Here is a 126,348-nt window from a genome sequence, read left to right as displayed (position 1 = left end):
TTAAAAAAAAGAAGGGGGAAATTCTAGTCATTATGAGCAAGCAGGGGGCGACAACTAAAGAGGCAGCGAAACTAACCCCGCAGGAATGGATATGAAGTGAGTTGATCGACTAGAGTTGCACTAGCCCTGCAAGGACCCCTAGTTTAGAAGATGATTTTCTTTTTTTTTTTTTTTGTTGTTTGGGTCAATTTTCTAAAGCAATTAAACAACCATGTTCATATCTAAGCTAGTTATAAACTTGGTTTGGATAGGCCTTTATAAATGGTTTAGATAGCCTTTTATGTACTAGTGCTTGTTTAATTTTTAGTCTTTATAAACTTCATTTTATTATTTCAATCCCTTTAATTTGATTAGTTTGCTTACAATCCCTATAGTTTTAACAATATACATAAAGACCACGAGGTGGAACTTATCATAGTAATTTCCTATAACTTTGTTAACCTAGATATGGTAAAATATGTTAATGACATGAAAATAAATTGATCAGATATGATTAAAAAAGGAGATAAATGAAAGATGAATGTAAGATTAAGTATCAGGTAAACAAAGGGTTAAATACATGCCATCAAAATTAACTCCGTCTATATCAATTAATGCTCCTTTTGTGTATTTAAAATTACAAGTGCTAACGTTATAGATAAATAAATTAAAGGACTGAGAACAATAAAATAAAATTATAAAAAAAGCTCATCACTCCAGGAGGCAATAGCTAGAACCTCACGGCCAGCATTTAATATTTGCGGTCAATTTAATTACACTTATGTAATCCCTCCCTACAAACACTAACCTAAATTCGTTGTATGTTTCAAACTTGAAAGTCGTTTCCATGAATACCTTCAAGGACAGTTGGTCACAAATATTTATGATTTAGAATCTAATAATTCTGAAACTTCACCCCATGATGAAAGGGCTAAACTGAATTATTTTTTTTGTTAATTAATTACTAATTTTTTTTCATTTATTTAATAAAAAAGATCTCATCCCTTCACCAAGGTCATTAGATCTAGAGGGTGCAATTGGCCCCACAAATTAAGAAAATATTACATAATAAGATCCAAAAAATTTATATGCCCCCCATTAAAAAATTTCTTTCTTTCCCGACCAAAAAGATTACAAAATTTATCCCATTAGATTTTTTATTATAATTTTATATTTTACCCATTTTTTTAGTATTTGATTTTATTATGTTATATCCTTAATATAATTTTATAAGTATTTTAAAATAATTTTAAATAAACATAAATATTTATTTTAATTATAAATTATGTCTCACTAATTCATTTTTCTGGTTCTGTCACTGACCTTCATAGATGTCATTGAATCATGAATCATGTATTGACGAGCTCAATATGGGAAGTCCAATTTTTATAATATTGAAATTAATAATTTTATAATAAAAAATTCTTAACTATCCTCTTCGAATTTACTTATTGCTAGGACCTAGGAGGAAGAAGAAATAGCTTTTGCTTTTTTAATAAATTAAACGACTCCATTAACTAAATAAAAGCTTCTGTTTTTGTAAGCCCTCATTTACCAAGCCGTGCGGTGGGCGAATCATAGTAAGACTCTTGTGGGAATTAGAAATTACTACAACTCAATGGTGTTAAAGTTTTAAATTTTTGTTATTTCGATTATTATAGCTAAATTTTTTATTTATAAAGTAATTTACTCATAGAATTAAGGGAGAAATGCATTGTAAGCCCCGAGAACCAATATATTTACATTAAAGTCTCAATAGAATTGAAATAATTGAGCAGGTTTAAAGACTTCTCTTACAATTAAATTCTTTTTAGAAAAGATAAAATTACTGCTTTATAAAATAAACAGACCTTTTGTTAAAAATAAATAGATTTTGATTGTTATTTATAGATATTCTGTTGTAAATTTTATATGAATAACTTATATATTTTATCTCCTGCAACAAGTGTAAATCACATGGATTATATAAAATAAATGAATGCTTGCTGTAAATAAATGAATTTTAAATATTATTAATAGAGTTTATGTTTTAAATTTCATTAAGGTAACTTGTAAATTTTCTTTCCTTCAAATATAAACTACGTGGATTAGATGGATGTTTTATTGTTGATAAATGGACTTTTGAATGCTATTTTCAAAGTTTTTGTTGTAAATGTTATTTAGATAACTTATAAATTTCTTCTTTTTCAACAAATATAAACCATGTGGACTATATATGAAATAAACAAACATTTTGATATTAATAAATAAACTTTTAATATTATTTATAGATATTTTGTTATGTATTTTACAAAGAGATAATTCCCTCTTTTCACCGAAAAACTTAATTAGAATAGAGGTTTTGGATGTGTTTGATTGGGAGTTTTTGGAAAATCTCTCACTTGATTAAGAAATTTTGAAGGAATATTGTTACGCTCCAACATGGGATTTTTATTTTTTGGAGGAGTTAAAATTTCAGACAATTTGGCCCTTATTCTAACTAACTTTTTTCTTCATAGCACTCCTCCACTATGACAATCATTGCCTATTGGACTCCTTCACTTCACAGACCAAAACAACAGCTTAGCCAGTAGCAAAAATTAGATGTCATAATATAGTGCTTCTCTAATTTTATTTATAAATCAAGAGAAAAAAAAAACAATTTACTCCTATTTATTAGACATTTGCTAGTTTTTGTTACTCTTTTCTACATTTATACTTTTATTAAATGCTTTAAATAAAAATATTAATAATAAAAGTTAAAAATATTTATTAAAAATAAAGGTAAAAATATGTTAATTTTAAGATAAAGTTAATAAAATTTAATTTTTTTTAATTTTAATAAACATGTTAAAAAAATTTATAAATAAAGCCATAAGAAGTACCTTGGTGAGGAGCTAAGAGAGGGAAAGTGAGGGTGCCGCGAGGTGAGTCAAAGTACGATGAAAACGCGGCGGACACGGAGGATCATGGGTTGAGGAAGAGATTATTCTTTTATACTCAGATGAAAACTTGAAAGCATGAATGTAAAGCCTAATTATACCAGATATTTTTATTTTTTTTCCAAAAAAAAATATTTTAGCCATCTTTAACTCCTGGGCCCTCTTTTGTGAAGTTGCTCATTTTTTTCATAGTTTCTTGCTACTATAATGGGCATGGACAATATTATATATGATTATAATAGAAATGAGTTATTACTTTCCCTTCCTTTTCTTTCTAAACTAAACATACTCTACTTTTAAACCAAATAAAAAATTATTAAAAATATTTCTCCTCTCCTCCTTGTCCTCTCCAACAAAACCAAATAAAATAACACAAAAACATTGGGTATGTTTAAATTATTTTTATTTTATTATTATGAGAATTAGTGATTTATAAAACATGTTCTGAAAACAGAAAAAAATAAGTGTTTTTCTCATTCTCTCTTATTTTTTAAAATAATAATTCTACAACATTTAAAAGATGTTCCATTTTTCTATTCTCCATAATAATATTTTATTTTTTATTTTCTAAAACAGTTTTTAAAATTACATTATTAAATATATTTTTATTGTTTTGTTGTTTTGGAGAATAAAAAACTATTCTGAAAATAAATTGTCAAACAAACACATGATGCTCCTCTCTCCTCCACTTCCCTCCCAAACCAAACATAGCTTTTTAGATTTGTAGAATTATTTTAAATTTTGTTAAACTTTTAATGTAAATATATTAGTTTTGAGAGCCTACAGTGCAATTTCCCAGAACTATTACATATTTACTACCCCAAGTACTCTCTCCCCTATGTCACATGATCCCCATCCTCTCTCCTCGGAAGAATTCTTTAGAATATAACAAATATATTAATTTCAATGGGAAGCATGCTTTTTTGACCAAAAAAATGCGAAGCATGCTGGTTTTTTTTTTTTTTTTTTGTTGTTTGGGAAGAAGAATTAAGGGAACACAAGGATACTTATGATGCGAGGATTATGCTTTTTACATACATAGCCCACAAATTTTTTTTATTAAAAATAATCATGTTCTTGGCATGCTTAAATATTAAATGTAAATATCTCTTATGATAAACATTTAAATATTAGTTCACTGTATTCTCAAAAACTAGCCACTTTTGTAAGATGTAACCTTGTTGGTAAACTGTCTGCAATTTAATTACCCCTATAATTAATAAAGTGGAACACAAATACTCACAAAAAGTTTTACTTAATTATGATTAATAAATTTTTTAATTTTTTTAAATATTGTTTTTATACCCATAAGGGGCATGGACTTTATCCTCATTATGATGTAATGTAAGTACTTTGCTAATGGAAATTTTTGAAATGAAATTTTAAAAACTTAACTTACCCGAGCTATTTATTATAAAATAATTATGCTTCCACTCATTTGCGCCCGCTTCTTTTTCTCGTGCAAATCAAACTTTGCATGGTTCTAATAAGAGTTTGGGATGTTCATGTTTAATATTTTATACATTATAATTTTACATAATAAACCGTACGTCTAGAACTTAAAGGAGACCAGATAATTTATGAGAATCAAGCCACCAAGGCCATGATGAATTTTCCTGTGCTATTGTTGGGAATTAATATGGGCACGTTTGTTTGTCTGTTTTTTTTTTTTTTTTATTTGAGAAGCTAAGAATGAGAATTTGCTTTACGTACGTTCCCACCACTTAGTCATTGGTGGCTCACAATTTTTTTGTCCCAACAATATGTTTAATATCCTAGCTAGTTGATGAGTACCTTTGGAGATATTCGATAAAATTGGAATGATACAAAAAAGATTAACATGGCTTCTATGCAAGGATGACAAGTGCAAATTGAAATTCTAATTGATGCGCAATTTAATAAGTACTTCTATATTTTCTTTGAAGCTATAGAAGCATGCTTGTTGACAAGTTGAACTCTTTTAACTCAACTTACCTAATTTTTTTTATAAAAAACATATATATAGAGAGAGAGAGAGAGAGGAATGATGTCTCCTTTCTTAATCTAGATAAATGCCATTACACTTAACGGGGGAATATCACTATTTGTCTAAAATATACCCTTCAAATCGACCCACTTTCAATCAATTGTTGAGCTTCTTCCACCTCTCATCCTTGGTTTAGATGGAAAGAAAAATAAAGAGGAAGGAAAATTAGGTAGAAGAAAAGACTCTTAAAAATAATGAACAAGTATATTATTTTTAGAAATTTATTTTCATGGTTTTCTCTTCTCCACTTTTTCCTCTGTCAATTCAAACAAAGCGAATTTCTTATTTTTTTTTTCCCATCTAAACAATAAATTGTGCATGTTGGTAAGATTCTTTAAAGGATCACAAGGATGCATTATAACCAAAAAGATAGGAAAGAGTAAGGTTGTACAAAAATTCTACCCATCCAGTAGGTCAAGCCCAACCTGGCCTAATCAAATTGGGGCAAAGTAGGGTAGGTGGGAACAAAATATCATGAATGAAATAGTAATCAATGGGGGTTGAATTAAGTGGAAAGAGCTAGTTTTTCACAACATTGCGAACCAACTCATTAGAAAATATGTTTACATTTAGTGTTTAATAATATTTTGAACAAGATTATTTTTAATAAAAAAAATATTGTATATAACAAGAAATAGTATATTGTTCAAACTAGGATGAGACGCAGGCAAGAACATTGTCAATTTATATTATGGCAAATAGATCCATCATGGTGACCTACCTTTTCTCTTCAGTTTATTTCATTCCATTACATCTCAAATCTCAAATAGATCATATGCTTTTCTTTTTTAAACCAAGCTATTATGCATGAAAATGCCCACTATACTTTTTTAACTGAGCTATTTTATTTAAATAAACATCGCAATTTTCAAATTTTCTGTCCACAATAGTTTAATCCAAGATCCGTCTATTCATAGACAACAAATTAATACTGAACGTATTATTTGATGATTGACTCGTTAAACTTATGCCTCCTAGTTGATTTGTTATAAATAATATTCAATTATTTTATACATTAAAAATACATAGCCGAAGTTATTTTAGTATTTAGATAGTTGTTCATGATTTAAAAAAAAAAAAACTAGGAGACTTGTACTTTTTAGACCAATCGGAATAGGAATTTATACCTCAGATATTAATGATGAAGCTTCTCTTAAATATACCTTGGAGAGAGAGGAAGAGGGAAGCAGAGGAAGTAATATTTTTTTATCATAAACAGAATGTCAAAAAGCACCCTTACATTTCACACTAGAAATTTTAGGTAGTTATACAAGCGTTCCCTCTTTTGATAATCGCCACCATAACTATTTAATTAAATAAATGGTATTTGTTTTTAATAAATAATAAGAGGGTACTCTTTCACTCTTAAAAAATAAAATATTTTTAAAGAGTTATTTTTAACATTTAAAGATATAATTAATGTATAATTTTTTAAAGATACTCAGAAATATCTAATTAAATAAGAATAAATATAAAAAAATCATGTTTAAATAATTATTTTATTAAAAAGTAAATTTTAATTAAAAGTATCTTATTATTAGACGGAGTAAGAATACCTCTTATACGCATTGATGCAGACAAGACATGCGCGTCCCAAATGGTTTTGGTTTTATTACAGTTTTCTAATTGATTTTTTTGTTTTCCAGGCAAGGTGACCTCTATTTTTCATGCAAAATATTTAATTAGATATATTATAATTATAAATATAATATATGTAAACTACAAATTTAATTATTTTTAAATAAAAAACTATACATCTTTTATGTCTCTGATAAGAGACAACACAACAACAACACTATCAATTCAACTATCACGGTTTTTTTTTTTTTAAATTAAATAATTTCTTTTAGAAAAAGATAAAGAAAAGAAAAAGCGTCTCATACTCAGTGACACGCTCAGGTTTCATCGCTGCCTTGCATCCCAAGTACAGAACCCTTGTGCTTAGATGCGTAAGTAACGCAAATCAAGTGGGATGGTCAACTAGTCACCAAGTAGTGAGCAAGAGATCATGGAGAATCGCCGACCTTGGAATCGAAATGCTCCTTCTTCTGCTGCATCTTTCTCCAGATCACAGCGTCCTCGCGGCCAGAAATTTCCAGCTAATGCCACCCAAAACCCCAAACCTAGGAACTTCTCTGAAAGGAGAACTCCGACCGCAGCTTATGTCTCAAATTCGGGTCTTGACCGTAACTTGAATTCCAGAAAGCTTCCTCGAGATGAGGAAGTGCATGTTGAAGGGCCTTCCTACTCTGGATCACTGGTTGGAACTTGTCCTCATATGTGCCCAGGTAAAATCTAAGAAATTCAAACCCGTTGTCGGGCTGATAATAAATTGTTATTTTTTAGTAGCTAGTAGTGCTGAATTTTGTCATTGAAGCGCATTTATGTGCAATTTCCTTTTTATTTAAAATTAATCACAAGATGGTGATGCAAGATGCTCTAAGAAATCCATCAAGGTTGTTTACAGAATTTTCTTTAGTGCGAGTGATAATAACTAGATTAAAGATGAGCATGAAATCCAAATTATGATAACATTGGGTTTAAACAAACATGGTAACGGCTCCTTTTGTCAGAAATTTTCCCAGTTCTTCTGCGCGCTCATTATGACCTTATATTTATATGATTGACCTGCAGCATATTTTTAACTTCCCATGATGCACTAGCTGTCTCTCTAGGTGCGGTTTTATGTACAATGTGTGCTGTATTCTAATTAGCTATTAAGGTCTCTGTCACGATCACCCTCACTGAGTCAACATAAATAACGAAGAATGCAGGAAAAAATGGAAGAATCTCACCGTATTATCCTTCTCAAACAAGATAAAAGGGGAAATAATCACGGCTATCAAGTCAAAATAGACAACTACAGCAACTTAAATCAAATACAGAACGAGAAATATAGCAGATGGAAAGAAGAAGCTATAGCAGAGGGAAAGGAAGGCATCCTACTGCGGGAAATACAACAAGAAGCCTTATCCTGCTAGGTGGGGAAATAGCCAGAAAAAACTACTACACCCTCAACCTCTACCCTAGTAGCAACTTTATACCTAAAAATTCCTCATAGGCCCAATTGATGAAGCTGATTCCCCATAAGTTGCAACTCTTGAGGATCATAAATAAAACATGGTCCGGGTCCATTTTAAAATAAAACATGTTCATGACAGACTCATTCTGCAAATCTTGAGGATCATAAATCATAGATGTGCCTTAATATAGATGGTCCTTGGGTACACAGTCATCAGTTTATAGCAGGGAAGATGAATTGCCTTTGTGAATAAATCATCAAGAGGGTGAAACAATGAAAATTGAAATTTCCCCCAAACCAATTATTGGCATTCAATGGTGTAGAGTTTTTGGTATTTCCCCCAAGCCTTGTTTTTTCCCCCCTAAGATCTTTATATACTAAGGTTTTCACTTTAACAGAAAGAGAGAGGATCCAGCGTGAGCAACTACGGGATTTGGCCGTCTTTGAGAGGCTCAATGGTAATCATGGAAAGTCATCCCCTGACCTTGCAGTAAAAAAGGTAAGACCAAACTGTATAATCCCATTGTTATCTGGTTTTACCATCTTGATTACACCTATATCTACTTTCTAAAGGGTTAATACTCCCAAGCATCATGCTGAATAAAGTTCCTATTATTTTTTCCTGATACCACTTCATTTTCAGGGTACTGAAATATTAGGGCTTTATGTTGTAAATCAATGTTTCTAATTTTGTTAAAAAATGTTGCTATTTTTCTCATTTCTACCAGTTTAGGCTGATTAATAGTAGGAAGTTAGGAGCTAGGGTTGTTATACAGTTCAAGACAGACTAATACAAGAATTGCTTATGTTTATAGATAAACTACAGTATACAGCAAAAACTTAACGATCTGTATTTTAACTTTTTAAGCTATTTTTGTTGCTAATTTTGTTTTGTGAGAAGCTTCCATTTTGTATAAAAACGTAGTATATTGTATTTTATTGTGAAACAGGAAAGTTGAGTATTAAATAAAAAAAATAAAAAGAGGAAGAGTAGAAGAGAGTACTTGTCCAAGGTTGATGATGAAGTGTACATTTAAAATGGTGTGATAAATAAATAAGGAAACTAAATGTTTTTTTTTTTAAATTATTATACTAAAGCAGGCTCTCCATTCCCATAGAGTGTCTTTCAGTGGAATTGCTATAAATTAACCATTAGTACCAATCTTACTAGTCCCACTTACAATTTTAGTTTGTTTTGCACTGATTGAAGTACGAAGGGCAAAAAAGCCAAGAAATGTGTTTCTCTACAAACAACGCCTGATCATTGTAAAACTCACAAATCCCAGACAATTTTGTTGGTGAACCACAGGGTCAGCCAAGAAGATATGAAATGACTTACCTAGATATTTAAAGCTATTGCTTCCCCCCCCCCTTCTGCAAAGCTTAAAGCTGTTGCTAAGACAAGGAATCCTGGAAGACTGGAAACAAATGATATATATATATATATATATATATGAGAAGATGATGTTTATCGCCGTTTCTAGTATGTGGCAGGTCGTTAGTGGAAATCTTATTTTGTAGCACCTACCAATTGATATCTTTTGTATAACATACGAATATAGTGTATTTCTGAAATTTCTTTTCATTGTTACTCACATGGTTGATGCTTAATAGTCAAGCAAGCTGCATTTTGATATATAGCTGCTTTTTCAATATTTTGCAGTATAATTAATTATAATGTAAAGTTTCTTCTTGGAAAGTGTACTCTCTACATTAATGTCATTGTGTTCCTCTCTCTGTTAATCAACATGTATCAGTTTTGCAACTTTTTATCATCCATTTCACCTGTTAGTTTTGCAGAACCATATCCACAAAAAATATGCAGCCATCTGATGTACGGCCGCTTCCTGTATTGGAAGACACTTTAAATTACCTTTTGAACTTGTTGGATTCTAATGAGCATCCATTTGAAGTGGTTCACGACTTTGTATTTGATAGGACAAGGTCGATAAGACAAGACCTTACTAGGCAAAGTATTGCAAATGAAAGAGCTGTCAGCATGTATGAGAAAATGGTATGGTTTATCTTTACAATATATTTGACTCAAGCTACGTATCTTTTCATTATTTTCGGTCATTAATTTCATAATACAAAATATAAGTTTTCTCTTCATTATTTGACTTGAGTGGCATCAGTTTTTCCCCCTTTAAATTCAAAATTTTACCAACTTCAGGTTTAGCTAGTGTTATCATCACTGGAAATAATTTTGCTACTAATTCCATCTCCTCTCCAATTATTATTTGTTTGGAAGTTGAAAGGGGATTGATTTTTTTTTTTGGAGGGGTAGGGGAAGGTGAAGGTGAGTGCGGCACTGAAGGTATACTAGGTAACCTTCCCAAAATTGGCAAAATGGGGGAAATGAAAGAGTGGATATTGGATGCGCATTTTATTTTCTCTACAACTCCCCAAAGATACTGCGTAATCCTTCAATTTGCTCTCTTTACACCCCAAAAAAAATAAAAAATCCATATCATCCAAATGAGGATCCAGAACCAGTGAGGTTGAGTTAATCTAATTCAAAACGGCTGTCTATTTGGCAGAATACATTCTTGCCTGAAAGTAGCATTTAGACTACATTTTGGCACTATGATTTAATAGTGTATTTTGGGGCATAATTCTTGTCAAGGCATGGACTTACTTATATGTTATTTGGAAATGATAGATTTGTGTTTCAAAGCTTTTTGAAGCTAATTTAGATCATATTCTGATTAATGCATATAACGTTGCAGGTGAAATTTCATGTCATATCACATTACAAACTTCGTTCTTGTATGGGCAATCCAATTATTGCATCAATGCATCATCTCAACATGGAACAGCTCACTAAGACTTTGACATCTCTATTTGGTTTGTATGATGCAAATCAGAGTTCAAATAATTTATCTGAAAATGAAGCTGAGTTCCGTTCGTTATATGTGCTTCTTCATCTTGGTTCTTGCAGCAAACCAACAGTTAATCTCTATATCATTGGCGTGATGCATTGTTTTTCTTACCTTCATAATTACAGCCTTCTATTGTATCCTAAGTTGTAAAATTTAATTATTTCTTATCCATAGGAGGATTCACTTTCTCTGTGGTTTGGCCGTCTTTCTACTTCAGTATTGAAGTCAAAAGAAATGTGCTTTGCTAGGAGAATTTTGCGGTATCATTTTCTCCATGCCATCCATTGATTTTAAGAATTACTATTTAAATGTCTTTCTAGTTTTTCATGCGTGTAAATTGAAGGATATTATCTTGTCTCTTGACAGATCTTTTCGTATCGGAAATTATAAGCATTTCCTGTGTACCACTGCAGCTCAAGTGTCATACCTGCAGTACTGCATCGTGGAGCCTTATATTAATGAAGTAATTACTGCATCTAGACTATTATGATTTCGTTAGTATTCTGTCATAACTGTGTTCGACTGTTTCTAATGAGAACCAAACCAGAAAATGCAATATTAAATGCAGAAAGACAGTAACAGCACTAAATGAGGGGAAAATCCTGATATTTTGATATTAATGAACCAAAGGAGAACCGAATCAGTGTCACATTGACACTCACTGATTCTGCCAAAACCCTATCTCCCCTTAGTGATCAAAATACAGCGATAACAACAACAGAACACACACACAGTGGTCTCACTGCTTCTGGCATTTGAGGGGCCAGACTCTCGTCACAATTCCATTACAAAAGACATAATTTTCCCCTTCCAAACAAAAGACTACTAATACTCACAGCATGGCTTATACACATCCCATACTGCCCAAAAGATTCTAACACAATCACAAGTTACTGTCCTTACAGCCAGGCACCGAAGGATAAACATCTGGACCAGTCAAAGTATTTCCACTCGAGTCATTCATTGCCTTTGACTTCCTCGTATGTCTTAGGAAAATAACGGGCTCTATCAGTTTCCTTGTCTGCATGTTTTATACATATTGGTTTTCTTGGCAAATATTTCCTGTAGTATGAGATTTTAGCGCTCTTGCCCTTGAATATTAGCATTTTCTATGGCAACCCTCCCCATCTCATCCCCTTGAAAATCATGTCAATAGCAGTAGCTAAAATATGCAAGCTCAAGTGAACTAACAAATTGAAGAAGAAAGACAGGTATAGTAATTTAATTTAAGGGCATGGTACTTCAGTTTTTCTACCAAAAACACACTCCTCATTCATCTAGCGCAGATGCAAGCATGTCAACTGGTCAAAACAACTCTTAGCGATATTATAATTTACTAATGAATCACCAGTCTATAAGCAAAAGTACTACATCCATTGGATTACAGCCAGTTATTATCATATAATGTTCTTTGTACGAATACAGACCACATGTCGTGGCCCATGATAAAAGGCTGTTTTTAGAGAAACTTTATTGTGCCAAAGATCTTTCTCTAAAAAAAATACTTGCACATTCCTGCTATGTCCTTTGGAAAGTTCACCTTGAATATATTGTCCTTGGGTAGTTGGGTACTTTAATCCTTTCTTCTGTGTCATAATTAGCTGGATCTCCTCTCAACTTAAGGATGAAAGGAAAGTTTAAAAAAACTTGAAATTTAGAGATGATGTTATTATTATTTTTTTTTTGGGATGAAATGGAAACTTAGCAGAGATTCAGAGAAAGAAGGGTAATATGGTGGGATCATTACTGGCACATCCAGCAACTTTTCTGCTTCCCATGTTACAGAGTTGTAGATATTGTCTTTGCACAGAAATAACTTATGTCTGCTATCGATGAGTATTCTATCTGTTTTACCAAGAATATTTTTCCCAAAAGTCTTGGCTAATGGCTAGTAATTTATTGAACTTTCTTTTCTAACGTTTCGTATCAGTGCTTTGCGATTTATCTTTATTATCAAACTATATTATGATTATGATAAGGGTTTCGTTTGTGCATGTATATATATTATTGCTAAAGGTTCGTGTGCTGGCATTGGCATGTATAAACTTTGGTGGTTACAAACTTCATCCATATCCTCTGCTCGACCTTTCAGTACTCTTGAGGATGAAGGTATGGATTTTGTTGACTGCAATAGACTGAGGTTCTCCTTCAATTTTGTAAAACATCTTAGTGGCCCTTGCAGAAGAACGTGTTTTTAGAAAACAAAACAAAAGATCTCCATGAATCATGTGATTGGCATTCTGCGTGAACAAAGTAGCTAGCAATAGAGATTTTTTGTTTTTTTATTTTACCAGAAGCTAATAATAGAGATTGAAATCCTAATGAGCTATATTTCTAGGAAAGTAAATGGTTTTGAAATGTACATGGAATCCACTTGTTCTCTTTCTAGCCACTCTGTATTGAATATGAAGGATCCAAAACCTAATAAGAGGGTTCACAAGATGAAGTTTAGATGCAGCATTCCTCCAATGAAAAGAATGCAAGGCGATGTTTATTATAAGCATACCTGAGCATTACATCATAACTTTTTTTTTTTTTCCAGGAACAAAAAAAGTTACTCCGCACATTTCCAAGGTTATCCTGATCTTAGGGAAGTATTCATAACTGATGGCTAGTTCACTTTGACAGGAATCTGATTTGGAATCTATCTGCAATGCCTGTGGCCTTGAAATTCGTACAGATGAAGCCGGAAATAAGGTACTCCCAACAAAACAAACCACATTTTGCCATCCCAAAGGCGAGTTCCAGAGATACACTTTCCTGGGTTTGGAAGAATTTGAAAGGTAGTCCGAGCGACATTGCAGGCGCTAAAGTGTTCGTATGCTTTGAATGATGGGAACAAGAAAGCTTGATGAATTGACTTGATTATAATCTAGTGACGGATGATTGCAACGTCATTTTACACAATTGTAAAGTTAATTATTGAGCGTAAACAGATGTGAAAGTTTGTGAAATCCGACTTGACTCAATCCATGTGCGCTTTAACTTTATTCATCATGGATTCGTGCCCAGCATTTAGGTGTGTGGATTAGAAGCAGCAGAGCTAACCTGTGGTTTCTGCTGGCATGTTTTACTAGTGGTATGGGTGGGAAGCATGGGAGTAAATTGTTGTATTCACAGCTATAGCTACACTTGTGTTTGTCAGTGGAAAAAACATTCGGGTGAAAAAATTGATTAGGATAATATGTACAATGTAACACAAGTGTCGTTGATGTTGTGTCATATGTTTTAAGGTTTTCATAATCTTCCATTTCATGAAACTTTTGGTGGTGGATTTGTTGACATCCTCTGCCAAACAACCCCCCCCCCCAAAAAATAAATAAAAGAATTTGTATTGAAACGACTCTTTTCTTCAGGATAAACTAGTTCATGGAGGGCATCATTTTACTTTAAAAATTGTTAACGGCTTGCATTTTAGAAGGGTTACGATATGCATACGATACAATGAGTTCTTGATCAAGTGAGTTTGGATTGAAAGTTTACATGGTTTGAAATTATTTTCCTATTTATTTCGTTGTATTTTACATTCATTCAAGCGAGAAATTATATTTTTAAAAACTAATAAATTATATTACATTTTACGCACATGAATATCATTTTTATATATAAGAGTGATAATATTTGTAATTGATACGCATTTGATACACTCTCAGAGTCATCCTATTTCTTCTATGAAGTGTACTAAAACCTGAGATTCACCTATCGCAGATGCAACATCTCTGGCAATGCAAAAGTACCACATCCATTGAATCACAGTCAAAAAGTATAACCATATGCAGTGGCGAAGCATTAAATGCTGTTTTAAAATTAAGAGAATACAATTTGATAAAGTGGAACCACAGTGGAGAATGAAGGGTGGTATGATGGGTTAACATTGTCTTTTTAATAAAAGTCACGTGTCAAAGTAAAAAAAAATAAAAAAATTCCTGCACTCAATAAGTGGCATATTAAAAATTTAACATCTAAATTATCATTCAAAACTTCATACAAAAATCAATCAACACATTTATTTACTTATCTAAATATGTGACGAAGGTGATTGTTTAATTTTCATAACAAATTCCTTATTTTCTTGATAATTTGAAAATTGGTCGTTAACAAGAACTCATGTGGGATTTAATTATTGGCATGTACGGGGACCATTTTCCTGCTTCTTATTCAGGATTAATGTAGATGTTGTCTATACACAAACGAATGTCTGCTAGTAATGAGCATTCCATCTGTATTTTTGAGAATATTTTACCCCAACAGTCTTCTTCATATATTTTGAATTTGAATTGTTATAATGACTTGTTACAACTTAGAAGTCAGAAGCAGCTTATGATCTTCTGAACCAAAAAGATATTTGGACTCATTGCTAACGAGTCTAAAATGTATTTGTGTAATATTTTCTTTTAATTTTTAAAAACGATACAGTGCTGTTTCCACCGCTAATAATATATAATTTTGACTGTTATTGATTAAAAAAAAATTTAAAAAGACTAAAAAATTATAGAAAAAGATAAAAAAAGTTTCACAATAACTACCTTATAAAAAACTAATACCGATTAAGTTTCCTACATTACAAATAAATATTAAAAAATGTTATTTCTTTCTTATGTTAATATAAAGACAAATATTATTAAATATTAATATATTTGATTATTATTATTATTTACAAATCTTTACACATAATGTCCACACTACATACAGTGTACAAATTAATTTTGAGATTTCCAATTTCTCCAAAAAATAAACTTAACTAGTATATTCGTGATATAAAAATATATGAACTTTTCCAACTAATGATAGTTGAATCGTTAAAAAGCAGACACCCATAAATTTTAGATACACTAATTGAGCTGCTAAGGTTAAAAGAGGATTTATAAATTTTGTAGGAATATTTATAAACCAATAATTATAAGATTTAAAAAAATTAAATATTAAAATATTATTGAAATAAAAAAGTGTATTATTTTTTTGGTTACATACATTTGTCGGTCCGAATAATGGTATCCGTAATCATTCAGTAACAGATGAAAAATGCTGAGTCAAAATTGAATTTTATCTTTTTACCTGTAAAAGAGATAATATTTACTCTTAATATTTATTTGTAATGCAAGAACTTAATCGGCATAAATTTTTTTTATATGATACTTATTTGTAACTTTTGATTCAATTTTTTTTTTATAATTTTTGAGGTTATTTTATTTTCAAAATTAACTTTTTTTTAATAAAGTGACATTTTTTATTTTCAAAAGTTAAAAGAAAATATTACCAAAAAATAAAGTTAGAATTTCAAACTTCATTAACTTATAAGGGCGAAGTTTCCCTTAACCTAATATCACTAGTTACCTTTGATAGGATATCATATTATCTCCCTCTGAGTTGAGGGATATATTATATATGTATATATATATCATATATATATCATTCGTAAATAAATATTTAATTTAATTGTTAGATTTTAAATGAAATTCGGTCTTTTCTCTTAAAGACCTAACAGTACATCCTTTTATATGGGGAGGTTAGAGCTTCTTTTAAGACTTTTAGCAAAGAGGAGGAGATGAAGTGAGGCAACAAGGCAAACAAGAAGGAGGACGTTTTCGTTTTATCACAAAAGGTCACCAGCAAACACCTTTATATGATTTAAATAATAAGAGAATTAAAGATATTGGATCTCTAAATTTATAATTGGTAAGTTTTTTTCTTCTCTATTTTAATTATTTAAGCAAAGATGATAACTCCTTTTGAAAGTTTTTAAAAAAAAATTAAAATTTTATTCAGATATATATGTGCAAAAAATAACCCTACAAGCTAGCCTTCTGTGATCACCTGATTCAAAATATGTAGTTATGTTTCTTGAAAAATATGAACTGATCAAGATAACTAATGAAGGTTGGGTAACCTTTCAGTCCCTCGAACAAGATTGATTTGTCTCCAACAAAAAGATACTTATACAAAAAAAAAAAAGATTAATATGTTTCATCATCACACGCACCACGTTAATCATATATCCTCTTGTTTAGCTATTTTATTTTCCAAGGCAAAGTTCCCCTAAAAGAAATTAAAGAATCGAAACGGTTAAACAAATCTCTTTGACAGCAACGTTAATTACTTAGAACCCTAGGAACATTCGCCAATATTAATTAATTATTATTATTCAAAGAAGGTTGACGCAATTACCTTGTTCTCTAATTGAGGACGTCTGAATCTCAAGTTTATTATCATCGATGATAAACGAACATCCTTGTTCTTCCCTCCATGCTCATAAATATTCACCATCATTTTGCATCTGCTTTTCTATCACAGAAAGGTTAATCAACAAAATATTATATCAGAAACTGAAGGAAACTTCCGCGATTAAAATGATTGAAAAATCAGAGACAGGCTCAATAATCCAAAAAACCAGAGAGAAGAACATGGGTGGAGATCAACCTCATCATCAGAGGATAGTGGTGATAGTGGATACATCAAAAGATGTTTCTGCAAACACCCATAATGAAGGCCCTCAAATGGATTATTAAGTGTCCTCAGGATCGAGATGAGCTTCAACTCATAGCCGTTCTTGAACACTTCAGCAGTCCCTGTGAGTTTTCCTCTTTTAAAAACAAGATTATTTATTTGCTTGTTCACTATCACTAGATCCTTTGGCTTTTTGTTTGTTTGTTAAGTAAGCACGTTTTCATGCACTCCTGCAAAGGTTTGAGAATGAAGCACAATATTGTCGTGCTATATATAATCTCTATTTCATAAGCGAGAAATTAAGATAAAAAAAGATGGAGGCGTTCCAAAATTTTAAAAGATAATTTTAAAAACCTCTTTAATAACTAATATATGTATAAAAGAAAAAAAAAGATATTTAAAATTATTGTGCCTGGAAAAACGTGCTAAGCACTTCACAATTATTCATATGAATGGTTATTATCCAAGTGATGCAAAAAATTACATTGACTTAAAATATATCTAATTATCCTTAATATGAGAAAAAAAAACACAAAAAATTTGTTTATTTACAAGTTGAATTTAACTTAGAATAAAATCCAAAGGCCTACATATGCCCTCTTAAAGAATCAATATTCATGCAGTTAATTTGAGGTAAAAAGACGTGTCTCTTTGTTAGGGTTTTTTTTAAAAAAAATAGAAAACATATTAACTTATTATTTTATTTAAGAAATATATTTTGTATAGGTTGATATTTTTTTAAATTCATAAAAGTGATTTATTTCTTGATTTGTGACAAAATTTTGACAAATACCTTTGTGGATAACATTCTTAATATAGAATTTAAGAAAAACCTCATATAGCCTAAAGTCCATCTTTCAAAATAAATATTTATTTATTTTTCAGGGTTTTTGTCTGTTTGTGAAAATAGTTTTAAGATTATGGAAAATCAAACACTCTGATTGATGTGCCTGTGAAAACTTTTCACCACACTTGATATGTTCATTAATTAACTTATAAGCTAACAGTTAGGACTCTAAAAATTTCGTAAAAAAAATAAATTTGATAAAATCGTGATATTGTGGATACTTACAATAAAGAAACAATAAACACTAACTTCAGTTTTGGATATTGAAACTTATTTCTTTGAGTTTTTCGTGAATATTCTTCCCTATTATGGATCTTCAAATTCAATTATGATACCAAGGTTTTCAAGCAATTTAAGTAATATACATTACAATCAAACATCATAGCCCAAGGTCAATTCTTTTCACATAGTCAAAACATCATATTTTGGGGGGTCAAAAAAAGTCATTCTCTCTTGCTCTCATTTATATCGACCCGTGCACCTAGGGTTTATATCCTTAAAATTTCGATCATATTATGATCTTATCAAATCATTTATCTATTCTGTTTTTTGTATCAATCTATGTTATTATTTTTGCATTCTTATTGTTATCTTCGCATCTTCATTATATATTACACATTGGAAAATGACAAAGATTTGATCTCATTCATAACCTTAGTTGTTATCAAAATAATTTGTCTATTTTTTATTTTCATACTGTTACCTCTGCATCTTCACATTAGATAATACCAAAGATTTTATTTCATTAACAACCTCAAATCAAATAATCAATAATCTCATTGAATCAAAATGATTTATTTGTTATTATTTTATTCCCCGTCTTTATTATCTTCATGCTTTTGAGATTAAGATTTTTGACGTACTCCCTTGTTTATTTTTTATCTGATATCTTTCCAATTTTCCATTATTTTAGTACTTTGTTGCATTATCTTATTTTATTTTTTACTATATTTTTATTGGAATCAGTATTCACCACACATTATTCATGGCTCATGAACCATTACAATTGTTATAAAATTTAGATAAAACACAATTATTGGTCCCTTAGTTTCATCTAGTTTTGCTTTTAATCTTTGTAGTTTTTTTAGTGTTTTCAGTTCCTAACACTATGTTTGAAAGATTTTTTTAGGAGGAATGGAATGGAGTAGGATGAGTAAAAAACACATAAGTTATTGTTTATGAGTTTTTTTTTTTTAAAAGAAGGGCCTTTAAAGCCTTCCTTTGCCTAGCTCAATTTTTTTGTCCCCCCAAATTAGGGGGGTCAAGGATAAAATGACATAATATAATTATCTTATTTAGAAAATTATTCCAACCTCTTGTTCTATAAAAAAATTTCATCTATTATTTTCATTCTTCAGTTATTTCTCTCGTCTCCAACTACAGTCGCACATGTGCAAGGTTGGATTGGGTATCACCCCTACTCGGTGCCCATCCTGACATGTAGTTAGGTATCAGATTGGCTTATTGACCGAAAATATTTTTTATCAGTATTTTGAAAAGTATGTAAAAAAAGTTTCCTTGAAAAAAATGTTATTATTATTTAAAATATATTCTTCATAAAAATAATATTAGAATTAAAATTTAATTTTTAAAACTTCAAATGAACAACATTTGCCAATTATTTTTATATAATAATAAGTTAAAAATAAATTTTAAATTTTAAAAGAGATTTAAAAAAATTGTAATGATGAAAAATGTGTAAAAAAATCAAAAATAATATAATTCATGATGACTTTTAATAAAAAATAGTTTTATAAGATAAATATTATTCACCCAAAAAAAAAAAACTTGCACATGTCTGGATAGGGTAGGGTTTGACCCTTGCTGATGCCCAACCTGATGTGCCTGAATGCTTCGAGTAGGGCTAGATGATGAGCATTTGAGCATAGAATATAGCCTTATCTTTCGCCATATCTCTCTCTGCTCATCTCGTCTATCTCTCCCCCTCTTTTCAACACTACAACTTTGCTATGTTTAATTTTCTCTTGTGCAATAGACATGTTTGCTCGAGCAGCTTTGTTACTTGTTTTTTCTTTTTATTTTTAATTCTCAGGTATCTTGTTTAATCATTAATCTTAATTACTATTTTTTTCGTTGGACAGCTATCATAATTATTTAATAGGTGTTATTTTTTAAAATTTAGCCATATGAGTAATATTAGAAGAAAACGTTTTAATCCATTTAATTCCATCCATTTTATGATGACTTTCAAACAATGAAAATTTTGTTCTATTCCGCTTCGCTCCGTTCCATTCCATTAATGACCATTCCTTTTCATTCAATCTTAAACTCCCAAATGCATTTTAAAGTTTCAGCAAAAATTGGATGATGTTTGTCCTTCAAGTCCCTAATGATGTTAAAATACAAGGATTATAAAGACTGAAAACAAATTATAGCAATTAAAACAAAAAATCCATAAAACAATAGGAATCAAGGATTGTGTTTTTTTACTAAAATATTATATATATATAATATATATATTATTATATTATATTAATTGATCACTTGGATCCGATCGACTAGGATTCAAACACAGATCCTTCTGACTTGGAAGCCAACTCTAGTGTTGTCCAAGCCAAAGCTCATTGGTTTGTTTGATTCACGCTCATTTAATCAGATTCAAAGATCAGACAATCAAAGATGTGAATAACAAGCGTTACAAATCAGGAAACGTGAATTTTGAATATCAATCACTATGTGACATTGCTAGTTAATTTTCTTGTTCTGAATCTCTTCCTGGTTTGCCTTTTGCTCTTCAGTGGGATACAGATCAGGATACATGACAGTCTATTTATGCAGCAAACCTAAATATTGTTCAAGAGGAATTATCCAAAATAAGGGAAGGACTATAATAATAGTTCAGAAATCGAGAAACTCTGTGACTATTGTAAAACAAAAAAGGTCAGTATTAACATGCATGCATGATATGCTTTTACTTCAGAAATAACGTAATTAGAGTACTATATAGATTATTGAAGCACACTAACAACATCATTAATAATATGATATAATCTATTGATTGATTTGTTGTATCACTTTAGTGCTAGTTCACTTTGTTCATATTTCACCCTTCCCCAGGCATTGAAAAGTTTTTGACACGGCCTTTCAAGGATAATAAAAATTCTATGCTGTATACCATAGTGAAAGTGATTATAATACTGTTTTCCAAGCACCTGAAGAGGGTCTTTAATAATTACCATTAAAGGCCCGTCTGTTACTCTAAAAAGAAAGGGTAATGGATTAAATAAGAAATTAGGATTAAAGGGCATTTTGTTTCTTAACTATTTGTTTGGTATTCAAAATTTATGTGAGTAATTTTTCCTTTCAATATTTGAACATGGTACATTAAATACTATATTGTTAAAAAAGTTGACTTTAATTATTAATTAACTTAAAAATGGTAGAAAAGACCCCCAAAGTTATAGAAAGAACTCATAAATTGCACAAGTATCCTATAAAAAAATAATATTAATAGGTTCCTCATATTACATATAAATAACAGAATATAAATATTATTCTTACCTACATAAAACACTAAAATATGGTTTTGACCAACCATTATTTTAGGAACTTAATTGGTATTAAATTTCTTATGAGATACTTATTTGATATTTTATGTGTTTTTTTTTTATAATTCTTTTTGCCAACTAACAGTCAAAGTTAATTTTTTGAATAATTTGATGCTCAATGCACCATTTTCAAATATAAAAGTTTAGGATACCCCAATGACTCTGATTAATGAGATTTCAATATTTGAACATGGTGTATTGAATATTTATTGTTAAAAAGTTAACTTTAATTATTAATTAACTATTAAAAACTTGTACAACCGACCCCCAAAGTTATGGAAAGAACTCATAAATTGCACAAGTATCCTATAAAATAAATTGATATTAATAGGTTTCTTAAATTACATATAAATAACAGAATATAAATAATATTTCTTCCCTACATTAAAATACCAAACTATGTTTGGGACCACCCATTAGTTTAGGAACTTAATTGGATTAAATTTCTTATAGGTACCTATTTGCAATTTTTTATTTTATTTAATTTTATTTTTTTTTTTAAATTTTTGAAAAAACTTTTTTTTTAAATTTTTTAAAATTAACTTTATTTTTTTTTTTAAAAATTAAAAAAAAAAAACTTGCAAATAGGTACCTCATAAGAAATTTTTAATACCAATTAAGTTCCTAAAATAATGGTTGGTCAAAACCATATTTGGTTTATTTTATGTAGGTAAGAAATAATATTTATTCTGTTATTTATATGTAATTTAAGAAACCTATTAATATCAATTTTTTTTATAGGATACTTGTGCAATTTATGAGTTCTTTCCATAACTTTGGGGGTCTTTTGTACAATTTTTAAGTTAATTAATAATTAAAGTTAACTTTTTAACAATATAATATTCAATACACCATGTTCAAATATTGAAAGGAAAAATTACATCACATAAACTTTTTATATTTGAAAATGGTGCATTGAGCATCAAATTATTCAAAAAATTAACTTTGACTGTTAGTTGGCAAAAAGAATTATAAAAAAAAACACATAAAATATCAAATAAGTATCTCATAAGAAATTTAATACCAATTAAGTTCCTAAAATAATGGTTGGTCAAAACCATATTTTAGTGTTTTATGTAGGTAAGAAATAATATTTATATTCTGTTATTTATATGTAATTTAGGAAACCTATTAATATTATTTTTTTATAGGATACTTGTGCAATTTATGAGTTCTTTCTATAACTTTGGGGGTCTTTTCTACCATTTTTAAGTTAATTAATAATTAAAGTCAACTTTTTTAACAATATAGTATTTAATGTACCATGTTCAAATATTGAAAGGAAAAATTACATCACATAAAAATTTTGAATACCAAACAAATAGTTAAGAAACAAAAATTCCCTTTAATCCTAATTTCTTATTTAATCCATTACACTTTCTTTTTTAGAGTAACAGACGGACCTTTAATGGTAATTAATTAAAGACCCTCTTCAGGTGCTTGGAAAACAGTATTATAATCACTTCACTATGTATACAGCATAGAATTTTTATCCTTGAAAGGCCGTGTCAAAAACTTTTCAATGCCTGGGGAAGGGTGAAATATGAACAAAGTGAACTAGCACTAAAGTGATACAACAAATCAATCAATAGATTATATCATATTATTAATGATGTTGTTAGTGTGCTTCAATAATCTATATAGTACTCTAATTACGTTATTTCTGAAGTAAAAGCATATCATGCATGCATGTTAATACTGACCTTTGTTGTTTTACAATAGTCAGAGAGTTTCTCGATTTCTGAACTATTATTATAGTCTTCCCTTATTTTGGATAATTCCTCTTGAACAATATTTAGGTTTGCTGCAATAAATAGACTGTCATGTATCCTGATCTTGTATCCCACTGAAGAGCAAAAGGCAAACCAGGAAGAGATTCAGAACATAGAAAATTAACTAGCAATGTCACATAGTGATTGATATTCAAAATTCACGTTTATCTGATTTGTAACGCTTGTTATTCACATCTTTGATTGTCTGATCTTTGAATCTGATTAAAATGAGCGTGATCAAACAAACCAATGAGCTTTGGCTTGGACACACTAGAGTTGGCTCCAAGTCAGAAGGATCTGTGTTTGAATCCTAGTCGATCGGATCCAAGTGATCAATTAATATAATATATATATATATATATATATATATATAATATTTTAGTAAAAAAACACAATCCTTGATTCCTATTGTTTTATGGATTTTTTGTTTTAATTGCTATAATTTGTTTTCAGTCTTTATAATCCTTGTATTTTAACATCATTAGGGACTTGAAGGACAAACATCATCCAATTTTGCTGAAACTTTAAAATGCATTTGGGAGTTTAAGATTGAATGAAAAGGAATGGTCATTAATGGAATGGAACGGAGCGAAGCGGAATAGAACAAAATTTTTCATTGTTTGAAAGTCATCATAAAATGGATGGAATTAAATGGATTAAAACTTTTTCTTCTAATATTACTCATATGGCTAAATTTTAAAAAAATAACACCTATTAAATAATTATGATATCTGTCCAACAAAAAAAATAGTAATTAAGATTAATGATTAAACAAGATACCTGAGAATTAAGAATAAAAAGAAAAAACAAGTAACAAAGCTGCTCGAGCAAACATGTCTATTGCACAAGAGAAAATTAAACATAGCAAAGTTGTAGTGTTGAAAAGAGGGGGAGAGATAGAGAGATAGCAGGAGAGAGAGATATGGCGAAAGATAAGGCTATATTCTATGCTCAAATGCTCATCATCTAGCCCTACTCGAAGCATTCAGGCACATCAGGTTGGGCATCAGCAAGGGTCAAACCCTACCCTATCCAGACATGTGCAAGTTTTTTTATTTTTGGTGAATAATATTTATCTTATAAAACTATTTTTTATTAAAAGTCATCATGAATTATATTATTTTTATGATTTTTTACACATTTTTCATCATTACAATTTTTTAAATCTCTTTTAAAATTTAAAATTTATTTTTAACTTATTATTATATAAAAATAATTGGCAAATGTTGTTCATTTGAAGTTTTAAAAAATTAAATTTTAATTCTAATATTATTTTTATGAAGAATATATTTTAAATAATAATAACATTTTTTTCAAGGAAAACTTTTTTTTACATACTTTTCAAAAATACTGATAAAAATATTTTCGGTCAATCAAGCCAATCTGATACCTAACTACATGTCAGGATGGGCACCGAGTAGGGGTGATACCCAATCCAACCTTGCACATGTGCGACTATAGTTGGAGACGAGAGAAATAACTGAAGAATGAAAATAATAGATGAAATTTTTTTATAGAACAAGAGGTTGGAATAATTTTCTAAATAAGATAATTATATTATGTCATTTTATCCTTGACCCCCTAATTTGGGGGGACAAAAAAATTGAGCTAGGCAAAGGAAGGCTTTAAAGGCCCTTCTTTTAAAAAAAAAACTCATAAACAATAACTTATGTTTTTTACTCATCCTACTCCATTCCATTCCTCCTAAAAAAATCTTTCAAACATAGTGTTAGGAACTGAAAACACTAAAAAAACTACAAAGATTAAAAGCAAAACTAGATGAAACTAAGGGACCAATAATTGTGTTTTATCTAAATTTTATAACAATTGTATTGTTCATGAGCCATGAATAATGTGTGTGAATACTGATTCCAATAAAAATATAGTAAAAAATAAAATAAGATAATGCAACAAAGTACTAAAATAATGGAAAATTGGAAAAGATATCAGATAAAAAATAAACAAGGGAGTACGTCAAAAATCTTAATCTCAAAAGCATGAAGATAATAAAGACGGGGAAATAAAATAATAACAAATAAATCATTTTGATTCAATGAGATTATTGATTATTTGATTTGAGGTTGTTAATGAAATAAAATCTTTGGTATTATCTAATGTGAAGATGCAGAGGTAACAGTATGAAAATAAAAAATAGACAAATTATTTTGATAACAACTAAGGTTATGAATGAGATCAAATCTTTGTCATTTTCCAATGTGTAATAATATTAATGAAGATGCGAAGATAACAATAAGAATGCAAAAATAATAACATAGATTGATACAAAAAACAGAATAGATAAATGATTTGATAAGATCATAATATGATCGAAATTTTTAAGGATATAAACCCTAGGTGCACGGGTCGATATAAATGAGAGCAAGAGAGAATGACTTTTTTTGACCCCCCCAAATATGATGTTTGACTATGTGAAAAGAATTGACCTTGGGCTATGATGTTTGATTGTAATGTATATTACTTAAATTGCTTGAAAACCTTGGTATCATAATTGAATTTGAAGATCCATAATAGGGAAGAATATTCACGAAAAACTCAAAGAAATAAGTTTCAATATCCAAAACTGAAGTTAGTGTTTATTGTTTCTTTATTGTAAGTATCCACAATATCACGATTTTATCAAATTTATTTTTTTACGTGAAATTTTTAGAGTCCTAACTGTTAGCTTATAAGTTAATTAATGAACATATCAAGTGTGGTGAAAAGTTTTCACAGGCACATCAATCAGAGTGTTTGATTTTCCATAATCTTAAAACTATTTTCACAAACAGACAAAAATCCCTGAAAAATAAATAAATAATTTATTTTGAAAGATGGACTTTAGGCTATATGAGGTTTTTCTTAAATTCTATATTAAGAATGTTATCCACAAAGGTATTTGTCAAAATTTTGTCACAAATCAAGAAATAAATCACTTTTATGAATTTAAAAAAATATCAACCCTATACAAAATATATTTCTTAAATAAAATAATAAGTTAATATGTTTTCTATTTTTTTTAAAAAAAACCCTAACAAAGAGACACGTCTTTTTACCTCAAATTAACTGCATGAATATTGATTCTTTAAGAGGGCATATGTAGGCCTTTGGATTTTATTCTAAGTTAAATTCAACTTGTAAATAAACAAATTTTTTTGTTTTTATTTTCTCATATTAAGGATAATTAAGATATATTTTAAGTCAATGTAATTTTTGCATCAACTTGGATAATAACCATTCATATGAATGATATTGTGAAGTGCTTAGCACTTTTTCCAGGCACAATAATTTTAAATATCTTTTTTTTCTTTTATACATATATTAGTTATTAAAGAGGTTTTTAAAATTATCTTTTAAAATTTTGGGAACGCCTCCATCTTTTTTTATCTTAATTTCTCGCTTATGAAAAATAGAGATTATATATAGCACGACAATATTGTGCTTCATTTCTCAAACCTTTTGCAGTGTGCATGAAAACGTGCTTACTTAACAAACAAACAAAAAGCCAAAGGATCTAGTGATAGTGAACAAGCAAATAAATAAATCTTGTTTTTAAAAGAGGAAAACTCACAGGGACTGCTGAAGTGTTCAAGAACGGCTATGAGTTGAAGCTCATCTCGATCCTGAGGACACTTAATAATCCATTTGAGGGCCTTCATTATGGGTGTTGCAGAAACATCTTTTGATGTATCCACTATCACCACTATCCTCTGATGATGAGGTTGATCTCCACCCATGTTCTTCTCTCTGGTTTTTTGGATTATGTGAGCCTGTCTCTGATTTTCCATCATTTTAATCGCGGGAAGTTTCCTTCAGTTTCTGATATAATATATTTGTTGATTAACCTTTCTGTGATAGAAAAGCAGATGCAAAATGATGGTGAATATTTATGAGCATGGAGGGAAGAACAAGGATGTTCGTTTATCATCGATGATAATAAACTTGAGATTCAGACGTCCTTCAATTTAGAGAACAAGGTAATTGCGTCAACCTTCTTTGAATAATAATAATTAATTAATAATTGGCGAATGTTCCTAGGGTTCTAAGTAGATTAACGTTGCTGTCAAAGAGATTTGTTTAACCGTTTCGATTCTTTAATTTCTTTTAGGGGAACTTTGCCTTGGAAAATAAAATAGCTAAACAAGAGGATATATGATTAACTGTGTGACGTGTGATGAGAAACATATTAATCTTTTTTTTTTTTGTATAAGTATCTTTTTGTTGGAGACAAATCAATCTTGTTCGAGGGACTGTGAAGGTTAGACCCAACCTTCATTAGTTATCTTGATCAGTTCATATTTTTCAAGAAACATAACTACATATTTTGAATCAGGTGATCACAGAAGGCTAGCTTGTAGGGTTATTTTTTGCACATATATATCTGAATAAAATTTTAATTTTTTTTTAAAACTTTCAAAAGGATTTATCATCTTTGCTTAAATAATTAAAATAGAGAAGGAAAAAAAACTTACCAATTATAAATTTTAGATCCAATATCTTTAATTCTCTTATTATTTAAATCATATAAAGGTGTTTGCTGGTGACCTTTTGTGATAAAAACGAAAACGTCCTCCTTCTTGTTGCCTCACTTCACTCCCTCTTTGCTAAAAAGTCTTAAAAGAAGCTCTAACCTCCCCATATATAAGGATGTACTGTTAGGTCTTTAAGAGAAAAGACCTAATTTCATTTAAATCTAACAATTAAATTAAATATTTATTTACGAATGATATATATATATATATATATATATCTATATATATATCCCTCAACTCAGAGGGAGATAATATGATATCCTATATCAAAGATAGTAGGTGATATTAGGTTAAAGGAAAACTTCGCCCTTAAATTATAAGTTAATGATGTTTGAAATTCTAACTTTATTTTTTGTGTAATATTTTCTTTTAACTTTTGAAAATAAAAAATGTCACTTTATTAAAAAAAGTTAATTTTGAAAAAATAAAATAACCTCAAAAATTATAAAAAAAATTGAATCAAAAAGTTACAGAAAAGTATCATATAAAAAAAAATTATACCGATTAAGTTCTTTGCATTACAAATAAATATTAAGAGTAAATATTATCTCTTTTACATGTAAAAAGATAAAATTCAATTTTGACTCAGCATTTTCATCTGTTACTGAATGATTACCGGATACCATTATTCGGACCGACAAATGTATGTAACCAAAAAACATAATATACTTTTTTATTTTAATAATATTTTAATATTTAATTTTTTAAATCTTATAATTATTGTTTATAAATATTCCTACAAAATTTATAAATCCTCTTTTAAACATTAGCAGCTCAATTAGTGTATCTAAAATTTATGGGTGTCTGCTTTTTAACGATTCAACTATCATTAGTTGGAAAAGTTCATATATTTTTATATCACGAATATACTAGTTAAGTTATATTTTTTGGAGAAATTGGAAATCTCAAAAATTAATTTGTACACTGTATGTAGTGTGGACATTATGTGTAAAGATTTGTAAATAATAATAATAATAATAATATTCAAATTATTAATATTTTAATAATATTTGTCTTAATATTAACATAAGAAAGAAATAACATTTTTTAATATTTATTTGTAATGTAGGAAACTTAATCGGTATTAGTTTTTTATAAGGTAGTTATTTGTAACTTTTTTTATCTTTTTCTATAAATTTTTAGTCTTTTTAAATTTTTTTAATCAACTAACAATCAAAATTAATATATTTATTAGCGGTGGAAACAGCACTGTATCGTTTTTAAAAAATTAAAAGAAAATATTACACAAATACATTTTAGACTCGTTAGCAATGAGTCCAAATATCTTTTGGTTCAGAAGTCATAAGCTGCTTCTGACTTCTAAGTTGTAACAAGTCATTATAACAATTCAAATTCAAAATATATGAAGAAGACTGTTGGGGTAAAATATTCTCAAAAATACAGATGGAATGCTCATTACTAGCAGACATTCGTTTGTGTATAGACAACATCTACATTAATCCTGAATAAGAAGCAGGAAAATGGTCCCCGTACATGCCAATAATTAAATCCCACATGAGTTCTTGTCAACGACCAATTTCAAATTATCAAGAAAATTAGGAATTTGTTATGAGAAATTAAACAATCACCCTTCGTCACATATTTAGATAAGTAAATAAATGTGTTGATTGATTTTTGTATGAAGTTTTGAATGATAATTTAGATGTTAAATTTTTAATATGCCACTTATTGAGTGCAGGAATTTTTTATTTTTTTTAACTTTGACACGTGACTTTATATTAAAAAGACAAATGTTAACCCATCATACCACCCTTCATTCTCCACTGTGGTTCCACTTTATCAAATTGTATTCTCTTAATTTTAAAACAGCATTTTTATGCTTCGCCACTGCATATGGTTATACTTTTTGACTGTGATTCAATGGATGTGGTACTTTTGCATTGCCAGAGATGTTGCATCTGCGATAGGTGAATCTCAGGTTTTAGTACACTTCATAGAAGAAATAGGATGACTCATGAGTGTATCAAATGCGTATCAATTACAAATATTATCACTCTTATATATAAAAATGATATTCATGTGCGTAAAATGTAATATAATTTATTAGTTTTTAAAAATATAATTTCTCGCTTGAATGAATGTAAAATACAACGAAATCAAATAGGAAAATAATTTCAAACCATGTAAACTTTCAATCCAAACTCACTTGATCAAGAACTCATTGTATCGTATGCATATCGTAACCCTTCTAAAATACAAGCCGTTAACAATTTTTAAAGTAAAATGATGCCCTCCATGAACTAGTTTATCCTGAAGAAAAGAGTCGTTTCAATACAAAATTCTTTTATTTATTTTTTTCGGGGGGGGGGGTGTTGTTTGGCAGAGGATGGCAACAAATCCACCACCAAAAGTTTCATGAAATGGAAGATTATGAAAACCTTAAAACATATGACACAACATCAACGACACTTGTGTTACATTGTACATATTATCCTAATCAATTTTTTCTACCCGAAATGTTTTTACACTGACAAACACAAGTGTAGCTATAGCTGTGAATACAACAATTTACTCCCATGCTTTCCACCCATACCACTAGTAAAACATGCCAGCAGAAACCACAGGTTAGCTCTGCTGCTTCTAATCCACACACCTAAATGCTGGGCACGAATCCATGATGAATAAAGTTAAAGCGCACATGGATTGAGTCAAGTCGGATTTCACAAACTTTCACATCTGTTTACGCTCAATAATTAACTTTACAATTGTGTAAAATGACGTTGCAATCATCCGTCACTAGATTATAATCAAGTCAATTCATCAAGCTTTCTTGTTCCCATCATTCAAAGCATACGAACACTTTAGCGCCTGCAATGTCGCTCGGACTACCTTTCAAATTCTTCCAAACCCAGGAAAGTGTATCTCTGGAACTCGCCTTTGGGATGGCAAAATGTGGTTTGTTTTGTTGGGAGTACCTTATTTCCGGCTTCATCTGTACGAATTTCAAGGCCACAGGCATTGCAGATAGATTCCAAATCAGATTCCTGTCAAAGTGAACTAGCCATCAGTTATGAATACTTTCCTAAGATCAGGATAACCTTGGAAATGTGCGGAGTAACTTTTTTTGTTCCTTGAAAAAAAAAAAAAAAAAGTTTGTGATGTAATGCTCAGGTATGCTTATAATAAACATCGCCTTGCATTCTTTTCATTGGAGGAATGCTGCATCTAAACTTCATCTTGTGAACCCTCTTATTAGGTTTTGGATCCTTCATATTCAATACAGAGTGGCTAGAAAGAGAACAAGTGGATTCCATGTACATTTCAAAACCATTTACTTTCCTAGAAATATAGCTCATTAGGATTTCAATCTCTATTATTAGCTTCTGGTAAAATAAAAAAACAAAAAATCTCTATTGCTAGCTACTTTGTTCACGCAGAATGCCAATCACATGATTCATGGAGATCTTTTGTTTTGTTTTCTAAAAACACGTTCTTCTGCAAGGGCCACTAAGATGTTTTACAAAATTGAAGGAGAACCTCAGTCTATTGCAGTCAACAAAATCCATACCTTCATCCTCAAGAGTACTGAAAGGTCGAGCAGAGGATATGGATGAAGTTTGTAACCACCAAAGTTTATACATGCCAATGCCAGCACACGAACCTTTAGCAATAATATATATACATGCACAAACGAAACCCTTATCATAATCATAATATAGTTTGATAATAAAGATAAATCGCAAAGCACTGATACGAAACGTTAGAAAAGAAAGTTCAATAAATTACTAGCCATTAGCCAAGACTTTTGGGAAAAATATTCTTGGTAAAACAGATAGAATACTCATCGATAGCAGACATAAGTTATTTCTGTGCAAAGACAATATCTACAACTCTGTAACATGGGAAGCAGAAAAGTTGCTGGATGTGCCAGTAATGATCCCACCATATTACCCTTCTTTCTCTGAATCTCTGCTAAGTTTCCATTTCATCCCAAAAAAAAAAAATAATAATAACATCATCTCTAAATTTCAAGTTTTTTTAAACTTTCCTTTCATCCTTAAGTTGAGAGGAGATCCAGCTAATTATGACACAGAAGAAAGGATTAAAGTACCCAACTACCCAAGGACAATATATTCAAGGTGAACTTTCCAAAGGACATAGCAGGAATGTGCAAGTATTTTTTTTAGAGAAAGATCTTTGGCACAATAAAGTTTCTCTAAAAACAGCCTTTTATCATGGGCCACGACATGTGGTCTGTATTCGTACAAAGAACATTATATGATAATAACTGGCTGTAATCCAATGGATGTAGTACTTTTGCTTATAGACTGGTGATTCATTAGTAAATTATAATATCGCTAAGAGTTGTTTTGACCAGTTGACATGCTTGCATCTGCGCTAGATGAATGAGGAGTGTGTTTTTGGTAGAAAAACTGAAGTACCATGCCCTTAAATTAAATTACTATACCTGTCTTTCTTCTTCAATTTGTTAGTTCACTTGAGCTTGCATATTTTAGCTACTGCTATTGACATGATTTTCAAGGGGATGAGATGGGGGAGGGTTGCCATAGAAAATGCTAATATTCAAGGGCAAGAGCGCTAAAATCTCATACTACAGGAAATATTTGCCAAGAAAACCAATATGTATAAAACATGCAGACAAGGAAACTGATAGAGCCCGTTATTTTCCTAAGACATACGAGGAAGTCAAAGGCAATGAATGACTCGAGTGGAAATACTTTGACTGGTCCAGATGTTTATCCTTCGGTGCCTGGCTGTAAGGACAGTAACTTGTGATTGTGTTAGAATCTTTTGGGCAGTATGGGATGTGTATAAGCCATGCTGTGAGTATTAGTAGTCTTTTGTTTGGAAGGGGAAAATTATGTCTTTTGTAATGGAATTGTGACGAGAGTCTGGCCCCTCAAATGCCAGAAGCAGTGAGACCACTGTGTGTGTGTTCTGTTGTTGTTATCGCTGTATTTTGATCACTAAGGGGAGATAGGGTTTTGGCAGAATCAGTGAGTGTCAATGTGACACTGATTCGGTTCTCCTTTGGTTCATTAATATCAAAATATCAGGATTTTCCCCTCATTTAGTGCTGTTACTGTCTTTCTGCATTTAATATTGCATTTTCTGGTTTGGTTCTCATTAGAAACAGTCGAACACAGTTATGACAGAATACTAACGAAATCATAATAGTCTAGATGCAGTAATTACTTCATTAATATAAGGCTCCACGATGCAGTACTGCAGGTATGACACTTGAGCTGCAGTGGTACACAGGAAATGCTTATAATTTCCGATACGAAAAGATCTGTCAAGAGACAAGATAATATCCTTCAATTTACACGCATGAAAAACTAGAAAGACATTTAAATAGTAATTCTTAAAATCAATGGATGGCATGGAGAAAATGATACCGCAAAATTCTCCTAGCAAAGCACATTTCTTTTGACTTCAATACTGAAGTAGAAAGACGGCCAAACCACAGAGAAAGTGAATCCTCCTATGGATAAGAAATAATTAAATTTTACAACTTAGGATACAATAGAAGGCTGTAATTATGAAGGTAAGAAAAACAATGCATCACGCCAATGATATAGAGATTAACTGTTGGTTTGCTGCAAGAACCAAGATGAAGAAGCACATATAACGAACGGAACTCAGCTTCATTTTCAGATAAATTATTTGAACTCTGATTTGCATCATACAAACCAAATAGAGATGTCAAAGTCTTAGTGAGCTGTTCCATGTTGAGATGATGCATTGATGCAATAATTGGATTGCCCATACAAGAACGAAGTTTGTAATGTGATATGACATGAAATTTCACCTGCAACGTTATATGCATTAATCAGAATATGATCTAAATTAGCTTCAAAAAGCTTTGAAACACAAATCTATCATTTCCAAATAACATATAAGTAAGTCCATGCCTTGACAAGAATTATGCCCCAAAATACACTATTAAATCATAGTGCCAAAATGTAGTCTAAATGCTACTTTCAGGCAAGAATGTATTCTGCCAAATAGACAGCCGTTTTGAATTAGATTAACTCAACCTCACTGGTTCTGGATCCTCATTTGGATGATATGGATTTTTTATTTTTTTTGGGGTGTAAAGAGAGCAAAATTGAAGGATTACGCAGTATCTTTGGGGAGTTGTAGAGAAAATAAAATGCGCATCCAATATCCACTCTTTCATTTCCCCCATTTTGCCAATTTTGGGAAGGTTACCTAGTATACCTTCAGTGCCGCACTCACCTTCACCTTCCCCTACCCCTCCAAAAAAAAAAATCAATCCCCTTTCAACTTCCAAACAAATAATAATTGGAGAGGAGATGGAATTAGTAGCAAAATTATTTCCAGTGATGATAACACTAGCTAAACCTGAAGTTGGTAAAATTTTGAATTTAAAGGGGGAAAAACTGATGCCACTCAAGTCAAATAATGAAGAGAAAACTTATATTTTGTATTATGAAATTAATGACCGAAAATAATGAAAAGATACGTAGCTTGAGTCAAATATATTGTAAAGATAAACCATACCATTTTCTCATACATGCTGACAGCTCTTTCATTTGCAATACTTTGCCTAGTAAGGTCTTGTCTTATCGACCTTGTCCTATCAAATACAAAGTCGTGAACCACTTCAAATGGATGCTCATTAGAATCCAACAAGTTCAAAAGGTAATTTAAAGTGTCTTCCAATACAGGAAGCGGCCGTACATCAGATGGCTGCATATTTTTTGTGGATATGGTTCTGCAAAACTAACAGGTGAAATGGATGATAAAAAGTTGCAAAACTGATACATGTTGATTAACAGAGAGAGGAACACAATGACATTAATGTAGAGAGTACACTTTCCAAGAAGAAACTTTACATTATAATTAATTATACTGCAAAATATTGAAAAAGCAGCTATATATCAAAATGCAGCTTGCTTGACTATTAAGCATCAACCATGTGAGTAACAATGAAAAGAAATTTCAGAAATACACTATATTCGTATGTTATACAAAAGATATCAATTGGTAGGTGCTACAAAATAAGATTTCCACTAACGACCTGCCACATACTAGAAACGGCGATAAACATCATCTTCTCATATATATATATATATATATATCATTTGTTTCCAGTCTTCCAGGATTCCTTGTCTTAGCAACAGCTTTAAGCTTTGCAGAAGGGGGGGGGAAGCAATAGCTTTAAATATCTAGGTAAGTCATTTCATATCTTCTTGGCTGACCCTGTGGTTCACCAACAAAATTGTCTGGGATTTGTGAGTTTTACAATGATCAGGCGTTGTTTGTAGAGAAACACATTTCTTGGCTTTTTTGCCCTTCGTACTTCAATCAGTGCAAAACAAACTAAAATTGTAAGTGGGACTAGTAAGATTGGTACTAATGGTTAATTTATAGCAATTCCACTGAAAGACACTCTATGGGAATGGAGAGCCTGCTTTAGTATAATAATTTAAAAAAAAAAACATTTAGTTTCCTTATTTATTTATCACACCATTTTAAATGTACACTTCATCATCAACCTTGGACAAGTACTCTCTTCTACTCTTCCTCTTTTTATTTTTTTTATTTAATACTCAACTTTCCTGTTTCACAATAAAATACAATATACTACGTTTTTATACAAAATGGAAGCTTCTCACAAAACAAAATTAGCAACAAAAATAGCTTAAAAAGTTAAAATACAGATCGTTAAGTTTTTGCTGTATACTGTAGTTTATCTATAAACATAAGCAATTCTTGTATTAGTCTGTCTTGAACTGTATAACAACCCTAGCTCCTAACTTCCTACTATTAATCAGCCTAAACTGGTAGAAATGAGAAAAATAGCAACATTTTTTAACAAAATTAGAAACATTGATTTACAACATAAAGCCCTAATATTTCAGTACCCTGAAAATGAAGTGGTATCAGGAAAAAATAATAGGAACTTTATTCAGCATGATGCTTGGGAGTATTAACCCTTTAGAAAGTAGATATAGGTGTAATCAAGATGGTAAAACCAGATAACAATGGGATTATACAGTTTGGTCTTACCTTTTTTACTGCAAGGTCAGGGGATGACTTTCCATGATTACCATTGAGCCTCTCAAAGACGGCCAAATCCCGTAGTTGCTCACGCTGGATCCTCTCTCTTTCTGTTAAAGTGAAAACCTTAGTATATAAAGATCTTAGGGGGGAAAAAACAAGGCTTGGGGGAAATACCAAAAACTCTACACCATTGAATGCCAATAATTGGTTTGGGGGAAATTTCAATTTTCATTGTTTCACCCTCTTGATGATTTATTCACAAAGGCAATTCATCTTCCCTGCTATAAACTGATGACTGTGTACCCAAGGACCATCTATATTAAGGCACATCTATGATTTATGATCCTCAAGATTTGCAGAATGAGTCTGTCATGAACATGTTTTATTTTAAAATGGACCCGGACCATGTTTTATTTATGATCCTCAAGAGTTGCAACTTATGGGGAATCAGCTTCATCAATTGGGCCTATGAGGAATTTTTAGGTATAAAGTTGCTACTAGGGTAGAGGTTGAGGGTGTAGTAGTTTTTTCTGGCTATTTCCCCACCTAGCAGGATAAGGCTTCTTGTTGTATTTCCCGCAGTAGGATGCCTTCCTTTCCCTCTGCTATAGCTTCTTCTTTCCATCTGCTATATTTCTCGTTCTGTATTTGATTTAAGTTGCTGTAGTTGTCTATTTTGACTTGATAGCCGTGATTATTTCCCCTTTTATCTTGTTTGAGAAGGATAATACGGTGAGATTCTTCCATTTTTTCCTGCATTCTTCGTTATTTATGTTGACTCAGTGAGGGTGATCGTGACAGAGACCTTAATAGCTAATTAGAATACAGCACACATTGTACATAAAACCGCACCTAGAGAGACAGCTAGTGCATCATGGGAAGTTAAAAATATGCTGCAGGTCAATCATATAAATATAAGGTCATAATGAGCGCGCAGAAGAACTGGGAAAATTTCTGACAAAAGGAGCCGTTACCATGTTTGTTTAAACCCAATGTTATCATAATTTGGATTTCATGCTCATCTTTAATCTAGTTATTATCACTCGCACTAAAGAAAATTCTGTAAACAACCTTGATGGATTTCTTAGAGCATCTTGCATCACCATCTTGTGATTAATTTTAAATAAAAAGGAAATTGCACATAAATGCGCTTCAATGACAAAATTCAGCACTACTAGCTACTAAAAAATAACAATTTATTATCAGCCCGACAACGGGTTTGAATTTCTTAGATTTTACCTGGGCACATATGAGGACAAGTTCCAACCAGTGATCCAGAGTAGGAAGGCCCTTCAACATGCACTTCCTCATCTCGAGGAAGCTTTCTGGAATTCAAGTTACGGTCAAGACCCGAATTTGAGACATAAGCTGCGGTCGGAGTTCTCCTTTCAGAGAAGTTCCTAGGTTTGGGGTTTTGGGTGGCATTAGCTGGAAATTTCTGGCCGCGAGGACGCTGTGATCTGGAGAAAGATGCAGCAGAAGAAGGAGCATTTCGATTCCAAGGTCGGCGATTCTCCATGATCTCTTGCTCACTACTTGGTGACTAGTTGACCATCCCACTTGATTTGCGTTACTTACGCATCTAAGCACAAGGGTTCTGTACTTGGGATGCAAGGCAGCGATGAAACCTGAGCGTGTCACTGAGTATGAGACGCTTTTTCTTTTCTTTATCTTTTTCTAAAAGAAATTATTTAATTTAAAAAAAAAAAAACCGTGATAGTTGAATTGATAGTGTTGTTGTTGTGTTGTCTCTTATCAGAGACATAAAAGATGTATAGTTTTTTATTTAAAAATAATTAAATTTGTAGTTTACATATATTATATTTATAATTATAATATATCTAATTAAATATTTTGCATGAAAAATAGAGGTCACCTTGCCTGGAAAACAAAAAAATCAATTAGAAAACTGTAATAAAACCAAAACCATTTGGGACGCGCATGTCTTGTCTGCATCAATGCGTATAAGAGGTATTCTTACTCCGTCTAATAATAAGATACTTTTAATTAAAATTTACTTTTTAATAAAATAATTATTTAAACATGATTTTTTTATATTTATTCTTATTTAATTAGATATTTCTGAGTATCTTTAAAAAATTATACATTAATTATATCTTTAAATGTTAAAAATAACTCTTTAAAAATATTTTATTTTTTTAAGAGTGAAAGAGTACCCTCTTATTATTTATTAAAAACAAATACCATTTATTTAATTAAATAGTTATGGTGGCGATTATCAAAAGAGGGAACGCTTGTATAACTACCTAAAATTTCTAGTGTGAAATGTAAGGGTGCTTTTTGACATTCTGTTTATGATAAAAAAATATTACTTCCTCTGCTTCCCTCTTCCTCTCTCTCCAAGGTATATTTAAGAGAAGCTTCATCATTAATATCTGAGGTATAAATTCCTATTCCTATTGGTCTAAAAAGTACAAGTCTCCTAGTTTTTTTTTTTTAAATCATGAACAACTATCTAAATACTAAAATAACTTCGGCTATGTATTTTTAATGTATAAAATAATTGAATATTATTTATAACAAATCAACTAGGAGGCATAAGTTTAACGAGTCAATCATCAAATAATACGTTCAGTATTAATTTGTTGTCTATGAATAGACGGATCTTGGATTAAACTATTGTGGACAGAAAATTTGAAAATTGCGATGTTTATTTAAATAAAATAGCTCAGTTAAAAAAGTATAGTGGGCATTTTCATGCATAATAGCTTGGTTTAAAAAAGAAAAGCATATGATCTATTTGAGATTTGAGATGTAATGGAATGAAATAAACTGAAGAGAAAAGGTAGGTCACCGTGATGGATCTATTTGCCATAATATAAATTGACAATGCTTCTTGCCTGCATCTCATCCTAGTTTGAACAATATACTATTTCTTGTTATATACAAGTATTCTCTTATTAAAAATAATCTTGTTTAAAATATTATTGAACACTAAATGTAAATATATTTTTCAATGAATTGATTTGTAATATTGTGAGAAACTAGCTTGTTTCGCTTAATTCAACTCACATTGATTGCTATTTCATTCATGTTATTTTATTCCCACCTGCCCTATTTGCCCCAATTTGATCGGGTCAGGTTGGGCTTGGCCTATTGAATGAGTAGAATTTTTATACAACATTGCTCTTCAACTATCTTTTTCATTATAGTGCATCTTTGACATCGTTTAAAAAATCTTACCAACATGCGCGATTTATTGTTTAGATGGGAAAAAAATAGGAAATTCGCTTTGTTTGGATTGACAGGAGAAAAAGTGAGAAAAAATGTGAAAAAGAGAAAAGTATGAAAATAAATTTCTAAAAATAATATACTTGTTCATTATTTTTAAGAGTTTTTTCTTCTATCCAATTTTCCTTCCTCTTTATTTTTCTTTCCATCTAAACCAAGGATGAGAGGTGAAAGAAGCTCAAAATTTGATTGAAAGTGGGTCAATTTGAAGGATATATTTTAGACAAATAGTGATATTCCCCCCTTAAGTATAATGGCATTTATCTAGATTTAGAAAGGAGACACCATTCCTGTATATATATATATATATATATATGTTTTTTTTATAGGAAAAAAAATTAGGTAAGTTGAGTTAAAAGAGTTCAACTTGTCAACAAGCATGCTTCTATAGCTTCAAAGAAAAATATAGAAGTACTCCCTCCGGTCCCATTTATAAGTCCCATTTTAGAAGGTGTATTTGATCTCATTTATAAGTCATGGTGCATCTTTTTAGGTAATATTTGAGAGGTATTTCCAAAATTACCCTTCATGAGAGAGAAAAAATAATAGGACATTACTTTTTAGATTTATTATATAGGGGCATGTTTGGAATTTTACTTACTTTTATTTCTTATACTTTTATTATATTGGTATTGATGAAGTTGGTAGAAATGACTTATAAATAAGACCGGAGGAGTACTTATTAAATTGCGCATCAACTAGGATTTCAATTTGCACGTGTCATCCTTGCATAGAAGCCATGTTAATCTTTTTTGTATCATTCCAATTTTATCGAATATCTCCAATGGTACTCATCAACTGGCTAGGATATTAAACATATTGTTGGGACAAAAAAATTGTGAGCCACCAATGACTAAGTGGTGGGAACGTACGTAAAGCAAATTCTCATTCTTAGCTTCTCAAATAAAAAAAAAAAAAAACAGACAAACAAACGTGCCCATATTAATTCCCAACAATAGCACAGGAAAATTCATCATGGCCTTGGTGGCTTGATTCTCATAAATTATCTGGTCTCCTTTAAGTTCTAGACGTACGGTTTATTATGTAAAATTATAATGTAGAAAATATTAAACTTGAACATCCCAAACTCTTATTAGAACCATGCAAAGTTTGATTTGCACGAGAAAAAGAAGCGGGCGCAAATGAGTGGAAGCATAATTATTTTATAATAAATAGCTCGGGTAAGTTAAGTTTTTAAAATTTCATTTCAAAAATTTCCATTAGCAAAGTACTTACATTACATCATAATGAGGATAAAGTCCATGCCCCTTATGGGTATAAAAACAATATTTAAAAAAATTAAAAAATTTATTAATCATAATTAAGTAAAACTTTTTGTGAGTATTTGTGTTCCACTTTATTAATTATAGGGGTAATTAAATTGCAGACAGTTTACCAACAAGGTTACATCTTACAAAAGTGGCTAGTTTTTGAGAATACAGTGAACTAATATTTAAATGTTTATCATAAGAAATATTTACATTTAATATTTAAGCATGCCAAGAACATGATTATTTTTAATAAAAAAAATTTGTGGGCTATGTATGTAAAAAGCATAATCCTCGCATCATAAGTATCCTTGTGTTCCCTTAATTCTTCTTCCCAAACAACAAAAACAAAAAAAAAACCAGCATGCTTCGCATTTTTTTGGTCAAAAAAGCATGCTTCCCATTGAAATTAATATATTTGTTATATTCTAAAGAATTCTTCCGAGGAGAGAGGATGGGGATCATGTGACATAGGGGAGAGAGTACTTGGGGTAGTAAATATGTAATAGTTCTGGGAAATTGCACTGTAAGCTCTCAAAACTAATATATTTACATTAAAAGTTTAACAAAATTTAAAATAATTCTACAAATCTAAAAAGCTATGTTTGGTTTGGGAGGGAAGTGGAGGAGAGAGGAGCATCATGTGTTTGTTTGACAATTTATTTTCAGAATAGTTTTTTATTCTCCAAAACAACAAAACAATAAAAATATATTTAATAATGTAATTTTAAAAACTGTTTTAGAAAATAAAAAAATAAAATATTATTATGGAGAATAGAAAAATGGAACATCTTTTAAATGTTGTAGAATTATTATTTTAAAAAATAAGAGAGAATGAGAAAAACACTTATTTTTTTCTGTTTTCAGAACATGTTTTATAAATCACTAATTCTCATAATAATAAAATAAAAATAATTTCAAACATGCCCAATGTTTTTGTGTTATTTTATTTGGTTTTGTTGGAGAGGACAAGGGAGGAGAGGAGAAATATTTTTAATAATTTTTTATTTGGTTTAAAAGTAGAGTATGTTTAGTTTAGAAAGAAAAGGAAGGGAAAGTAATAACTCATTTCTATTATAATCATATATAATATTGTCCATGCCCATTATAGTAGCAAGAAACTATGAAAAAAATGAGCAACTTCACAAAAGAGGGCCCAGGAGTTAAAGATGGCTAAAATATTTTTTTTTGGAAAAAAAATAAAAAATATCTGGTATAATTAGGCTTTACATTCATGCTTTCAAGTTTTCATCTGAGTATAAAAGAATAATCTCTTCCTCAACCCATGATCCTCCGTGTCCGCCGCGTTTTCATCGTACTTTGACTCACCTCGCGGCACCCTCACTTTCCCTCTCTTAGCTCCTCACCAAGGTACTTCTTATGGCTTTATTTATAAATTTTTTTAACATGTTTATTAAAATTAAAAAAAATTAAATTTTATTAACTTTATCTTAAAATTAACATATTTTTACCTTTATTTTTAATAAATATTTTTAACTTTTATTATTAATATTTTTATTTAAAGCATTTAATAAAAGTATAAATGTAGAAAAGAGTAACAAAAACTAGCAAATGTCTAATAAATAGGAGTAAATTGTTTTTTTTTCTCTTGATTTATAAATAAAATTAGAGAAGCACTATATTATGACATCTAATTTTTGCTACTGGCTAAGCTGTTGTTTTGGTCTGTGAAGTGAAGGAGTCCAATAGGCAATGATTGTCATAGTGGAGGAGTGCTATGAAGAAAAAAGTTAGTTAGAATAAGGGCCAAATTGTCTGAAATTTTAACTCCTCCAAAAAATAAAAATCCCATGTTGGAGCGTAACAATATTCCTTCAAAATTTCTTAATCAAGTGAGAGATTTTCCAAAAACTCCCAATCAAACACATCCAAAACCTCTATTCTAATTAAGTTTTTCAGTGAAAAGAGGGAATTATCTCTTTGTAAAATACATAACAAAATATCTATAAATAATATTAAAAGTTTATTTATTAATATCAAAATGTTTGTTTATTTCATATATAGTCCACATGGTTTATATTTGTTGAAAAAGAAGAAATTTATAAGTTATCTAAATAACATTTACAACAAAAACTTTGAAAATAGCATTCAAAAGTCCATTTATCAACAATAAAACATCCATCTAATCCACGTAGTTTATATTTGAAGGAAAGAAAATTTACAAGTTACCTTAATGAAATTTAAACATAAACTCTATTAATAATATTTAAAATTCATTTATTTACAGCAAGCATTCATTTATTTTATATAATCCATGTGATTTACACTTGTTGCAGGAGATAAAATATACAAGTTATTCATATAAAATTTACAACAGAATATCTATAAATAACAATCAAAATCTATTTATTTTTAACAAAAGGTCTGTTTATTTTATAAAGCAGTAATTTTATCTTTTCTAAAAAGAATTTAATTGTAAGAGAAGTCTTTAAACCTGCTCAATTATTTCAATTCTATTGAGACTTTAATGTAAATATATTGGTTCTCGGGGCTTACAATGCATTTCTCCCTTAATTCTATGAGTAAATTACTTTATAAATAAAAAATTTAGCTATAATAATCGAAATAACAAAAATTTAAAACTTTAACACCATTGAGTTGTAGTAATTTCTAATTCCCACAAGAGTCTTACTATGATTCGCCCACCGCAGGCTTGGTAAATGAGGGCTTACAAAAACAGAAGCTTTTATTTAGTTAATGGAGTCGTTTAATTTATTAAAAAAGCAAAAGCTATTTCTTCTTCCTCCTAGGTCCTAGCAATAAGTAAATTCGAAGAGGATAGTTAAGAATTTTTTATTATAAAATTATTAATTTCAATATTATAAAAATTGGACTTCCCATATTGAGCTAGTCAATACATGATTCATGATTCAATGACATCTATGAAGGTCAGTGACAGAACCAGAAAAATGAATTAGTGAGACATAATTTATAATTAAAATAAATATTTATGTTTATTTAAAATTATTTTAAAATACTTATAAAATTATATTAAGGATATAACATAATAAAATCAAATACTAAAAAAATGGGTAAAATATAAAATTATAATAAAAAATATAATGGGATAAATTTTGTAATCTTTTTGGTCGGGAAAGAAAGAAATTTTTGAATGGGGGGCATATAAATTTTTTTTGGATCTTATTATGTAATATTTTCTTAATTTGTGGGGCCAATTGCACCCTCTAGATCTAATGACCTTGGTGAAGGGATGAGATCTTTTTTATTAAATAAATGAAAAAAAATTAGTAATTAATTAACAAAAAAATAATTCAGTTTAGCCCTTTCATCATGGGGTGAAGTTTCAGAATTATTAGATTCTAAATCATAAATATTTGTGACCAACTGTCCTTGAAGGTATTCATGGAAACGACTTTCAAGTTTCAATATACAACGAATTTAGTTAGTGTTTGTTTGGAGGGATTACATAAGTGTAATTAAATTGACCGCAAATATTAAATGCTGGCAGTGAGGTTCTAGCCATTGCCTCCTGGAGTGATGAACTTTTTTTATAATTTTATTCTATTGTTCTCAGTCCTTTAATTTAATTTATCTATAACGTTAGCTCTTGTAATTTTAAAAATACACAAAAGGAGCATTAATTGGTATAGACGGAGTTAATTTTGATGGCATGTATTTAACCCTTTGTTTACCTATACTTAATCTTACATTCATCTTTCATTTATCTCCTTTTTTAATCATATCTGATCAATTTATTTTCATGTCATTAACATATTTTTAACCATATCAAGGTTAACAAAGTTATAGGAAATTACTATGATAAGTTCCACCTCGTGGTCTTTATGTATATTGTTACAACTATAGGGATTGATATTGCAAACTAATCAAATTAAAGGGATTGAAAACAATAAAATAAGTCTATAAAGACTAAAAATTAAACAAGCACTAGTACATAAAAGGCTATCTAAACCATTTATAAAGGCCTATCCAAACCAATTTTATAACTAGCTTAGATATGAACATGGTTGTTTAATTGCTTTAGAAAATTGACCCAGAACAAGAAGGAAAAAAAAAAAGAAAATCATCTTCTAAACTAGGGGTACCTTGCAGGGCTAGTACAACTCTGGTCGATCAACTCACTTCATATCCATTCCTGCGTGGTTAGTCTCGCTGCTTCTTTAGTTGTCGCCCCCTGCTTGCTCATAATGAACTAGAATTTCCCCCCTCTTTTTTTACATCGATTAATCTAAATGTTCGTTTGGTTTATTTACAATCCTCTATTATTTAAGGCAATTTTTTTCTTGTAACCAGCAAATAAAAAATAGTCAGTCCAATCAAGCACAATATAATATAATCAAATAATAAATATAAAATAAATTAATTGAAATAATATTCAATTCAAAAACCAATCAAACTAAAAATTGCTTTATAAAATACCATATAGTACCCCATATGAAGTTTTATAAAAAAGCTCTATCCACCCTTTGTTGACCTCATTAATATCCTTCTCAAGAAATGGTTTAGTAAGCTTGAATATCTAAAAAGTGAAAAACTAAAATATTAGTAAATTTCAAATGAAGGAGAAAAAAAATCAAAATAGGAAACCAAATTAATGCATTTTTCTCTAAAGTGAATGAAGTCATGCCATGTTTGATGATGTTAAAAACGTTCCATATGACATACAAGCAACATAATTGAGATTTCTTCAATTGTCTATGGCTCTAAAATAGAATAGCAAAATGAGTATTTTAAAAAATTAAATAGGTTTATCTTTAAAAAAAAATATGCTCTTACATTTAACGTGATCCATATAGGGTTTTTGTTGATCTCATAGGTGTGCTTCCCTAATTTGACATGTCAATGTGTCCTCATAACTCTATTATCAACATTACAAACTCAACAATTATTAATAAACATGATAAATGATATTTTATAGCAAATGGATACTTGGTCCACTGTTCTTGAAATCCTCCCCTACTTTATAGTGAAGGGAGTACTATTAGCTTGGGCATTCCTTTTAGCAAAGTCCAAAAACCCTTTTATCACATTATCATATTGTTTGGTATATCATTTAGCATATCTAACTTCAATCTATAGTTAATTAAATTCTTAAAATGGAACAAAGTTAAAAGATTATTATTGTTCATTCTCATAATTTTCAATTTAAGTTAAAAATTTTTTATTTTTTAAAGAAAACTGAAAAATATTTTTTAAACTTAGCTTCCTTCCTATCTAATAGGTAGGAAGAAGGAAGCCAACTCTATTTTATTTGGCCCTTTCCATATATAGAGAGAAAGTGGCCAAATGATAAATTTAAAAAAAAAATCATAGAAACTCTCTTAGGAGTTAAACTTTTCAATAACTTTACAGTTAAAAATGCCATCAAGATTACATAAAATAAACCAGTCATATGAGTATAATAATTCAATTTAAAAGTCATAGAGAATTCAATGTTTAACCCAATCACATTTGAGCTAACAACAATCCCTAACAAATTTAACAATTAGCCATGCAATCCCTAAAAATTAAACAATAATTTCATTATAAAATTACAAGTTTATAGAAATTTTGATAAAGTTCTACCTAGAAATTGACTTCCCTAGCATTTAAACTACACCAAAATGCGATTCAAAACTCATAATCTAGAATTCAAATTTATTCAATAACAATCCCAAGTATTTTAGCAGCAATAATTAAAGACTATACATAATTCCAGTTAGAAATAGAATTCAAGTTTTAACCAAGTTAAACTATGATCAGGAGCAAGTTAAAATAAAATTTCAACTCAACCAACAATAATCCCAAACATTATAGTCTATAATTTAAGCAATTTAAATTAATTTTTTTTTAAAAAAAAAACCTAAAGGTTGAAGGCAGAAAAAAGATACGAGAAGAGGAATCGAAGGCACGAGTAAGCCGCAAAGTGACTGGTGCATATAGATTCAGAGAAACAACTTAAAAAATCAAGCTCCATAGATAATATTGAGAAACACAAACAAATCCAGGTGCAGACACCTCCTATTATATTTTTTCTTTATTATAGTAATGAAGAAAATTTTAGTAATTAACTAAGTATAAAAATTAATTCGATTTATTCTTTTTATAATGCAACAAGTTGCAGTATTATTTGATTCTAAATAACTTTCAAATTTACAACGCACTTAGCTAGTGTTTGTTTGGAGGGATTTCAATTACATAGAAACAAAAATTTCCCAAACATAGGTGAGGAAAGGAAAATAAAATACCAAAGAGAGTTAGATAGGAACGTCACGGTACGTGTTAGGTGCAAACAATCCAAATCCAACAAACAAACCCGAGAGAGTCATCGCGCGGACGCGCAACGCGCGCACTCAAAAAAATATCTTCCTTCTTCTTGGGTCTATAAGTAATCCATTTTCCCCATCACATTCACGCCAAGCAACAGGCACATCTCTCTCTCTTTCTCTCTCCACTCTCTGTGTTCGTTTTGCCTTCCCACTCTTTCTCTCTCTATAACGTCTTCGGACTCAATTCGATCGTCATTGTATGGCCGCCAATTCCAAGTGCCGAGGCATCACCAGCTTGGGGAAACGAGTTGCCAACCAGATCTGGACTCACAACTCGCCTCTCAGAACTCACGCTCTTCCTTCCTCTTCCTCTTCCTCTGCTCTCGCTCTCAGGTATTTCAATTTCTCTCCCATAGCTGCATTTGGAAGAACATAGCTGCACTTTGGCTTCAGCTTCTTTGGTTTGTTTGGTGATTGTTTTGCTTGCTCCATAGATGGTTGTTGTTAGATTCTGTTTTCAGCTTGTTCTACTTATTTTCGGTGATATTGTGTAGATAGAAAGTACTTCGTACAGCTATGGCTTATGCTTTAGTTGTTTTGGTGATTGTTTTGCTTGCTGTGAAGATGGTTCTTGTTGGATTCTGTTTTCAGTTTGTTCTGCTTACTTTTGGTGATACACTTTGTATAGCCATGACTTCAGATCATTATTCCCGTGTGCTTCTTCGATTGTTTCCTGGGAGGCTGGGAAAATACTTCTTATTAGATTGTCCTTTTCAGTTTGTTTTGCTAGTTTTTGGCGATATCCTGTAGAGCACGTTATAAATTTATTCTTGAAAGTTGAATTGGTACTCACCTGGAGAAGATGGTTTGAGCTTCCGGGCTTTTAGATTGCGTTCTTTTTTTTGGGTGATATTATGCAGTGTACTGTGTGCGTGGATTTAGTATTTTTAAATACTTCCCAGGTCCAAATTCTGCGCTGGTTGCATCACAAATACTATTTTTTTTTTTTTTGGCCGATCACAAATGCTAAATTTAGTCCTGAATGATTTTTATCTTACTCTTCTTAAAAGTAGATTTTAACCCTGTAGGCTGTATTAAATAAAGAAGAAAACAAAATTACATGCCGTCAGCTCAAGATGTATCACGCAGTGCACTATAATTAACTCCGTTTAGTATTATTTGACGTGTTTAATAAGTTACACTCTTGATGAATTAATTAAATATCTTTAAAATTATATCCTGTTTCATATTTAATTTTATTTAATAAGATGTCTCAATTTAAAAGTCGTATTGTATCGCTGAAGGATTTTTTTTAAAAAAAAATTATTAATTGCATTTTGAAAAATCATCATGAAACTACCTTGAATTTTTTAATATTATATATTGAACATAGGAAGGAGGGAGTAAAGTAGTGGCTTCAATTAGAGACATATAGTCTTTTTTTATCCGGGTTATCTCAGAAAATTTGTTGTGTCAGTAATTTCATCAGCTTTATTTGGATTTGTCACTCATGTAGTTGATGATTTTAGCTGGTTGCTTTTCAGTTTATATTTGTTTTTGGTGATATTTTAATGTAGATCACATAAGTTTTTCTGTTCTTAGTAGCATCCCTGAATAGGAAAATGTGTTCTTAAAATAATTTTCCAGCAGTTTCACTATGTTGGGGTAAGAGATAATTATTAATAAGCACTTAAGTTAGGAGACATTCTCTGATTTTGATGATTTTTTAAGATTCAACTTACCTAATTTTTTTTATTAGATAAAAAGAATAGTTCATAACAACATCAATTTGCAATACATTTTTCTTGATTTTCATTATAAATTTTTCTCGTAAATATTATTTTATTTTTTTGGTTCTGCGTGTGTCGTTATAAAAATTCGCTAAGTCATCATTTTCTAATATCTTGAAGAATTTTATCTTTGACTTCTTGCCGAGGAATTTTTTTCCCATGAAAAATTAAATCAACAAAATAGAACAATGAACAAAATCTTTTTCCAAAGAATCTTGTTCCTTGATTATGGAGTCATTTTGTCGTTTTGGGATAAATATATAGGCTTATTCCTTGTACTGTCAAGTATACGAACTGGGAAATTATTCTTTTCTTATCTATTTTTGCTTTTTCTCTTTTTTCTTTCTGCCCTTCTTTTTTATTCTTTTATTAAAATCTGAATGAGTTCCCATACTTTATTTTTGGGCCAGTCACCTTCAATAATTGATATGCTTGGAATTGGGTCTGTGTCCTTTCAATTTTCTGTCAATTTTAAAAAAAATAAATGAAATAGTTAAGATTCATTTAAATTAAAAATTATACATATATTTATTTTTAAATTAGCAAAAATTAGAAAGCAAGAAACAAAGAAAGAAAGGCCTAGAGGCGATTATTCTCTCTCTCTCTTAAGCCCTTCGTGAGTTAGGGTGTTCATTACATCATGAATTGTTGTCTATTTGGTGAGTGTTGCCACCTTCCATTAAGTGAATCAAAAGCATTCTGGCCAAAAAAAAAAAAAAAGCAATAGTAAATAAAAAATAAGGTTTCCAGAATCGGATCGGATACTGAACCGTAAAAGTCAGTGGTTTATAGTTTGCATGGTTTAACTAGGTTGGACCAATGATTAAATTGGTGACATAATAATTAAATTAAAAATTAAAAAATTTATATATGTATATAATAATTTGAATATAAAAAATAAATATGAAATTGCTGCTTAATTTTAAAAAACTAAATATTTTAAGTTTATCATGATTTAACGAGCCACATGATGTAATATAACATCAAATGATTAAAAAAATTGATCATTCCCTAAAAACAATTTGATTAAAAAAATTAATAGTTTGGTTCTTGAAAATCAAATTCAGTTCCAGGTCCAAAATGGCCTAACTTGGCTCAACCTCCAAGACAGTTTTTACATATTGATTAAACTGAAATCTGGACTAGTCGACGATCTGACTGTCCAGTTTGATCTAGTTTTTAAATCAATGAAAAAAAACATAATGGAAAATAACGTTTTATCTTTTTCTTTTTTTTGAAAAAAAATTCCATTTATTACATTATTTTTTTTAAATTTGATCATATGTGAATTTGACCTCATGTTTAACAAACCTGAGAATATTTTTGGTATGGAGATAAAAGCTTTTTATTCTAAAAATAAAATATTTCTTCTTGCAAATAAAATTTTTCATAGCGAAAAAGACAGGACTTTGTTCTCATTAGACCTTTAAGATAATTTTAAAAATTAAATTTCTAATAATAAATAATCTTTTAAAATATAATTTTTTTGTTCTTGTAGTTAAGATTTTTATTTATAATTTTGACAAAACACAATCATTAGTTTTTATAATTTCATGGAGTTTTACTTTTAATCTCTGTAATTTTTTTAATATTTTTAGTTTTTTTAATTTTAATAAAATTGGGTAACATTCCTCTCATAGTTGAAAACACTAAAAATAAATTTCAGGTATTAACATCATTGTATAAGTTGTCTGACAGTGACCTCCTTGCGCACTTTTGTTGTCTCATTATATCATTGTATGTCATGTTTTTATCTCAATTATTATGGAGATAAATATAACCTTTTTAAAAATATCAGTTTTTTATAGTATATATTTATATATTCAAGTATTCTTATCAACGAATATTTTCCCTCAAAATACTGTCAATATCAAGCCTTCTTTTATTCAAAGCAGTGCCATGTTGCCATTTCTAGTTGATAACTTGACCTTTTGAGTTACTTCAGCCATATAAATTTGACTCTAATTTACCTTGCCTTAGTGGTAATGAGCTGTGGTTAATTTTGGTGACACATGGCCGCGGTTAATTTTTTTATTTAATAAAAAGACACGTGTCATTCTCAAATATAATTACATTTCTTGCACTCCCTGTCTAGGAGGGATAATGACTTTAGCGGACCAAATCAATCTTTGAGGGTGTATCAAAGTTTATAAGTTGACTTTGAAAGCATTATAGAGTTGATTGAACGAAGAATGAGAGTTAAGTTATGAAAGAATAAATTATTAATAATTAGGTCTAATTTTTTTTCAAAAAATAAGTTTCAAATATCGATTGAAATAATGCAAATTCAAGATTTTTAAGTGCAAATAAAAATTTAAGTTTTAAATATAACCTTTAGTTTACTATTGAGAATTTTATTTATAATTGCTTGAGTCACTATTTATGCATTATCTTTATGAAATTTTATCAAGAATCTAATTATTATTAATTTATTCTTTCAAGATTTTACTTGTGACTGTCCCTTGACTCAATTAAGGTTCGCTCAAGTTAGTGCATAGTAAGTTGATTAACTATTCAATTAGTTTGTGTGTATACTGAATTAGGATTTAGGATTACAAATTACTTTTTGAATAACGTGTGTGGGGTGGGCGTAGATGACAAGATGGTAATTGCGTGGGCAAAAAAATCCAGACTCAAAACATTTATACTGATAAGAATTAAAAAGATAAGATAAAGGCCTTGGACGAGGATATAATAATGTAGGACCCACTTTATCTTCTCAGTAGATTCTTCACGAGTTGTTGTTGGTTGGCTATCACTTTACATATGAATGTGCTGTCAAAGTAGGCGTGGAAAATGTGTTATAATATTTAAAAGCGCCTTCTAATTAATGAGTAGCTGTTATAATTAATGGTTTTATTTTTGCCTCAATCTATTTGATTTCCAAGTTTACTGAAGTAATTGATATCTTTAATGGATAGTAAAACTTTTCTTCCCTCAAGTCATTTTAATTATTAATTTAATCTTTAAAATTTCATAACTTGTATAGCATATACAAGAAGTCCCTGCAGCGTTATTTTCCCTTCAAATTATAACGGCTGATTGTGTATGATTCTAAAATATTAAGGATTAAATCGATTAATCAATATCGAAGACAAATTTAAGAGATAAAAAATTTATTATTCCTGTTTTTAATATATACAAATGCAGAAACAAGAGCCATTTCATAATCATTCTCATAAATGATTGTATTTCGTGCACTCACTAAATAGAGATTGCACAAGATATAAATGCAATAATGCAGTGACCTTGCTAATTTACAACATCATTTGGACTGTTGAAATCAAATATGAATTGTCAAGATTATATATATGTTTTCAAAATTTTTAATAGTCAATTATTATTATTTTTAAAAATATAATCATAATAGTATTCTTATTTTGTGTAATGTTATTTATAAAATAATTAAGAAAATATATAATTATATATAAAAATCTTAACCATAACTAAATCTATATATATAATTCAACTGTGTTAGTGGGTCTATTTTGGGCATCAATCATTGGCGGCATGTCAACGTTTATAAACTGACCTTGAACGTAAATACAACGGAGCAGATTCAATGAAGATCTCTCTCTGAGGTAGTGCCTAATAATTTTAATTATTTTCTTGACCAGAGTCTGATAAATTTAATGAAGCACTTGAGTGATTGGTTTGTTTGTTTAAATGCCCAATGAGGAATTACTATAATTTATTTTTCAAGGAAGGTGTGTGGTGGGGTAGGTAAGATGGGAATCGCATGTGCTATTAGGCCCCTTCACCAGTAAGTTTGTTGGGTCTCAAATAAATCATAAGAAAAGAATGTAATGTCAAAAGAAGACAAAAGAAGGCGTGGGAAATGCCCTCTTATATGTTAAGCTTTAATCATGGTAATGAAATCTAACTCAAGTTAGCTGGAGAGACCAATGAACCAGTGAATCAATTTTTTAGCTAGTTCGATCAAGATTTTTTAAATGGACAACTGAGTTGAATTTTAACAACATCATTTTGTATTTTTAAAAAAATAACAAAATAGCAATACATTATATTTGTGCTTTAATAACTCTATTTTGTTGGATTGTTGAATTGTGTGGTTTGTACATGTTTATATACGAATATTTGATATTTTTATTAAATTATACTGTATTAGTTTAACGATGATTGACTGATCTCAATTTAATTACTGTTGGATTATTGAAGCTTGAATCTATGTCTCGACAAATTTAATGACTAATCGGTCTTAAGTTAGCTTTTGCTTGAATAGCTTAAACTTGACTCTATGGGCCTTTTGTGCATTTAATCCTCTGTCGGACACGTGTTCATCACATCACCTCTATTTTATTGTTAATATTTTTTATTTTATTTATAAATCACTTTTAATATATTTTATTAATATTAAAAAAATCTTAAAATTTATTAAATTTATCTTAAAATTTAATAAATTTTTAACTTTACTCTTATTAAATATACACACTTAAATAATATATTTTTTTTCTTACATTTAATAAAAGATAAAAAATAAAATTTAAAATAAAAATTTAATGATATGATTTATAAATAGAATAAAAAAATTTATTTTCTATCTATCCTATAAATAAGATTAAAAGGAGTATGCTTTCAACTTTCAAGAGTTGAGGATGAATTTCATGAAAGGATCAATTATTATGAAATTCTTATAAGACATACTATTAAGATTTTTTTCAAATAGCACTAGATTTGACTTAAATTGTCATTTTTTAAAAATTTAAATAGTGACTCTCTTAAAATATTCTGTAGAACTCAATAATAATATTGGTCATAATTTTAATTTTTTTAAATATGTCATATGAATATTTTTAACATTTGCGTGTTTAGCTGTTAAACGATTAGGTTGAAGGGATCGCTTTCAAAATATTTAAGTTAAACAAGTGTTAATTATTTTCAACAATCAAAATTTCTCTTAATATATTTTGGGGAAATTCAAGCAAGTTACTGCTGAGTTTTTTTCAAATTTAAAAGTCTTAAAACTATAACATTTTCAAAGTAATTTTGCAGTGGTTGATTGTGCACGTTATAATGAGTGCCCATTTAAATTTTATTTGAATATAATAAATTATAAAAATAATTAATTAAATAATAAATTTTAATTATAATTAATTATATTATAACGCAATTTGTTTGTATATCATTTTTTTTAAATTAATTTTAACATAATTGAATATATTTAAATAATTTAATCAGAATTAATTTTAACTATTTAAATTATTATAAAGGACGTTGCTTTTTAAAATTAAATTATTAATATATTTTTATCTAATATTATTAAATTTTATTTAAGAAGTAAAATATATTATTTAAATTGCATATTTGATTAATTATAAAAATTTAAATTATATCAATATTAACAATTTAATTTATGTAAATAAATAACTCAGTATATTTTAGTTTAAATAAATTTAAAAAAGAAAAAAATTTAATTCTTAAATATCAAATATTAATTTTATAATAATTAATGAAAATAATGATATATAAATTGATCTCTAATAACATTATGGATATGAGTTATATCCAACAAAAATATTAAACACTACCTTAAAATTTTGGCAATGTGAAAAATGTAGCAATGTCACAAATGATGCAAAATTTCTCTCTTTGAATCTTTTGCAATAATCTTTGTCATGACTCTAAATTTTAAATTAATTTTTCTTTACTAATTAATATTTTATTTGAATTAGTTTTATAGTGAAGGGTGATGATTGATAGAAACTTATACTAATAACATTTTTGAGGATATAAAATATGAATTTTATTAAAAAAAAAAAAAAAAAGAGAGTTTAGTTTTATTTTTATTAAATTATGTGTTTTTTTGTAATTTTTTTAAGTCTTTCTTTGTAATTTTTTTCAATCCTTTTTGACGGCTTTGCCGCAAAAGCTCAGATTCGGAGCTGCCAGAAAAAATTGATTTTTCCCCCAAAAACCAATTAACCAAAAAAGTGGGTGTTTGGGTAGTTGAAGCAAAAATTGATTTTTTTCCTCAAAAAATCGATTAACATGTTTATCCAAACACACACTGAATTATGCTCCGCTCGGGCCCAATAATAAATTTAGTATTTAAAATAGATAAATTCATATAACTAAAATTTTTGAAACGAATTGATGCAGGCGAGCCACCTATACTTCACTGTACGAGAAAAATTTGGATGATCAAGTTTGTCCAGCAGTGGTCCCTGACTATGTAATCCAAGCAGCCCACTCCGACAAGTACTGGGCTCCTCACCCACAGACTGGGGTATTTGGGCCTCCAACTGACCACATCACTGCTACCGCTACAGCCACCGTTGGAAGCCACAACCGTTCAACGCCGGCAGCTGCCGATGCCAGTGCTGCATCAGTGCTGGAGGAGAAGGCCTGGTTCCGCCCAACCAGCCTGGAGGACTTGGAGAAGCCCCACCACTTGGCTTAAGCTTTGATACTATCACTACTACTTTTATATATATATATAAGATAATAAGCACTAGAGTAGTGCATTGTGGTGTGCTTGCCTTTGTGTTGTTGGTATACATTGCTCCAAGTTTGATGCTTGTTGAGGAGTTTCTATTTTATGTAGTTTCTACTTATGAACAACATTATGAAGGTGTGGTCCAAGTGCTTTTTATGGACCACTGGTGGTGGTGGTGATAATGATAAAATTATAGTTATGCTTACGATGGTAATTTTTGTTGGTATTGCCCTTTCTTATACAAGTCTTTTTGGGATGGTTTGGCAATGTTAATGTTAATAATTTATCAATCTAAGCATATTATTTGCTCTTTAAAATAATCACTCTATTAAAAAAATATAAAATATTTTTAACAGAATCTTATCCCTAATAAAATAATTATTTATTTTTAAACTAACATCATTTTTTCATATGTATCTCTATTTAATATGATGTTTCATTTCAAAATAAATGTAAAGTTGTTTATTCATAGAAGCATTGTTGAAAAAAAATACAATAATTACACATTAAAACATTAAAAATGTCTTCAACCTCTCAAAAAATATCTTACATTTTTTAATGAAAAAGGTAAGTGTATTTAATAATTTTTTTATAAAAATAGATAATGCATGTGACTTCTAGTCATATTTTTATTATAGCTTTTTTTCCTGAAATGTATGAATACATACAAGTTGCTAATTTTTTTTTATATTTCTATTTAGTTTTTTTAAAATTATGGAACAAATTTGGAATCTACATTTGAGAACTACATATATTTTTTGTGAGTATAAGAAAGAAAGGCAGCAAATATTATTTCCTTCGAGTTGCGAAAGTAAGAAGAGGCCTTGCATCTCTTCTAGAGCTGAGAAATACAGCTAAAGGCTTGGCCCTTATGGGCTCGGCCCTTAAGGATCTAAATTCTAAAATTCGATTTCCTATTTTGAATCTTTTCTCAAGCTCGAGCCTTATGTAAAGCGCTCAGGGTCGGGCCCGTAAGCCCTTTTTAAAAAAATAAAAATAAACTTAAACATTATAAATTAATTAAAATATTCTAAAATTAAAAAATAAAATTCTCATAATTTTTTAAAAATTAAATAACACACATTTAAAAGTCTAATACTAAAATTTAAATCTTGGCTAAAAATAATTCATTTTTTATAAATATACAAACATAATAATTATAGAAAAATAAAAAATATCAAGAATTTTATATTATACACTAATATTTATTAAATTATATTATATTAATTTTAGAATAAATTAAAATTAATAATAATATAATGTGTGTAGGATCAAGTGAGCAGATGATTGGCTTCAAATATATGTTTCACCCAAGAAAATAATAATAATAATAATAATAATATAACAGGGCTTGAAGCGCTACCCGAACCCGAGCTCTTTTTTATAGAGCTTATCAAGGCCAAGCTCTCAAGCCCGATTACTTTAAAAAAAATTATTTTCAAAGCCTAAACCTTTATTTAAATAGGGCCTCCAGGCCCGACCCTTATTTTTAGCTCTAATCTCGTCTCATGACTGATCTGAAAAAAAAAATATTGGGGGCAAAGAAAATTTTTTGCATCATTATTTTACAATTTTTTCTTTCCTTATAATATTTTTGGATAAATGCCCCATTAGCAACCAAGTAGTCCCGTCCCATGTCTCATCTTCACATTATATTCATCATCTTTTTCTCCCCCACTGTATCTTTCTACAATGGATGTACAGTTTTTCAGAGCTCTGATATTAGATATAAAATAAACAATAATAAAATTTTATTAAAATATATAAATAATAATCAGATCATTTCAAAATACCATAATTTTTATGAGATTCTTGACTACTTTTCTCACATTAATGTTTTTAATTTAAATGACTAAATTATCCTCTATTTAAAATAAAAATAACTGATATGACTTCATTTTTTTAATCACAACTATTATGTAAATTGTAAAAATTAAACAATAAATCACAACTTTTTATGTAAAATTTCTTTTATAATTGATAAATAAGTTTTGAAAATAACAAATTCAATAACTACTTCTATTTAAACAATCATGACTTTGATTATATGAATTGCAAAAATTATATGAGAAATCACAATTTTTCATATGAAATTTTTATTATTATTGAAGTTTAAGTTTTAAAAATAATCAATCATAATTTTTATTCAAGCAATCACATTTTTTTATTATATGAATCATAAGAATTAACTAAAAAATCATAACTTCTCACATGAAATTTTTGTTTGTCATTGAAGTTTAAATCTAAAAATAATCGATTACAATTTTTATTTAAATAATTACAATTTTTACTTCATGAATTATAAAAGTTGAATAATAAATTACAACTTCTCACGTGAATAAGTTATTTTTTTATTTTAAATAATGAATAATTTAATTATCAAACCCAAAAATGCCAAAAAAGATATCAAAAGACTGTCAAAAAATTATAACATTTAAAAAAATTATTATTTATATATTTTAGCGGGACGTTGTTATCATTTTTATTTGTATATATCTGCTTTTTAAGGCAATAAAGCTAATAATAGATATTTTTTTTTGCCAACATGGAGAGAATAATAGATTCAAAGCACTAAGATCAGTCAAGAAGATCAATTACTAACGCAAGCATGGTCTTCCATTAATTGATGGAACAACACCATGATTTGAAGTGTCATCTCAAATTTGCATGATCATTGTAACTTTTACGATTAAAGGGTAAATCTATACATAAAATAATTAATAAGGGACACTCATTATCATAAAAGTAAAGAAGGGGATATAATATGAGTGAAAGTTGAAGTGATTAAACTATTAACTTTATTCTAATAGTATTAGTTTTCAGTGTTAAATGATAACTATATATGTCATGTGTTAGTTTTCATTGACATAAACTAAAAAAGAATAAAAATATTCATAAAGTGGTCAGTCAAAGATGTTGAGTAACCTAAAGTGAAAAGGACAAAAATATCCATAACGTTATTAGAGTTAGTGCAAAAATGACCAATTTATCAAATTTCTTAAATATTTACTGTTTAGTTGACATCTAATCAGAAGTTGACTATTTTCTTGTTGATGTGGACAAAAAATATTCCCAGATGAAATTCTATGAAGGTTAATCAATCATTGTATGAAATATTATGTGAAAAAATGTCATTTTAACTGAATATCAAATTAAATCACTCATTTCTTTGTCGCAATGGTGAAAACCATTTGAAAATTTTAAACTTATCATGAATGAAATTGTTTAAGATTATAGAATTGCTTTTAAGGTAGGGTGGCATAGGAGGTGTGCTTGGTTTCGATCTTCAATTGTGTACAATTTATCTTATTGTGTTAAATCTCACATTTTAACAAATTGATCACTATTGCACATCCTAAAGTAACATTATAGGTACTCATACAATGATTGATCAACCTTCTTATAAATTTACCTGAAAATATTTTTTGTTTACATTAGCAAAAAATAGTCAACCTCTACCTAAATGTTAGCTAAACGGTCAACATTTAAGGAATTTAATGAATTGGTCACTTTTATACCAATTCTAGTAATGTTATGAATTTTTTACTCTTTTTTTTCTTACTTTACGTTATTGGATGCCCTTGGCTGACTACTTTGTAGGTATATTTACCTCTTTTTAGTTTATGTCAGCAAAAATTGACACATGACATACATAATCAGCATTTAATATCGAAAACTAACGTTGCTAGAACAAAGTTAAAGACTTGGTCACTTCTACACTCACTCATGTAATGTTATGAGTATTTATGCCTCTTTCTTCACTTTATGATATCAGATGCTCCTAACCGACTATTTTATATATAGATTTGCCCTTTAATCCTAACTTTCAACATGTTTTATCAAAATTAAAAAAAAATTATTAATTTTATTTTAAAATTTAATAAACTTTCACTTCCATTCCATAATAAGAAAAAATAATTTTTTTAACATTTAGTAAAAAGAAAAATGTAAAGATGAATATAAAAAAATATAAAATAAAATGTTTTATAAATATAATTAAAATTAATTTTCTTCCTTCAACATAAATAAGATGCGTGGAGTAGATGATGATAAAACTGCAACATATGTAGCTGTGACCTCATCAAATTGTTTAATCATGTTAAGGCAAGCCTTTGTAATATCTGTGGTTCCTCATCATCAGCCACATGGTTCAGACTGAAATCAATGAAGCGATTATGCTGTAGGAAACACTAGTCGAGTTTGTTCTTGTTGAGTCTGTACGTGTTAGTTGGGCCCAGATAGTTAATCCGGCCGACGATGAATAGTTAAAGTCTGTCATTTAGTCAAAAATTGTTTGTAGTCATTTTTTGTCCAGTTAGTAATGAATGGAGCTCGTACACAAATATATTTATTGTGCGTGTGAATATTCAGTTTTGAATGGGCCTGTACCTTCTCTACATTAATAATAATTAGAATTTGAAAAAAAGACAGATGTCTAATTATTTTAAAAAATTATTTTGAATAACTTTTAAAAATAATCTAATACTATGGACCAGAGTGAGTGTTTTAAAAAAATGTAAAAATATCATAAAATTTTAAAATAATATAATAATAAATTATTTATAAAATAAAAATTAAGGTAGATATTATAAAATATAAAAATAACTAATTAATAATCACTTTTTATTATCATACTCAAACATAAAATAATGTGTGTTTTTTTATAAAATTTCCTTTTTAAAATCTCTAAACTTTGTAAAAATTAATTTTTTTAATTTTAAACAAACAAGCAATATATTTCGGAAATCAATTTTAGCTTTAAAATTATAGTCTTGAAAATTTTTATCCAAACATTTTAATTTTTTAAAATTTCATTTGGCTTCTCAAACTTCATTTGGGAGAAGTTGAATTTTGTTTCATTTAGCAATCTAAGCCCTTATTTTATCCAAATCAATTTTTGAAAATTTATTCAAATATTATCACATTTTGAAAACTAATTTTTTTATAATTAATTTTTCTCAATTAAAATCTAAATGTGCGTTCTAATAAACCTTTTAAAATCATCTTGGAGTTAAAATTATCTTTTTAAATTGGGTGTTTTTCTCTTTATTTTCTAGTCAACATGAGGTTGAAATTATTGAAAATTGTTTTGTCAAAATTGTTAATATTATACAGTAACATGGTTTAAATTGTTGAATTTATTTTAATTTTTGAATTATTATAAAAAGTTAAATTGCATATTAACATAGTTAGGAATTTAAATAAAAAATTATGTATTTTGGTTCAAGGTCTATATCCTTATTACTATAAGACTTAATTAAACATTTAAAAAACTAAAAATATTTGAAAATTAATTTTTTCTAAATTAAAAGCATGCTCACTCCGTTTAAAAATATAAAATATATAAAATATTTTTTGAAGAGTTAAATATCTAAAAATATAAAGTATTTTTAATCTTTTGAGGCGTAATTATTATTATTTTTTCAAAAATACTCTTATTGATAATAACTTTATATTTATTATAAGGTATTTAATAAAAATAAATATAAAAAAATAAGATTAATTAAAAAATAAATAATTATTTTATTAAAAAATAAAATTTTATTAAAAATATTTTATACTTTTAAATAAAAAAAGGAGTAATAACTATAGGAGAGATTCGTGGGTGTCCGGGTGATGGCAAATATAAAGAAAAATTTAAAATATATTCACTTCATAGAAAATATCTTCTTTTTGGATAATATATCTTCTCCAAATGTTCCCTCCGCCAAACCACCATGTGGGCTTTCAATTCTCATTCTGCTTCTTGAGCTCCCGTCTCCAGACATCAGTATTGGCGTTGATTGATTTCTTTGTTCTTTTCGCTTTGTTGCTGCTACTGTTTTGATTTATTTCTCCAGACATCAGTGTTTTCTTCCTGGACGTGTTTTTTCTGTATTTTAGTTTGAGTAATGCAGTATCTTTGATCAAAAAACCACCATGTTGGGTTCAGGGGCATTGCCCTTCGCACCCATTTCTTCAATTCAGCGAACTGATTCCAATTGGAAGTCTTCTTCTTCTTCTTCTTCAACTTGTTCCAAGCTACCACGAAACGCTGCTCTTCCTTTGCCGTGCTCTTCAACATCTACTACAGCTTCGTCTTCCATTGACGCCACCACCAGCAACGGCTCTCAAGAACTCAACCATAGTGATAATGGGAATCACAAGAGTGCCGCTACTCAGAAGTTCACCTATAGCAGAGCCTCACCTTCAATCAGATGGCCCCACTTGAAGCTCTCAGAGATGTACCCATCTACGCATACCCCTGTTGAAGACAGGGAAGTTTCTTCATCCGCAGAGAGTTCACGCTTTTTTGAGGACAAAGAGGAAAGCCATGATAAGGACCCAGACCGCGTTTCACCTCTTGATGTTAATGATGAATCTCAGGAAGTGTTGGGGAGGCGTAGCAAGACGAGGGTAAAGAAAATGAACAAATTGGCGCTTATAAGAGCGAAAGATTGGAGGGAGAGAGTACAGTATTTGACGGATAGGATTCTAGCGTTGAAGTCTGAGGATTTCGTGGCGGATGTGTTGGACGATCGGAAAGTTCAGATGACGCCAACTGATTTTTGCTTTGTGGTGAAATGGGTTGGGCAAAAGAGCTGGCAACGCGCACTTGAGGTCTATGAATGGTTGAATTTGCGGCATTGGTACTCACCGAATGCGAGGATGCTCGCGACGATCTTGTCGGTGCTGGGGAAGGCTAATCAAGAAGCGTTAGCTGTGGAAATATTCACTCGGGCTGAGTTAGACTTGGGAAATACAGTCCAAGTATACAATGCAATGATGGGTGTCTACGCACGGAATGGTCGGTTCAAGAAGGTACAAGAACTGCTTGATTTAATGCGTGAACGAGGATGCGAACCAGACCTGGTGAGTTTCAATACTTTGATTAATGCTAGGATGAAGTCTGGTGCAATGGTGCTTGATTTAGCTCTTCAACTTTTAGATGAAGTTAGGCGGTCAGGTCTTAGACCAGATATAATTACCTATAATACCCTAATAAGTGCTTGTTCAAGAGAGTCGAATTTGGAGGAAGCAATCAAGATTTTTAACGATATGGAGAAAAACAATTGTCAACCTGATCTATGGACATACAATGCTATGATTTCAGTGTATGGTAGATGTGGCCTTTCAGGAAAAGCTGAGCATGTATTTAAAGAATTGGAATCTAAAGGATTTTTCCCTGATGCAGTAACGTATAATTCCTTGTTGTATGCTTATTCAAGAGAAGGAAATGCAGAGAAGGTTAGGGATATTTGTGAAGAAATGGTGAAAATGGGGTTTGGTAAGGATGAGATGACATACAACACTATCATTAACATGTACGGAAAGCAAGGCCAGTGTGACCGGGCACTGCAACTTTACAGAGACATGAAATTATCTGGCCAAAATCCTGATGCTGTTACATATACTGTTTTAATTGATTCGCTTGGGAAAGCAAACAAAATTGTAGAAGCTGCAAATGTGATGTCTGAAATGTTGGATGCAGGAGTGAAGCCCACTTTGCATACATATAGTGCTTTAATCTGTGGTTATGCCAAGGCTGGAAAGAGAGTGGAGGCTGAGGAGACATTTAATTGCATGGTTAAGTCAGGGATCAAAGCTGACCGTTTAGCATATTCAGTTATGTTGGATATCTTTCTGAGGTTCAATGAGATAAAAAAGGCAATAATGTTGTATAAGGAAATGGTTCGTGAAGGCTTCACGCCAGATAATAGCCTTTATGAGACCATGTTACGAGTCCTTGTGAGAGAAAAAAAGTGGGAACTTGTTGATGACATTGTAAGAGATCTGGAAGAACGAAGTGGTATAAATCCGCAAGCTCTTTGTTCTGTTCTTGTAAAAGGAGAATGTTTTGACCATGCTGCTAAAAAATTGAAAGTTGCCATCTGCAAGGGCTATGAATTGGATAATGAGACTCTGTTGTCAATTATGAGTTCATATAGTTCTTCCGCAAGATATTCAGAAGCATGCGAACTGCTTGAGTTCCTAAAAGAGAATGCTCCAGATTCTAGTCAACTGTTAACTGAGGCACTTATCATTATTCTTTGCAAGGCTCAAAAGTTAGATGCTGCTTTGGAGGAATATAGAATTAATGGGGCCCTTGGTTCCTTCAGTAGAAGTTACACTATGTATGAGTCCCTTATTCAGGAATGCAAGCAGAATGAACTCTTTGAGGTGGCTTCTCAGATTTTCTCTGACATGAGATTCCATGGCCTAGAGCCATCTATCTGTCTGTACCAGTGCATGGTGTTTGTTTACTGTAGAATGCAAATTCCGGAGACAGCACACTACTTGCTGTATTATGCAGGAAAAAAGGCATTATACTTGATAACATATCTGTTTATATTGATATTATCGAGACCTATGGAAAGTTAAAGCTATGGCAAAAGGCAGAAAGTTTGGTGGGAAGTTTGAAGCAAAGATGTTCACCAGTGGATAGAAAAATATGGAATGCCTTAATACATGCTTATGCATTAAGTGGATGTTATGAGCGAGCTAGAGCTATTTTTAATACAATGATGAGAGATGGTCCTACCCCAACTGTGGATTCTATAAATGGATTATTACAAGCTTTGATTGTTGATGGGAGACTGGAGGAACTTTATGTGGTTATTCAGGAACTACAAGATATGGGGTTTAAGATAAGTAAGAGTTCCATACTGTTGATCCTTGAAGCATTTGCTCAGGCAGGAAACTTATTTGAGGTGCAGAAGGTATACCATGGAATGAAAGCTGCAGGTTATTTTCCTACTATGCATCTTTACAGAATCATGATGAGATTGTTGTGTAAAGCTAAACGCGCAAGGGATGTCGAAGCCATGTTAGGTGAGATGGAAGAAGCAGGATTTAAGCCTGATCTTCAAATTTGGAATTCTATCCTTCAGTTGTATTCTGGTATTGATGATTTCAAAAATATGGCTGTTGTTTACCGGAAGATCCAAGATTCTGATCTCCAACCAGATGAGGAAACTTATAGCACATTAATTATAATGTACTGCAGAGATCGTAGACCAGAGGAAGGTTTGACATTGATGCATAAGATGAGAGGACTGGGTATGGAACCTGAACTGGACACATACAAAAGCCTGATTGCAGCATTTGGTAAACAACAACTGTTAGAACCAGCTGAGGAACTTTTTGAAGGGCTCAGATCAAATGGTCATAGACTAGACCGTTCTTTCTACCATTTAATGATGAAATTTTATAGAAATTCTGGGGATCATCTGAAAGCTGAAAATCTATTGGGTATGATGAAGGAAGCAGGGATAGAGCCTACACTTGCTACCATGCACTTGCTTATGGTTTCTTATGGCAGCTCCGGGCAGCCTCATGAAGCTGAAAAAGTCCTTGAAAACTTGAGAACTACTGGATTAGTTTCAGATACTCTCCCTTATAGCTCTGTTATTGATGCATATCTCAAACATGGTGATTTTAAAGCTGCTACAGAAAAGCTCGCAGAGATGAAGGAAGTAGGCATCGAACCAGACCACAGAATATGGACATGCTTCATCAGAGCTGCAAGCTTGTCTAAAGGATCAAATGAGGCCATGAATCTTTTAAGTGCACTCCAGGCTGCCAGGTTTGATCTTCCAATCAGGTACTCATTAGTTCTATATAATAATTGGAAGCTTCACCTGTTATATACATGCATATATATGAATATATAAATGTCCAATTAAAGTTTATCACTTGATCTGTAGGCTTCTGAGAGAAAAATGTGAGTCAATAGTTTTAGAAGTGGACCATTATTTGGAGAAAATACAACCTTTGGAAGACAATGCAGCCTTTAATTTTGTCAATGCTTTGGTGGATCTCTTGTGGGCATTTGAACTTCGGGCCACAGCATCATGGGTTTTCCAGTTGGCAATCAAAAGATGTATCTATCGCCATGATATCTTTAGGTTGGTGTCAATTGCTCTTTTCCAAACTTTTAGTTGTGCTATGCCTCTATTCAAGTTAGAAACTGCGGATACATATTCTGAATAACTGGGTAAATTGAAAAACAACGAAAAGAAAACAATAAACGAGAAAAAAAAAGTGGCCAAATTAATTAGTGACACAAATGGTGATCTGTTGTGTTAGACGAGCAATTTTCAGAGTTGGATGCAATGTATCTGACCAACTATATTTTAATTATGTGTGTTTTATCAGTTATTGCCTAGAGTTTCCTTTCAAATTGCTTGATACATATCTATTAATTGTAGAGTTGCTGAGAAGGATTGGGGTGCTGATTTTAGAAAATTATCTGCTGGCTCAGCTCTGGTTGGTCTTACTTTATGGCTTGACCACATGCAGGCAAGTTCCTTTTTCCTACTGAAGCCTGTCTTGTAGGTTCAAAATTTGGTAGGGTTGAATCATGTTCATGTGATGCGTGTGCGCACACACTCTGCTCTCTGCATTCAAAGTTGCACTATAAGTTTTAAGACACACCTAACATGACCTCAAAAACTCACTCATCTAGTATGCTGGCAATGTTTAAGGATGAGAGCAGAATGTTTTAGATGTCAATAAATTAAATGATTCCAAAATAATTAATTCCTAGAAATTTGCAACCTAGTTATTTCTCAGTTTCTTGACAAATAAAACCCTGCAGTTTCTGATCAAAGGCATAATTGTATGTTTATTATTTCTTTTAGTTTTCGTTCATTAATCAACCAAGCATTTGATTCAAAGAAAAAATATTTAATTATAGATAGTCTCAATTTGATCATTTTCCATTGAGAATTGAGATTCTATGTGAGGAGATGATGAATGATGATAATTGTCAATGATTTCACGGGTTGTTAATGAAACCAAAGTTAAGCATCATATTATACATTTTGTTTGTATATTCTTTTCATTTCAGTTTTGGTGTTATTATTATTAAAACATGTGTTTTGACATGGATGGTTAGATTTATCGTTAATTACATCTTGGATTTTTGTTATGGCAGGATGCCTCCTTGCAGGGCTGCCCGGAGTCACCAAAATCAGTTGTGCTTATAACAGGAACAGCTGAATATAACATGGTTTCCCTCAACAACACCTTGAAGGCATGCCTTTGGGAAATGGGGTCGCCTTTTCTTCCTTGTAAAACGCAAACCGGGGTCCTTGTAGCGAAGGCTCACTCCCTCAGGATGTGGTTAAAAGATTCCCCATTTTGCTTGGATCTGGAGTTAAAAGACACTCCAAATCTCCCAGAATTAAATTCTATGCAGCTTGTTGAAGGATGCTTCATAAGACGCGGCCTTGTTCCAGCTTTCAAGGAGATCAAAGAGAGACTAGGAATAGTGAGCCCGAAGAAATTTTCCAGATTGGCTTTATTACCTGATGACAAGAGAACTAAAGCCATTGAAGCTGATTTAGAGGGAAGGAAAGAGAAGCTGGAAAAAAGAAAGAAAATTGTTGACCCCAAAAGGCTAAGGATGATCAAGAAACTCAGGAAAAGGAAGTACATAAAGGAAGCTGAGTTGTCCAAGAAAGGTGCCATAGACATACAAAAGACTTTCATGGCGGTTGGTTCAAAGTAAGCAATAAACTAAACCCAAACAATATAAACTCACAATTGTACAGATTCCTTAACTCTTACTGTGAACAGATATTGTTTCTTATGATCAAAGTGAAGATTTAGATCTGTAATTTCTATACATTCAACAAAATCCTCGTTGCATATTGTGATCCTTGTACGGACCATAAAGACTAGACTAAATTGTATCGATACTTTATAAAGGTAACTCATCTTAAATGTACCATATGATATGTATACTGTACAAGTAATTTTACTACGACCATTCATATTGCTTTGAGCATGTTTGTGTTGCTCATCACAGGATCGTCCTCTTCCCTTCTCCAACTTTCTTTACTTTTGATTCTGACAAGTCTTCCGAGACAATGGAGGCTTCAATTGTTGGTCTCTGTTTTTGATAGGTTTCCTTTCAATTTCTACCTTAACAACCCTCCTCTTCATGAGCTTTGACATGATCCTTTAACATTTCTTTTATCTCTTCCATCCATTACATATATCTTTGGCCTTTCTCCATTCTCCATTTTGCAGTCATTTTTTTAAATTTCTCCCTGGAAATTCCTGTTCTGTTCTGTTGGCCTTTCCTAGATTGATACCAAACTGATGGAAACCTCTGTAAACTTGTATTATTTAACAATAAGGCACTGTAATTCCCTCCCGAATCAGAGAAAAGGATTGGAGCTAGCTAGTGTTTACTGAAAACAAGAAAATGCAAAAGGGAAAGAATACCCTGGAGATTTTTTTTTAAATGTTATTGGCTAAATTATAATTAGATTCTTTATTCTAGTTTTCTGTTTTTTCTCTTCAATTGGGTTTATGTATAGAAGCTCAAATAATCTTCGTGCAGAGGGGGATTGAGAACATTATGACATGATTTACTGCCCTAAAGCCATGACAAGACAGTGCTAATAGCAATTTATTAAACTTCATGTGTCCTCTCAAATTTTATTGATCTTATTTTTATTTTTTGCTTTCTTCTTGAAAATGTATTCTCTGATTCTAACCAATATCTGGCTCTAAGCTGAATTATCTTGTGGAAGCCGTGGAATGAAGGAAATTAAAGACTACGTCGGTTCTCATCTCGTTATACATGGTTCTCTATAGTTTTTTTTTTTTTTTCCTGCCTTTAGTTGCTAAATTGTAACTGGGTTTTATTAGCCTGAGAAAGAAGACTGCTGGTTGAAGGAGATGATACAATGAGGATCCTTGTAGAATGCTATCATATTGGTGTGATGCAGCTCGAGCCTCGAGACTTGAGAATTAAGATGCAATAGATTCTGCCATAGATGGGATGCTGGCTGATCCAAAAGAGGTTAGTGAAACCGATTAAGCTATTATTTATTGTTATTCTTAATATTAGTTTGTAGCCAATATAATCTGGACGATCACATTTTTTTTTTTTAATATTCAAGTGTATGATAATGTATTTTTTTGAACTTCCTGCTACAAAAGGCACGAGTGGGAATACAAGAAGTGCATTTTCTTCCTTTCAATCCTACAGACACGAGGACAGCATTAACTTACATTGATGGTGAAGGTAAAATGCATAGAGTAATATGACTGTTAGATTCTCAATCTTGCACACAATAAGTCAGATATTGAATTTGTATCCCTATGTATTACTTTAATGTTAGAATCAACAAGTGACTGCCATGTGATTTTTACTTTTTGTGCAGGAAGTTCCAGAAGGAAGGAAGAAGAGTGCTGGAGGCCAATTGCTGTTTATTGGTCTTATGCCTCTCTTTGACCCACCAAGGCATGACAGTGTAGAAACGATATGGAGGGCTATAGACCTTGGAGTAAATGTCAAAATGATAACAGGTCTATTATATACACAAGCTAACACCTTTGATTTGCATTGTATAATGGTGCTGAAGTTGCTGTTCTGTTCTCTATAGCTAATGAATTTCTTGGAAGCTCTGGAACAAGCTTTTGCATCTAAGCTAACTACTGATGCAGTCTGAATGCTGTGACATCCAAGTCCAATTCTTGCTATCTATTCTAGTACTAGCATTAAGCAAATTTATGGGTCAAGTAAACTTGTAGACTATAGTGATCAAGTTATGTGAAATTTGATTGAGTTATAAGCATTATGTATCAGTGCCCTTTGGTTTTCTTGTTTTTGGATGGAAAAGATTTTAGAATTTGCCATGAGTTGGGAAACTAAATTTAATGATGCTTTTGTGAAAATTTACGTTACTCTGACTTTTACTGAGTAGATTCTTTTCCTTCGTTTGTTTGAGTAAACTATGTTCATCTTCCCTTGAGTTTTAAAAAATATTAGATCAAAGATGATATTGAAGGGTTTATTCTATTGGTTATTCGATGTCTCTTAATTATCTTGTTATTATGTAAGGGTTCTACTTAGATGAGTTTCTAAATGCTACTAAATTTCTAAATACGCCGTTTTCCTTCTTTGGCAGGATCCTTCCATGATGGTACTGAGAAAATTTCCTAGGAAGGTAGAAATCATAACAATTCAAGATCTAGTCATTCAAACTTTGAGTGTCATCAATTGGAAGAAGCTGACTTGCAATCAGTTGTTTGTTAGTATCTTGAAGGTAAGGGTGAAGGTGTTAGCTTGTATTTCATCTGGAAAAGTAGCCAAGACAAAATAGATTAAAATTCTTGTAGTTATGTACCTAACTCTTTGTGCAGCTTTTCATTTCATAGCCAACTTGACATGTTTTGTCTATATGCCCTTCGTTAATTTAAACTCATTTTTCAGTGTACCTTTATACCATTATATAAAATACTTTCTATCATGGACTGGTCCCTTTTTCACATTTTAATATTGTGCATTCTATATCTTACAATGGAGTAATATCATATGATAAATGAAATCACTGATTATTAGCCTGTGTACCATTGTGTATTAAAGTGCTTTGGAAAGCGTTGGAAAAAAAGAAAGTACGGATTGCTTATATTAAAGCCATACAAGATATGTATGAGGGGGTAAAAACTAGTATAAGAACGCCTAGTAGTCAAACAAAGAATTTTCCTATAAAGATTGAACTACATCAGGGATCATCTCTGAGTCCTTATCTGTTCAACTTGATCTTAAATATTTTGACGGAACATATTCAAGGGAAAATTTCCAAATGTATGCTCTTCGCAAATGATATAGTTCTTATGACAGAGAAAAGAGAAGAGGTTAATTGTAAATTTGAGTTATGGAGGAGGACATTAGAGTCGAAAGGTTTCCGTCTGAGTAGGAGTAAGACGGAATATTTATATTGTAAATTTGGTAAGAGACTATTCGACAATAATTTGGAAGTGAAATTGGGAGATCAAATTATACCTCAAGTGGAAAAGTTTAGATATTTGAAGCCATTATTCAAAATGATGACGAAATCAGTGGAGATATTTCACATAGGATTCAAGTTGGGTGGTTTAATTGGAGAAAAGTTAAAGGAGTTATTTGCAACCGTAAGGTGCCTAATAAATTTAAAGGAAAGTTTTATCGCATTGCTATCAGATCGGCAAGGTTATATAGTAGTGAATGTTAGGCTCTAACGGGACAGTAAGAACATAAAGTTGGAGTAGCAGAGATGAGAATGTTACGATAGATGTGCGGACATACACGTAAAGATAAAATTTGAAATAAGCACGTACGCGAAAAAGTGAGGGTAACACCTATTGAGGAAAAAAATGGTAGAAAATCAGTTGAGATGGTTTGGGCATGTACAAAGAAAACCAAGGGAGGTACCAGTGAGAAGAGTGGATCATATAATTTTGAGTCCAATTAAGAGAGGTAGAGGAAGGCCTAAGAGAACACTCTTGGAAGTTGTTGAACGCGATCTCTTAATTAATAATATTTCTAAAAGCTTGATAAATGATAGAGCACAACGGTTTCTTGTAATCCATGTAGCCGACCCCACCTAGTGGGATAAAGGCTTGTTGTTATTGTTGTTGTTGTTGTACCATTGTGTATTAGTTAGTGTATGAGACCATTTTAATGAAATTTAGTGACATATCCAACTCTACAATACTTTATAATTCTAAAGTTCCATCGAGTAACAAATTGATGTTCCTTAAATGGCAAAAATAGAACCATGGTATAATTCTGAATGTTTTATATTTATATCTGATAAAAATAAAAAATTAGTTTGAATAATTTGAACAGTTCAAATTAATTGAACAGTTAGATTGTCCATGAATGAAGACTAGACTAGGCAAGTAAATACTTACAATTTCTAATGATTGACCTTGACTTTCATTAATGGTCATAGCAAATGAATGTGCTAAAGGGAGTTGCCTTCACTGTAACTTAAATGAAAATAGAATCTGATGGATTAATGTCCATCGTGTGAAATAAAATCATTCCAGCCTTATTTGAACCATTTAAAATTTGAGCTTGAATAGCATGTTAACCCAGTTGTGTAATCACCAATCTTGTATCATTGCAAGCATGTGCCCAGTTAGCAATGATGGCAATAATGGCATGAATCTTGTAATTGAAAAGAAATTATCAAGCATGATATATAAATATGTCCATAGAGTTTAAAGAAGACTAATCCATAACTTCCCGTCTAAATGAATTTAAAGCCGATATATTAATACATTTATTTATAGGAAAAGTTGTATGTTATCGTTATATACCTAGACTACCAAGCAGAACAATGACTACAAATAAGAAACCACACCAAAAAAGATGCATATTTACTCACAATCCATAATTTCATATGACAAAAGCTATTGCCTAGGTCTACTTTTTTTTAAATGAATGTGCTTCCATTTAATTCCTTATTTTTTCCATTGCTTAATTATTGATTATTCTAACATGCAAGATATTCTGTTCTGCTAGGATGAATGATGGAGTGCATGGTTCGCTTCTTCATCACATGTAAGTTTAAATTGTTACTGCGTTTTTAATTGAAGGAAGAAAAGAAAAACAAATATGGAATTTTTCATGTTTTAATCTTATATGGTCTAAATTATAGGACTGCAAATGGGAAGCCTCCATTCACATTTGCAATTGCAGCAGAAGAAACTGAACATGTCCATGTCTCATAATGCCATGTCTTTGTTATAAATGGTACTTATGATGGATCTCAGCTAAGGATATGTGGCAAGAAATTAAAAAGGTGAAGGACATAATTTACAATACGCCATTGAAAAATCTTGGTTAATCACAATCATCTGACCTCAAAAAAAAAAAAATGTCAATTTAAAAATTTAAAATTCAAATTATCAATATTAAAATAATTTAAATTCAAATTAATAAATACTCGTACAAAACAAGGATAATTAAAGTTGGAAAAATGACAGTTAGGTCCTAGAGGAATGATCCTAGAGGAATGAATTAATGATAGTTAAATCCTCAATAAGTTTTTTTTTTTAAAAAAAAGAAGTTGAAAATACCGATCCAAATTATTACAGACTCAAAAGTTTTAATTACAAATAAGTATTTAAATATCGAATGTAATTTTTAGATTATAGCAAAAATTTATATTTGTAACTATTTGAATTGATATTTATAATTCATTCTATAGAAAATTTCATTAAAAACTTAACTGTCATTAATTTATTTTTGTGGGACCTAACTATCATTCTCCCATTAAAGTTTATAGTAATTTGTTTTTGGAATAAGTAAATTTTTATTATATAATTATTTAATGATGAAATACTATGGTGGAAAACATTTTTTGGTTAGGTCATATACTAGAAATATAGAGGAGCTCAGAAGATAATTGAATTTTATTATACTCAAATTCGAATTAATATAAAATGATTATATTTTATATTCATTTAATATTTTAATAATCAAGACCTCATGTAATCTAATTATATAATGATGCAAAAACAAGATAAAAATATTTTGATTTATTTTATATAATTTAAAAATATGGATATAATTAAAATCCAACTTTAAAGAAAATTAGATCTCATAATATTTTATATTAATGTTAGGACCACATTCCATGCTTATCAAGATGATGATGGTGATGAGTATGAGGTGCTGATTTCAAATTTAGATCATTCAAATTAAATTTAAATTAAGCATATTTGATTTATTATGATTATTATTATGATTATTATTATTATTATTATTATATTTTTAATATCATATTATTTTAATAGTTACAGGGTGTAAATAAAATTTTTTTTTAACTGTGAAATTTTTTATAAAAAATTAAAGTTATTATTTAAAAATTACAAATTTAAAATTATAAATCTAGACCATTTAAATCAATTTATAAACAAATCTTGCTTATCATTTATGATAAGCCCCCAAATGCCCTATGTAAACCCTACCAATTTCTCTTTGATGAACAAAAATACGATGCACGGACTTCTTTTTCGGGCACTTATTTTGCATTAAACAATCAAAATAATAAAAGCAGGAGTAAATTTTAATAGATGCAATTCACCCCAAAAATAATAATAATAATAATAATAGGCGCCATCTTTTATATTTATTTTTGACCAGGAATGAGGAAATCTTTCAGATTAGGACATCAGGTTCAATCGTGATTGATTACTCAATTTAATTAAATCAAGATTACAAAAATCATTAACAGTAAATTAATAAACAAATAAATAAATAAATAAAATTGAATATGGGTCGGCGACACGGAGATTGAGCAAGCGACTAAAAACAAATGCTAAAAAGAAAAAGAAAACAAATGTTTCACAGTTCACATAGTAAAAACAAATGCTTTAATGAGTTTGAACAACACAAATTCTGTTAACTTCAAAATCGCTACTTTTTGCAACAGATTGCAGCATCAGTCATCGATTTAACTAGTGCTCATAGTCACATATGACGTGGAACTCTAAAAAATGTTCATTTGACTTTCCCTTCATTACATAAGTAGCATTTCATCTTCTCATCTTCACTTACTCCAATTTTCTCAAGCTCTTTGCCATAATGGCAAGGCCTACTCTTTTCAAGTATTATGAGACCCTTTTCAGCAATAAGCAATAGATTGCTTGTGGAAAGAATTATCATCTCTCATGACCCCAACTAATTCCATAATTCCTGTTCGAGGTCCCCCATGTTTCATCGCACTCCACATTAGCAGCTGAGTTTGAGGTATCATTGCCTTCATTTATTGCACGTTCAAAAGACTCATTTAGGTCATCGTTTAATCATATTCTTAGCAAGTCTCCCCATATTCTCCTATTGCTCTATCTGTGCTAACTAGTTCTTGTAATTTGTCGTAACGTTGTACGTGTGTACTCCTCCACTTTTTTGCACTTGGTTTTTCTGCAGAATAAGAAATCATAAGCAAATTGCCACAAGATTCCTAATCTAAATCAGAATACACCTAAATCTGAAGAAGTAACAAAAATCACAAATGCTACTGGGACAATTATTTTTCTCTGCCAAACGAAACAACACCAGAAGCCACTTGTTTCTCAAAACATTGAAATACACATTTAATAAATTCAAATCAGCAGCCATGAATACAAATATGAGGTGCCACATAGAGTTATCTATAGTTCATAATAAAAGACGAGGCAAAAGATTAGTTTCTGTGCTTCTTAATATCAAAAACCATACAAGTACTTATTTTACTTATCAATAGTCCCCTCACATGTGAAAAGTTTAACTTATTGGATATATGGGCACTGGTGTTGCTGGTATATAACTTCAAGTAGAATAAAGCTGCGACTATAGCATACATCTAAGATTCTAGGTAAACATTTCAGACATAATTCTGATATCTTCTAACAACTACACTTTCCAATCAACCAACGCAGTCAGCATTTTCACCAGGTTTTTCTAAAACAAATAGGAAGCCTCTGGTGAGAAGACGAAAAGCAGAAAAGAAATTTGAATGGAAGTGACATGTGCCATAATCCATGCCTATAATTTAACCTCCAGAAGAGCAAAAATAGATGCTTCTATCAAACATAAATTAATAAAAGCCCTGAACGGAAATTTGATCTGATCAACAACAAGGTACTTTGATATTTCTCAGCATAACCCATCAAGCCTTTGAGTATGATTAACGTGATTAGAGAAATTTGTGTTTACATCTACAGGACCATCACCACATGCAACTAAGAAATTATATTTCAACTACACTTTCCATCAACCATGGTAAATGCTAAATTTTCTTCCAACCATCTGCTTTCTTCTAAGCACGGCAAGCTTTTTTCAAAGCTACCAGAACTAATTCTTTCAAACAATTAAATGTGAGAGTTATCTACTAACAACTAAACCATTTCTAAAACCATTCATAAACTGAGTCATTACAAGATCACGATACCAATACATCTTTTTCCCGTCTCTAGTTACCTTCTTGATGAAATAAGTAACGTTATCTACCCCTACCCTCTCTCTCTCTCTCTATATATATATGTATATATATTTTGGCTTTACCATATGTAACTTGAATCTGACAATAAATCAACATACACAATTTGGATATCTAGAATCACAAACAAAAGCAATTTTTGAGTATAGATTGATTAAAGCATAGGACAAAAGGAGGGAAAGTGATAAGATGAACTCACAGTAGCAGGTACCATTGACAAGGACAGTGAGCCGTTTCTGTCGAAGTCAGTGGCTTCTGCAAATCAAGCAATAGTGATGTTGATGAGCATGAGCATGAAGGAGAAGAAGGAATGATAGGAGCAATGAATGCCATAAAACACGCAGGGTGATAAAATAGGGTGAGGATAGTTCTGGAAGGATGGTTTTCTCCCCAAAATCTCTCCAATTTTGAAAAGAAAATTTAGAGGTAAAAATACATGGGGCCCGCACCCTTTTTTCTCCCCTACTTTTCCTTCCCTCCTGTTTTCTCTTGCAATCCAAACAGGAGAATATTTCTCTCCTTCCCCATTTTCCCCTCTACTTCTCTCCTCCCCTTAGTTTTCCCCTCATCCAAACATGGTGGTAGTGTACTGAATACGGGGCATTACATGTTAATATGTCACCAATAATCATTACAAGAGCATCGAGCATCTTTAAAATGGTGGAAGCGGTTTGAGTCTCTCACAATAATCTCCTTTTGAAATGTATCTGACACTAATTTCATGAAGTCATGGCAATCCACGCAAATACGGATGTTCTTGATAATTTTTATAACATTACCACCATAAGGTAAACTGCCTTCATTCATTATGGCAAACACCAATGCCATCTTCTCACTATGATGGAACAATTGCTCCTCTTTGTTCTCCTCTTCTGTGTCATACAAGGCAAAACTTGTCTCTGGTACATAACCCTTCTCCTTTAACTGTCTAATCAATATCTCAAGTTGGTTGAGTATGAATTCCCTCTGTGGATGGCGTTGGCCTCCTGAGGCAAACTCATGGACCTTCTTCCCAATTTCAATCCAGCTTAATCCAGGTTCTTTTCTCACCCTAGAGCCTCTCATTTGCTTCCTGATCAAGATAGCTTCATTATAACTACCAGTGGAAGAATATATGTTTGACATTTGCACATACCCCAATGAATTTTTAGGATCTAACTCTGTAAGTTTATCAACTGCTAATTTGGCCATGTGGGCGTCACCATGCTTTCTGCAAGATCCAAGTAATGCACTCCAGATTACAGAATCAGGTTTGATTGGCATTTTGTGTATCAAATCATTAGCCTCAACCATCCGACCAGCCCGTCCAAAAAGGTCAACCATGCAGGCATAGTGATCAATTTGGGGACCATATCCATAATTTTTAGGCATGGAATTAAAAATTTTCACTCCTTCTTCAACAAGACCAGCATGGCTGCAAGCTGAGAGGAGAGCAACAAAAGTTGCAGAATCTGGACTGACACTCATTTGCTGAAAGAGCTGCAGCGCTTCTCTAGCTTTCCCATGTAAGGAATAAGATTTGAGCATTGAATTCCAGGAAACCAAATCGCGGCAATCCATCTCATCAAATACTTGTTCAGAGAATGCTAAGGAGCCACACCTTGCATAAGCATGGATCAAGGCATTTGAAATTACAGTGTCTCCTTGAAACCCTTTCTTAATTACTTGTGAGTGAACTGCTGCAGCATGTTGCTCTGTGACAAAGGCTGCACAAGCCTTTAAGACAATTGAGAATGCATGCCAATCCACTACAAAGTCATTCCGATGCATTTGGCAGAAGAGAAAAAAAGCCTGCTCAGGATCTCGTTCTGCAAACACTGTGATAATGGCAGTCCATAAGACAGTATCTCGATGAGAACTTGTTTCAGAGAAGAGCCTATAACAGTCAGAATTGGACCCTCCAAGATTAGCATAATATTTGAGCAATGTAGTTCTCACTTCAACTTCTGAAATAAGCCCACTTTTTATAGCGAGACAATGTAATTGGAAACAGCTCCAGAGATGTCTGTCAGTATCATCAGTATTACTGCATTCAGACAGGGAAGAGAGCACACTAAGTAGAGTGGCACGATCAAACCCAATACCATGTCGATACATTTGTGTAAACAAGCGAATGGCCCGGTCCCCAAGTCCACGAGATTGAAATCCTGCAATCATTGAATTCCAAGAAATAAGATTTCGGAACTCCATTGATTTAAAAATGGCCCAGCCCTCATCTGTTCTATCATCAAAAGCTCCACTGTATCCAGAACACTTGCAATACATGGTAATAAGAGAATTCGCAACAAATACATTGGCATCCAAACAAATTTTCAATGCAACTGCATGTACCTGCCTGCCACAGTTGACGTCAAGCTCCTCACAAGCACTAAGCAAACTTGCAAAAGCAAATTCATTAGGGCGGCAGTGCTCCATCAAGCAGGTGAAGAGAGTGAAACATTCTCTCACACGGCCAGATTGAGCGTATCCCGAAATAAGGGCAGTCCAAGAGACAGCATTTCTATGGGGCATTTGATCAAACAGGTAGTGGGCATCAGCCATCTGGCCACACTTGCAGTACATATTTATAATATGATTAGTCACAAAAAGGTCAGATTTGATAGAGGGGTCTTTCTCAAGTAAGTAATGGTGCAGAGCCGTGCCTCCATGGAGGTACTTATGGCGAGCACAAGCATGGAACAAAGTGGCATAGGTTTGACGAGATAAAGACGAGCCAATGGGTATGTTATAGGTGTAAAAATGTGAGAGCGCTTCATGAAGGCTACCCTGTATGGAAAGAGAATGTATTTGCTCATAAATATTTTTGGCTTCGGGTTGTAAAATTGAAGTAGAAAGATAAAGAAAGTGACAATTTCTGGGGAAGACATGACACCCAAGCTTGATCGAACGCAGCATCAATGCGGTGCAGTTGCTCGAGCCAGCTTAACAGCGAAGTACACATTCCACATAAAGTGACAATTTCTCATTCGCTAATTGGGTAGGATCTATTAATATGGAATGTGACTTCATTGACCTACAAGCTTCATCGTTCCTACTGTAATGTAGATTTCTTTTCTTTTTTTTGGCCTTTTGGGAAGACTTTTTTTGTTTTGGGGGGGGGGGGTAAAGAAAGGAGCAGCTAACTAGCTGCTGGAGCAAACATAGTCTCGGTCAAGGAGAGTACGAATCCCAGTTGAGTCCCTGAAGCACTGAAGGCGATGCCATTGGTCAAAAGCTTTCCGAGCAAAGAAGTCTGCCACTCAATTAACTTCACAATATACGTGAGAGATAGATGCCTGGGTTTCTAGTCCTCATGAGTAAATTGGAGAACCAGAAATCTTCGCCTTTGTCGTTGTGCTTCGGTTTCTCAGCCTCGTTGCGATCTTTTCTGCGCAATCTCCGACCTCTCTGTATCTCTCGCTGTGCCCGCTATCTCTCTGTTCCTCGACTGCGATCTTCTCTTCGGCCACGAGGATTCTCTCTCTCAACGGGGGAAAATAGAAAAAAGATTGAGCTTGTTATTCTATGGATCATTTTCCATCCTCTATAAGAAAAAAAAAATTGTTTACTATTGTGATTTCAAAAAAATATTTCGAAAGAAAAAATTAGATATTATTTTAAAAAATAGAAAAAATAAAATATTCTTCGGATGTTTTAAGATTATTGTCTTTAAAGAATAGACAAGAATGTAAAAATTATTTTTTTTTATTTTTTATTCTCAAAATATATTTTATAAGATTTCAGTTCTCATTATTGTTAAATTTAAGTTGGATATTTATTTATCTAGCTATCTATCTATTTTTTCAAATTTTACAAGTATATTTTATATTCTTAATTTTTAGTGGATGAAATTTAATTTAAATAAAATCAAACTGGTCAATTAAATTTATTATCACATTTTTAAATAAAATAAAACTGGTCAATTAAATTAATCATTATCACATTTTTTACTAACGCTTTGGTAGTTGCCCTTCTTGAATTTTTTGATAGGCACCTCCTCTTGGTTGAATGACAAGTTTGCTTCTTCTTCTTTTTTCCCTTTTTGGTAAGAGAATGATATTTTTTTAATATTTAAAAATATTTGGTTTAGCATTTCTCATATATTTTTATTTGTCCACAATGATAAGTTTCTTAGTCTACCACATCCTCGAGTGGTTTTATTTTTTTCATATTAAATATACATAATTTAATAATTTATTTTTTTTCATTAACATTTAATGAAGGATAAAACAAAAAATTTATAATAAAAATTTAATGATATAATATAATTTATAAATAGAATAAAATATTATTTTTTACTTTATAAATAAGATCAAATGAAGTAAGTTATATCAATTTGTCTTAAATAAAAAATAAATTATTAAATAATATTACTTGCTTTATTTATTTAAAAATATAAGATATTTTTTTGATAGGATATTAAAAATATGGGAGAAAAGATAAAAATTAAAACTCTTTGAGAATGATGAAGTCTGATTCACTTCCTCTCATACCTATTATAAATATATATTTTTAAATAAATTTTTTATTCCTAATAATAATGACAAATTATAATTAAAAATTAATTATATGAATATGATACTCTCTATATTTAAAAATATAAGGTATTTTTTATTAAATCTCACCCCCTAATAAAGTACTTACTTTCAACTAACTTTATTTTTCATATTTATTTTTATTAAATACCTTATTATAAATATAAAGTCATTATCAATAGGTACATTTTTTTAAAAAAAAGAAAATAATTACACTTTAAAAGATTAAAAATGTCTTATATTTTTTAATATTTAATTTTTTAAAAAATAATTTATATTTTTTAATGAAGGGAGTATTTCTTTACTTATATCCACAATTATAAAATTATATATTTTCATAGATCTATGCTTTTTTGCCAAGGATTTATGCTTACTTTATAAATAATTAATTAGATGCTCCATTAAATATAATTATTGTTCACCAAGATTTATTCATTTCTAAAATTTTTAATTCAATAACTTATAAAATTCAACTAACCCTTAATAAATAGAAAAAGATATATTTTTCCATCTAAATATCATATTCTCCCAAAAAAAAATCTGAATTTGATATGTTATAAAAGTTCTTATTAAAATTAAATTTTAAATTCTATACCATTTATTTTTATAATCAACATCTAAGAATGGTTATATTTTTAAATATACATATATTTAAAATTTTAAGAGGATTCAAACAAAATTTTATTTTGGGAAGAAAAAGGGAAAGTATATTTAAAATCTTAATTATAAAATTAGTTACAGAAATGATAAAAATTAAAACACTTTTGAGAATAGCAAAGTTTGATTTACTAATTAATTCAACAACTAATAACTAATTAATTTTTTCTTTTTAAATACAAATTTTAAAATTTCATCAACTCATCCGTAATAAATTTTAAAAAATATATTCCTCTATCTAAATATCATGTTCTCACAAACTCTCATTATATTTCTCATTCATTTGTTAATTTACACATATTATTAGTGAAAATATTTTTGGATGCTCTATCTTTTTTATCATATAAATTTAATATAAAAAATAATATCTTAAGTATGGTAAAATTAGATGTTAGTAAATATTATTAATATTAATATTAATATTAATAATTAAAAAAATTATATATATATATATATATATGTATTTTGGGGCTTAGTATTTAAACAACAAACGAAATGTTACTGGACGCAATTTATGATCGTAAATCCTGCCCGGTCGACTTCTCTCTTGTCAAAACGAGTTCGACGGCAGTCCTCCATGGGCTAATCTCTCAGATAGATCTCCATCCCCACATATCTCCACGTTACTCTATGGCGGTGGCGGTTGATCTGTTGTTGCGAAGGATGAGATGGTGTTAATGTGTAGCCGTGAACATTGCTGGTTAGTATCCCTCTAATTCTTCTGGCTCTGTGTCGTGGCTATTTTTCTTTCCTGGATTTGTTGTTTCTGAATGTTAATTCTGGATGTAATGATTTTTTTTTTGGGAAATGGAATTGTTACTTTCTTTAATTCTCATTTTTAGAACTGTAATTGCTGCTTCAAACAAGATCGAAATGAGAAGAAGACATGGAAAAGGATTGAGGGCATTGCTGGTGGTTGAATTTTTTTAATTTTATTTTACCATTAATGCTTTCAACGGACATCTTTAACGCAAAAGCAAGGGGTGGGTTGCTTGGACGTGATTTAGAGGGAGAACGCTGTTTCAATCTCGTTATCACTATTTTGCTGTTTTCCTGCTAGTAAACATAATCTATTTGATTCATGCATGATTACAATTGACAATCCTTCCTAAGTCTCTGCAGCTTGAGATAATTATTGTAGAATTGCATAAGATTTTGAATTTTGCTTTTGAGCTTCAAAAGCTGAAATATTTGAGAAATTGCGGAGAGGGAGGGAATGTCTATTATATGTTTGAGAAGAGACCATAAGCAGGAGGTGTACACTCTTTTTTTTTCTTTTGAGGATGTTGTTGGAGTTTGGACTGTTAAAAGGGTCCTTGGTTGGTATATGAGAGGTGGTTATTACCCTCTATCTGCGAATTTGTTTATCTTTTTGTATGTAATTTCGAGCTTGAAATTGTTTGACACTATTCCATGTCGTCTATTTTGAGATTGTGCATTAATATCACAAGCCTGTACTTTCTTTTCCTTGTTCGGTTTGGGGTTGATGCTGTTGAAGGGTGAAGAAGAAATTGGTTTCTTATCTTATTGTTGTCTTGGTTGTTCTCCTTCTTCTTTGTCTGTTTTGGTTTGGTTATTTGAAGACATGTATTGGCTTGAAGAAAAATGTCGGCTTCCATTGTTTCTTGTTCTCATCTTGGTTTGATCAAAGCATGCTGGAGATTAATTTGGCTTCATTTCCTTTTGTTGCATGAGCATGTTGTCCATGCATTTACTCCACATTTATGTTTTTGCGTCCTGGATTGCTGTAGTTTCTCTTTGGTTTGCATTGCCTGTTGTTTTAGACTGGGTTTGGCAGAATGGTTCCAAGGCCTTTTGCTTTGTCAGTTCAAGCTTAGGAAATTGTTATTTGCTTGGTTCTTGAAGGACAAAATATACGATTTATTTTTTTAGGAGCTTATTTTTATTGAAAAAGATCAGTATTTGTTTATTAGTTTGCTCTTCGAGTTCCTTCATCAATGTGTATTTATGTCTTGATTCTAGGAGCTTGAATATGATTTATTATATCATGACGAAAGCTGATTATCTTAGACATCTGATCATGAGTCTTTTCCATGTTGTTAGCTATGAAACTCTGATATTGGCTCAGGACAGGGTGACATTGACATGTGAAAATCCAAAAAATAATAATAATAATAATAATAATAATAATAATAATAATAATAATAATAATAATAAAACAACTTGACACAACATGTAAAAATGGCATTATCTTGTATTCTTTTCATCTTATGGTATTACTTTATAGAACTTTTTATTATGCTAGAGGGTGCAAATCTATGGAATTAAAATTATTCATGCACAATAATAGAAAAAGAATTAGGAAAGAACTTCAAGTGAAGTTTTTGATATTTCATTGTGCTTGATTATTTTGGTTGTTCTCTCTTCCTTGGAGTCTTTTTTATCTTGGCCATGTTTACTGAGTCCAAGCCGCTGCGTTTGGTGTTTGTCTGTGTTATTAAAAATTATATTTTTGACATGTCTGTGTGTCAAACATGTGTTGGCAGTGTCCTCTGGTGATTTCAACATCCAAATGTGATGTACCCAAAAATTCCATTCCCTTCATTGGTGGCTATTATAACATAAGTTAGTATATGAGTACAAGTTAATTCCTAGACTGTTTCTTGTTTCTAGGGTTGGGCAAAACACTCACACCTTATGTAATGGAATTTTTATGGGTATTGTAAGAGTTCAGGTTCAATCATGTGCAGTTTGATGTCCATCCCGCCTTTGCCCACATTGTAGTGTGATGTACTTAATGCATGTATCCGTGTCGTGGCTTCTCAGCTTTGTGATATAATTTTTTACTAAGTTTGAGTATGTTTTTCTTATTTTCCCAGACGTACTGTGAAAAGCTGCATTATATCCCTTGCTAGAATTAGCTAGGTGCAATGGGAGCCTCAAGAGGTCCAAAGCTTTCTGGAATGCAGAAGCAAGTACTTAGTCTGTACAGAGGGTTTCTACGAGCAGCCCGTTCCAAGCCTGAAGAAGAAAGACGCAAGATAGAATCAGTGGTATCAGAAGAATTCAGACGCAATTGCAAGCAGGTAGATCGCAAAAATTTTCTCTACATTGAATATTTGCTTCGCCGTGGCAAGAAACAGCTTGATCAGCTTAGGGACCCTGGTACCACTGGATTATCTTCCTTACAAGTTAATTTGCCTAATATCAATAAGCCTGACCCTTAAACTAAATGCATTCTTGTCTTAACTTTAAAAGCTGATACTGTAATTTAACTTAAAAAAAGAAAAAGATTATTGTGAGGACCAATGATAGTTGGGGGAATAGAAGAGAACTGATTCTCCTAAAGCAATGTGAAGGATTTGAACCTTACAAATGGGGGAAAATCACATTGGAAGAGTTGCTTACAATTATATTTGATAATGCTCAAATCTGACGTAGCAATACTAGATTTTTGATGAATGTGTAAAAAAATATTGGAAGAATAATCATCGGTTGGGTTAGGTAGAAGGGATTTGATACCTCTTAAGCATGGTTTTGAGTTCAAATCTGGGCTTATGTAAGTAACTGAAAAGAATCATGCTGATGCTCATGATGAATACATGAGAACATGTCTTAGCATAATAATATTATGATATATGCAGCTGTTTAACTTAGTCTCTTTGTTGCACTTTTGTCATTGGTGTGGTAAATTTTGTTGATATATTCAATCATATATTATCTTGTCACTTCAAATGTCTATGGTTCAAATTAAATTTTAAACAGCTCACTGAAGTCATTTTTTGTCAGTGGCATCACATGGTGTATATACCGATTAATTTTGTTTTACACTGGAGATTTAAATCAGAACCCACGTGCTTTTCATTCCCTAGCTGGGAAAGTTTTGTTTTGGGTAAAATTCCTTACCGGGAAAGTTGGAAAGGTAGACATTGCAGTATCTACAAATACATAATTCTTCTAAATGAATAAGAGTTGTCAAAAAGTTCATTAACTCTAAATCTAATATGTATTTTTTAGAAGCAGGACCCACCTTAACTGGAAGGTAAACAGGTCTCAATTTTTATGGTCTAATTGTTTGATTGGCAGTCAAACCGGTAAATAAAAAATCATATTAAATGCATGTAGTATATATATAGTATATCTAGTTGTTAATAAAATAATATAACATAACCATAAATCAATAACATCATAAATTATAATTTTATAACTTGCTTAATATAGATGAATTTTAATTAAATTTTATAAATATGCTTAATAAGTATATGCATTTGTACGTGTAACTATCAACGTTTTATTAAGAAAATGGTTACAAAAAATATTATATATGTTTGTGAAGGGTTTAAAAATAAAGTTAGCTTTTAGAGTTTATTTTTTGAATTTTCTGATCTAACCCACCTCAATCATGAATAAAATTTTTTGTTCCAAATCAAGTTGTTAGCGTGTTTAGTTGACAATGCTGTTTGGTTATTAAATCAATGCTTTCAACTTTTGACGTATGAACCATCCTCAATTAGATTAGATTGTGCCTGAATCTAATTTAATAGGAACAAGTATTAGATAGTTGGATTAAAAAAAATTGTGTCATCATCAATTGCTTTCCCTTATTCACAATGCCCAGTTTATTAAGGTATTTTTAGACTCATATATGTCTACATTTCTCAATGACATTTGATTTTTCAAAAAAACTAAAATAGCAAATGAGCGTGCAATGCTACAATGCAATCATCAATTCGATCCGACGGATACATGAAACCAAAATAATCGAATGGAGGACATGCATAGCCCGAAGTGGACCAAATAAGCCATGAAAGCCGAACAAGTTAACGAGAGAGGATTGAAAAAAAAAAAAAAAAGTTAACGAGAGAGGATTAAAAAAAAAAAACTGTTTCGAGTTTATTGACCAGTCAAAGGAAAGCAGAATGACATGACAACTAAGTCTCAAGAAACAAATTAATTTAACGTAACTCTCACTCAATTTCAGAATATCAATAAAGTTTTATGCTCTCTTTTTTTTTTTTTTTGACAGAAGCAATTGACTTAAATGTCTTTAAGCTAAATATATAATTAAAATTTAAAAAATAAATTATAAATTTATCAGTTTAAAGTTACAAAAAATAAAAACTAAACTTGCAAATCTCTAAAAATAGTAGAATAATTACTTTGTTACCTTTAAACTTTAAACATTAACATTTATGTGCCTTCTAAAAATTCAAAAAATAAATTACAAATTTATCAATTCAAAAGTCGCAATATTAGAAATTAAAATTGCAAATCTCTAGACTTTGAAGCTATTAGAACAATGACTTTGTTGATTTTCAACTTTGAATATTAATGTACGTGTTTCTTCTTGAAATTTGCAAAGCAAGTTGTAAATTTATTAGCTTAAAGTTACAAAATTGAGAGCTGAATTAGCAAATTGCATTCCTTGTTAAAATTAAAAAATGAATTGCAAATTCACCATACAAAAATGTAAAATTGGGATGTAAAGTTGTATATCCATGTATTTATTAAAATAATGTCACTCAAAGAGTAAAGGCTTACTTGGTATTTTAAAATTACTTGAGACTAAGATTGAATAAATTAGTCCCATTAGGACTTAGTTGTCATTCTCCCTTAAAGAAATGCATTTTTTTATCTATATATATATATATATATATATATCCTTATATTAAAAACAATTATATTTAAAATACTATCAGATATTAAAAATCGGTGCGTCTTCCAGCAATAATTCAAATATTGATTCACTCAGGCCCGTTAGTAGTAAAAGGAATGCTTTCCATCCACCATATGTCAAAACGTGTATTGCCAATTTTATCTTGAATTATTGAATTATAAATATTTAAATATCATTTTTCTTGAAAATATTATCCTTTTATTTTTCATGATTTTGAAAACGAAATTTATGCATTTTAATTAGGGTATTTTTGTCATAAGACCAATTTGACTCGTTTCTTTCCTTCTCTCTCTCTGTTTTTTTTTTAAAAAAAAATTGCTTCGCACCAAGCTTCCAGTTAAAAAAAAAAATATGTTTTCTTCACCGCCACCAAATAAATTTTCTTGTAACAAAAAAAAAAATCCATCAAAAAATCACCTTTTAACAAAAGCATCGCCCCTTCTCATTCTCTCTTTTAATTTTCCTGAAATATTGGCCTCATCCTACGCCTCCTGTCAAACATGAGAGAAGGTGAATCCTCTAACAAGGTATTTAGAGCCTGTTTGGGTAGAATTAATTAACCCTGCAAACTTGGCTTCAAACAAAATCAAGGTTGGCAATGAGCAGATCCATATTGTTCCTTTTTCTTTTTCTTTTTTTTTTTAGTAACAGGTCCATATTGTTTCTTTCCTAGCCATGGCTCTGGAATTAAGCGTGATTTCAACCAAAAAAAAAAAATAGTTTTAAAGTTTTTAATTTTGATTTTAAAAATTGTGTTATTTGGTAACCACCTAGCAAAACGTAGTTTGAGTTTTCAAACTATGGTTTCAACCTCTCAATGTTTTTCCAAACAAGTTCTTTATCAGTAACAAACCTAGAAAAATAAATTAATGGAAGTACAATTTATACTTAAAATAAATATCAATATTTTAAAAAATAATTTGAAATATCTATTAAATTATATTGAGGGAATAATTTAGTAGAATTAAATACTAAAAAACAATGTATAAAACATACAATTATAATAAGATAAAAGACTCTCTTTATATAAATAACTTTTTCTATCTATTAGAATATTTTGTAATGTTCATTAAATAAAATCTACATAACTCTTTTATATAATAGAGAATTTTTTTATACTCATTATTACTCTTTCATTCTAAAACTATTGTTATTTGAAGTTATAGTATATAGATAAAATTTTTAATGGGATAAATGAAATTTTGTAAGAGAACAAGTGAAATGCTGGGGGCAATTGAAATTTTTGAAGGGGACAATTAAAATTATTTGGATCACCTTACTTTATTTTTTTTTTTGGGATAGTGGGGGCAATTGCCTGCTCTATGGTACATGTGGATATGTCCTTGGATCCTATATTTGCAAGTTTTTTGCATGCTTCTTTCATTAGCTTTGATCACTATGTATTATATAAGCATATAATTTATACTCCTTGCAAAAACTATTCATAGTTTCTTGTCGTTCACAATGCTAGCTTCAAATGATTCATACTCGTAAATGCACCTGTTCACTTTAAAAAATATTATAAGGTATATAAATTTTATAACTTTACACTTCCTACTCTTAATATCTACACATTCTAAATTAAACAAAAAATATGTAGGCTAAAAAATTTATTAAATATATAATATTTTAATAATTAAAATAAAATATAAAGAATATATTTATACAAAAGATCATCACATGTTCAATATAATTTTTCTAAAAAAGAAAACTGATGATCGATCTACTTATATTTTATTACAATTTTAGTGACAATGCAATTATTTTTTAATTATTTAAATTATTATTTTTTAAAAAAATATTAATTTTTAAATTAAATTACCTCACACTCCTAACTCCTGATCTTAGCTACGATGTTGCTTCATTGGGTTTTCCTAATTACCTAAAAAGAAGAGAAAGGGCTTCGAACGTCGAAGTGAAATTGGGGAGGAAGAGGCCATCAGTCCTTTCCAACAACAAGTTGTTAAAAAACAAACAAACAAAGGAATTACACTTTTATGAATGGTGGAATCAAGTACGAAGGCTTATGTATTGAATGATTTCAACTATGTTAGTCACGAACTTCAAAAAAAGTCAAACAAATGTTGTCTCGTGATTTAACTTCTATTCTTATTTACAAAGAGAAGTTCGAACTAACGCATGATGACTCAAAATAGATAGAGTCTGAATTTCTTAACCATATTAACTCTTAGATTTAATCTTTAAAGTGATGATAATAGAGATTGTGTGCTTGGCAAAGCTATTCTTATTTAGGAATTGACTTGAATTTAAATTAGTTGGACTTGTTAGCTTTCATATGCCAGATTATTTGCTCCCAAAAATAAAGAATTTTAAATTTTATTTCTTTTTTGATTGATGCTTGATGGGCTTATCAGGAGGATAGCTCCTACCTAAACAACCTAGGCTTGTCATGTTGGAGGATTTTCAATTACATTAAGCCTTCTCATCAAGATAAGGATTCAAAAGAAAAACATTTTATAATTATAAAAATTTAACTAAAAAGTGTTTCAAAATGTCACTTTCAACATGCTCTGATGAATTATGTTTATAAAATAGTCATTTATCTTCTATAGCCTTTAGTATTATGTACAATAATCTTTTCTTTAATTCCCATCACCCCTTAACATTTGTTAAACCTTATGTATTGTAATTTCTTCTTTTTAATTAATTACTCTTAAAAGAAAAACTAAAAGGCATTTCAAAACTATGAGGATGATTTTGAAATAAAAATAAACTATAGGGATTAAATTTAAAATTATTGTGAAGTATAAGGACTAAATATTAACTTTCTCTAAAAAAAGATATCAACGCAAACTTTTCAAGTTTTATAAGTATGAAAGTGGCTGGAGTGCACTGTGCAACATTCATTTGGTGATTGACACGAAAATAGTGCAGGAATTTTGAAAGAGTGCGATGGATTCTTCTAATCTGACTTCACTTCCTGAAGATGGCGCTGAGGATCCTGCGCAAGCGAAAGATCAATCCGTCTCTGCTTTTGCCTCTAAACCCCATCGCCCACCGTCTCAGTAAATTTCTTCACACTATCTCCAAGCTTTTCCTTTTTGAGTTCGTAACGATCTTGCGACGTCTGTTGCGTTGTGTGCATGTTTTGATTTTTATTTTTGGGTCGTTGGGTTTGAATCCTTGCACCTTTTTCTCATCTCATTTTGGCGATCATGTTGATTCTTGTAGGAGTTCATCCGAAAAATACTCACCCGTTGATTGGTCGGTGTATTTCGACAAAGAAGATGATATTAAAATTCCGGACTCAAATGATGTTAGTCTTAAAAAAAAAAAAAAAAAGCTTTTCCTCCCCTGTTTTAACTTTGTTACTTACGCCCATTCAGATAAATATTCTTCTGACAATTTTTTTTCCTCAAACAATTCAGATGTTTCATGTATACATGGCAGGATCTGAGGGGCCGGTTGTATTCTGTTTACACGGTGGTGGTTATTCTGGGTATGCTTAGCCATTGCTGAACAATCTATTATTCATCTTTTTTTTTTTTATTTTTTGGCCTTGTATTTCATGAAGCGTGATTGATCATGGGAATTAGATTGGTGTCACTTTCTTTAAGATTCTCACTTTTGATGAGTGGGTATGCTGTTCTCTTAAATCATGCATTTATTTATTCATGTTTGATGTTAAGGTGAAGTATAGGGTTCTCAAGTTATGTGCTGGTCCAGCGCGTGAAGGATAAAGGGAGAATAAGAAATTTAGTAGTTTATATTATTTGAATCAGGAAGATGTCACAGTATAAGGGATCCATGGTTACATTTCCACTGCTAGAATCCCATATGATCTAGAGAACGAGAAAAGGATAGAAACCAATTTGAAGCGATAAAGTGTTGACTGCCTCCCATGAAATCCTTTCAGTGTCGATAGATGTGCTTCCTTGGGGGAACTTTACCTTGTTGTGCCCCTTTATAAGGTTGTCAACTGGATTACACTCCAAAATCCTGGTTTCATACAAGAGATTTAGGGTGTACATACATTAAGAGCTGACGGTATGTTTCTTTGACCTCATCATTTCCATTCCTAGTTAAACTTGTAGGGTCCCATGGTAGTTAACTTTATATTCTTCATCTGGAGCTTTTTTTAACTTTAAGATTTCAGATTTCATCAGTGCAATCATTTGTGAGCTGTGACAATTATATTGTCTACATATACAATAAGAACAAATATTTTACCTTCCCATATTTTTAACATCAAAGCAAGGTGGCAATGGCATACCAAATAGACCTCTTTGTCCAATTCGCCATTTAAAACCTATTCATGAATCATGAAACCTAACTATTGCCAGGGCCAACTAAGAATTTAAGATTAGGGGCAAGGGTTAATTAATTTTATAGAATCACAATCAAACTTAGTCATAGGAGGAAAGATAAATCAACCCCATAAGTTAGGGTATAACTTTTTGCTGCCAATTTGGCCTACCTATTTACATTTCCATCAGCATTGTACTTCACATTAAAGATTCATTTGTACCCGGCAATCTTCTTATCATTTGGTAAGCCATGATGTCTCAAGTGCCATTCCGGAATTCATTGTCTCATTCATTGCATTTCTCTCTCATGCTGAGGAGCTTCAAAAATATTTTGAGGTACCTTAAACATTTGATACCTTCACCACAAATGCTTGATGAGTTAAGAAGTTATACCTGGACTTAGTCAAAAGGAGAGGAAATGCTTTGCGCATGGGTTGCACCAGTCATGGCTTTGCGAGTATTTGGAACCTTTAGCCTAACAATGGAGAGACTTTTTAGAAATTAATTATTTGGAACGGGAATTGCCAATTGAAATTTCTTATGTGATCTCAAACATTTTAATCTTTATGCTTTCTTTGAAGATCATGATGACCTGGTGTTGTACTTAATTCCTGAAATTGAGTACTCTTTCTATTTTATTAATATGATCATCATCATCATCATGTATGATATATAAGGACATGTGTGAGTAAGTTCTAGTGAAAAATTATCTATATATATATATATATGCACATATACCATTGTTACACTTCTTTAATTGCATGATTCATCACAGCCATGCATACAAGTATGTAGATAGTCAGATATAAAGTTTGATTTATTTCTGTTGAGTTTGCAGTCTGATGGAGGTCATCACCTAATTCCATTACAGGCTTTCATTTGCTTTATCGGCAAGTAAAATTAAGGAGAAGGCCAGGGTTGTTGCCATGGACTTGAGAGGTCATGGAAAGTCATTGACAGATAATGATCTTGACTTATCTATTGAGGTATAAGAGATTAAACAAATCAAGACCGGCCAATGTGTTTGATGTTCAGCTGATGGTTCGAATCCTGCTCAAGTCCTTATGGATTATTGTCTGCACTTTTCTTTTTCAGACTCTATGCAATGATGTATTGGCTGTTGTGAAGGTGCTATACGGAGACTCTCCTCCTGCAATTGTTCTTGTTGGCCACAGGTGGGTTATTTTAAAATTATCTTGCCTTGTTGTAGTCTTTTTGAGAGTTTTTGTTCAAGTAGGGGTGTGGGAATGATGGATTATAGGAAAGATTTATTTGATGTTTTAGTAATTTTTATATCAGGCTTTCTTTGCTTATTTCCTATTTTATGCTTTCTTTTACTTGCAATTTAAGTTATGTTTTTCTTTAACTTTTATTTCAAGATAGGGTTTATTTTAGTTAGGTTTAAGTAATTAATATGCTATTTGCGCTCCATAAATAACCCTGGGTTATTTTTACTGTCGATGAATTATTATTGACAAGTATTTTATCTTTAGTTCTCTCTGTCCTTTCTCTTTTGCTCCCTTTTCCTCTCTACTTCTCCCTCCTTATTCTTTTTCTCCCTTTACTTCCCTTGCCCTTTATCTTTTTCTTTCTCTCCCCCTCTTTCTCCCTTGTCCCATATAAAACTCTTCTATTTAATATTTCCATTTCCATTATGCTTTATCCTGGATGCAGCTAATTATTGTATGCTGTTTTTATTTTTTTTTAAATCATTGAAAGACTTTATTTGACCTAGTTTGGTGTGATTGGTTAACTTTATTTGCCTTCTTTTAGGGGTTTTGATTTCAGTTTACATATGCTCATACAGATATTCATCTTCTTTATTGTCTCTTGATTTTCTAGAGGAACTCTTGTGCTTCTTTTTTAGTATTTCTCTTCTCTCTTCATTTCATCAATTTATTCCTATAAAACATATTGGTGAAGCTAACTTGCTTGGCTCATTTTTTTTTCCTGGTTCGAAGTATGGGAGGTTCGGTTGCTGTGCATGTTGCTGCTAGGAAATCACTATCTAGCTTGGCTGGATTGGTTGTTGTGGATGTTGTAGAGGTTGGCTTCTACAGATGACTTTCTTACTGCTTAATGCTTACACGAGGCACTGAAATGTTGATGTAATAAAATTTCAGGGAACAGCAATGGCTTCACTGATTCATATGCAGAAAATCTTATCAAACAGGATGCAGCATTTTCCAAGCATTGAAAAAGCTGTAAGTTCTGGATCTTTAGTTTCTTCCTATTTGTTTCCCATTCTATTTGTTATCTGGTTGAGACATCTGTTTCTCTTTTGAACCTAGTTTGTTATCTTGACCTTTCTTGTCATTGGTTGTGCTTCATAATTTTTTATATTATCATCTTTAAATATTTAGTGTCTTTTTAATGTATTACGCATCTTGAAGAATATGGGTCCTACTTTAGTAACTCCTTGAAAAAGGTATTATAATTTTCAAAGAAAAGAATTTTACTTGCCATTTTGACAAAAATAAAAGAATAACAAAATTCTTTATATCTTAATGTTACATGCTGAGGTGCACAGTCTGCACTTAAATTGAGAGAACGTAATTAGCAGCTTCAAGGTAGATGTGAAGAGGTATTATAAATATAGAGAAGTCTTGTAGGTTAAAGAAATAGTTGCCAGTGCTCTCAAAGTAATAGGGGTAGAGGGGTCCATTGCTTTTCTCTCAAGGTTCTGTATAGTTTCTAGAAATGAGCTTTATGGAAAGGAATGGAAAATGATAGAGAGGAACTGTATGGTCTTTAATAATGTTTGATATGGCATAAAAAAGAACAGGCATTTCATTTTTCCCCTATGTTTGGTTTGATCAAAATAGTGCAGTAATAACAGAGAAATTTGAGTGAACGATCATTACTTCTCTGGTCCTATGTATAAGGCAAAGAGAGAATGTTTGTTTTGGTCTTATTTATGAGGCACGTCAATGACTATTATGTTCATATTTACCATTTTGCCCCTATTAAATATAGGGAAGTTTATTAAATGCTAGAGTTTTTTATTTTAAAATAGATATATTTAAAGGAGTAAAATTGAAAACTTGTTTTATACGGATTTGAAATCAAGACTTTGTTCTTGAGTACAAATAGCCCCCTCCACTCAGATCAGCACTTGTTGGTTAAAATAATCATTTTTAATTACGAATAATGATAAAATAGTTTTAATTTACAAGCAGGAAATTTATAAAATGAGCCTTGGTCTGTTTGAAACTTTGAGTGCTGGTTAACCTTCAATAGATGATGAGACGAATATCAATGGGAAGCTGAGTTCTGTCTTCACAAGTTCAAAGTGTTCTTTAACTGTGCAGAAATTACCAAAATGAAAAAAAAAAAAATTAAAGTCTTGGAGCGGTTTTCTTCCCCCACCCCTTTTTTAAAATTTATGTTAGTGTCTCTTCTTGCCTTTTGGCTAATGGTCAAGCTAATTTGATAGGATCCATTTATTTTCTTGCCTAACAAAACAGAGAAGCTGCCTTATAAACAAATTCCTATCTCAGAAGATTCAGTATTCTTCTCAGTTAAAAATCTCTTTTGATATATTATAAAATCCTTGAATACCATTACCTTGGTAACTGGGCAATAGGGGGGGATTGCATGTGAAATGATTGTGCCTTAAATTGATTTAATCTGCCATGGCCTGGCCATTAAGTGCGAGTGCTTACCTTAAAGAATATGATTGCATGTTAGCGGGAATTTTGGAGAGCGAAGGCAATGAATACATGCCAAGGTTGAAAGTATGCTTGAGTATAATTTAATTTGCACTTGTAAATTTTTTATGTGAGTTGGAATTTGATTGGTGCAGATTGAATGGAGTGTCAGATGTAGCTCCTTGAGAAATATTGATTCTGCTCGTGTATCAATCCCTACCACATTAAAGTATGATGATTCTAAGAAATGGTTGGTACTCATGCTGCCCTTCAGACATACTATTTAGAACTTGAGCGGAAGTTTTAGAAATCTAATTTTTGTTTCATTATTCAGTTTACATTTTAAAAGACTTTAGCCGAATTTTCCTTTTGATGGGTAGTGTCAAATCTTAGTTTTGTGTTGCAGTTATGTTTATCGAACACAGCTAGAGGAGACTGAACAATACTGGAAAGGCTGGTATGTATAGCCTCATTTGCTGTTAACTGACTCTTATTGAAAAAAAACATTTTAAATGAAAAATATTGAATGGGGCCAATCCCTAGGTCCATTTCACAAAGTCTTACTTTTTTATTATTATTTACAGAGTATATCACCATGCATATTTCTTGTAATGATAGGATTATTGGTTTTGTTTAGGATCAGATTTTTCTTTATCTATGCGTGTATAGTTGACCCATATATTTTTTCAAAGCATTGTACTCTGTTTTTTCCTGGTGACAAGAATGATTTTGGTTTTGGAAATGCTCAAAATCAATTGCTTCCTTGACACAGTATGGGGAAAATTTTTCAAATGACACTGAGAAAGAGGCTACAAAGTGTATTTAGTGCATTCTCCGGTCCCTTTGCTATGGCAATTGTAATATTAAGTTCAGTGTCAGTTTCACTTGGAAAAATAGGGCTAGAACTTGTGCTTGCCTTTTTTTCAGTTTTAGGCTCAGAGTTATAGGCTCGCGTTGGTTCAAGAGTTGGAGATTTTCTTGGGCATGCCTTGAATGAAAATAACTTCCATGTATCTTTTATTGCAGATTTTTTTTTTTTGGAGCTAGAATGGGCCGAGCCATTATCAGTCTTTGCTGATATTGCATGGATGACCTATTCTAATTATACTTATATAGATTCCTTTTTTTTTTTTTTAATCTGGCACATCACAATGACAATAGACATCTTTATCATACAAATATGCTATTGAATTTAGAAAGGAATTTCTCATAATTTTTTTACAAAGTGGATTTTCTAGTATTTTCTACCTTTAAGCTTAAATTTAAGGGTTTAATTTTCATTTAACAGGTATGAAGGCCTTTCAGATACATTTTTGTCATGTCCTGTTGCTAAGCTGCTGCTGTTAGCTGGAACAGACAGATTGGACAGGTGCCCTTATTTTTAATTTGTTTAAGCTTTTGGGGCTTGCTTAGAAGCATATTATCTAATGTTTTTGATGAAATTGTTTATTTTAGTTTGTTGATTTCTATGGTTGGAATGAAATTTGACAATCTTTTCGCTTACATCACTCCCTTCCCCAAATTATTGATGCTATTGAAACTGTATGTGTTTCAAGTGGCAGAGTTGAATAATTTTCAAGAAAAAAAAAAATGCTACTTATCATAGTGCAGTTTTTGGGAGGTTATTTTTGGGTGTCTTTAATTAATAGTGTTGTTTTGATATAAAAATATTCCGTATCTGCAAAGAGTAATGTTCCCATTATTAGATTCAAGAAGATGAACATAATGAGTGATGCCAGAAATTATCATTCATCTATCTACTGGCTACCATGAACTAGTACAGAAGATGTGTCCTACATTTTAATTTCTCCTTTTCTTTTCCATTTTATTTTCTCGATTTGTCCGTGTCTATCTCAATTCCTGTTTTATTTTAGAAGTATGTGAGGAAGCATTTGTACGGAGAATCCTTAATTCATAATGGAATGTATGGTCTAATTATTTTTCTTGTTCTTGAAGTAGAAATTATTGGTCACTCCTTGCATCATTCTTTCAGTCTTTTTATAAACCTGCATGCCTCGGCAAAGCATGCACCTGAAACTGGATGGTGAGAATTGTTCTTTTCAGATTGCAAGGACTGTGTTTGTATAATTAATAGAATTTAATAAGATTTTATATAAAAAATTAAAAGTGGTGAGTGTATGCATGTAGAACCATATTTCAGTTTAATCTTGGTAATGTGAACAGGATTCTCATGACAGTATTCAACTCAAAATAAAGAGAGGGGAGGGTAGAAGTGAGACATGTTAGAGACTTCTAGCCTCTAACTAACAACCACAGCCTACTACACTAATTACTAATTACACAATATTTACATAAATTAATACCTTAACAGTATCTAAGCAGATCTAGGAAAGTGAAGTCTTTCAATGTTTGGTCTTTAGGGCTGTATTTTGTCACATATAGTTTCTCCTATTATTTATGTCACTTTAGGTAGTGCCAAATGGAATTCATTAGTATTCTGCTATTTGATTGGCACTTTGTTTTGGCAGGTCTCTAACAATTGGTCAAATGCAAGGGAAGTTTCAGATGGTGGTTGTCAGACATACTGGACATGCTATACAGGTTCTTACGGGTCATGTCTCTTGCAGCATTTATTATATTTTTTTCTCAATCTCTTTGACTTGATATCTAACGGTGTCTGGCCTGATCCTCTATTTAGGAAGATGTACCTGATGAGTTTGCAAATTTGATAATCAACTTTATTTCTCGCAACCGAATAGGTTCTCGTGGAATTGAGGTAATTATTTCTGTTATTTTTTGTGTTATGTATGACCTTCTTGGAAAAGTTTCTATTTTGTAGATCCCCAAAGAGGGTTTTGGCCACATATAGGATTGTTAATGCTTGCTAGTTTTCTTGCTTTTTTTAACATTTATTTAATTTTTTTGTTTGAGTTTTTCCACTCAAGATGGATTACTTTAACCTTCCATTACAGTCACTTGGACAGTAGGCCCCCCCCCCCCCCCAAAATCCAATTCTGATGAAAGGTAGTAATCATCCGAATGCAGAGAAATAAACTTACTCAACTTCAATCTCATTGGAAGTATTACATTTATGAGGCTCAGTCCCTTGACCTAGTTTCATCTGAGATAAAAGCTTCTGTTGCGCTTGAGAAAGCAAAGGCGGCATTTTCATTTGTCTTTTCTCTAACAGCTTGATCTGCTGCTCTGTGCAGCCCTGTAGACTTCTGATTTTTGAAACATTGGAATCATGAGGGGAATGAAGAATTAGTTATATGATATGTGGCTCTTGAGTAAATGATCCAGAGTTAGGCAAACTTCATCCAATGCATTAAATGGCTAATTAATGACAGATGAAGATTTGGAAAAATAATACCAGAGTGCCAATGAACCAATATATGTGCTTGGGGTTAGTTGTTGCCCAATGTTCCCAATAGGCTCTTTAGTTTCTCAATCTTCTCATTGTCGAAATCAACACTGATGTAGGTTTTTTCAATCAATTGCTAGAATTTGCAGTTGTCATGAGTTTCGTTGAGCCTTTTCTCTTGATATCTGTGGGTCCCTGTGGCACTTCCAACATTTCTCCTTAGTGTATTGAGGTTTCTTATAGTGGGTGCACCACAAAGGGTGCAGGTAAATTTGCCCCTTGACCTAATCAAGATGTTGCATAACATGTTTATGCTCCAAAGCTAAACTCTATTGTTTGGGCTTCAATCATCACACTCCTTCCTTCCTCAGCCATTATGATAGCAACTGTCTAATTTAAGGATCCTCCTCAGCGAGTATTTGAATTTTTACTGCATCAAATTCAATGTTCAATCCTATGAGACAATTTGGTATTGGGCTCATAAGTTTTTGCTGCATCTTGTGCCTTGGAATAGATTTGTTGAACGTTTTAAATTTCCTTAGCCAACAATAGAGGCGTGCATTTGTGGGTCTCTCATGAAGAGCCCTATGAGACCAACGAAGGGACCAATGTTGTGAGTACAAATCTAAAGAAAGAGTTTATCCTAAAAGGGTAGCCCGTTGGGTAAGAGAGCCTCTTAAATTTATAAACCTTATTTCATTTGTGAGGTTTCCCAATGCGGGAATCATATTCGAATTCTTATATATTGAAACAAGGCAAATTACATAGTATTTATAGATGCAAGAGATGAGCATACATAATGAAAATGACTGGCATGCACGTGGGAAAATAATGAAGACTTCATTATTTCTTTTGCTTCTTGGTGTTTCATTATTTTGTTAACCCCAAAAATAAGCTTTGCTACAAGTACGAGAATGGGAAAGGAATCTGAGGGTGGAGTTTTGAATTATACCATATGTTCCTGGCTTGGTATTTTTACCTTATTAATATTATACAAACGATTTACATCACTTGAACAGCTCTATGAGGTGAACATGGAACTTAATACTTATTAGGGTTTAACCTTTTTTTATTTGTTCTTATACTTATGCAGATACCTGGCCTCGTCAAGCCTGCCTTTTCAAAACCATGACTCAGGTTTTGAAATAAAGCAAATAACGGTTGCAACTGCTGGGTGGTGATGGATGTGTTCCTTAGCATTTCTTCATGTCGTTGGTTACCTTCAGTATTTAATAATTTGTATGTTGTATTGTACATTTATATATATATATATATATAGATAGATAGAGAGAGAGAGATTACTATTATCAAATGTGATGGCCCACAGAGAGAAGGCAAAAAAAAAAAAAGTTTGATGCGAGTTTAGCCCCTCTGCTAGATTAGCTTGCATAGCGGCATCTTTATGGCTTTTCTCTCTCCTGTAAAACTATACCTTTTAGATTAAATTTTGATGGGTTAGACTTAATATTCTAATTTGCTTTTCGGACTTTTAAAATAAATAAGTAAATTGAAACGGTTATTCACATGAGCCTTCAAAGAGAAGAGGAAAGATATGGAGGCGAAAGAAGTCATTGTATTGTATGTTTCTTAACTTGTTTGGATGGATAGTGAAAATCATGAGTGGTGAAATTGGATCTTATATAGAGTGTGTTTGGCCTTACAATTTAGAATGAAAATTTTCAAGTTTTGAAACAAAATTACTCGTTACTTGGGACAATATACACGGATGGTATGAAATATGATGTCCCATTTGGCTGATTTGAATGTAAATAGAGATTGGAATGGAATGGAGATTCCCATTTCATGTACAATTGGTTAGGAACAAATTGTTATCCTATCCCTCTAGGAATGTTAATTCCCAAAAAATTTGAAATGTGGCTTATGTGGATTCATTTAGAGTTTTGATGAATGTTCAATGTTGTTTTACTTGTGGGAATTTGGTAATCAAAATTATGAATGCCAAAAATCATGAAAATGCCAATCACAAGATATTTAAAGGAAAAAAAAAAAAGCAGCTAGGAATTCCTTTTATCATGTATGGAGAGTCTAAAACACTTATGATAATTTAGTATGATTAACTCTCAACTCTGATTTGAGCCTTTAAAATATTTACAGTTTTTAAAATTATAAATAAAAATAAAGTACACTAATATTTATTTGAAGTATTATTCTCTTAAGGCTAAAAATTAGGCTCCTCTAGAGATTAGAGGCCATCTTTTTTATTTTTCAAAAACATATACTTTTATTTTTAAAATTTTTGAAAAATATTTTAATAACGAAAACTTAAATAAAAATATTTTAAAGTGACCGATGTACTTTAGTAATTCCCATCTCAAACCCAACTTAAAAGTACTGTAGTTTCCGGAGCTGTGAACGGGAACAACAGCCTCATATATTCAGTGACTCCAATTTTATTTTCTCTAATATTTATAATAAAATCTATAAAGGAATAAATTCAAAACAATTATTTTTATACAATATTTGATAATAACTGAGTTACATTTGAATCTTGTTAGGCATAAATGGGTTACCAAGAGCTGTTTGAAACATGAGTTAAAAAAAAAAAAAAACAATTATGTGCGCCTGTGTGGGTACATGAATTAAAAAATTATTAAATAAATATTGTTAATGAAAAGTATCTTTAATCAAGAAAATTTAAAGGAAGAATAAAAATAAAGTCTTAAAAAAAGAATTAATAGCATTTAAAATTTAAATATTTTTTCTTACCAAAAAAAAGAATTTAAATATTTTATTTACAATTAAAACTTTAAATTTATAATTGTTTGAAGTAATGTTTACTCCCTTCACACCATAATATAAGTCACGATTAAATAGTTTACATTTCTAAACAAAAATTAATTAAAATCTTAATTTTTTTAAAAATTTCACATTTTTTCAATAATGCTCTTGAATGTAATAAATATAACATTTAATTTATTCAAAGCTTTCTTATTAATTATTCAATAAAGATAAGGTATAATTGAAAATATATATATATATATATATATAACACCTATTTAATATCCTGTATTTTGGATGAAACAAAATTTAAAAAAAAACATTTTATATTATGGTTCAAAGATTACATCTCACTAACTGTTTTTTCAGAAAATTTTATGGACGACTTATATCATTAATCTTCCTCTTATGTGTTTTAAATGTCATTTCTTTTTCTTTTTTTTAAAATGAAATATAACTATCATTTCCAAAAATTATATTCTGGTAGGGTGACAGCTCATTAATGGGTGCGTGGAAACCCAAACGTTAAAATTTAAAGTGCATTAGGGCTTGGGAGGACAATGTTACTTGGGATTCAAGTAAATTCGTTTATAACTTTTTAAAATAAAAGGCAAGTCTTCCAAATCAAGGAAAATAATAATAATAATAATAATAATAATAATAATAATAATAAAAGAAGTTGAATAACTATAAAAATCGTAAGAGGGCCCTCATCTCATGCGTTCGTGTTCTTCCTCTTCTATTTTTCTCTCACTCATCAAATTTTCCTTTCAGAATCCATTTTTGGTATATGTATTTCCTCATCTTCTTCATCTTTTCTTGTTCATTCCCTGATTTTCTTTCGCTTTGACGATGCTTCTTTCTTGTTTTTCCCTTTTCTGTGTGTAATTTTCTCGGACGTTTTCTTGTTTACAGATCAAAAAGACACAAACGTAACTTTACGGACCGAGAGGGTCACGTCCCACGGCTACATCATCATCATCGTCAGTTCTTGAGGGTCGTCGTCTCTCTGAAGAAGAAGAAGAAGTGATGGTGAGGAAGAAGAAGAAGCCATTAATGGAAGCTTACGATGAGATTGTTAATAATAACAAGCGAAGCAAGCACTCCGCAATTCGAGATTACCCTCCTGGGTGTGGCCGATTCACTGCCAGAATAATTCATCAAACACCTGAAGATGATGAAGAGCGCTTAGTTATTGAAGAGAAGAGTAATAATGGTGATGAGGCTTGTTCTCATGATAAAAGAAATGATTTTCAGAAGAAGAAGAAGAAGGCTGTGACTGTGAGTAGAAGGCAAGCTTCTGCGACAAGGATTTCAGTTTCAGCCATTAGAGACTATCCTCCTTTATGTGGGGCCCAATAAGTTTCTGAGTAAAAGCTTGTGATCATGTCAAACAAATGCTCTCTGAATCATTTTAAGAAAACGGGTGTGGTGGGCATAGAAGATAAGCAATCAAGAAGGAAGAATGAATTATTGCTGCATTATTTTTTTGGCACTGTTTCTAAAAATTAATGCTATTGCATTATTAGCATTGTTATTATTATTATTATTGCTACTTCTACTGCTGCTGCTGTAATTACTATTGTTGTTATAGCTGCTGCTGCTGTTACTATTTCTTCTGGTTCTTTGTTCATGGCCATTCTTTATTTTGTTTACAACCCCACCCCACCAAAAATTACTTTAGTCTTAGTCACAACCAGTAATAGGCGTTTGAGCATGAGAACTTGTGTTGAGTCAATTTAAATGCTTCATTTCCAATTAGGCCCAACTATTTGTACAGAAGTATTTAGTATTTTAAACTTTTATAAAATTCAATATCATTTTTTAATATTTGAAAACAGTATAATTTTTCTTTTATCATTAAAAATAATAAATTTAATCGTTAATTGAGTCAAAAAATTATGAAAAAAGGATCCAAAAATTATATTAAAGGACCCTATATAAGAAAGTTAATATACATTAAGTCACTTAAAATACAAATAAAGTCCAAGAGACTAAGAATGGGACTAAGAATGATGTTTCTTAGTCGTATAATAGAGCAAAATATCATTTTTGACTAGCCACTTTAACCAACTATCAAGTAATTATCAAATTATCATTGTGGATAACAACACTAGTAAAAGTTATTAGATATTAAAGTTTTAACATTTTGATAAAATATTATTAACAAAAGTATATTATTTTTTAGGTAATCATTGGTAATTTTGTCAACAATGATATGATAATCATCTAGTAGTATGTCAAAATGATAATTTAGTCTTTTATATGATATGAAATAATATTTATCTTTTATATTTGTTTGTAATCTAAAAGGGTTAATCGCTATCAATTTTCTTATGAGATATTTTTTGTAACTTTTTGGATCATTTTTTTTTTCTAATTTTATGTCTTATTATTATTTTTTGAGCCAATTAACATTCAAAGATAATATTTATTAACAGTAAAGTAATCTTTTATCATTTTTTATTGTTGAAGAAGAATATTGCAATGTAAGAAGGTTTATATGATACTAGACACCCTATACAAATAATTGAAGGATAAAATTGCCCTTTAACCAAAAAAAAAAAAACAGTGGCCAAAGTCATGGTGAAAGGCATGAGTGTAGAGTTTGAATTTATATGTATATATACACACCATAGTATTTCTGGCTATAATGATTGATGACATTAATATTGATATCCTCATCATATTACATAAAGGATGTGACTTTTCTTTGTTTTTTTTTTCCCTTGTTTTATATGGTTGCAGATACCTGGATGTCTTGCCTTAGGCTTATGTAATAGATTGCTTTATAACACTGGATACTTTATAATACTGAGTAGGGCTATGCAAAAGTCTTGTAGTCTAGTTCGGTCCAATTCGACTTGTGAAAATCTAATCCTGTCCAGTTTTATAAAATGCTGGTCCTATAGAACCAAAAAGACCAACAAGACAGGATTGATTGTTTGAGTAAGACCAGACTAGAGACTAAGCATCTGAATTAAGTGGTTCGGTCTGGTCCTATATAATTATTTTAATATAATTAAAATTAATTTATAAATTATTAATTGATAAGTCTTAGAAAAAAAGTCTTAGTCCTACCTTGCACTTTGTACTCTGACTAAAAAACCTCAACATTGTTACTCAACAGTACTTAGTGTCTCAGCCACTCACTTAACTCTGCTTTATTCTCAGTTTCTTCAGTGCGCCAAAACCCTAACCCCTGCCCTCCTCCAACGCGCCACCAGCCCACTACCATCAATTGTGTCGGTGATATTGCACCATCGCTCGCCCTTGCTCTCTATCACCACTAACCTTTGATTCATTACCAACCATGTAGTGCTTTCGAGCTCGTTGCACTGTCGAGTATGCCAGTATGTCACGCCATCACCCCTGTTCTCCTTCGCCCTGTCCACTGTCGAGCTCTCACACCGTCGAGCACGCCTCACTGTCAATCGAGATCTCGTATTGTCGAGCCCTGTCCTCTATCAAGCTCCTGCACTATCAAGCATGCCGAGTATATGAAAATCAATGTTAACTGTTAAGAGTTCCCAGATGCACTTCGGTTTATTGCTTGTGGCTGTGGGTTGATGCTAAACTTTTCATATTAGTGCTGATATGATATGCTCTTCTTCTAGAGAAAGAGATTTGGGGTTAAATTGTGATATTGATAAACTATTTCATATTGCTAGACTATTTCATACTCATTATGACTTGATTGTGGCTTTCGAAGAAAGCTTTTTTTTTTGTTAAATTTTTAAGAAAGAGATTTGACTGCATTAAGCTGTGTTGATCTTGATCTATTCAAACTTTGAAGGAACATGTTTGTGGGCTGATTTTTATTACTTCTGTTCTTGCTAATTTTTTTCCTATAGTCAATTTCCAGTCTTTCTATTGTGATTTCCCTCTGTGTGGATATGTGGATATAATTATTAGTAATCACCTTATCAATCATATGCCCTTATTTTTTGGCTTTTGTGTTCCTTGCCATGATTTTATACTGTTATAACTCATCCATTTTGCTTCCTTTTTATCATTGTGCTATTATAACTCATCAATTATATGTTTTTAATTATATTTTATCATTGTGAAGTGATGGATATTGAGCAAATATCCAGCATTGATCAACCTCAATCATCTCCTTTTACTAGTAAAAATGTGAGTTCAACTCCTTTTAGACCATCTTTGACACCTATTCCTCCTCCTCAACCCCCAACTACTATGGAGCGTCCTCCTCCTCTTATAACTGTAACTAAAAATGAAGCTACAGAAGGTAGTAGAAAGGGAAAAAATTCTGCAAAAAAGGTATCCAAAGTGTGGGAACACTTTACCAAGTTACCATTAGAGGAGACAAATGAAGAAGTTAGAGCTGCATGCAAGTACTGTAATTTAGGTTATGCTTGTGATCTAGGCAAGCATGGTTTAACATCCTTAAAGAGGCATGTACCAAAGTGTCCCAAGAATCCACACAAAGCTACACAAATAACAAAGCAATCTATGTTGAATTATGTGACACCAAGTGGGCAAGAGGGAAGCTTAGTACCTCACATGTTCAATTAGAAATGATGTCGTAGGGCTCTAGTTGAGTTCATCATATGTGATGAGATGCCATATAGGCTTGTTGAAAAGGAAGGCTTTAAAAAGTTTGGGAAGTAGTTGGAACCATGATTTCAAATCCCTTCAAGAACAACAGTAGCTAGAGATGCCTGGCGATTATATCTTGGTGAAATTAAAATATTAAAAAATTTGTTGAAGAAGTGTACTAATCATCTTTGTCTCACTACATATTGCTGGACATCAGTTCAAAACTTCAATTATTTATGTTTGACAACCCATTTCATTGATAATGATTGAAACTTGCATAAGGAGATTCTCAGTTTTTACATGGTTGGGAATCGTAAGGGTGATACGATAGGCAAGACAATTGAAAGGTGCTTATCAGATCGGAGCATACAAAATGGGTTCACCATAACCATGGATAATGCAACTTCCAATGACACAGCCTTGTCTTACTTAAAAAGGCATCTAAAGAATTGGAGGGATCTTGCTTTGTGGTAGTGATTATCTTCAACTACAATGCTTTGCACATATTATTAATCTAGTTGTTAATGATGGTTTGAAGGAGTTGAAAGATACTTTTGAGTCCATTTGAAATGCTATTAAATATGTTCGTTCATCTGCTGCTCACTTGTAAAGATTTAAAGATGTTTGTGAATTGAAAATGTTGGACACAAAAAGTATTGTTTGCATCGATGTCTGTACTAGATGGAATTCTACATATTTAATGTTGGATGTTGCTTTGAAGTTTCAAAAGGCATTTGAAAGATTAGAGGATGAGGATGAAGATTTTGTTAGGTACTTCAACAAAAGTTCAAAGTGTCATGCTCAGAGTGACTTTTCTTGTTTAGATGGTAGCATGGATGCATATGTTTATAGGCAAGGTGCTAGACCTGATGACAACATGGATGCTTTTACTTACTCTAGGAAAGCTCCTCCTAAGCATAATGGCCTTCTAAACAAATAATCTTGGAATAAGCACAGTTCTTTCTTAAGTTCTTGAAGGTGTTTTATGATGTCACTTTACAATTTTCTAGCACACTGAAAGTTACTGCACATACATGCTTCCATCAAATTGCTTTAATTTAAGAGTTGTTAGATGAGAACATTGAAAGTGATGACCCTCTTCTTAGAGAGATGTCTTTGAGTATGAAGAGTACATATGATAAGTATTGGGGGGCAGCAGATAATTTGAACCCTTTGTTGATTATTGCTATGATTCTTGATCCTCGATACAAGCTTGCCTATATCAATCATGTATTTGATCAGCTTGTTCCTGCCCTTGACCTTTGCATGTCCATGAAGAACAAGGCAAGAGACACTTTGTATCACCTATTTGAGGAATACTCTGCAACAGTTGGTCCTGATACAAGTAGTTCTGCTAGTGTCAACTCTCCAAGTGCTCCTGACACCAACATTTCAAATGCAAGTAAAGGTATCTATTCAAAAAAAATGCAAGTAAAGGTAAAAAAGACCCTGATTGTAGATGGTTAGCATCCCAGAAGCAAAAAAGCTCATCAGTTGATACCCAATCAGAGTTGGATAAATACCTTTTTGCTAGTACATCTGAGAACACCCCTATTGATGATGATGATAATGATGATTTTGATATCTTGACATGGTGGAAGGTTAATTCTACCAAGTACAGAGTGCTTTCCTTAATAGCATGAGATGTATTGGCTATACCAATATCTACAATTGCTTGTGAATCAGCTTTTAGCACTGGAGACGTGTTGTTGATGATTATAGGAGTTTTTTTTATAAGATGACTGAAGCACTCATTTGTACCCAGAATTGGCTACTTACAGGGCAATCTCTCTCAGAATTTGTCTTTATGTTTCATGAGGTTGACAATTTTCAAAAGACTGACAATGTAGTTAATGTTGCAGGTAATATATTCAATTTTATGTCTCTTAATTTAATTTATATATTACATTTTTACACTTACTAATCACTTTATATATGTGTATATGATTTTTTTGACAGATGCTTTAAGTGTTATTGATACTAAGGAGATAATTATTTGAAGATTTGTTGAGTTTGTTTCTGTTGAAGTTAAGGAGATAATTACATGAGAGATGTAATGTAGTGTTAAACTCTGTTAGGTGTTTTTGTTGAAGTTATATATTTAAATTATTTAGAGTTTGGATTGTAACTGAAATATTATTTTCTTGATGTTAGAAATCATTATAAATTTATTATGATTATAAATGTTTTTATTATCTTAATTGAGTTTATTAAGTTGAAATGGATTATTGCTTATCATAGAGAAAAAAAAGGCCAAGTGAGTATTAGACTAACAGGATCAGTCTCCCAATCTTATGGACTAAGTCTGGTCCTATTAATTTTTAGGTTTTCACTGGATCAGTCCTTTTCGGGTTAGGCTGAAATCCAGTCCTGTCCAGTCCTTTTTGCAGCCCTAATACTAAGAGTGAGTTTGAATTTAGCATTGATAAAAAATAATAATAAATTTGGATAAAATTGATTTAATCAAAATGTATAAACATGTGGGAGCTGCCTGTGAGAAAATCACATTTTGAGCTTTCCTAATTGATTTTTTAGGCTTATAATTTATATAATCAAAATATGGGTGTTTAGTTAAGTAATTAAATAATTGATTTAATCAAGTTTAGATAATTTTTTTGAAAGCCACATTTTGGACTTTCATAATTAAGTTTTTAGGGTTATCAAAACAGCTACCAATAATTTGTATGGCTTGGTTTGCATTTGTAGAGGTTTCATAGCAAATAATGCATGGATGTGCATAATTAGATAAATAAGCCTTAATTCTTATTTTGTGCCTTGGGAAATCATGATGTGTAGTTCTGCTTCTTTTTTTAGAACACAAAAGTCACGATGAAATGATACATGAATAAAATGAAAAACTATATAAGATTACCTAATAACAAGTCTCTACATTTAGGCAGCTTCAAACTTATCTTGATTAGTTTTGTTAATTAACCAATCAACTATGTTCACTTTTCTGAAGACATGACAAATAATTAGTTTTTTAATACTCTCTCCGTTTTAAATTATAGACACTTTTGAAGTAATTTCTCTATACCAAAATATAAAATACTTTAAAAAAATTAAATTTTTATTAAATACATCAATTTTAATATTACCCTTTCTCTCTCTATAATTAATTTCCATCCCTTCTTTTTTAATATATTAAATTATGAGTATTTTTAAAAGTTTATATCTTTATTTTGAAAAGATAAATTTGTTAAGTGTATTTAATAAGGTTTATTGGTATGTAAGATTTTATTTAAAATTATTTTATAATTTAAGATAGAGGGAGTAATTTTGATGTGTCTAATTAAGGGATGATCGTCAAAGTACTCGTTTACTTCCATCAAGTTGCAAGGAAGGTTGACATTAGCATGTTTTTTGTGCACTAATGAAGCTACTGATTTATTCATTGATAGAATTAATGATTCTGTGGCAGCATTAATATTATTAAATTCCATACCAATGAATCGTTATTTAGCAGCCAACTGCATAATTTTATCTCTCTTTTTTTTTTTTGTATATTTTAGAAAATTAATGATATTACATCATTAACTTGATTTTAAGGGATTCACACCCAATTTCAATATTCTATCTAGTGCTATTTATAATGGGGAGAGAAGAATTTTTTTATCCTAGCTAAGAAAAAGTATATTATTAATATATAAATATATAATTAATGAAGATAAAATTAAAAATTCATTAAATTTTTAGAGATAATTAATAAATTTTAATATTTTTTTATTTTAGTGAAACATGTTATCTCTCCCTTTAATATTATGAGGCATTTTTTTAGAGTATCATATTAAAAAATATAAAATATTTTGGATCTTTTAATGTGTAATTAATAATTTTTAAAAAAAACCTTTAATTATGGGGTATAATTAACAAAAGTTTTTTAGTTGGGATACCATATTAAATAATAGTAAACAGAGAAATATTGTATAATTTTAAAGATAATTAAGTAATTAACTAACTCATTGGGAATATAATTTAATTAAAAAAGTCTTTCGATATTGAATTGAGGGAGTAAAAATAATTTATAAATAAGATAAAAAAGAGATACTCCCTCTATTAAAAAATATAAGGCATTTTTAATCGAATCTCACCCTCTAATAAAGTAGTTACCTACTTTTCAACTAATCTTATCTTTTCATATTTATCCTTATTAAACACCCTATAATAAATATAAAGTCACTATTAATATGGGTACTTTTGAAAAAAAAAAGGCAATGGTTACACCTCGAAAGACTAAAAATGCCTTACATTTTTAAATATTTAACTTCTCAAAAAATATTTTATATTTTTTAACAGAGAGAGTATGTCGTTAATAAAGAAAAATTAATTTGTTTTAAAGAGAAAATCCCAGACTCACTTGTCTGATTAATAAAGGTACTTATGATTAAGAAGTAACTCCCCAATGATATATCTTTTGAAGTACTTAAAGTCTCGTCTTTGCCAACACAAGTTTGGGATTATTATTACATAAAGATTTAAGATCATCATTAATTCTTTTATTCTTTAATTTGCTCTCCCTTTCTGAGCATGTAGCCCTTTTTGACTAAATTAATTCAGCATTTATGATTCTTTAACTTAATAAATTATAGTTTAAGAGCTTGAGAAATAGATTGAAAACTTAAAAAAATTAAGACAACAAATTCTATTTTTCCTATATAAATAATGAAATCCATGTATTATTAATAACTCAAACAACGTAGTTCACTTTGTAATTTGATCCGATGATCACATTCCAATATATTCCTTTCGATTACAATATATAACATTTTTTTAAAAGTTTTACTTATTTTAAAATATAAAGCATTAGATAGTTTTTATAATTACTTTTTCGATTATATCCTAATTCATTCCATGCTACTCTTTAAAAAAAAAATAAAGCATTAAAATTTTAATTATTATTATTAAAGTATTTATATAAAATATTTAATAAGGGTATAACTAAAAAAATTTAAAATTTTTAATAGACTAAGATTTTACCTAAATTTTTAAAAATTATAAAACAGTTACTAATACTATATATTATGATTAAAAGGAGGGATCTTTAAACTTGTTTTTGGTATATTTTTACTTCTAAACAATTAAAATTGTGACAACCTTTCTCTTATCATTAATTTTGACCGTTGCTTGACTAAAAAGATTACATAAAAGAATATTAAAAATTATAAAAAAAAGATTAAAAATCACAAAAAAAGATAAAAATTACAAATTTTATTTTTTGCTTATTTTTTATAATTTTTAGCTAACTAATAGTCAAAATTTTTAAATGTTTAAGAGTGAAAATGCACTAAAAACAAGTTTTGGGTCTCATAACTCATGAGCCTATTGTTTAATTGCCAAATTGCCTCCTTAAAAGAAAAATTATTTTTAAAAAAGTAATATACATTTCTATAGATAATTTAATTAATATTCTTAATGTGAATTAGTTATTTAATTCCTACATTTAGGATTAGCGGAAGTAATTAATTAATGATTAAAGATACTTAATATTTAATTATAGAGGCCGAAGGGTTGCAATATCCAAAATTACATGTTTAAAAGTAAAAAATATAAGATATTTCTATTTCTTTGTCTCCCTTTCTTGGTCTTGTCTAAGACTTGTCTATATTGATGAAAATATCAAATATATAACATGATTATAATAATTGCAATGTAACTATAAAAATGTGATAGAGAATAATTTGTAATTTTTTAGAAAAGTTCTTTCCAATTTTTTCTCTCTCTCTCCCTTTTTTAGTGCGTGTAGGTATTTTTCTATTTGAATTGTGGTAGATACTAAATAGGAACAATTTTAATAAAGATTCTTTCACCATAATTAATTATATTCAAAGTCCCTAAATTTATAAAATTTTGCTGCAGTTCAGGGTATTGATTTGATATTAATTTTTTTAAAAAATAAAAAAATTACCCTTTATTTAAATTAATATCAAGATTGTATTACTTCACTTGTTAATTGCTCTACTTTACTTGTTTATTTACTTAACAAATGTTTTTAATTGCCCTATTTCACTTGTTTATTTTTTTGAAATGAAATCAAGTAAAAGTTTGATAATAAATAAGTAAAGTAGGACAATTAACAATAATCTGTATGTAAATGAACAACATACAGTATAAGAATTAATAAGTTATTTTAAAATTATTTAAACACTTAAAATAAAAACAAATTAAGTATGATAATTAATAACATTTTGTAAATAAATGAAGAAGCAAAGTAAGGCAATTAAACAAGTGAAGTAGGAAAATTCTAATATTAACTTAAAGGAGGGACAATTTGTCCTTTCTCTCAAAAAATATGATATCAAATCAGCATTTCTGACTGTAATAAAATTTTAAAAAATTAAAATTTTTTAATGTAAATAAGTTTAGTCCAGTATTTTTTTTTATTGAAATTCTTCCAACTTAATAGCATATCTGCTAACAAGCATATGAACTTCAATTCACATCTTTGCGAGTGAGTGCTTCCAATAGCTCCTTCTCTCTCTCTCTCTCTCTCTCTCTCTCTTCCTCCCCCATTTTCCAATCAATTTCTTTTGATTTTTGTTTTTGTTTTTGATAAGCTTCTTTTGTTTTCTTTATTTCTGAAGCAGAGAGCCTAAGGCTAATATGAAGTCAGATTTAGATTTGAGCCCCATTACTCTTTCTATTATTGAAAATTATAAAAGATATAAAAAGTGAGAAAAAAGCGTACGATATTTTAATAATAAGAAAAAAAAATATAGGACTTAGAGTACATAAAAAAAGAAAAGGAATAAAAGCGGTACACACTTTCAAAGAAGTACATCGAATTCAGACCCATATATAGTCATTGCATTAATGAACTGCTAAGGACATAATTAAATAAAAAAATATTAATAAATTAATAAGCATGCAATCAAGGAAGGGATAAGAATAAAATATCATTAATGATCCTTTAGCCCGAATAAGTAAAGAAAATTTTGAATATTCAATTTCAATATCTAATCTAATAATTAGATAAAGACAAAATATTAAAGGAAATATGGTAGTATTTCACATTTCACAAAAGTTAAAATTACGTGATAGAGTTTGCTAAAACGGTCGTCAATACTCAATTTAGCAATATTTTTAGAACTGGATCGAATATTAAATTAAAAAAGTTAGCGGTTCACATTTCACATGGTCCAACCGAATTAGATCAATGATCAAACTGGTGATATAATAATTAAATTAAAAAATTATATATATATAATAATTTAAATATGAGCAATAAATATGAAATTGCTACCTAACTTAAAAATAAAACTAAATATTTTAAATTTATCATGACTTAATAAGCCACATAATACAATATAACATCAAACGATTAAAAAAATTGTTCATTTTCTAAAAAACTTGACAAAAAAATAAAAAAGAGGCATTTTTTGAACATTTTGATTTTTGAAAATTGAAACCGGTTCCCAGTCCAACTACTGGTTCAAAGCGGCCCAATTTGGCCCAACTTTTTAAATAATTTTTTTGGCTTGACTGAACCGTTAGCCTGATCAGTTGACAGTCTAATTGTTGAGTTCGGTCCAATTTTTAAATTACTACAATTTAGATTAATTTGAATTCTTGTTGAGTTTCTTTAACTTGATGTGGAGTAGGCATGTTGAGTGCACAAGCAATAAGGAAAAAAAAAAGATAATAAAACTTTAATCTTTCAAGTTTTCCTCAATTTTAAATTTAGTCTTTACAATTTATTTTTTATCAATTTGTTTATTTAAGTTTACCTTGACTATCAATATGGTTCTCATTGTTTAAAAAGACATAATATTGTTAAAATCTGTTGGAATGTATTATGAAATAGTGATGAAAATCATGTGGCTTAATAAAAAAAATATAATTATTTAAATAAGAAAAAATATTTCAAAATTTTAAAAAACAAAACACAGCACAAAAAAAATAAATTAATTTGATAGTTAATTTATTATTATTTAACTACATGTATATCAAGTCATCAATATCCATTATATATTAAATTAATAATTTGATAATCAATTTTTGTTGTAAAACTTAAAGACTAGTAATGTAATAACAATATAAGAATAGCTTGAGGATGAAATTAATAAAATTAAACTTACATACTATAGATAAATTCAACAGAGGAGAAATACCAGGTGTACCACATTACTTGTGATTTGTATAATAAAAATATGATATTTAAATTGAATAAAATATAAAATAATTTTGATATTAATATCCATAAGGAGAGAACATATAAAAAATTAAATGTAAATTTTGAATAAAATTAATTTTAAAAATATTATATAAAATTTTATTTAAATTATTTAAAGTATTTTAATCAAACAAATCACAAATAATATAATATACCCAATCTAAATAAAATTTTTATTGTCACAACAAAAATTGTAATTGTAATAATTCAGGCCTAATAGGCTAATATATCGATAAAGTCACGGGTCAAGGCTCTTTGTATCATTGATTTATTATTTTATTGTTCAGTTTATGTATATATCTATAATTTATAATTTATAATTATATATAATTTATTATAACAGAAAAAAAGAAAAAAAATCATCCCAGGCAGAGTGGGAGCCAGGTCCGTTCGTCTTCTGCTTCTTTTTCACTGTGAACTCCAACCGCCCTCTACTCTGCATTTCTAGTCGAATTTTTCAGGTGAATCTTCTTCTTCCTTGAACTTCATTTTTCGCTTTTCTTTCCTTTTCATTTTTGCATGGCCCCTAGATCGATTAGGTTGCTCCAAATTTCCAGTGTGATAGTTCAACTTTCTTTGAATGAATAATGATTTTACTGAAATGCCGAGTCCGTTCTCAGCTAAAATCTGATGAATGCGTCTTCATTCTTTCTATTTTTGGTATTTTCGTAGTTCTTTCATGCTTTCTTGCTTCCCCATTTATTTGCTTTGCTCGGTTTCTTTGTTTATAGGGAAGACATGGATTGTACGGACTGTTAGGAAATGACGTTGTGTAGGTGGTATTGTGATTTGTTGAGTTTCTGTTCACAGAGATGACATAGATGGTGTTTCTAATGGCTACATTAGTCTTAATGGTTACTCTGAAGAAATTTTGGTATGAGTTTTGTGCTCTGTTTGTACGGAGAGAAAGTATAAGAGGAAAATTTGTCTCCACCGTCTACGTTCCTCTCTCCCTCTTGTTTGTTTTTGCGCTCGACTCATCTCGACGTCCATTTTCGCATTCGTGCGTATTGCTTAGGAGACTCATCTTCGACACAGGCAGCGGCATCGTCTTCAACGCATTATCTTCCACTTAGGCGTGTTCTTCTTGGCTGCGCTTTTCTTCCTCGACTCAGGGTTAGTTCTTCTTCTTCTTCAACAACAACATTTTTCCGTTCGATTTCCAGCTTTCTGCCATGATTTCGAGCTGTTTAAGCCTTGATTCAGAACATTGATTTGTTGTTTAAGCCTTTAGACTATGAAATTAGTGATTATATATGACCTGCAGTATGAGGTTTTCTGCCCGGAAAATAATGGTTCAATTTCCAAATGCATACAATGAAGTGTAACACATCTCGTCGATCTTTATAATGAAAATCGATACACATCTTGTGAAGTTGGATGTTCAGAGAGCAAGTGGTTACAACGATCATATTGTGGGATCTGTGAGAAATTTACTTTGTTATTTTTCTCAGAAGTATGTGTTGAGGATGAATGTTTCTTATCTGTATTTATTGTAAAATGCTGATAGTTGTGTTGATGACATGAAACTATTTCATGGGGGAAAAGGGGACATTCTCTAGTCAATTCAATAGCATTGAATATTGAAATTCAATCGAACATCGTGTTGTTTTGAGTCCTAGAAGCTTCAATTAACCCAAAAGAAGAAAATTCAAATCAAACGTATAGCATTAGTGTGCAAAAATCATATTGCTTTACCTTTACTATAAGTCTATCACTCACTCTTTGAATCTTGAATCTTTACTATCACTTTTCATATTACCCCTCTAGATGATGTTGAGAGGTAGTACGAAAAGTTATAATAAAGAATTGTTGCTTATCTTTATCTCATGCCAAGCAGAGCATTGTTGCATCAGACCCTCTCCACAATTGTTGAGCATGTTTCTTCGAGGTTATAGTGAGTAAAAAAAAAAAAAAAAAAAGAGAGAAGACTGTCTTCATTGAAATACTGAGTTTGTTCTCAGCAAAATTCTAATGAGTGGGTCTTCGCTTTTCTGTTTTCGGTATTTTGTTTAGTTCTTCATGTTTTCTTGTTTCCCCATTGTTGATTTGCTTGGAAGGTTTCTTGTTTATGGAGAAGACATAAATTGTTGGGACTGATAGGAAATGAGGTGTTGATTCGATGAGTTTCTTGTTTACAGATCAGAAGACATAATTGTACTTCTAATGTCTACAACAGTTCTTGATGGCCAGTCTGATGAAAAATTGGTTAGGAAGCCATCTGTTATTCGGGACTACCCACCTGGGATTGGACGGAGTACAGCAAGAATCCATCCAAGGGCAATGTTTTCAAGAAGGTTTCCTTCCTCAAGAGTTTCCGCTATCAGAGATTACCCCCCTCTTTGTGGACCAAATTCCCTGAGTCAGGGTAAGGGAAATGTTTCCAAGGGCAAGCTCATGGACAGGAATTTGAGTGGTGGTATGGAAGAAAGGAAGAGAAAACTCGATTGCCTCACACCGGGTGATGGGTCTAAAGCTGTGTTGAGGACTAAAGACTCTTTGAATCATTCAAAGATGAATATTTTGAAAAAGAGAGAAGGAAATGCTGCTTCTGGAGGTATAGGTAGAAAATTTTCTGATGTCCGCAGATCACATGGTTATATTGTAAATGTTCCACTTCTGCGTCGCGGTACCCGAAATACTGTAAGGGAGACGATGCGCTGGTTTCAAGCTGTTTGTAGAAAATTGTTGCAAGAAGAAGAAGCGAAGTTAAACAGCCAAGCAAAAGCTCACAGGAGGATTGATTTAGAGGCTTTTAAGATACTTAAAAAGGAAGGAAAATGTGTAAATGTTGGAAAGATCTTTGGTTCTGTCCCAGGGGTTGAAGTAGGTGATGAATTTGACTATAGGATTGAGCTTAATATAGTTGGTCTTCATCACCCATCACAAGCTGGCATAGATTATACGACAATCAACGGTGAGCACCTTGCAACTAGTATTGTTTCATCCGGGGGATACAATGATGAGTTGGATAATTCAGGTGTCTTGACTTATTCAGGCCATGGGGGGAATGTGATGTGCAGCAAGAAAAAACCTGAAGACCAGAAGCTTGAGCGGGGTAATCTTGCTCTGAAAAACAGTATTAAGAAAAAGAATCCTGTTAGAGTGATACGTGGTGCTTTCTTCGGAGATGGAAGTCGTAAGAGATATGTGTATGATGGATTGTATGAAGTTGAGACATATTGGCAAGAAAAGGGGCCGCATGGCAAGATGATTTTCAGGTTTCAGCTGCAAAGAATCCCAAATCAACCAGAGCTTCCTTGGATTGAACTGAAGAATTCCAAAATGTTCACATTAAGGAAGGGTTTGATTGTTGCTGACATCTCACATGGTAAAGAGGAATTACCTATTCGTGCTGTGAATACCATAGATAATGAAAAACCACCATCATTTGATTATGTTACTAGGATGATCTATCCTGATTGGTTGCATCCAATAACTGCTGAGGGATGTAACTGTACTGACAGATGCTCTGACCCAACAAGATGTTCTTGTGCGGTTAAAAATGGAGGAATTCCATTCAATCACACGGGGTGTATTGTAGAAGTAAAGCCACTAGTCTACGAGTGTGGCCCTTCTTGCAAATGCCCTCCAGATTGCTATAACAGGGTCAGCCAACGTGGCATAAGATTCCCACTTGAAATTTATAAAACTGACAAAAGGGGATGGGGAGTTAGAGCTTATTGCTCCATACCTTCGGGGAGTTTTGTATGTGAATACATTGGAGAGTTGCTTGAAGACAAGGAAGCTGAACAAAGAACTGGCCATGATGAGTATCTGTTTGATATTGGTAATAACTTGATCAACAATAGTATTCTTTCTAATGAATCTAGGCCTGAAGGCTCCGACAATGGTGGTGGCTTCACCATCGATGCAGCTCGATATGGTAATGTTGGCAGGTTTTTCAACCATAGCTGTGCCCCTAATATGTATGCACAGAATGTCCTGTATGATCACGGTGACTGCAGGATTCCTCACATCATGCTGTTTGCCGCTGAGAACATTCCTCCATTGAAAGAGCTTACCTATGATTACAACTACTCAAAGGATCAAATCTATGATTCTGATGGCAACATAAAGAAGAAGGATTGCTTTTGTGGCTCTGTGGGATGTACAGGGAGGATGTATTGAGGTCCTTGGAGGTTTGTTAATGGAGAAGGGGTGATGCTTTTTGACTTTGTTCTTTACACATCCCTTGATGTGTTTGACTTGTTTTGTTTGTTCTGCATTAATCCTGACTCTGTTGGCATAGAAGTTATATTAGCTTGATCTGCATTGTGTAGCTAGAAAGGAAAAATACTCTAGTCAATTTAGTTTTTGTATGTAGTTTGAACACTTCATGTATATTTTGCCCAGTAATCCAGATCCTTCATTTGGGAAGAGTTTCCTTATATATAAGGAAGATTTGTTGGTATTGTTTGTTGTTCTAGATTACTGTTCTTGATAATATACCTATAAAAATTATTTTGAATAGTATTTTTATATGTTTTACTTACGTTTGCTGTATTTCTTGAGATGGGAACATTCATTGGCTTGTGTGATAGAAACATTTGCAGTGGATTGATTGATTCCTCTGAGAATGGATAAGAAATCAGATTTCATCATATCAAATGCAAGGTCTATATTGTTTGGTAGTTTTACTACTGTTACTTTCTGAGAAAAGTTCAACATCTGATATGTATTAGAATATATATCTGTATGAATTCAAATACTAATTTGGTTACAAGTATACATAGTTGCCAAGCTAATCATCATCAATATATATATATAATATAAAATATAAAATATAAAAAAATATGATATTATTATTTATTCATCTTCCAGAAACACTAGGACTCATCTTAAACTTAGTGTGAATGATTTGTTTCATGTTAGTGTATATCTAACAGAGTAAAGCAATGTGAATCTCACTGATTTTATCTAAGGTAACTGGGTTAGTGTCCTTTTCCTTCTGCTTGCAACTCTGTTGCTTCTTGAAAGTTTCAAGACTCTGATGAACTTGGGGCTGGCTGCATGAAATTGGTTTAACCTCCTAATTATCATGACACTCGCGTTACATAAAAGTGATTTAGCTTTCTAATTAATGACCCTAGTTTTAAAAGGGTGATGCAAGGTTGAGTGAAAATTTGGGTTAACCAATTCAGTTTACTATTTTGTATCATTCAGCTATTGATTTATTTAAGGGAAAATTAGCCAATCCCAACATATATAGCATATGCAATATAGATATGTTGAGGGGGGGGGATGAATGAGGAGCAGGTTTTGGGTTCGAAGCATGCAAAGATGCATCATGAGTGTCGATATAGAAGAGATTCTGTTCTTCTATGAATGTAGCATTCCACTGAGTAGGCCATTCTTGCTTGTATTGTCTTTCTCTTCATGGCCCAGGCTCTGGTTAAGAATTATTGGGTTGTTGTTAGAAGCATGAGCCCTACCATTGACAGATGACTTGTTTTCCTAGGGTCATCTCTGTTTTCTGTCTTGGAAAACAGAGGTAAACAGAGTGTTGTCCTGGTTCACGTTTACCTCCTCTTTCTAGTTTTAACTCATTTACTTGATTAGTTTCAAATGTTGATCTTGAGTTCTTCATGGAGGACATAAACTAGAAAAGAATATCAGTGGCGTAGGCAGCACCCTAATTCAGGGGTGCAGTTTAATTTAAAAATATTAATATTGTAAAAATAAATATTTAATAATTGAAAAATAATTATATACATTACAATAATAGAGGTAAAAAATAATCACAAAAAATTTAGTATTTTGTGATTTCATGTTTTAAAATTATATTTTTGAGCAAGAAATAAGAAGTAAATAATGAAAAAAAATCATTGTGAAAAATTTAGATTTGATTTTGTAATTAAAAAGTAAATAATGATTTTTTTTATGAAGGTTGTCTCATCTCATGTATAGTGAGAGTCTAATATTTTGTGTTAAATACCAAATTGTTATGGGTTTGAAAAAATTTGTAATTAATATATTTAGATCTTAGGATAGAAGTGTAAAATATAAAGATATAAGGTGTAATTGTGTAAAATATTAAATTTTTCACCATATACTTGTAATTTTAGCCAAATTGAGGGGTGCATTTCCCACCTCCCCCCAAATTAAACGTGGCTCTGCCACTGATTATGAGTTTATGGATTTTATACATTGACTCCATGGGCAGTCATTTTTAGCTTTGACCATATCATGGTTATGTTTTTGCAATTTGCCTGTCAATTTCTTTGTTTAAAGCTCCAATTTCATGTTCCACCTTGTTTCTTTGGCTTTCTCCATCCACTGTGTCTTAATTTATTTTATTCCACTTCATTCGAACCTCATTAAAAACTAAGAAAAATTATAAGGATTGGGGCAAATTAATTTTCCCTTTATTTAATAAACATGCTTATGATTTATGAATAACTTTAGCTGCATATCATTACTATGGGGTAATTATTATTTTTTTTTTTGGTGGCTTTTGTTATAGCCGTAGAGATATATTATGGGTGGTGCATGAGAAGCCATATTTATATCAAAATCATCTAATGGGACCTATCAATTTTAAAGAAACTTAAATGTTATGCTATAAATTTTTTTTTTAAAAAAACGTGGTTCAATTTGTTAAATATCCTTTAATCATGACTATCATTCATAAGCCTAATTAACTTATTTGTGTTTGTGTGTGTAGAGTGATGTATTATATAGACTTGCAGATGTACTATAATGAAATGGACTGAATTATTTAATTTAAACTGAGCTGGTACATAGGCACTCACAGGGCAAAAATACTATTGGGAGAATAAGATTTAATTTTTTTTTAAAATAAACTAATTACAATTAAGTTTGTGAAAAAAATTTAAAAAAATGAATTGTAAATGTGAATTTAGATAATTTTATATGAAAATTGTAGTTGTAGATTGAGAGTTATATTTAAATCTTAAATGCCTTATTTGCAGTTGAGATTCATAAACTTGCAATCATGTAAATTAATATTTGTAACTTATTTTAAAAAATTATCAAAATCTTAGCATCATTAATTCAATTATTTGCAATTATTCTTTCATGCTATAGTTCTTTGATATTATTCATTGTCCTTCTTATAACTTTACATAAAAAATCATTAATTTTTTACTTATAATTTTATTTTTCACAATTTTCATAATTAGAAAGATAAATATCTTTTTTAAACAACATCAATAATTTAACTATATTTTTTTAATTTTAATAAGATAATTAAAAATATTGGTAAAAATAAAAAAATTAAAAGTAATTTAATTTTAATTTATAAGTTACTTGTAATTATTTTATTAAAATTAGAGAGATGGTCAAATTATTAATGTTATTTAAAAATTAGAAAATATAATAATTTTTTTTTTATGTAAAGTAACTTAGCAGACCTGTCTTTATTTTCTTACTCATGATTTGACTGATGCTCTGCAGTGGTGCCACGTGTAAGTTTCCTTTTGAGTGTCACTCCACTTAAAGCGCATCTCTGTCTTGACGCGTCTTCTAGTTTCTGAGTTTCTGTAACTCTGCTACTCGCTGTATCTGAGAACACATATCCTCTGGGTTATGAATCATGTAGAGTGAGAAACCGTACAGTAGATGGAAAGTGAGAAATCTTAATAATGAATTATTATCTAGAATTATAACGTATTTTTTAAAAAATTTAACGTTTTAAAATATAAAACTCTTTAATAAAAATAAAATTTTATTACTAATATTTTTTATATATTTTATTTAATATTTTTTTAATAATGAAGTATTAAATGAAGGATATTTTTAAAAGTTTATATTTTTGTTTTGAAAAAATAAAGTTATAAAGTGTATTTAATAGGTTTTATTGATATGTGAGATTTTGTTTAAAAGTATCTTATAATTTAAAATGGAGGGAGTAACTAATATTAAATAGATATATAAAAGATTCATCATTTACCTACATACAGTCACGTTTTATTTAAAATAAAAATTTATAAAAAATGTAATATTTTTAATAAATCTGTTAATAACTAACTTAAAAAATACAAATTTTTTCTGGATATTTTATTTTAATATTAATTTTTTTATAAATTGACTATTCAAATATAGTTTGGACATTTTATATTTTATTTTGATTCATATTTAAAATTTTTAACTGAAATTTTTTTTAAAAAATATTTTTACAAAGTGCTAGAAATATTATCTTTATTTTTAATATTATATTTATTAAAATAAAAAATTATAAAAATTATAAAAAATTTAATATTAACTATAAACTATAACTTTATAATATATCTAAATAGTTGATTTATCAAAAATATAATATTTTTAATAAATATCACATATCTCTGTCCTCTGACTCTGGCTTGGGTTTTCACTTTCATCCCACTTTTTAATTATTTTTTATTTTATTTTTTTAATTCTCTGTTTTTTTAGTGCTTAAATATATAAAATTTTCATCAACTTTAAGGTTATGTAAAACCTCTTTAAAAATTTAAAATTAATCTTCTTAATTTTTTTTTATTTTCTATCACTGACTCATTTATTATTATTTTTTAGTTATTTTATTAACAGAAGTTTACATATCATATTAAAAACAGATATATAGCAACTTATATGGTATTCAATGTGCTAATAATAATTTTATAAAAAATTATTTATATTTTTCCTGTTATTATTAACTTATATCAAATGTCACATAAGTTGTTATATATGTTTGTTTTCTTAATATGACATGTCAACTTCTATTGATTATTAGTAAGATAACTAAAAAATAATACTTCATTTATCTCAAATTATAAGATAATTTGAGATGATATTATACATTTCAATAAAATACAACAATGACACTTTACAAATTTATCTTTTTCAAAACAAAATTAGAAACTTTAATCATTACACTGTAATATCATGTCAATTTCTCCTATAGTTGAAAGGTAATGGTGGAAAAATATTATTAATAAGATCTTATTTTTCTTAAATTGTCTTATATTTTAGAACAATGAAATTCTTTTAAAATTGTCTAATAACTTGAGATAGAGGAATTAGTATGAGAGTCAATGGTTGAAACATAAAAATTTAAGAGGTTAATGGTTGAAAAATAAAAGTTTAAGAGGTTAAACCTCTTAACCTTTTAAAGGTCATGAGGTTTTGTATTATTGCTTCAAAGTTTAAGAAAGTATTGTATATGTTAGCCATTTTTTAATAAAAAAAATTAAGAGATTTTATTTCGATGGGACAAAAGGATATTGAAGAGAAATTACTAAATCTATGTAGTCCCTAATTTAAAAAAGAAAGAAATTCTCCTATAAATCCTTATATATTTTTTCTTTTTCCGCTTAATATTTTCTTTTTTTTTAATTTATGAATGGTAAATTTAAAAAACTGAACTATAATCTATTTTCAGAAATTTTTCATTTTAAATTTTAGTTAAAAGATCAGGGAAAAATGCAGTGCTCATACTTCTTCTTCTGTTTTTTTTTTTTTTTGCCAATAAAAGAGGTTCGTCCTCCACACAAACTCCTAACAGAGAGGACATATGTTTTTGTTGTAAATTGCAAGCATGGTCTCAATTCTTAGTTTTTCTTTCGTTAATTTATTGTCAACTCTAATAGAAACAAAGTGTAAATTTCTAATCAAATTGAAATTTATTTTCTCAAACGGCCATCTCCTCTACTATTTTACATTTGTAATTGATCTATAACTATTTATTTATAAATATAGATTGTTAGCTATAATATAATTATTTGGTCCTATTTACGGGGCAAAGAAAGAATAATAATCTAGTTCTATTTATATGGCATCATCTCAATAATCATCATGTTCATCTTTGTCCTTTTGCTCTTATTAAATATTAGAAAGATTATTAAAGTCTAAAGTATTTTATTTTTGAAGTAAATTAGAAACTTGTTAAATTTTTAGGTAAAGTTAATTAAATTCAAAGCTTTTTTTTTTTATTCCAATGACAATGGTAAAAGTAATATATAAATAGGTGACAATAGGCTAGCTATATTAATTGAAGATTAGGACATTATTCTTATAAATTGGTAGTATAAAATAAAATAAAATCTTCATATCTACCGGATTGTTTTGGGATTATCCTCTAAAAAATCAATATAGATTAAGGGATTTTGGAAAATAATAAAAATCAATCATCAATATCAATACACACACAAAACTTGTAAGATCTCCCAATAACTTAAATAATCAATGAAGATATAAGAATTTCCCAATGTGATATCACAATAAAATAAATAATATCTCTATCAAGATTTGGGCGATATATCTTGTTATCTACGAGATTTGTTTTTTATTTTTAAATTTTGAAATATCTTATCTCATGAAAGCCCTAACTCTAAACTTTCTCAAAATAGATGTCACAGAGCTCATAGAAAAGAGGAGAGAAAAAAAAGGAAGAGTAGTTAACGAGTGAGAGTCGATGGCCACACCATCATCATCAGTTCTTGACGATCCCTTTGAAGTTCATGAAGAAGTAATGGTGAGGAAGAAGAAGCCATTAATGGAAGCTCATGTTGTGATTCGTAATAAAAAGCGACGCAAGCACTCTGCAATCCGCGATTACCCACCTGGGTGTGGCCGATTCTCAGCAACAAAAATTCATCAAACACCTCAAGAAGAAGATCATAATACTTGTTATTCCGCTAATCTTCAACAACGATCTGATACCACTGATGAGAAAAACTTGATGGGTTCAGTTTCAGACAAGTTATCATCATCATCTCAAAATACTAAATCATCAGCAAGACCGAGTCATTATTTGCAGAAGACTAAAAGAAGAAGGGTTTCAGCCATTAGAGACTATCCTCCTTTATGTGGGCCCTATCAGTTTCTGACAAGTCTAACACCTGAAGAAGATAATGATAAGGGTTTGGTTTCTGAAGGGCCGAGTCATGAGGGTAAGTTTCAACTTCAACAACGATTTGATGATGGCGACGACGATGAAAACAGAAACTCATTGATAGGTCTGAAGAAGTTGTCATCGTCCCAAGATGTTAATTTGTCAAGTTGTAGTGATCATTCATGCAAGACTTTCACTCACTGTTTGCAAACCCGGACCAGCCGACCAGGTTGACCTATGAAGAACCGGTGAAGAAGAATTTCCCTACGAGAAGAGTTTCAACCATTAGAGACTATCCTCCTTTATGTGGACCCTATCAGTTTCTGACAAGTCTAACACCTGAAGAAGATAATGATAGGGGTTTTGTTTCTGAAGGGCCGAGTCATGAGAGTAAGTTTCAACTTCAACAAGGATCTGATGATGATGAAAACAGAAGTGATCATTCATGCATGATTTTCACTCACGGCTTGCAAACCAGGTTGACATGTGAAGAACTGAAGAAGTTGTCGTCGTCCCAAGATGTTTAGTTATCAAGTTCTAGTGATCATTCATGCAAGACTTTCACTCACTGTTTACAAACCTGGACCGACCCGGCTTGACTTACCCGTGAAGAACCAGTGAAAAAGGGTTTCCCTACGAGAAGGGTTTCAGCCATTAGAGACTATCCTCGTTTTTTGTGGACCCGATGCTCAAAGCCATGGGGACATTAGGACTACGTAGGATCATAGATCATTGTGATGTCATTTCTATATATTTTTTTTGTGAAATAAATTTAGTGTTTAAATTTTGTGAAAAACATGTAATGTAGTAGTAATGATAAGATTATATTCACATAGTTCTAGACTTCTAGTTTCCTAAACCGAGATTCTGTTCGCATTAATGAATCTATTCATTTTATGGTTAATTAACTGGTTTAAACAATTTTTAAATATGAAACTATTTAAAACTTTTTATGATACTGAGTTAAAAATAAATTATATTAATCTTGAAAATTGTCTAAGTTTTGGTGAATATTTTGATATTATTTATTTTGATTTATTTTTAAAATTGAAAGTCTCGAGAAAAGGATTACTAAAAGAAATAATACTCCAATATAAGTATTAAAATATATCAAAAGATTTTGCTTATACAATACTATTGATCTTAATTACCAGAAATAATTTTTCTCTGGAAGAAACTCTTCTTAAATTTTATATAACATATTAATATTTCAAATGAGTTGCCTATAATAAACTAGTATGAAGCGTCATAAAATTAAAGGACTCAGAAGAAGCCTACTTCATGATTAATGTATTATGAATTTTCTATTTTATAATAATATTAATTATATTATATTATATTGAATATGATGAATTTATTAAAATAATATATTAAACTTTAATAATTAAAATAAAAAAATATAATAACATACCGTTTGTTACTTTTTTATATGATTACTTGTCATAAATTTATAGCACCACTTGTAAAATTTAAAAATAGTGCAATTTTTATATATATCTAGTCTACCCTAGTCTATCTAGTCTATATTGTAATAGTTGTTACTCCTCTTATCCTTTTCGTAAGGAATTATTATCCACCCCATTAACATTAATATTAAAAAGTAAAAAAATAAGAATGTGTAAAATTTTAAATATATCCCTATATAATAAATTTAAAAAGTAATATCATTTTTTTATAAAGGATAATTTTAAAAATATTTTTTAAATATTACTTAAAAAGTTATATCGTTATTTATAAATAAAATCAAATAAACATTTTAAAACATGCATTATAAATAGGATTAGAGGGGTATTGCAAAACTACAATTCTTGAACAGTATTTACATTGATGTCCTTGATTTTTCTATCATCCCATAGCTATACTTTTTCCATTATCTTTACTTTTTAATTCTTCCACGAGGTTATTTTAGTTTATTTTGTTTTTTGTAAATCATAACATTTTATTCCTCTCTAATAACTAAACAGGTCCTAATGACTAAAAATTATCTTGAGAATAAAAATTAGGATGAGACTTATACACTTAACTTTTTATATATGTAATATATTTATATTCAATCAAATCATGATAAATAGAATTTTAATATGTTAATAAAGATTTATTTTAAAATAAATCATCTATATATATATATATATATATATATATATATATAGGAGCGTAAAGCACATGTGGCAGCACATTATAAAGCCATGTAAGCTCCACCTTTGTCTCCCATGATGACAAATGGATGCTGGAATATAATTTTGCACAAATAAAATATAATTTATTCAGGCAATTAAGTTTTCCATTCCTTCCTTTAATTAAGGCTTAATTTTTTCTTTCTCATAAAATATTTGCAGATGCAATCAAATAATTCATGATTTGATTATGTAATTTATGGAAATTATAGTCATTCTCTTTATGGAAATTGACAATTAATTTATGGAAATAAGTGTATGTAATTAACAATATGAAGGGAATAAGTTGGTGGCATATTATATACTCATTTTATTATGAAAATTGAAATCATGCCATGAATTAATTTATGGAAATTGAGAGCAATTTTTTTTAATTTCCATGAGTACAAGTCAGTAGAGATTGCCATTAGTAAAAACTTTTGAAATAATTTTCATTATTACCTTGACTTTATTGAATTCGTTAATCGATTTATAGTTGGCGTGATTGATTTTGTTTTTGAATGTTGATGTATGAAATAATTCATATATCATTATTAACACACCAATTTGAGGGCTACATGAATAAATTATTATTGCTAAATCATTGAGTTATATAGTCATCTATCTGCTGAGGTGCTTTACTTTGTTATATATCTTTCTTTATTTATCGTAACAAATTGTTGCATCCATCTTTCATTTGTGTTTAAAATTTATCTATTATGTTATCCCATACTTTTTGGTTTGTTATAATTTCTTAATATTAATTATTGATCAAGTAGTTATATCTTTTTATTATTTTACTAATATAAATACTTAACATGTACAAATTATCACGATTTACCACTTGAAAGAATTTGTAAAAATAACATCCCGTGCAACACACGGGTGATTAACTAGTTATATATATAAAATGAGGGTTTAAAGCTTTAAAAGAATGTCATGTGTTCATTTTAGGTTTGCTATAATTTTATGCTTCGAGATGCCTTTTATGAAATTATGTGCTTTGGAGTCAAGTTTGAGATTAGGTTTGGGATGATTTATTATTTTTAGATGCATATAAAAATCTATTTTTACCT

The 126,348-nt window shown here is 30.4% G+C and overlaps 9 protein-coding genes and 2 non-coding genes across 17 annotated transcripts; 8 read left to right on the top strand and 3 right to left on the bottom strand.

Moving 5' to 3' along the window:
- Positions 1–4,689: 4,689 nt before the first annotated feature.
- LOC129314719 (U6 spliceosomal RNA) lies at positions 4,690–4,788 on the top strand. Its single transcript, XR_008594229.1, has one exon. It is a non-coding gene; the product is annotated as a U6 spliceosomal RNA (small nuclear RNA).
- Positions 4,789–6,824: 2,036 nt separating this feature from the next.
- LOC129314457 (SAC3 family protein C-like) lies at positions 6,825–14,073 on the top strand. Of its 3 annotated transcripts, none has more exons than XM_054957895.1 (8): positions 6,825–7,214; positions 8,347–8,447; positions 9,741–9,962; positions 10,678–10,899; positions 11,005–11,090; positions 11,197–11,293; positions 12,847–12,939; positions 13,459–14,073. In XM_054957895.1, the coding sequence occupies exons 1-8, from the start codon at positions 6,935–6,937 to the stop codon at positions 13,615–13,617; spliced, it is 1,260 nt and encodes a 419-aa protein (XP_054813870.1). In that variant the 5' UTR covers positions 6,825–6,934; the 3' UTR covers positions 13,618–14,073. The 3 variants fall into 3 exon arrangements, with proteins under 3 accessions (XP_054813870.1, XP_054813872.1, XP_054813871.1); XM_054957897.1 differs by having other exon boundaries at positions 12,923–12,939; positions 13,459–13,578; XM_054957896.1 differs by lacking the exon at positions 9,741–9,962.
- Positions 14,074–30,380: 16,307 nt separating this feature from the next.
- Positions 30,381–37,636, bottom strand: LOC129314063 (SAC3 family protein C-like). Of its 3 annotated transcripts, none has more exons than XM_054957438.1 (8): positions 37,247–37,636; positions 36,014–36,114; positions 34,502–34,723; positions 33,564–33,785; positions 33,373–33,458; positions 33,170–33,266; positions 31,521–31,613; positions 30,381–30,996 (listed from the first exon to the last, which is right to left on the bottom strand). In XM_054957438.1, exons 1-8 carry the CDS (start codon positions 37,524–37,526, stop codon positions 30,838–30,840), a joined length of 1,260 nt encoding a protein of 419 aa, XP_054813413.1. In that variant the 5' UTR covers positions 37,527–37,636; the 3' UTR covers positions 30,381–30,837. The 3 variants fall into 3 exon arrangements, with proteins under 3 accessions (XP_054813413.1, XP_054813414.1, XP_054813415.1); XM_054957440.1 differs by having other exon boundaries at positions 30,877–30,996; positions 31,521–31,537; XM_054957439.1 differs by lacking the exon at positions 34,502–34,723.
- A 2,316-nt stretch (positions 37,637–39,952) lies between these two features.
- On the bottom strand, positions 39,953–40,051 carry LOC129314718 (U6 spliceosomal RNA). The gene has a single exon (XR_008594228.1). It is a non-coding gene; the product is annotated as a U6 spliceosomal RNA (small nuclear RNA).
- Positions 40,052–46,909: 6,858 nt separating this feature from the next.
- Positions 46,910–55,227, top strand: LOC129312917 (late embryogenesis abundant protein At5g17165-like). Its single transcript, XM_054955703.1, has 2 exons — positions 46,910–47,168; positions 54,686–55,227. The coding sequence occupies exons 1-2, from the start codon at positions 47,035–47,037 to the stop codon at positions 54,984–54,986; spliced, it is 435 nt and encodes a 144-aa protein (XP_054811678.1). The 5' UTR covers positions 46,910–47,034; the 3' UTR covers positions 54,987–55,227.
- Positions 55,228–60,730: 5,503 nt separating this feature from the next.
- On the top strand, positions 60,731–69,274 carry LOC129313131 (pentatricopeptide repeat-containing protein At3g18110, chloroplastic). Its single transcript, XM_054956047.1, is given in 10 exon segments — positions 60,731–63,339; positions 63,342–64,605; positions 64,709–64,909; positions 65,213–65,303; positions 65,941–66,512; positions 67,668–67,821; positions 67,962–68,046; positions 68,186–68,330; positions 68,408–68,513; positions 68,933–69,274. Coding segments are annotated over 6 exon segments (4,551 nt in total). The 5' UTR covers positions 60,731–60,941; the 3' UTR covers positions 67,693–67,821; positions 67,962–68,046; positions 68,186–68,330; positions 68,408–68,513; positions 68,933–69,274.
- Positions 69,275–73,092: 3,818 nt separating this feature from the next.
- On the bottom strand, positions 73,093–78,250 carry LOC129312507 (pentatricopeptide repeat-containing protein At1g71420). The gene is made up of 2 exons (XM_054955151.1): positions 74,979–78,250; positions 73,093–73,722 (listed from the first exon to the last, which is right to left on the bottom strand). Exon 1 carries the CDS (start codon positions 77,672–77,674, stop codon positions 75,398–75,400), a length of 2,277 nt encoding a protein of 758 aa, XP_054811126.1. The 5' UTR covers positions 77,675–78,250; the 3' UTR covers positions 73,093–73,722; positions 74,979–75,397.
- Positions 78,251–80,478: 2,228 nt separating this feature from the next.
- Positions 80,479–83,567, top strand: LOC129313746 (succinate dehydrogenase assembly factor 1, mitochondrial). Of its 2 annotated transcripts, none has more exons than XM_054957111.1 (2): positions 80,479–80,650; positions 82,827–83,567. In XM_054957111.1, the coding sequence occupies exon 2, from the start codon at positions 82,842–82,844 to the stop codon at positions 83,136–83,138; it is 297 nt and encodes a 98-aa protein (XP_054813086.1). In that variant the 5' UTR covers positions 80,479–80,650; positions 82,827–82,841; the 3' UTR covers positions 83,139–83,567. The 2 variants fall into 2 exon arrangements, with proteins under 2 accessions (XP_054813086.1, XP_054813085.1); XM_054957110.1 differs by having other exon boundaries at positions 82,791–83,567.
- Positions 83,568–88,445: 4,878 nt separating this feature from the next.
- On the top strand, positions 88,446–98,296 carry LOC129314242 (uncharacterized). The gene is made up of 13 exons (XM_054957609.1): positions 88,446–88,614; positions 88,781–88,865; positions 88,978–89,048; positions 90,728–90,842; positions 90,952–91,031; positions 91,818–91,902; positions 91,980–92,060; positions 93,662–93,756; positions 93,913–93,963; positions 94,795–94,875; positions 95,996–96,068; positions 96,166–96,243; positions 97,925–98,296. The coding sequence occupies exons 1-13, from the start codon at positions 88,502–88,504 to the stop codon at positions 97,961–97,963; spliced, it is 1,047 nt and encodes a 348-aa protein (XP_054813584.1). The 5' UTR covers positions 88,446–88,501; the 3' UTR covers positions 97,964–98,296.
- A 1,988-nt stretch (positions 98,297–100,284) lies between these two features.
- LOC129312697 (uncharacterized) lies at positions 100,285–101,122 on the top strand. Of its 2 annotated transcripts, none has more exons than XM_054955376.1 (2): positions 100,285–100,362; positions 100,486–101,122. In XM_054955376.1, exon 2 carries the CDS (start codon positions 100,600–100,602, stop codon positions 100,930–100,932), a length of 333 nt encoding a protein of 110 aa, XP_054811351.1. In that variant the 5' UTR covers positions 100,285–100,362; positions 100,486–100,599; the 3' UTR covers positions 100,933–101,122. The 2 variants fall into 2 exon arrangements, with proteins under 2 accessions (XP_054811351.1, XP_054811350.1); XM_054955375.1 differs by having other exon boundaries at positions 100,291–100,356.
- Positions 101,123–113,217: 12,095 nt separating this feature from the next.
- LOC129312630 (histone-lysine N-methyltransferase, H3 lysine-9 specific SUVH6-like) lies at positions 113,218–116,547 on the top strand. Its single transcript, XM_054955305.1, has 2 exons — positions 113,218–113,419; positions 114,445–116,547. The coding sequence occupies exon 2, from the start codon at positions 114,470–114,472 to the stop codon at positions 116,432–116,434; it is 1,965 nt and encodes a 654-aa protein (XP_054811280.1). The 5' UTR covers positions 113,218–113,419; positions 114,445–114,469; the 3' UTR covers positions 116,435–116,547.
- Positions 116,548–126,348: the final 9,801 nt, after the last annotated feature.

This window comes from Prosopis cineraria, unplaced genomic scaffold (genome assembly GCF_029017545.1).
Source record: "Prosopis cineraria cultivar Desert tree isolate PC_DT_omini unplaced genomic scaffold, ASM2901754v1 PC6, whole genome shotgun sequence".
Lineage (NCBI taxonomy): Eukaryota > Viridiplantae > Streptophyta > Magnoliopsida > Fabales > Fabaceae > Prosopis > Prosopis cineraria.
This window is presented reverse-complemented; position numbering and strand designations above follow the sequence as displayed.

Coding starts and splice junctions, on each gene's coding strand:
- LOC129314242 (XM_054957609.1), top strand. CDS start 88,502: ATGGATTCTTCTAATCTGACTTCACTTCCTGAAGATGGCGCTGAGGAT. Junction 93,964..94,794: donor GAACAATACTGGAAAGGCTG/GTATGTATAGCC, acceptor TTCATTTAACAG/GTATGAAGGCCTTTCAGATA. Junction 94,876..95,995: donor GGAACAGACAGATTGGACAG/GTGCCCTTATTT, acceptor TTGTTTTGGCAG/GTCTCTAACAATTGGTCAAA.
- LOC129313746 (XM_054957111.1), top strand. CDS start 82,842: ATGGGAGCCTCAAGAGGTCCAAAGCTTTCTGGAATGCAGAAGCAAGTA.
- LOC129312630 (XM_054955305.1), top strand. CDS start 114,470: ATGTCTACAACAGTTCTTGATGGCCAGTCTGATGAAAAATTGGTTAGG.
- LOC129312917 (XM_054955703.1), top strand. CDS start 47,035: ATGGCCGCCAATTCCAAGTGCCGAGGCATCACCAGCTTGGGGAAACGA. Junction 47,169..54,685: donor TCCTCTGCTCTCGCTCTCAG/GTATTTCAATTT, acceptor GAATTGATGCAG/GCGAGCCACCTATACTTCAC.
- LOC129312507 (XM_054955151.1), bottom strand. CDS start 77,674: ATGCTGCGTTCGATCAAGCTTGGGTGTCATGTCTTCCCCAGAAATTGT.
- LOC129312697 (XM_054955376.1), top strand. CDS start 100,600: ATGGTGAGGAAGAAGAAGAAGCCATTAATGGAAGCTTACGATGAGATT.
- LOC129314063 (XM_054957438.1), bottom strand. CDS start 37,526: ATGGAGAATCGCCGACCTTGGAATCGAAATGCTCCTTCTTCTGCTGCA. Junction 34,724..36,013: donor CTGACCTTGCAGTAAAAAAG/GTAAGACCAAAC, acceptor TTCACCTGTTAG/TTTTGCAGAACCATATCCAC. Junction 33,459..33,563: donor GTTCTTGCAGCAAACCAACA/GTTAATCTCTAT, acceptor TCTTATCCATAG/GAGGATTCACTTTCTCTGTG.
- LOC129314457 (XM_054957895.1), top strand. CDS start 6,935: ATGGAGAATCGCCGACCTTGGAATCGAAATGCTCCTTCTTCTGCTGCA. Junction 11,091..11,196: donor TTTGCTAGGAGAATTTTGCG/GTATCATTTTCT, acceptor GTCTCTTGACAG/ATCTTTTCGTATCGGAAATT. Junction 11,294..12,846: donor TGGAGCCTTATATTAATGAA/GTAATTACTGCA, acceptor TTATTGCTAAAG/GTTCGTGTGCTGGCATTGGC.